This window comes from Equus przewalskii, chromosome 23 (genome assembly GCF_037783145.1).
Source record: "Equus przewalskii isolate Varuska chromosome 23, EquPr2, whole genome shotgun sequence".
Lineage (NCBI taxonomy): Eukaryota > Metazoa > Chordata > Mammalia > Perissodactyla > Equidae > Equus > Equus przewalskii.
In genome coordinates this window covers 19,173,441-19,317,619 of record NC_091853.1, presented here as the reverse complement: position 1 = coordinate 19,317,619, position 144,179 = coordinate 19,173,441, and the positions used below count along the sequence as shown (strand labels likewise).

The 144,179-nt window shown below is 35.2% G+C and overlaps 4 protein-coding genes and 1 long non-coding RNA gene across 16 annotated transcripts in view; 2 read left to right on the top strand and 3 right to left on the bottom strand.

The window, feature by feature from the left end:
- Window positions 1-10,487, top strand: part of PDC (phosducin) — a 16,095-nt gene extending 5,608 nt beyond the window's left edge. Inside the window, exons 1-4 of one of the 2 annotated variants that reach the window (XM_070591166.1) lie at window positions 3,987-4,052; window positions 4,143-4,227; window positions 6,725-6,876; window positions 9,564-10,487. In XM_070591166.1, coding sequence (XP_070447267.1) covers window positions 4,167-4,227; window positions 6,725-6,876; window positions 9,564-10,088 — 738 coding nt within the window. In that variant the 5' untranslated portion in view covers window positions 3,987-4,052; window positions 4,143-4,166 and the 3' untranslated portion in view covers window positions 10,089-10,487. Of the gene's footprint in view, window positions 1-3,986; window positions 4,053-4,142; window positions 4,228-6,724; window positions 6,877-9,563 lie in introns of those variants that run through there. The other variant, XM_008514078.2, reaches the window with a different exon arrangement.
- Window positions 10,472-18,203, bottom strand: LOC139078909 (uncharacterized). Its single transcript, XR_011532097.1, has 2 exons — window positions 18,165-18,203; window positions 10,472-14,734 (listed from the first exon to the last, which is right to left on the bottom strand). It is a non-coding gene; the product is annotated as an uncharacterized lncRNA (long non-coding RNA).
- Window positions 18,204-30,714: 12,511 nt separating this feature from the next.
- ODR4 (odr-4 GPCR localization factor homolog) lies at window positions 30,715-67,984 on the bottom strand. 5 transcript variants are annotated; one of them, XM_008514080.2, is made up of 14 exons: window positions 67,772-67,984; window positions 64,899-65,019; window positions 61,898-62,032; window positions 58,311-58,406; window positions 56,265-56,371; window positions 55,205-55,241; window positions 54,267-54,407; window positions 52,591-52,686; window positions 51,690-51,758; window positions 49,571-49,699; window positions 48,291-48,387; window positions 43,631-43,816; window positions 34,227-34,337; window positions 30,715-33,011 (listed from the first exon to the last, which is right to left on the bottom strand). In XM_008514080.2, exons 2-14 carry the CDS (start codon window positions 64,995-64,997, stop codon window positions 32,944-32,946), a joined length of 1,371 nt encoding a protein of 456 aa, XP_008512302.2. In that variant the 5' UTR covers window positions 64,998-65,019; window positions 67,772-67,984; the 3' UTR covers window positions 30,715-32,943. The 5 variants fall into 5 exon arrangements, with proteins under 5 accessions (XP_008512302.2, XP_070447265.1, XP_070447264.1 ...); XM_070591164.1 differs by having other exon boundaries at window positions 43,631-43,802; window positions 48,298-48,387; XM_070591163.1 differs by having other exon boundaries at window positions 43,631-43,818; window positions 48,299-48,387.
- TPR (translocated promoter region, nuclear basket protein) lies at window positions 67,960-123,177 on the top strand. Of its 4 annotated transcripts, none has more exons than XM_008514090.2 (52): window positions 67,960-68,182; window positions 68,547-68,855; window positions 70,377-70,481; window positions 72,232-72,305; window positions 74,136-74,232; window positions 75,383-75,486; window positions 76,037-76,201; window positions 76,656-76,748; window positions 77,148-77,228; window positions 77,308-77,395; window positions 78,137-78,277; window positions 79,087-79,178; window positions 79,443-79,640; window positions 82,044-82,151; window positions 83,099-83,325; window positions 84,210-84,373; window positions 84,835-84,968; window positions 85,057-85,205; window positions 86,245-86,407; window positions 87,314-87,448; window positions 87,951-88,091; window positions 89,056-89,221; window positions 90,453-90,619; window positions 92,136-92,288; window positions 92,707-92,823; window positions 93,939-94,142; window positions 94,261-94,445; window positions 95,033-95,180; window positions 97,036-97,173; window positions 97,276-97,407; window positions 98,348-98,478; window positions 99,680-99,890; window positions 100,763-100,906; window positions 101,277-101,475; window positions 102,457-102,662; window positions 102,872-102,933; window positions 103,625-103,833; window positions 104,914-105,186; window positions 105,861-106,009; window positions 106,670-106,753; window positions 109,239-109,439; window positions 110,205-110,336; window positions 110,505-110,595; window positions 112,508-112,692; window positions 114,113-114,181; window positions 114,296-114,390; window positions 116,350-116,456; window positions 117,718-117,813; window positions 117,947-118,103; window positions 119,822-119,940; window positions 122,291-122,386; window positions 122,981-123,177. In XM_008514090.2, the coding sequence occupies exons 1-52, from the start codon at window positions 68,113-68,115 to the stop codon at window positions 123,034-123,036; spliced, it is 7,320 nt and encodes a 2,439-aa protein (XP_008512312.2). In that variant the 5' UTR covers window positions 67,960-68,112; the 3' UTR covers window positions 123,037-123,177. The 4 variants fall into 4 exon arrangements, with proteins under 4 accessions (XP_008512312.2, XP_070447260.1, XP_070447259.1 ...); XM_070591159.1 differs by having other exon boundaries at window positions 67,972-68,182; window positions 114,299-114,390; XM_070591158.1 differs by having other exon boundaries at window positions 67,972-68,182; window positions 114,299-114,390; window positions 117,706-117,813.
- PRG4 (proteoglycan 4) lies at window positions 123,113-140,727 on the bottom strand. 4 transcript variants are annotated; one of them, XM_070591160.1, is made up of 13 exons: window positions 140,606-140,653; window positions 139,916-140,017; window positions 137,053-137,175; window positions 135,625-135,744; window positions 132,970-133,116; window positions 132,331-132,453; window positions 127,809-130,862; window positions 127,069-127,146; window positions 125,822-125,958; window positions 125,389-125,545; window positions 124,704-124,901; window positions 124,099-124,236; window positions 123,113-123,321 (listed from the first exon to the last, which is right to left on the bottom strand). In XM_070591160.1, the coding sequence occupies exons 2-13, from the start codon at window positions 139,989-139,991 to the stop codon at window positions 123,224-123,226; spliced, it is 4,449 nt and encodes a 1,482-aa protein (XP_070447261.1). In that variant the 5' UTR covers window positions 139,992-140,017; window positions 140,606-140,653; the 3' UTR covers window positions 123,113-123,223. The 4 variants fall into 4 exon arrangements, with proteins under 4 accessions (XP_070447261.1, XP_070447262.1, XP_008512308.2 ...); XM_070591161.1 differs by lacking the exons at window positions 132,331-132,453; window positions 132,970-133,116; window positions 140,606-140,653 and adding an exon at window positions 140,333-140,351; XM_008514086.2 differs by lacking the exons at window positions 137,053-137,175; window positions 140,606-140,653.
- Window positions 140,728-144,179: the final 3,452 nt, after the last annotated feature.

The window sequence follows — 144,179 nt, the reverse complement described above, 5'->3', positions numbered from 1 at the left end:
ATAGAGAAATATGTCACTCAAATAAGTACTATCTCAAGGAATTTAGGGACGTGGTGACTTATTGATTTGTTATTTTCCATATCCTTATCTTGGTTTTAATATTTATACAAAAATTAGGTTGGTTTGTTTTGATAATTGATGCATTCATTAAGTATTTTACTGAAGAGGTGATGGCACAGTGGAAAAAAAACAAGAATTTTGGAGATTTCAGAGTAAGAGAAACCTGAATTTGAAACTTGCCTCTACGAAATCCATACTACCTCTCTGAGCTTCTGCAACTCACTTAATCTCTCCGAGCCTGAAAATCCACATCTGAAAAATAGGGATAATAGTCTTGTGAGAATTAAAAATAGTGTATATAAAGTACCTGGAACACAGTAGGTACTTTATAAATTGCTCCTATCATTTGTGTAGTTTTTATAACATGTGAAACAATTATAAGAAGTAAGACAATGACAAATAAAAACTCTGTCCTCAAAGAACTTACAGTAGTGGAGAAAAAGACCTGTAAACATAAGTCTTAGAAATTGTTGCGGATGCTAGGAGAGAAGTCAGTCTAGGGTACAGAGATGAGATGATCCCGTTATTTGAAAATTTACCAGTCAACTACAACAGTTCTAGTTCAGGAACACTGAGAATCTACAAGTCAATCCTAAACTAGATATTCTGATTAGATTAGATCAACATATTTGAAATGATTAACAAATGTCATCACAGTATCATGTGAACAAGGATAATGTTGATAATGAAATATTTTAGGGGTGGATTTGGGTTTTTTTAAAGAGTCCTTTAAAACTAATGTTTAAGAACTTTACTCACTCCTTTTCTACTCTAGATCATCACTATTATGTGTGAAACAGGAACTATAAGCAGAATTGATTAAAATTGTCTCATTTTATTTTTTAGTAATTATTAAACTACGGTTGGAAGGTGTTAAAGTTTTGAGGACAAAGTCTGAGAAATGTTATCCCATATAAGTCATTGTTTTAAATTACTATAAAAATCCCAAATTAAGAGGAAAATAAAACCTTAACTTGATAGAACTATATTTTAAACTATATTTCTCAGCCAATATTACCTTTTTACTTTTATTTTGAAGAGTTTGGTAGTACCCTTTTGAATGAATGATATTCTGTCAGAGGTCATCCAAAAATTAACAGTTTTTATTAATTGAAACAATATTATAACTGTCTAAAATCACAAAAGAACAACATCACAGATTTTTACAATACGTAAGATGGAAAATAAAGTAACTCTTGAACCACAGTAAATATTGGTGAAGGTAGCAGTTTTTTTATCTTCTTGCCCTACTTTATCACCAATTTCAAATCACACACAGATGAGTTTACTATCACCCAAAGTCTTGTAATAATCCTATTGTTATTTTGAATCCTTTAACCTAAAGCAGACATGGTATTTTTTTAACCACTAATAATACCATTGCAAACCAAATGTTGATCATATTTTTTAAATGACTTTTATATTGTATATACAAACATAAAAGATATATTTTTACTTTATTTTGCAAACTCACATAACACTTACTATGTGTCAGGATCTAAGCACCTTCCAAGTACTAATTCGATTAATTCTAGGATACTAATGCAAATACTGAAGAAGATAAATTATTTGAACAATAATATTTGAGAGTGAGTTGATGACAGGGGATATTAACAGGATATATCAAATATATCAACAGCTAATTACACTCAACTTGTGTCTTCCTCTAGTGTCTTCAAGCAGTGCAAGCAATATGCTCCATGTGTCAAGATTTTTCTTCCAATTTCTGTCTCTGTTCACAGGTTCTCCTAGTAGTAAACAGTAGTAAATTTCACCAATCTTTGTGCCCTAACTCAAATGAAGGCATTAGGTAAGGATGGACTCTGTCTTTACTAACTAGGCAACTCAGCTGACATGTCTTAGTATTTGTGAGTGCCATACTGGATGAGTGTTGTTTTTGTAATTTAGAGCCCAGGGAAATGCCTAGCACATAGTCTATTCTTGACATATACTAATATCACATACATTAATCAATGAATCAGGTTTTTTCCCAAGTAACTGGATTACCTTTTCAGTAAAAAGAGTATTTGAAATTGGCAAAAGCCTTTTTGAAAAATGAAATTTTTTTCTTCATCAGATTTCCAAATACATTGGCACGAAGCAAGTCAGGAAGCAAGCTATGCTTCTGTCTCTTCAACATCTGAAATGAAATTATTTTTAGATTTTCTTAAACCTTATGTATATTTATTTTGAATAGTAGCTATGCTAAATTAACTATCTACTCTTGCAAAACAAAAAAGACTGGCTGAGTGTCCACTTTCCTAGGGACTAAGCAGCTATTGAAGTTATCAAATAAGTTTCCATTACTTTGTTCTTTAGTCTTCTCTTGAAGCAAATTAATAATATTCATTTTTCTTAGATGCAAAAATTATTTTTAAATAATTTCAGTAAGCAATTAAGTAGCTTCTCTTGTCCAACATTTACTTATTTCCATTTTCCTTTATTCCCTTTTCCTTTATTCTTTCTCATTACTAAGTCCATTTAAATTCAATATTCTTCATTGCACTTCTACTTAACATAAATATTGGAGAATGGATTGTTATTCGCTTGACAGACTTTTCTTAAAACCCTTTTCTTGTTCAAGGAAGTAAAATCAAATTGGCAAAGACATTTGACCTCTAGTGATTCCAGGTAGGGATTGTCGTGAGGGAAACAATAAAATTATGAGACCAGTCCAAATGTTGGGAGCAGAAGTCAAAGTAAAAAGGAATCAAGACAAAGATTTCTGGTTTACCATTCTGTGCCTTGGGAAAGCACCAAACAGACCAAGTCCAAGGCTGAAGTGCAAATCAGTAAAAAACTAAGATGGAATCAAAGCACAAGCTGGACGATATCATTGCTTAAAACTGACTTCGAAAGAGGCAAAGGGGAAAAGGTGGAGGAAGAAGGAAGAGTAAAAAGATATATATCAGTATATCCTCCCTGACTTGGAAATTTCAAGAAAATCACAACTCTGTGGACCCCATAGGCAATATGCTAGTATAAATAATAATAGAGTTTTCCAGATAATGGAAAAATAAATAGCTTAGATTTAGTGTGAACCAAGAACAAATACATTCTACATGAGGGCATCAAGGAGTTTCCTATGAATAAAACTTCATGTGCTTTTGGTAGATTTCGTGATGTATTTTAGCTTCTCAAAATTCTGTAGTTTTTCATTTGATTGGTGGATAACATCACCAAAACTTGCTTTATGGTATGGAAAGAGGTTGTGGTGGTAGATTTATCATAAGACTGTTCCTTAGATCATCATTGTTTAAGGCCAATTTAGAAGCTGGATTTGTCCAACTAGATCGAGAAAAATGACTCTATTATAGTATGGTAACTTCCAAATGGTGTAATAGTTTACGATTTGGCTCTAAAATCAAATCTAGATTCAAATCTTTGTTCTGCTACTTACTATGTGATCTTGGGCAAGAAACTTAAATCCCCTGTCCTTCAGCTTCCTCAGTTGTAAAATGGCATTCACAACTGTCCCTGGCACATATGTCTGTGTGAGAATTAAATTATTTTGACACATAGAATAATTGGAACAATGACTGGCACATAGTAAGTATTCATAGTAAGTATATAACTATTAATAATTAAAACATTCTTATATAAAATATTTGGATGTAATTTTATGAAATTAGGTAAATAAAAGTAATAAAAAAGAAAAATATTACACTGTAAGTAGTATATAATTATTAAAACATTTTTATTATATAAAATATTGGGATATAATTTTATGAAATTTGGTAACTAACAGTAATAAAAAAATTTAAAAGGTGAATAAAAAATGTTCACTAAGTACACAGACCTAAACTGAAGGCTTTTTAAGTAAAAGAAAAACAAACTATGACTTACGTAAAATCCTTAGGTTCAGAAATCTTTAATAATATAAGTATTAAATTAATGCTGTTTTATGATGTAGACAGAAACATTCTAAACATTTCATCACTTAGTGATAACCCTTAACCTACCACGGAACCCGGCAACAGGAGTATATACATGTATGCGTGTGTGTGTATATATATACATGTATATATGTCTTTGTATCCTAGAATTCATCTATCATCATTACTTCTTTGTTCCTCCTATAGATTATATGAAATCCAACCCCTAAAATGGAAGAAGCCAGAAGACAAAGCTTGGAGGAAGACTTCGAAGGACAGGCCACACATACAGGTAAGCAAAGCTAGAAGAAAAAAGTCACTGCTAAATTAAAATTAAATCCAGAGATCTCTAATTTTCTTATGGCTACTATCCAGTTAAAATTTAAGTAATATCTTTGAATGATTTAACAGAATCATCTGAAAAATATTTGAGTGGGTAAATTAATTTGAAATCAGATACTCTTAAAACAGTTTTATTTAGATGTCAAAGAATAAGAAAACCACTGATTATTGAAAATTTCCTCTTGTCCATCTATCACATGACCTCTCTATCTACACTATAATTAAGCCACTTTCCTCTCTCCTCATTCCCAACACTATGGACTTTCCTCACAATCGTAAACAAAATAAACCAAAAGGAAAATAAACAAATTGAGTTTTTAATTTTAATTTTTTGAATCTGAAAAAAATAAGGGGAGCGATACAACATTCTTAAATCAAATGGATTTCGATATTCCTCCAGAAAACCTAAGACTTCAATTCATTTCATCGAGAGCTTGTTTTCTTAATCTGTTAAATTGTGTGTAGCTATCTATATACCACTACTGAGACTTTAAAAGTCAAACGGCATGGCTTACGTTTTTAAAATCAGGTTTCTCTTAACTCTATTGAATCTTGACTAACATTTCCTTCTCTCTTTTAATAATATGAATTGGAACCTTTAAATTTAGCCAGAAGTTTGAACGAACTCATCTGAGTACTAGACAAAATGCATGGGAATTCATTTTATGATGGCAGTGTGAGGAATATCTTTCTAAGTATAACACAAAACCAAGAAACTATAAAGGAAGATTGATAAATTCAGCTATAGAAATGGAAGAAGGAAAGAAGGGAGGAAGGAAACATCTGCTGTCTGTTAAAAATCATCTAGGAAAAAAATCCAAAAAGCATTTAACAAATTGAGGAAAACCTTTGCAACTCAATTGACAGACAAAGGGTTAATTTCCTAATACATACTAAAAGCTCCAACAAATCAATAAGAAAAAAACCCAACAACCAAATGGAACAATGGGCAAAAGACAGAACAAACTATTCACAGAAAAAACAAATGGCACTTACAAAGTTAGAACTATAGTTGCAAAAGTGTGCAAAAGTAAAAAAGTTTAATAATACATTTTGGAAAGAGACATCCTTATACATAACTGGTAGGAGTGTAAATTGGTACAACCTCTGTAAGGGCAGTTTAGCGATATCAAAATTAGAAATGTATATACTCTTTGACCAAACAATTTTATTACCATAACCTATAGATAGACCTGCACAGATAGAAAAAAATGTACGTGCAAGGTTCTTCACTCAGAATTATATGCCATAGGAAAAAAGTGGAAGCAACAATGTACATCAATAAGAAACTAAGTAAATTAATGTCTACACAATGGAATACCACGCGTCCATTTTTAAAGAAAGAAGGAATCTCTTTACGTATGCATGTGAAAAAATCTCTAAGATATATAATGAAGTAAGAGGAAAGACAAGGTGAGGAAAAGTGTGTATAATATACTACCATTTGCAAAAAACAGGAATAAAAAAAGATTCTATTTTCTACACACATAAACACATGCTTTACACATGCATATTTTGTATATGTGGAAATATCTAGAAGACAAAAACTACACAAGTAAACAAAAAAATTGATTAGCTGAATATAATTAATATACATAAATTTATCTTAAAATTATATATTATATAAGTTAAAAATTATTAGGTAATATGTAGGAGAGAGACTACACCCACAAATATAATGCAATATTAAAGTATGGATATGGTTAAGCTTTAGTGAAGAATATTTAAAACTGCATATTTTCAAGAATTTAGACCTTCCTCCAAGCATTATTATTATTTATCAAGGCAATTGAACATCAGAATTATGGCTGGATCATCCTTGATTTAACTAATTTTCTTAAATATGCAAATCCCACTCTTTCTATATTTGTAAAAGACTCTTAGAATCTTAGAAGGAATTGAATGATTATGTTACAATTTTCTTAAAGCCATTTTAGTTTTGTTAATTGAGGTCAGGCCTCCTTCTCACTGGTTGTTTTTCATGTGCTATTGTTACTGTTGTTTTCTGAAACTTGATAGCATTTCAATTTGCTTCCTCAACAATCCTAGTTTCCTTTGTTAATAGTGTGGTGCCAATTTTAGTTTATTGCTGAAGCTTCTTCTTGAATAAAAATGCTATTTTCTAAAATTCTAGTTTTCTCTGTATACTCTAATTTTTAAATATCTTTACTCCCAAATTTTGCCAATAATTCAAAGTGCATAATTTGTATTTTCATTAATGCAGATGTTTCAGAAACATTCTTTGCCAAAACCCATTTAACAAGACTAATGTGGGAGAACATTTTTACGAGCAGGGCAGTTAGAAATTTCTAGCCCAAACAAGATGTTTGTTTCTGATGCAGAAGATGACAAGTCTATTTCCATGGTGATACATACACAAATTTCAGTTGTATAAGTAGCCCTTTAAAAATAAAAAGGGAAACAATTTATTTTTAATTTTATTCCAGGACCCAAAGGAGTAATAAATGATTGGAGAAAGTTTAAATTAGAGAGTGAAGATAGTGATTCAATTCCACCTTGCAAGAAGGAGATTCTCAAACAAATGTCCTCTCCTCAGAGCAGAGATGACAAAGACTCAAAAGAAAGATTCAGCAGAAAGGTAAGATAAGGAAAAACCAATAGTAAATAATTTACAATGTGTTTTTAGTGTAAATAACTCTAAAGAATCACTTTAGAAACATTATAAAATACAGACACATTTCAAAGATATTTATTACAGTATTGTTTGTACTGGCAAAAAAAAAAAGTAGAAATGAAGTCAATGCCTATGAAGGCATTCCATACTAAGAAATATGTGGCAGCTATTAAAGAACGAGTTACAAATGCATGAGTTGACTTAGAGGCAGTTCCACACTATAAGAAAGCAAGATACAGAGAATGTTAAATTACATATATGATCCCATTTTCTACAGCAATGAAAAAAATACCCCACTGAATATGTTATTATGCTTATGTGATTATATGAGCATGTATGTAGAAAGGTATGGAAAGATTCTCACTAAGTTGAGAATATCATTTATTTGGAAGAGTGGGATAGGTTGAGAGTTCTCAACTTCCACTTTGCAAGGAGGAGGGAGAAAGTAAGCAGAATAAGCCACACTTTTTTTAAAAACATATCCATGATTTTTTTTGCTGGTGAGGAAGATTCACCCTGAGCTAATATCTGTGCCAATCTTCCCCTATTTTGTACATGGGATGCCTCCACAGCATGGCTGACGAGTGGAGTGGGTCTCCCACTGGGATCCAAACCTGCAAACCTGGGCTGCCAAAGCAGAGTGTACTGAACTTTAACCAGTTGGCCACAGGGCCAGGCCTCATCCATGATTTTTTTTTTAAAGCAGTATTCAGAAAAAAAATCTCACTTATTTACTTGTCATATAATACGTATGCCTATGTGCATAAAGAGATACGTTAAAGGTGATCTCTAAAATGTTAATAGAGATTATCTCAGAATATTAGAGTGGTGAAACAATTGAATTTTCCCATCTGAGGAATTGTAACAAAATCTCCTCCATTTGTTTTAAAGTGATGTGAAGAGAAGAAGAGAAAATAAATGTGAAAAGTGTTTGGAAACATGTAAAATGCTATACAAATGAGAGGCATTATAATTATTAAAGCTATCGTTCTACGGTTAAGCTTTAGAAATGCATCTGAACACCTAAATGTCTAGCTGCCTGATTATGTGAATGGAAGAAGTTTTCATAAGAATGCTCAAATGCATGTGTAAATTAATATCTGTATAGTTCAGCCTATTAAATTAACAGAAGAATGGCAGCAACTTAAAAATTATACGAAACATTTAACAATTTTTAGCGTTAAAAGAAATTGAATTGGGACCATAATCTTAAAGCAGAAAAAATAATATAAGAAAAAGAAAGAGGACATTAGAAAAATAAATGTGAGGCAGAAACAAAAGGAAGTAGTAAAAGCACCAGATATTTCTACTTAACCTGAATCTTAGTATCTTCTGCAAAATGAGAGTCAAAGTACCTACTTCATAGGTTTGTTGTGAGGATTAAGTAAAATAATCTATGTAAAGTGCCTAAAACATAGGTTTTCCATAAATACTAATTTCTTGCCTTCTTGGTTCTCTACTTTAAAAATTGTCAGCAGTTGCTACTTGATAAATCAGTGGCAGCTGATCCCCCCAGGGAGCCGTCCAACTTCCATGGTTCTGGGCTGCTCCACTTCTCTTAACCATACTATGTCCCATCTTTGCTCCCTTATATCTTTTTGTCTTTAAGGGTGTTCAACATTTTATTGAATAAGTTAACTATGGTATAGCTATGAAGAAAGGTTCCACAGGTAATTTTATATGCCAGCTGTAGTGAAAAGTAGCTGTCTTGGAAGATAGAAGTTAGGTCTTTTCTCTAGCCTAAGCCAGTGGATAAGAACACCTGGAGGGCTTGTTTAGACATGGCACACTCGGCCTCACCCTTACAGGTCTGATTCAGTAGATCTGGGGTGGTGCCCCAAAATTGGCAGTGCCCAGAACTTCTCAGGTGATCCTGATGCTCCTGGTCCAGCATTAATCTCTCGGCTAATTTGATAAACTCCAAATAGTAGTAAAAGCTGTCTTGCTTGTATTCCATCCTACATATTCCAGAAAATCAGTAAGTGATAAGATACAATCTTTTCAATAGCTTTTGTGGAGGATACACTAATGTCCAAAGGCATTTGTTGGGGACACATTTAAATGCGTGTGCATGTGCATGTGTGTGTTTGTATACATTTTTTTTTTTAATGAAAGTCACTCCAGAGTGGCCCTTGCTAGGGTTTTTTCACCCAAAGTGATGGGGAGTCAAGTGGCACATTTCTGACTGAAATCACAACCATCTCATGGCTCAACTATATTCGGAAATAGTAATGCATGCATTTAATCATGAAATAATTACTGAATCCCTTTTATGTGCCAGATATTGAAGAGTGACGACTGAGACAAAATTCCTGAGCCCGTGGAACACATCACTTATAAAAACTATTAAACAATTAAACAAATAAATGTATAATACAATATAAGGTAGTGTTTATTGCTATGAAGAAAAATAAACTAGTAAAAGAAATAGAAAGCATGGGGTGGGGATTCTTTTAGGTAGCATAATCAAAAAAGGTGACATTTGAACAAGGCTTGAAGGAGGTGAAGGAGAAGCCCACATCATGAGTGGGGGCAAGGGCGTGTAGAAGACAGCAAATGTAAACCCCTTGAGTTGAGAACGGCTGTGGTGTGTGTAAGGTACATGAATTTCTGACTGAATGATGTCTACCATTTCTTTTCTCTACTCCCAGATGAGCATTCAAGAATATGAACTAATCCACCAAGACAAAGAAGATGAAAATTGCCTTCGTAAATACCGTAGACAGTGTATGCAGGATATGCACCAGAAGCTGAGTTTTGGGCCTAGATATGGGTTTGTGTATGAGCTAGAAACTGGGGAGCAATTCCTAGAAACCATTGAAAAGGAGCAGAAGATCACGACAATCGTTGTTCACATTTATGAAGATGGCATTAAGGGCTGTGATGCTCTAAACAGTAGCTTAGCATGCCTCGCAGCTGAATACCCTATGGTCAAGTTTTGCAAAATAAAAGCTTCAAATACCGGTGCTGGGGATCGCTTTTCCTCAGACGTACTCCCCACCCTGCTCGTCTACAAAGGTGGGGAACTCATAAGCAATTTTCTTAGTGTTGCTGAACAGTTTGCTGAAGAATTTTTTGCTGGGGATGTGGAGTCTTTCCTAAATGAATATGGGTTACTACCTGAAAGAGAGATACATGCCCTAGAGCAGACCAGCATGGAAGAAGATGTTGAATAAAGATTCAGTTTGTCAATATCTCACCTTTCTCCTTTACACAATGAACATTGATTTTGGTAGTATCCATATTCTTTTAGAGAACACCAAGTACGGCCATGGCTATTCTAACTTGGAAAAGAAATCAGATTGACACTAAAATTATGTGATTAGCATTTCTTAGTATTTAGTTATTCAAATTGATATAATGTTTTACTACAAAACTTATAGTCTTCACCAACATATTAGTAGACAGAGGATATGTATAACATTGTGACAGTTTTTAAAAATCCCCTTCAAGTTATGTGTTGACTTTTTTACTCCCTGTTTTTTCCTCAGTGTTATTATTTGGGCTTTTCAAATTATATTACTAATTATAACTTTGCTTGTGTAATAAAAATAAAGTCTCATGAGGAAATAAATTTTCTATTTGAAGTCTGTTTTTTCTCAAATATTACATAATCCAGGCCCCCAAAACATTATATAACCCAGAATACAAAAAAATTATCATTCACTAAGCATCTTACATTGCAACCAAACTAATGCACAAGAAACAAAAACATTGTGCCACATTACTGGTAGTGACATGATGAAGTCTATTCAGAAATTGATAAATAATAATGCACACCCGAAATTACACAAGGCTATAAACCATTATGATCTCAAGAAAATTACTGGAAAAAAATGAGTATTTGTTTAAAAAGTACAATTTCAAAAGCTAACCTTATCTAGGAAAAAAGGCAGAATATAAGCAAGGTCTTTTTATTCTTTGGACAAAATAATATTTTGTAGTAACAATAATTACAACGATCATTTATTGATGACCTATGATGGGCCAGTATTTTATACATATCATTCTAATTCTTAACTACAATTCTCCAAGTAGATAATATTACTCCCATTTTATAAATAATGAAACAAAAAAAGAGGAGCGAAGCATACGTTCTACTTTTATTTCCCTTGAAAACACTTCTCCTACACAAACACATGGAAATGCAAAATACAATATAATTTGAAAAGTGTTTTTAAATGCATGAATGAGCTGAAGAGTGCGATAAAAGAAATGTCTAGGCGTCTGAATCAGAGTGGAAAATAATGGTGAGTTAGAGCTGCAGCAATCTGGCCTTGATTGCTTGAATTTTGGCCTTGAAGACATGGTCCTTGATAAGTAACTAAAAATGGGCTTCCTGTGAGAAGGGTGCTTAAAACAGGTCTGCACATTTTCCCCCGGTGGACCAATGCTAAAACCAAACGCTTGTCACAAGTTCTAGTCTCCACTCTCCTAAAAGACTATTTGATAGCTTCTTTTCTTTTCTTAAACCTTTTATACCCTATTTCCCTGATCCAAACACTTCACTTTGCTCATACCTCATTGAGAAAATAGAAGTTATCAGATGAGCCCTACCTCATCCTTCTGTCACCAACCTAAAATGTGCATCTGCATGTAAACACTGTTTCCACTGATGTGACAACGGAAGAAATGACCATGCAGCTGTCTAAGGCCAATTGATCAAGCTCTGTTGTGGATCCTATCCTTCTCATCCTCACAGTAATTTTTCTCCTGCAATTATTTTCCCTCTCTCTGTATCATCTATTTCTCCTTTTCTCTCTGTCATATTATTCATACTGCTTGTAAATAGTTTTTAAATTGCCCACTACTTAAAATATGCCCACCTATAATTTTAAATTTCCAGCTATCCCTCACTCCTCTGCTTTCCTTTACAATCATATCTCTCAAAAGAAGTATCTAAAGTCATCATCTTTACTCCTCATTTCGAATTCTTTTCATCCCACTCCAATCAGGCCTTTGTTCCAAGCACTCTAATTACAGCTGTAGTCATCCTGTCAAACTTAGTGGCCAATTCTCATTCCCTATTTTATTCTATCTCCTATAAGCATAGATCAGAGCTGACTACCTCTTCTCTTTTTGTGTCACTTCTTTTGGCTTCTTTGAAAACACACTCTGCTTGCTTGACTTCTATCCTACTGACAATTCCTTATAAGTCTCCTTTGCTGACTTCGTCTTTAAACACTCACCCTAATCCCCTCATGTCCACAGTCTTATATACCATTTATATTCAGATCACTTTCAAATTCACATTTCTAGCTTTACCTCTCTCCTAGACTCAAAAATCCTGTGTCTCAACTGGAGAAAAGGAGGAAAGAAGGAAAAGAATGGGAAAGAAAAAGAAGGTTTGCAATTGTGCTAGATATTGGTGATACAAAGATGGGTGAGACAGAATTCCTAACTATGGCCAGCTTACATTGACCAGTCCTTAACATCTAGTTGCTGCAACAGGTGCTGTTTCTGCTCATGAATCTAAAATTCCACTTTCTATTTCTCTTTATGAACTGGGAAAGGCATTTTAAATGCCCTATGGCCTATTTCTAGGTTGATGAATACTAGACACATCACAAGGAGAAAAAGTGCTGGGAGGGAGACATGCAGGGTAATTATACATAAAATAAGGAGCTTTTAAAAAAATACTTTAACATGTTTTCTCCTATCCAGTAATTGCTAACAAATTTATTAATCCCACACAGAGTTCTCTGCTAGGGAATTACTGAATTTAAAAAACCATAGCAAAAGACAGGATCCTTATACAAGATAGTTATAATTTAAAACTCCTTAGTGGAACAACTCTAGATTGACACTAATTCCATGGACTGGAAGTAAATACTTAAAAAAATGATGGCAAGGCTGTGAGGAATGATAGTCAAACATGTATCTCAAAGAGAACAATATTTTAAGAATAAAATATAATTACTTTTCCATCACTCGTCATTATTAGCTGCAATGTAGTGCAGTTTTGTAGGGCAGGGGTAGAAAAGCATAGCGAAACAGTGAAAAAAAGACTCATCTATGGAAAAGAAGAATAAAAATGATTGCTTTGAAAGATTCCTGTTCAATGAAAGTTTAACTCTTATAAGAAATAACCCATAATGCCTTAATTTAAAATAGAGAGCTAGCAAGCTTAAGCAGGACTAAACCCAGGAATGTATTTAACCCATAATTGCCAAAACAAAAGTAACTAGGTGGCACCTGTGTAGGGAATAAGTGATGATAGCAACCATTCTCAAAATAAGCACTTGGTGACTAATGGATGCCAGAATGAAGCTTTGATGGCAACACTCATCAGGAAGAGTCAGACAAAAGGCAGGATTTGACTAGAATATCTGAAACCTGCTGCTGCAGAAATCCAGGATTATAAACTCCCCTCATGTAAACACTTAATCTGTTCTTATATTTGACAGGAGGAGAGGAAGAGACGATTTTTGTCTCAGCAAAAAAATGAAGTTTTAAGTGGAAAGGTTTTAAAATGTCTTAACATGTTTCATAACAATAATAACTAGAATAGACTTGAAAGAAAAGACAAGAATGTTAGCTGTAAAATATGAAAATAATAGGAAAATTTCTAGGGAATAGAAAAATTATCTTGGAAAGTGAGAAACTCATTCAGTCGTTTGTTAATGAAATATTTATTGATCAGCTGCAATGTGCCGTGCAGTGTCCTTGACCTTAGGGACTTCAAAGTAAAGAAAATAGACTTTTAAACAGCAATAGATGATAAATGCATCTATATGTCTATCTATATGTCTATCTATATCTATGTCTATATTAACAGTAGTGGTTAATATCCTGAGCACTGGTGCCAGCTTTCCTAAGTTTGAATCCACTCACTAATTTTGTAATCTTGGGCAAGTTAGTTAACCTCTCTGTACCTGTTTCCTCAACTGTAAAATAAGGATAATAATAGCATATCCTCATTGGGTTGTTATGAGGAAACAGTAAGTAAATTGTGTAAACTACATAGAACAGTGCCTGTCACATAATTAGTATTACTCGAATGTCAGTTTTTATTGTTATCATTACTAATAGAAATATATAAAGTAAAATAGTGCATATAGTACTTAGATATAAGATCTTAGAGATATGCTTATGTAAATAGAAGCTAATTTATGAAAAAGTTAGGATGAAATTCATCCATCCCAAACACACCACTCATATTCCTCTATATAAGGACCATATTAAGAATTCTACATATTTGAATTGAAAGAGAGATCCTTAAAAACTGCCATTCCAAACTGACTGTAGAAACCACAATAAACATAAGTTAAATTAATTCTGAAAACCAAAATGCAGAATAAACAACATACAAATAAGAAGGAGATCTACAGAATTTTTAGGAGTTTTATAACTGAATTTATTGCAGAATATACTTATGATCATATACTTAGCTGTTCAAAGATGCCACCATTAACATTTTGGGTGAGATAATTCTTTCTTGTAGGGAGTTGTTGTATACATTGTAAGACGTTTAGCAGTATCCTTCGTCTCTACCCTCTAGATGTCAGTAGCACCTATACCCCAGTTAGACAACTAAAACTATTGCCAGACATTGCCAAGTGTCCTCTGGAAAGTAAAATTACCCCTAGCCAAGAACCACCTACCTCTACATACAAAATATATACCTTCTGTCTCCTGAGTTCCATGGTGATGGAAGTTTATTTATCCATCATCATTCACCTGGACCACTGACTCATTTTCTAACTGGGCTCCATGACTCTCAGACTTCACATTGACACAAAAATGATCCATAAAGGATGGTGGGTGGGTGACGGAATCCCAAGGCTCTCAGGCCATGCAATTGAAAGTCTTCTTAGAACATCTGTGAGACAAATAAAAAGAAGTATAATTGTAAAGATTCTTTACATATAACATTTGGGGATATAGACACTCTTCTTTTTTCTTTTAAAGATTTTGTTTTTTTCCTTTTTCTCCCCAAAGCCCCCTGGTACATAGTTGTATATTCTTCGTTGTGGGTCCTTCTAGTAGTGGTATGTGGGATGGTGCATCAGCGTGGTTTGATGAGCAGTGCCATGTCCGTGCCCAGGATTCGAACTAATGAAACACTGGGCCACCTGCAGCGGAGCACACAAACTTAACCACTCGGCCACGGGGTCAGTACTATAGACACTCTTCTTAATGACGTATGACTTTTAGGGTTGAAGTGGTTGTGTGTGCAGAAAGACAGTACCTCCAATTACTAGAAAAACATATTCTTTCAAAAGAACATAAACTTAACAGCAATCTCTCTCTAGTCAATTTTCAAGAGTTTGATCTTTAATTGCAAGTTTGAAACCTAAAAAGATTATAAAGACTACTATGGTACTGACATAAATTTAGATAAAGATATGCTGGTTTTATAATAAAAGTTATTACTTTTTACAGCAATTAGACTTGGAAAAATTATATATATGTATATGCTGTTTCAATAACACTTGTGCCTTTAATAAGAAAATTCTGAACAGCTATTTAAAAAAATACATTTGTCACAGGCATTGGTTGTATATCCTGTTATGAAAATAAAACACTTCACAAAGAAGTTATATATTAAGTTTCTGGAACATGTATAAAGGCAAAACACAATGTAAGTCATGATAATTAAAGAATTCCTGTGGAGGCAATGTCACCCATGCTGTGGAAGAGTAGCTTTGGAGATCCCAAATAACATAGCTAACATTTTTATGTGTGTTATGAAATATAACAATTTCACATACATTACCTCATTTGATTCTCACAAGTGCCTATGAGGTAGGCAGAGCAATGGTTTTAATACGTGCCGTTCAAGGATGGAGAACATTTTTTTTCAGCTTTATTGAGGTATAATTGACAAATAAAATTGTAAGACACCTAAAGTGCACAATGTGATGATTAGATATACATATACATTGTGAAAGGATCGCCCCTGCCCCACAATTGAATTAATTAACACAGAGGATGGAGAAATTGAAGTGTTTCTGGTTAGGTGACTTGCCCAGGTTTATACAGCTAGTAAGATGTAGAGCTTGAACTTAACCTTGGGCCTCCCAATTCCAATGCCTACACTTCTCATTACATCATACTCCTTACCTAGCAGTCACCAACACAAAGAATATATTAACAACCAAATTTGTGATTCTTTAAGATTAGAAGATCTGTCTTTAATATATTTCATGTCCATATGTCAATTCAGTAGAAAAAAGAACAACAACAAAGTTACCTGGAATACAGATGAAGCTTCAGTAAGTCTTAAAATTTCAACAACTAATGCAGTGGCCACAGCTCTGGCAGAGACAACAGAGCTAAGTATACAGTAATCTCAATTGTCAATTATGGATTTTCCTTATTTGGGCAATAGCATTTAAGGAAAACATGGTTTTTATCTTTAATTGAGGCTCTCAGCTATAACAAGTATCAAAGTCGTTTTATCTTTCCGGGCTCTTTTTTGCCATAATATACTTCTAAAAATTAGTTTTCATAAAACCAGGTGTTTCACTCTAGGCTATTTTATTTCTCAGAGAGTCCCTCCCCACTCCCAATCCCTGAGCACATACTAGCTTGATTTAATCATGTTATCTCAAAAACAATAATTCATTTTTAAAGTCTGTCATTTATTCATTGTTGACACACATAATTATCTCCCCTACAGGGTTCCTGTTCTAACAAATTAATGCACTTTCAACAGGCAATGATAATCACACTTGAAACTGAACTTGCCAGGTAACTTGAGTTACAGAGATTTAGAGGCTTACATAAAACATTGTGTTAAGTCCCATAGAAGTTTAGAAGCACAAGACCATGGCTATCCATTACATTTACCTTTTCTTAAAAATAAATACAGATGCCATTTTTGCTCATCATTTTTCCTACTTTGAGCATTTCAGGAGAAAAGGAATTTTTCATTTTATTTTATTGTTGCTTTTATTTTGGTGGGGAAATGAGGAGAAATTTTAAATCTCCATTTGACTTTTCCTGAGGTGGAGCAGCAGAGAATTGCTATCCATTTGAAACTAGAGTTATTTTACTACTCTTCTCAGTTCCACAGTGAAAATTTGAAGTAGAAATAGTTCCAAATGTGACAACAGTAACAAGAAACATAACTGACCTAAACTCACTAGTTTAAAGGAATATATTTTTGAAATAGACTTAAAAATCCAAGTACTTGCTGTTTAAAAGAGATACATTTAAAGCATAAGAATACAGAAAAGTTGAAAGTAAAGTGATGAAAAAGCTGTAACAAGCAAATAATTTTTTAAAGCAAGTATCATTAAATTAATATCAGACAAATGAGCTTAAGGAGAAAAAAATTACACCTAATATTCACTATTACATCTAATAATATAGAAATGGTCATTACATAATGATAAAATGGTACATTTCACTAGGAAGATCTATCAATTTTAAATTTATATATACCTAAAAAATGTCATAAAATATACACAGTACAAATTGATAGAATACAGGAAGAAAGTGACTAATCCATCATCAGAGAATTCAGTACAGTTCTTTCAACCCTTAATAGATCAAGTAACAAAAAATTAGTATTTATGTAGATATTAACCATACAATTAACAAGCTTGAGCTAAGGGACATGCATAAAACGCTACAACCAATCATTAGTGAACTTACCGTTTTTCCCACTCTAGCACACAAAGAAGATTTTCAAAAGTTAATAAAACTAGGACATTATAAGACAGACTACATTTTAGGACCACAACGCAATTAAGTGGAAATTAATAACAAATATATATTTGTTACTAATGACAAATGTATACATATACTACTAAATAACTCCTGTGTCAAGGAATAAAATTATACTGGAAATTCAAAATTATTAAAACTGAAAAATAATAAATACGTCAAAACTTCTGGGATAGAGCAAAAGGCTATATCAGGGAAAATTATATTCTTAAAAATATAAATTACAAAAAAAGAAAGAAAAAATAAATGTATCCAACTTAATAAGTTAAAAAATAAGGTAAATCAATGTAATAGAAAAATGAAGAAATAGATACGAGCAGAAATAAATAAAATATAAATTCGATCTATAGATAGAATCCACAAAGTCAAAAGTTGGTTCATTAAAAAGACTAAGAGAAGAGAGAAATGTCTGCCAGATTGATGGCAAGGGGAGAAGCATAAATAAATAACATTTCAAATTTTTAAAAAACATATATACAGACGGCTGGGGTTAAAAAGAAACACAATGAACAACTTAATGTTAACAAATTTGAAAACAGACAAAATAGAAAAGTTTCTGGAAAAATATAACTTACCAGAATTGACTTAAGAAAAATAGAAAGTTTGAAGAATCCTGTAACAAGCAAAGAAACCAGAAAAGTAGTTATAAAATATTACCTTCAACAAACCAAGGTCCTTACATCTGAAAGCTATATAATGTTACTACCCAATTTTAATGCAATAAAAAATAAAAATTAAAAAAAAAAAAAGTCCAGATGTACTTACAAGTTAATTCTATCAAACTAACAAGAAACAGATCATTTTATATAGGCTTTTCCGGACAACAGAAACAGAGAGAATAATCATGAATTCATTTTATTAAACTAGGGTAATCTTGATACCAAAACTAGACAAGGAAAGTAAATGAGAAAGGAAGACTACAGGCTAATGTCACTTATTCGTATGGGTGCAAAAATTTTAAATAAAATACTAGTAAATTGACTCCAACAGTATATGTAAAAGATAAGATACAACCAAGTTGGATTTATCCCTGGAATGTAAGGCTGAGTGTATAAAGTTCATTACTCAGTATAGGTTATGCTCTCACCCTAGCCTTGATGTCATTAGTTGCTGGCGTCACTACCCGTGCCCCTTCCTAACTCCAAGCCATATAGGTGCAGCTATCAAAACTTATAGCAAGTGCAATAGCTACTCACTCAGGCTGAGTGAGCCATGTCCCCTGATCATTGAACCCAGAATCCAAACTCCTCAAAAACACTGAGATTAAATCTGCAATAATTCTTAACTTTGCATTCATCACAGTCAACATCCAAAGTGACAGCTCCCTGTAACTCTTCCCACTCAGTACTACTTGCCCACTCCCAACTTGCCATTTGCCGTAATACTCCACCGCACCATCATTCCCATCCTCTTCCCCTTCCCCTCTAAACGCAGCATACTTGCCTCTATTTCCAAACTCTTCTCCAAGCATTCCTTCCACATCTTTGCTATTACTGAAACCTGGTTCTTCAAAAAAGGTTTATCACTTTCAAGTGGTGACTGTTTATTCTTTCAAAATCCAAATATCATTGTTGACACTCTCCTTTACTCAAAATCATTATTCCAACTGGCTTCTGTAAAAAGTCTTATGTACTTTTTAAAAGGCTCATGCCATTTGCCTGTATCACTTTTCCTTCATCCTTGTAACTGTCAACTACTGACATTCTAATCACTCTCCCTCATTTATTAAAAATTAGACATTTGAATACACAGCCTTCCTTTATGCTTCAAGTTCTATCATCATGTTGGAACTTTATCATCATGTTAGAATTATTATCATTATTCTAGCAGACTACCTTTCCATAATCTGGACTCTCTGTTCCTTGACCTCCCCATTTCTTGAGCTCCAATAACCTACTTTACCTCAGCTACTCACTTAATTTGTTATCATCTATGTGTTCTTTCTTCCCAAATCACCATTCCAAACATCCTTACTTATGATTACAATCATGTCAAGTGATGTCAGCATCATAGTGGAGTGAGCTGTTCCCTTAGTCTCTCCCCTCTAAGATACAACCAATAGGACATTCATGAACCAACAGAGGATATCCATATAGCACAATAGGAAGTCTGAGAGGTCCACACAGCCTTACATCTGAAAGTGGTGGTACTGGATCCCTGGGAAGCAGTGGAAGGAGGTCAGCAGTTCTCCTTCCTCTCCCCTGTGGCAGCGACCTAGAGTGCAGGACTTCATGCAGTGATTGATGCATGACTCTAAGAGGATGCAGGGGAACAGGCAGGCCTCGGCGTGAATGCTTTTGCTTTTGGAGTTGCATCCCAGCCCATGAGAATACTCCACACCGAGGCACCTCAGCCACCACATGGGTAATCCCACCAAGCCCAGCAGCTCAGGCAGTCTACTAGTGAGTACAGAGTGGGCACACACATGAAAGAAATCTCCTTTTCCTCCCACCTAGTACACCAGCTCAGCCAGTTGGCCGGCGCAGTGGATCTGTGTGTGATCCACCAGGCATTGGTGGCCAGTGGGCAGATGCAGATAAGCCCTATTGGCACAACTTCCAGTTGAAGGGCACAAGTGCCAGTGAACACAGTATGTTCAGAAAACAGCTCCTGACTCCCACAATGGTGGCAGGTGGAATCTGTGACCAGATACTACCACCATGCATGAGCAAAAGTCCACTTCATTAGACACCAAGAAGAAATACATTAACACTTCAGATCAAAAGGAAAATTACAGGTCTCCAGAAATCAATCCTGTTGTCACATAAATTTGCAATCTAAATGACTGAGAATTCAAAATAGCTATCATAAAGAAACTCAATGAGTTAAAAGAGAACCCAGAAAGACAGTTCAACAAAATCAGGAATAAAATTAATGAGCAGAAGGAATTCTTCATAAAAAGGATTGAAACTCTTAAAATAAAAAAACTAAAACCCAAACAAATGCTGGAGGTGAAGAACACAATGAATGAGATAAAAAAAACAATCTAGAAACCTTAAAAAACAGAGCTGATATTATGGAGGATAGAATTAGTAATTTAGAGGACAGAAATATAGAAACGCTTTAGGTGGAGGAGGAGAGAGAACTAAGACTTAAAAAAACAAAAAAAGAAGAAATTCTCTGAGAAATATCTGACTCAATTAGGAAATGCAACATAAGGATTATAGATATTCCAGAGGGAGAAGAAAGGGAGAAAGGAGCAGAGAGTTTGTTCAAAGAAATAATAGCTGAGAACTTCCCAACATCTGTGGAAGGAACTGGAATTACAAGTAAATGAAGCCAATATAATTACTAATAAAATCAATGTAAAAAGATCTTCTCCAAGGTATATTTTAGCAAAACTGGCAAAGTCAATGACAAAGAAAAATTATTAAGGACAGCAAGGCAGAAGAGAATAATCTACAAAGGAACCCCTATCAGGCTTTCAGCAGACTTTTCAGCAGAAACTTGACAGGCTAGGAGAGAATAGAATGATATTCAAAATGCTGAAAGTCAAAAACAGCCAAGAATACTCTATCCAGTGAAACTATCCTTCAGATATGATGGAGAAACAAAAAGTTTACCAGATATCACAAAAGCTGAGGGAGTTCATTGCCACAAAACCCCCCACTCCTACAAGAAATTATCAAGAATGCCCTCACACCTGAAACAAACAAGAAAAGATTTATAAAGCCTTGATCAAGGAGATAAATAGACAGACAAAATCAGAAAAGTGCAGCTCTCTATCAGAAGAGGATAGCAAACACTTAACCATAACATTAAAGATAAAGGGAAAGAAAGCATCAACAATAACTATAAACACTTTATTTTTATCACAAATTCACAACACAAAATGGAATAATTTGTGACAAAATAACTCAGAAGGGGAAAAGGTAAGGGATGGAACGTGCTTAGGCTAATGGAGACGAGAGGCTATCAGAAAATGGACCATCCTGTCTACAAGATTTTTTATACAAACTTCATGGTAACCACTAAATAAAAAACTAGAACAGAGAGACAAATGATAAATAAAGACAAAAGTGAGAAAACCATCATAGAAAATCACCAAACTGAAATGGCAGTCAGAAGTATACGAGAAGAGAAACAAGGGTAATATAGAACAATTGGAAAACAAGAGATAAAATGGCAGTATTAAGCCCTCAGATATCAATAATCACTCTAAATGTACACAGATTGAATTCTCAAACCAAAAGACACAGAGTGCCTGGACGAATTAAAAAACAAGATCCAACAATACGTTGCCTCCAGGAAATACATCTCAGTTCTAAACAAACAGAGGCTCAGAGTGAAGCAATGGAAGATGATGCTTTAAGCAAATTGCAAGTAAAAGAAAGCAGGTGTTGCCATACTTACATCAGACAAAGCAGACTTCAAGATAAAAAAGGCAATGAGAGACAAATAGAGGCAGTATATAATGATAAAAGGGACATTCCACCAAGTGGACATAACACTTATGAATATATATGTACCTAACACGGAAGTACCAAAATATATAAAGCAACTGTTAACAGATCTAAAGGGAGAAATTAACGGCAAACAATAACAGTAGGGGACCTCAACACCCCACTTACATCAATGGATAGATCATCCAGACAGAAAGTCAACAAGAAAATAGTGGAATTAAATGAAAAACTAGACCAGATGGACTTAATAGATATATATATAGAGAGAGAACATTCCATCCAAAACCAGCAGACTACCATTCTTCTCAAATGCACATGGAACAGTCTCAAAGATAGACCATATGTTGGGAAACAAGGTAAGCATTGATAAATATAAGAAGACTGAAATCACATCAAGCATCTTTTCTAACCACAATGCTATGAAACTAAAAATCAACTACAAGAGAAAAGCTAGGAAAGTCACAAATGTGTGGAGATAAACAACATGCTACTGAACAACCACTGGAGCAATGAAGAAATCAAAGGAGAAATAAAAAAAAATCTAGATAAATGAAAATGAAAATACATCATATCAACTCCTACGGGATACAGCAAAAGTGGTTCTAAGAGGGAGATTCACAGCAATACAGGCCCACCTGAACAAACGAGAAAAATCTCAAAGAAGTAATCTTAAACTACACCTAACAGAACTAGAAAAAGGAGAACAAAGCAAGCCCAAAGTCAGCAGACCAAGGGAAATAATAAAAATTAGAGCAGAAATAAATGAAATTGAAACAAACAAACAAAAAAAACAGTAGAAAGGATCAGTGAAACTAAGAGCTGGTTCTTTGAGAAGATAAACAAAATTGACAAACCCTTAGCCAGACTCATTAAGAAAAAAAGAGAGAAGGTGCAAATAAAATTAGAAATGAAAGAGGAGAAATTACAATGTATACTGCAGAAATACAAAGTATTATAATACTATGAAAAACTATATGCCAACAAATTGGATAACCTAGAAGAAATGGATAAGTTCTTAGACTCATACAATTTCTCAAAACTGAATCAAGAATAGAGAATATGAATAGACCAATTATAAGCAAAGAGATTGAAACAGTAATCAAAAACCTCCCACAAAAGTCCAGGACCGGATGGCTTCTCTGGAAAATTCTACCAAACATTCAAAGATTTAATACCTATTCCTTCTCTAACTATTCCCAAAATTGAAGAAGATGGAACACTTCCTAACTCACTCTATAAGGCCAACATCACCCTGATCGCCAAACCAGACATGGGCGACACAAAGAAGGAAAATTACAGACCAATATCACTGATGAACATAGAGGCAAAAACTCTCAACAAAATATTTGCAAACTGAATACAGCAATATATTAAAAGGATCATACATCATGATCAAGTGGGATTTATACCAGGGACGCAGGGATTGTTCAACATCCACAAATCAATCAATGTGATACAACACATTGACAAAATGAGGATGACAATCATGTCTCCTTATCTACTTTTCAACTACTACCAAAATTTTGGGTCTCTGATTTCTTCTAGATCTCCACTCCATTGATGTCTTTATATTTACAATTCATCAAGACATATTCTTTCTCTCTCTTTCTCTCTCTCTCTCTGTTCTCCACTTCTCTCTCTTCACTTCCTTTTTTATTCAACTTAGATTTCATGGTTCATCATTTAAATAGTATTTTTAAATAATATTCTTGCTAATATCCTAAATTTCCTAGCCCCTCTTTGCTTTCAACTTATCTGTTGGACAAGATGCCCGAATATCGCTAAGTTTTTCTATTCTTAAATCTGAGAAGACAAAAACTACTGGGGGAAAAATCACGCAATTTCATTCATTATCACTAATCTCAAATGGGGCAATCCCATTAAGTTTCTTTGGTCAACACTATCTCCCATTCTTTGCAATAATTCTTTGAAATCTTCTTTATTCTCCTCCTTCTTCACTCTCAGCAGATGACTTTGTCAACTTCATAGAAAACTGAAGGCATCAGATGAGATCATCTTCAACCTTCCACTACCAAACCTACAAACCCATATACACTTGCACCAGTTTTCTTCTCTCTCTGAGCTATTAGAATATATTTTCCTTCTATCAAGGCCAATAGCTGCCTATGCTTTAGAGACTAGCCCCTCCCGTCTTCTCAGGAATCTTACATTCATGTTTCCTTACTTCTCCAGTCATCCCTCTTGCTTCTATATACCTAATCACTTCCTTTCGTCAGTATCTTTACCCTTAATACATATATGCCCCACTAACTACTATGTTTAGCAAGTCACTTTCCTGAACCTCAGTTTCTGAATTGTTAAAAAGGTCATGATAAAAATGAAAATACTTTGTAAGTTGTAAAGCACTAGAATGAGAGTTTGTTTAGTTGTTATAATTTGTTTCAACCAAAGGCCAAAGGAATTAAGTGGCTTCCCAAGGTTTTATTGTTTCTAAATTGGAAGATCTAGAGGTACGACTCTCCACAATCATTAGCTATTATTTCATTTGTAATTAATATCTAGAAAATATTTTCAATAGTGCTAACCTGAAGCATAGAAATATTTTTAAAAATCTTCTTATTTTTGTTTAGATATAGATACTGCAGTCTAGCATCTTAGCTTGTTCACATTCAGAACTTTAATCATGGGGAAAGGCATCTGGTGTATCTACAACTAAACTGGATTTGACTAAAATAGAATCTAAGAGCTGATTAAACTACCTTCATCCCTATCATTAAGTTCCCTTCACAATTCTGTAAACAGAAGATCTTCTTAGCAACTGAACAACTTGAGTGAAAGACCCTTTCCTAAAACATCAAGTCTTTTTTAACAAAGAATTTTTGTACAGGGTTCTTTGGTGAGCAGAAGTTCAGAAGTTTCACAGCAATAGTGTAAAATCAAGCTTCATTTGATGGTAAGTACATAAAATATTTACAAAAGATAAAAAAAGAAGGAATAATCTATTTCTGATTATTGAGACAGATAATAGTTACTTACTCAATGTCTACTCTTCCTATATATGTACCCTTGGGTATAATGCATAATAATTAATATGTGTTTCAATTGTACTCATCAAATTTGAATCCATTCAACAAATCTTTGCCCTGCTTACAACAAAAGAGTGCTGTAAAAGTACAATGAGATAATGTATGTGAAAACACTTTAGAAATAGCAAAAGCAGAGAAAAACAACTGTCATTTCTAACTCCACTTTTGTCTGTTGTCCTTAACCAATAAATCAAAACCTATTAAAATATTAATTTACCTTTCAACAGGTTATGAATTGTATGACAACTCATTGACTACCTTTAGTGAATATTCCTTAACGTACTTGATATTCCCAATATAATTATTTATTAGGTTACACTCAGAACTCAAGAACAATTTACTAGATAGCTTTATTGTACTTTGGCTAATTTATATTTAGACAAATCCTTTAGAGCAGAGTCAGCAAACATAATAAGCATTGTAATAGAGCTTGGTTATTCTCAACTATTTTGGTAATATAGTTATGAACCTATTCACCTTTGAGCATGTAGGAGTAGGTAAAAGGAAAAGACGTTAGATATATACACAGAAATGTCACAACAGAAAGGAGGGAGACAGAGGTGCTATAGTAAAATGCAGACTGTGGTAATGGTAATATGTGGATTATGTTTTGAGAGTAATAATATTGATTTTCTCCCCAGGGAATTTGTTTAATTGTCTCTCCTTTCTCCTGTATTTTTGAACATTTAAAGAATTTGACAGATACTAAAAAATATATGTGTAGTAAGTCTCCAGTCATAAATGGAATCGATTCTTTCCCTCCCTATACACATGTGCTACTCCCCCATTGAGAGATGGGTTTCTTTTTCCCCTCTCATGGAAACTAGGCTGGTCCTGTTTGCTTTCACCAATAGAATACAGAGGAATGACATCCTGGGACTTCTGAGTCCAGGCCTTAAGAGATTAACAATTTCCACTCCCTTCCTCTTTGAACACTGATACCTGAGGCTCCTCCTCTTGGAATTCAACCATTATGTTGAGAAGCCTAAGCCTTATGGAGAGTTCATGTGGAGGAGAACAGATAAACTACCAATCATGTGGATGAGCTATGTCGGATGTCACAGCCCTCAGATAACTGAAGCCCCAAGCAACATCATGTGGGCAGAAGAAACTTTCAGCTGAGCCCAGTCAGCCCACAGAATCATGAGAGTTAATAAAATGGTTGTTTAATGCCAATGAGTTTTGAGGTTGTTTGTTACGAAACAAGAGATAACCAAAATAGATAGTGGTACCTAGAAATATGGTGCCACTGGGCCAAAAACAAAACATGTAGCTTTAACTTTGGAACTGAGCAGGATATGGAGGCTTTAGGGGCTTCAGGAAATGGTGATGGCTGGAAGAATAACAAGGAAATTATTATTGAAAGGCAATCATTGTTATGAAAGGCAACACTTTCACCTGCAGTAATGTGAAAGGTAGAACTAACAAACTTGTGGGAATCACTGAGGGGAAGAATTAACCTAATGAACTTGCAGATCTGGCCAAGATTTCCAGGAAGAATACCGAAAATACCAACTGACTTCCTCTGGCTGGCTATGATCAAATATGGGACAAGAGAGATGAACTAAATAAGAAACTGTTCAGTTTTGGAGCAAAATTTATAGAAAATATAAAAGGGCCCAGAACACCTTCTCCAGCCAGCAAGAGATTCTCAAGGAAGAAATGACTTCTGAGCAAAGATCAAATCCAGGGAATTTCCAGTAAAACATAGCATCAGGGAAAGTTAGGATCAAGGATGCAGCTGTAAGAACATTTAAGACATCAGAAATATTTAAGCCAGTACCTCATAGATCTTAGCTAGATGAAATGACTTCTAAGAATCTATGAGCATGCATTATAGTCCACTCAGCTAGACAATGATTGTCTAAGATTCTTAACGATATTGTCCTTCAGCACCCTAACTCTCAGCTTAAAGTAGAGACAGAGACCTGTCTTGAACAGATTTGTGGGTGTGCCTTTTGTCTAATAGAGTGGATTATAATTTGATTCATAGGAAATAGATGCTATTTTTAAAGGAATTATATCAGTTAGTCTAAAAGGGAAGACAGTTCAAAATAAATAGCCTTCTGAGCTTTCAATCTTCAAAAATCAGGAAACAGGTTGAAAAAGCTACTCAGCTTCAAACATAGGCCATTTCTTATGGAAAAGGATGACTCAGAGTAAAGTCAAAATCTCGTAGGAAAGAATCAAGAGCTGAGAACCACTCTTAGGAAGAATAATTAGACCCTAATTGACATACATTCTCTGCTTGTAGAATCATGATGAATTACAGACATGTGCCCAACTGGAGTTCAGACTTGCTATGAACCATTCATTGCTTTGTCTCTCTCATTCTCCCTCTTTTTGAATAAGCGTGTCTATTGCCTGTCTTGCCACTGTATGTTGGATGAGTATGGGGAAGAAAACTTGTTTGTGTAGTTCATGCATCCTCAGATTGAGGGGAACTGCAGTAAAGGTGGCTCATATATACTTGAAACTGATTTAAATGACAAGATTATAGGCCTTGAGCCTGAAGCTGATGATATAGTGAGATGAGAACAGTAAGGTGCTTTTGGAGGTGATGAATGCATTTTCCACGCCAGGAACATAAATTGCTATGGCCAGAGGATACATTACGGTAACTAATCTTCAAAGATGTCTGCCATCAAGACCTTTCCTTCTTGTATATGCACGCCCACTGAAAGGTAAAGGTTCTTTTCTCTCTTCTCCTTTAATCTAGGCTGGTCCTGTACATTAGTTTGACCAATACAATATAGTGGAAATGATGTTCTGAGACTTCCAAGCCAGGGCGTCAAGAGGAGTCACAGCTTCTACTTTTCTCTTCTTGGAATTCTCACACTTGGGATGCTACTGTTTGGATCCCAGTCATCATGATAAGAAAAAGCCCAGCCACTATGATGGAAGAACTCCAAACCACATAGAAGAGAACTGAGGTGTGATAGCTGAATTCCCAGCTGACAGCCAGCATCAACTACCAACCATGTGAATGAGCTATCTTGGATGTTTCAAGCCTAATCAAGCACCTAGAAAATGGTAGCTCTAACCAACACCATGTGGAACAGAGCCACCCAATTAATCTTTGTCAACCAAAAACTGTGAAGAAAATGAAATGGTTGTTTCAAGCCAATTAAGTTTGGGGGTAGTTTGTTAGTAACAGATAACCAAAATAATTCACATGTTAATGCCATTAAGTAAATAAAATGAATATCAAGAAACCCATTTCAACTCAAGAAGTAATATATCAATATTGTTTCATCTATTCATTTGTTCCTTCTAGTCTTCCTGTCCTGCCATCATTCCCACTCTGAAATGGTAACCACAATCCTGACATTAAAAAAAAAAAGTTTTAATACAAACATATGTATTCCTATATAATATAGTTTAGATTTGCTTGTTTTTAAGCTTTACAAAAATTGTATCATATTGCATGTAGGCCTCTGAGATTTGCTTTATTTAGTTATCACATTCTCTCTGCCAAATAAAATTACAAAACCCAGAATTTACTTTTTATTCTCTTGTCAATGGGCATTTGGGAGTTACAAACAGGGCTGCCCTGAACATTCTCACATGTGGACTCTTGTTCACATGTGCAAGAATTTCTCTAAGGTACATATGTAGAAAGAGAATGGTAAGGTATTAAAGTATGTGAATGCTTAACCTTATAAGATAATGCCGAATCGCTTTCCAAACAGAGTATCAGTTTACAACCCCACCTGTAGATGTCTTCTTGATGCATATCTTCTTCACTGGTATTGTTATATTTCTTAACTTTTCAATCTTTTGGATGTAAAATGGTATTCATTGTGATCTTAGTCGATCGTTTGTGAGATTAAACATCTTTTCATGTGTTTAGTCACCCCCTCTTAAAATACCTGGTCTCTGTCTTTTGATCACTTTTCTATAGGAAAATGATAAACAGAAGTGGTGATAATAGGCATCCTTGTTGTGTCCTTGATTTTTAATGTATTCAACTTAGTCATGATGCACTACGCTTTCTGATATAACGTTGAGTCCAGTTTATTAATAGTGCTTTTGACTTTCACATCTGTTAAGAAATGCTGCTAGCCTGTAATTTTCTTTTCTCCTAATGAATGTGTCTGATTCTAGTATCAATAAAAGTTATACTGCCGTCATAAAATGAGCTGAAGAGTCTATTCTTTGGAAGAGTTTGTATAAAATGTTGAGATAGTATGGTCCCTGAAAGAGAAATAAAACATCACAAACATGGGCTAGATATTCTCTTTGTCAAAGAATTTTAAACCATAGTTTACTCTGCAATACTACTGAATAAGTGTATCTAGCTTGCTTGTATCTTATTTAGCCAATTTAAGGAAATTGCATTTTTCTAGACTCTGATCTATTTTGTCTAAGTTTTCAAATATATTAAGATGCTCCTGGTAGGCTCTTACCATTTTCATCTCTGCTGAATCTATGGGTTAGGACTCCCTTTTCAATCCTTGTTGTTTACTTGTGCTGTTTTCTTCTTGTTCAATTATGCCAATTTTATTGTTTTGTCATGAAAACAACTCACAAGACATTGCCATTCTACGTCTTTTTCTAATTCGTTGATTTCTTCCCTTACCTATATCTCCTTGCTTCTATTTTGTGCTTATTCTGTTATTCTTTTCCTAAGTTATGCACTTAGACTTTTTCCTTAAGAATTTAAAGCCATTTCCCTCAAAGTGCTGCTTCTGCTGCATCACCCAATTTTTCCAAATGTAGTACTTACAATTAGATTCTAAGTATTTATGTTTTCTTCTTTCATCCATGAAGTTTTTAAAAAATTGTAATCATAATCATAATTTGTAAATGATTAAAAAAATTTTAAACTTTATAACTGACTGATTTATGATTATCCATTTAATACTAATCTTTTGAAATTTATTGTGAGTTGTATGGTCAATGCTTAATTAAGAACATTTTCTAACTGTTGATTATTCTAACTATGTCCATTGAATCAATACCGTTAATTTCATTATTCAAAGCTGTGCTTTCACTCATTCTTTGGCCTGCTTGATCTATCAGTAAGTTGAGAGCTACTGACATCTTCCATCATGTTGTTCAATTTGTTGGTTTAGACCTATAGACATTCTGAAGTCATTTTATAAATATATACAAATTTAAAATTGTCATATATTCCTAGTGGATTGATCCTTTTACCATTATTTAGTGGCCTTCTACATCTTTGCTAATACTATCATAAAATCTAATTTTGATTTAATATCACTAAAGCTACATAAGTTGTCTTTTGCTGCTTGCACAATGTGTTTCTTTCATCTTTTTAAAAATTCAGCCTATAACTGGATTGAAAAAAATCTAATCTGTTGTTCAACTGGGTTTAGTCTACTCATATTTATTTTAATTATTACTTGACTTACTATTATCTTACTAACTTTGTTCCTCCTCTACCCTCACTCTACAATCTCTCCCCTTTTCTGTACTGAGTTATTGTCTTTCTATTCCATATTTTAGTTTTCCCTTGGAATGATTCATTCTCTATTATTTTTGCAGCCATATTCGAAATTTTACTATAACATTTAACATAATTTTAAAGTTAAACAATATTTTAATCCATTTTCTGAATAAAAGCACTTCACAAAACTTTAATCACCCTCCTCCCATCTTATAAGCTATTGTCCAGTTTTTCAATTACATCTTATTTTAAAAGTCCACACTAATGTTGAATAAAGTGTTTATTTAGTTTTACATTTGTTTACAATTTTATTTCTTATAAACACTTCTATCATCATGACTTTTATATAAACAACACTTTTGATTTTTACATATTTTATCATTTTATTTGCTCATTAGTTCTTTAATTTCAGATCATCCTTTTGGAATTATTTTCCTTCTTGAAGACCATCTTTTTGCAATTTCTTTAATGAAGATCTGCTGATAGTAAAATCTGTTTTTCATGTGAACATGTCTTTATTTCAGTTTTTCTTAGTACAAATTCTAAGTTGATAATTAGTTCTCGGAATTTTGAAGGCATTATTCTACCATCTTTTGGGTATGTTGTTACTGTTGAAAAGCCTACTAAGTATTTGACTGCCTTGTCTTCATTGATGATCTTTTTCTCCCTTTGATTGCTTTTAAAATCTTGTGTTTGGTATCTTGCAGTTACACTACATTGACTTTAGGTATGGATTTTATCTGTATATGCCTGGGACATATTGCACTTTCTGAATTCATGTTTTCCCAACAAATGTGGAAATTCTGTTACCTCTTCAAATATTGCCACTCCTCCATCCTCTCTATTCTCTTCTTGTAGTACTTCTAGGCTTTACAATTCTTCCCTCCATATCTCTTAACTTCTCTTTAATATTTCTATTTTCTAATTCCTTGTTTCTCCTTGCTGCACACTGGGTAATTTCTTTAGATCCAGCTTCCAGTTTATTTATCATCTCTTCAGCTGAGTCTAATATGTTATTCATGTCTGAGGTGGTTTTTTTCATTTCAAATAACATATTTCCCATTTCTACCAGTTTCGTTTATTTCTTTTTCAGATCTGCCTGTGGTTCCATCCTTCACGTATGCTGGTGATGAGACCTTAGAGAACTGAACACAAAGTCTGTATTTCTAGATTCCTTTTCATGCTAGCTAGTTTCAACTTGCTCTTGGTGATCTCTATTCATGAAATAATATTGTTATTATCTTTTATTAACTATTATTATCTTTTTTTTTTGAGGAAGATTAGCCCTGAGCTAACTACTGCCAGTCCTCCTCTTTTTTGCTGAGGAAGCCTGGCCCTGAGCTAACATCCATGCCCATCTTCCTCTACTTTATATGTGGGACCCCTACCACAGCGTGGCGTGCCAAGCGGTGCCATGTCCACACCCGGGATCCAAACCAGCAAACCCCGGGCTGCTGAGAAACAGAACGTGCGAACTTAACTGCTGCGCCACTGGGCCAGCCCCCCAATAGTGCTTTATCTTAATCTACAGGAATCTTGGGCCTATGTCTTGCATCTGTCAGGAGCTACAGGGTACCAAAACTGGGGGTCACCTGAACTGTCCTGGCTGGGGTGGCATCTCAGATTCAGATTTATCTCATTTTTGATCCATGACAAACTGCATTCAACAGTGCTACAAGAGTAACTGCCATCCAGAAAACCACTGTTCACCTATAAGCTTAATATATTATTTACAATTCCCAACTCCAAATGTGTTCCTTTTTATGGGGGAGGAAAAATAGGAAGCTCCTGGAGATTTCCTCTGCTTTATTTGAGCCTATTAGTACATTCAAAAATATATTTTTTTCAGGATCTAGTTGTTTTATAGTACCTAGTCTAAAGTACGGCTGCAAGCAAAAGTCTTATTTAATATATTAAAACAGTTATAATATACTAACCTGAGGAAAGCACATGGTTTATGGCAATCCTTACAGATTCAAACCTCTCTGGAAGGATTTGCTACCCCTCAAACAGAACTCAATCAGTATTTTGGAACTGAGTCTACATTATAAAGGTCCTAGAGCATGAACTTACCCAACAGGTTGTCGTCCCACTTCGTAGAAATTTCTCCTGTTGTTCTATTACTAAGACATTCAGTCAACCTGACTATTCAACTTTTCAATGTCCTGATCAATATGTGATCCAGATCAATAGAACTAAAATCTGTGAAAATAAACCACCATTTTGAACATTTTAAAAAATAGATAATAATGATTTGTTACATGCAACTTCCATCTAGACGCATAACTTTATTTTTGGAAGCCTGAGCCATCTATGATATAAACACAAGGCAGCTGGTGATTTCACTTTAGTCAGAAACACACCTAACAGGCATTATGGCAGCAGATCTGGCTGCTGTTGTCTTAAATGCAGATGGATTGTTTGCATCTTTATTATTCATAATTGTTGGTCAGGGTTCTCTGGATGATCAGGACGCTCTCTGTGTCTCACCCTAATCACTGAAGTAATGAAAGGAGATACCCGCAGCAAGGACTGCCACTGCAAATGCTGCAACCACACCTACAAGCGAAACAAACACAAAACAAATGGAAATGGAATGAGCAAAAGAAAGGTTTAACTGATCCTAGGCTGTGAAATGTAGGTAACTGATGGACCTAAACAACCACACACACACACACAAACACATATACCTATACACACATATGTATGTACTAGAAGCCAGCAAAGTCTTAGAGGAAAATGGAGCAATAAGTTGAAAGAGTAGACTGCAAAGGCTGGACTGATAATCATGTACTTCATCACCTTAGCAAAACCTTAAAAAGAAAAAAGACTGTCTCTCTTAAACACGTGTGTGCACTCACACACCTCTAAGAGAAAAACTAACACATACTTTAAAAGGCTTTTCTAAATATTCATAGTGACATTCCAGCTGTCTCATGCTATTTAGTTTAAACCAAAAAGACAGCTCCAATGGGCAGTGGTTCTCAATCAATTACAATGCGAAGTCACTTGTATAGCTATTGAAAACTACGGAAACTCAGATTCCATCATTATAAAATCTAAGAATTAGTAAGTCTGGGTTGGTAACTTTTTATTTATTTTTTCCTGATTATTGTAAATTAAAACAAAACTGACCAGAGTAGTTCGCCCCCCCCCCCCCACACACACACACACATTCACTTAGGTAAAAGAATTTAGGTAATTAACTTAAGTTTATCTAATGAGTAAGTGACAAGAAAAACAACTAACGCTTCAGGCTACTAACTCTCAGTCAAAAGTCTTCATGCTCATTTCTAAAATTGGCATTCCACTAAACAACAAGTCTACATGTTCTTTGATCAATAAATCTGAAAAATGTTAAAGTAACTGCCACAGTTCTTGGAGCTTTTAAAATACTAAAGCAATATAAATTTCCAGATTTGAATTGGACTTTTTTCATACAACACATATCAAAATCTTCCACAATATCAACCCTGGGAATACCAATTTGGAAAACATTGGTCCTACTATACTAATTGATTCCCGAAACTCAACATGTTTTCCTTCGCAAAGCACGCAAAAACTTAACAGGAAGTGTCATCTTTGAGGGCACTCGGGAAAATTATTTATAAATCTTTGTATCTCCAGGACCTAGCACTTTCCATAATATTCCATAAATACTGGCTTAATCTAGCACTTTTAAGGGAGCAAAATGAAAACACAATAATTTTAACGTAATAAGAAAACTCAAATCTAAAATACCATCTTTTCAATGTTATAAAAAAAATAGGATACCTATGTTGTGCTGAATTTTCACTAATATTGTAGTTTTAATTGGTTGTTTTGGTTGTTCATCATCTGTGCCGTCCAGTGAAGCTTCAGTATTCACAGAGGAACTCAAACAAGCTGCAAGAGGATAATAATAATAAATGCTAAACAAAATGAGAATAATTACCATTTTAAAATGAGTTTTAAATAAGAACATTATAAAAAATATATACAATGAGCTCCAGTTTCCTTCAACTTGATTTTTTTATAACATGATTATCATCAAATGTAGGTGAATTAAATTTCATGGAATATGTCAAAATGACATAATTTTAAAAATACTTTATGTAGTTTTATAACTGACCGAAACCAGAGATCCACACAGCCAGTTCTGAATCTTTCCCACAAATTCTAATGTGTTTACTATATGGTAGTAGAGATAAATTGATACCAAATATCAAACCAGAGAGTAACAGAATAACCTTCACTCTTAATTTGGATTAATTTTATATCATTCTTATTGGTGGTTTTAGAGATGAATAATTTCAAATAATTAGATATTAATAATAAAAGCAGAGATCAGCAAACTGCAGCCCATGGGCCAGACCTTATGTGCCCCACAAAGCCTAGAATATTTACTATTTAGCCCTATACAGAAAAAGGTTGCTGACTCTTGATCTAACCTGAAATTTGAAATACACAAGCAAAATAAAACCAGAAATTTGACCTTAAAACAACTCAGCGTTAAGCAAGGCAAGTACATTATCTCATTGCACAAATGAAAAATAAGATCTGAGAAATTAAGTGGATATTTGAGGGTCATGGGCAGCAGAACTGAGAATTCAAATACAAGTTCTTTTTCTACTTCATTATGCTGACTAGAATTTATGTAGGTTAGCCTAGCTGAATTTATACAACACTGATTCAAAGTATTTGCACTGAAAATATCTTTAGAGATCACACACATCAGTGGTTTTCATTTTTTTACCTAGTGCTAAAGAATCTGACAGAAAATCCTAGTATGTAAAACAGATGAAAGCAGCATTAACTCTGGTTGAAGCAAGGATGGAGGGCTCCTGGAGCCAAACGCCCTGCTTCCCCTCAGACGTGGTAGTGGAGTACTGTTCTACAGAACTCTGGGGAACGACGTTTGAAAGCAACTACTTCATGTTGATCCCTTTATTTACAAGGAAGAGAAGAGAGCCACAGAGTGAGAGACAATAAATACTATTGTTTAAATTCAAAGTAAAATAACCTATTGCTTAGATTTAAAACGTCCTTAAATACATCTTTGTATCCCAATATATTAGCAGACTCACAAGGATGACACATCCACTTATGAAATACATATCTGTCAAACCAAAATGAATGAAAGGAAAAGAAAAAACTCGCCTCCTTCTCAGTTTCCCATGAAAAAAAGTTTACTGTCGTTTTCAGAAATAATCCTTAGTAATAACCTCATTAGAATGAAAGGTACCATCAGTCTTTTTTTTGCCTCTTCGAGCACATGACTAAAGTACTTTAAAACCAAACAACATTCTTCTCTTTTTTTCTACTCCCATATCAAATAAGTCACAAAGACCAAAAAATAACACTTTATTTCTAGACTACCTTAGCCCACCAGCTTCAAATTTCCCCTAACTTCATCTATAGGTCTAAACGTTGAATAGAGCACAATTTTATTCATGTTAAAACACACACACACAAACTTTGGCTTTTCTATTAGCAACTATTACTGCTAAAAAGCTTTTCATTTGGGCCATTAAAATCCTTACATAACAAATAAAAATAATGGATGAAGCATGAATTACAATTATTTGCTACAGGAATTTTTTTTACTTGAGTATTTAAAGAGCATAAAAATGGTTTTATTTGTCCTGATATACTACTTACACATTTAATATTGAATTGTTATATGTGAAGATCAGGCTCTAGTTGGTCCTCTGGACAAATAATTTACTTCCATAAAAAAAGTCATTTCATTGCTCTACTTCCATTTTTAAATCTGTCATACAAAATTATGTTGATTTGATATAAATTTGAGGTAATTTTACTGAAGCAGAGCACTTTTCAAGGATGAATAAGGCCTTGTCATAATTTATTTGTGTTTGCTTTGGTGGAAGCTTGTAGGACTTTGTTTTTTTATATATTTTTTAATTAATTAATTTTTTTTTGGTGAGGAAGACTGGCCCTGAGCTAACATCTGTGCGAATCTTCTTCTGTTTTGTATGTGTGACATCGCCACAGCATGGCTTAATGAGCAGTCTGTAGGTCTGTGCCTGGGATCTGAACCGGAGAACCCCAGGCTACTGAAGTGGAGCACATGAACTTAACTGCTATGCCACCGGGCTGGCCCCATTTGTAGGATTTTGATTCAAATCTTAGACACTATGCCATTTCACCAATACTTTAACATGTTGTCTGAAATTTAAATGCAAATAACATGTGATTCAATAGGAAATTAGATCTTAACCATTCCTTAAAACTAGGTAATTTTAACTTTAGACAAATCCCAAGTTAATCACATAGGAAAGCAATCTTCTTGAGCAACTGTCAACAAAAGAGAAAGCAAGAGCCATGATAAATGCATGCTAAGTGGTAGATGTGTTCAGATTTCATTCTAAGCTGCAGACAGGTAGGCAGGACTATTAAGAAACTTGAAATGAAACGTCAGGACTTGAACTCCTTCCTTCTCTTCTTCCCCATTCCTGAATCCGAAATTAAGGAGGTTTCACTACAGTTAGTGATTTAGCCATAAAAGTACATCTTTAGTATTACTTCTTTTCTCTTTATAATTATCATTGTTTAACCAAACAAGAAAAATTAATTTCCACTCTGATATCAAGACAGAATCGGCAAAGAGTAACTTCACCAGATTTTAAAGGTGCGTCTCCAAATTTTTAGCTGATACTTTTTGGCTAAAGCACATCTGAATTATTAAACTAACATCTACTAGGAGATGACTAAAGCATCTAAGAAATTCTAAAGCCATAGTTATCCCTCTCCTTAAGTGAGTCATATTGACAAACAAATTGTTCTTCATCCTTTACGTCATTTAAAAGTATGTTACTTTAAGATACTTGGCAAAATATATATTTTAAACCTAGCAACTACTTGGCAACTATATTATAGAACAGAAATAATTAATAATAATCAAGCAAATAATGAATACTTAGAAAATAAAGCCAGATACTCAGAATAAGTTTAACATTCCTAAATGTATAGTAACTGATTTCAATTTTCGAATTTGAACATTTGAACTCTATTTTTTATGGTTTATTTTATATGGAAGCTTTAACATCAAATATTTAAGAAAATCTATGCAAACTATAAAACATTAATTTCCATACTTTAATATTAACGTTTTTCATTATAATTCAGAAGATTCATTATGTAAAAGTCTTGTAATAATGCTAATTATCACCCTACATTTATGTAACTCTTACTGTTTAGAGTATTTTCCCTAACATTTTTACTAAATTCTCATATCAATCCCAAAAAAATCTGGGGTTCAGAGTGGATCTGTTTAAGGTTACATAGCTGTCACCTGGACTCAGCTAAAGTACTATGTTGGTAAAATTATGCATCTAATATTTTTGAGTAAATTAATAAATGAATGAATGAGTAAATGAGTGAATAAGTGAATATAATTCTCAACCAATAGGATGTTTATGTAAAAGCACTTAATTTTTCTACTAAAATGTTTGTTTTTACTCTATCCCATAATTTGGGTACGTGTTATTTCACAATTAAAAATACACTAATTACTAAATCATTCCTTCTAATTCAACAAATACTTGATGAAGCAAAACTAATATAATTCCAGACAAAGTCAGATTCTTGTTCACAATGCATCTGACACCAGCATTCAATTCGTAAAAAGCCTAGAGTTACCTCTACTGTATTCATCTTTCAAAATGAACTCAAATGTCACCTGCTCTGAGCTTCCTCTGAATCCCTGACAGGGATAGTGCCTGTGCTAAATGTTCTGATAATTCTCTGTTCATTCCTCTATTATAGAACTAATCACCTTATTTTGGAAAAGTTCATTTCTCTGTATTGCCCATCATACTGTGAGCTTCTCGAGAGTCAGGACTATATACTTGATCTCTAGAACCCTAATGCCTAATACATAATAGGCAATCAACATACAGTAATCAATCATTCAGTTGAGATTTACGTAAGTTTCAAAACCAGGGCAGAGTCTTAAAAGAATCATATCGACCATACTGAAGTACTATCTTCAGTACATTACGTAATATTAGAAAAATACATAATACCAGAAACCACGAGTTTGACACAGCGTACATATAAGTATACACACCTAAACTTTCCAAACTGCTGCTTTGTTTCCTTTGTTCTCGTAATATTATACTCTTTCTACTCAGTTAATCCATCTCTATACTAGACTGTCAGCATAAAAAAAGAAATATAGATAAGAAATAACTTTAAAATACAGTGTGAAACATACAACTAGGTATCAATATTAAAAGCTTATGAAAATCGAAACAAAAAGCAAATGGATTAATATTTATATATCTAAGATTAAAAAATTATTTTAAAGTACTTCATAGCTACTAGTTCATTCTAATATTTAACAGAGTACAAACAATGCTAATGATAGAGCTTACTGAAGGAAAGCTGAAAAACAGAATTAAAATATATTTAGTATAGATACAAATGATAAAACCACTCATTACGGAACAGCGTTTAAATCTGATAATAATAGTTAAGAAGTATATTATCTTGAGGCTAAAAATAAATTTTTTAATTACTTGCAAAAATATTTCAAAGAATCATTCAAAACTATGGGGCTTTTAATATATTTGGGATTATCTACTGTATATTATAGAGCATCAACTTGCATAAGTGTGTGTTTTCAGTTTAAAGAGAAATATAAAAGTAGTAATAATAAAGAATAAAAAACTGAATTTAGAATTTACTAAAATTTGAAAATACTAATGCCAAACCTTTGTAATTATAGATTATAAGTTATTGCTAATCTACAGTCAAAAAATCTTTTTCTAGTTGAATTATTAACCAAATACTGGAGAACCTAAAATTCTGATCATTAATCTTAAGTTCTCACTCTTAGGATGTTACTACATGCTCTACATAATAATGCCTACACATTCTATCTTTCAAATCACATTATAGGCTTTTTGAGGAAAGGAATCTGGTCCTTGATTTGTTTTTATCACACTGCCTTAAACAAAGCACATGTTTAATAAATATCTAATAGACACACTAAATGCTGAAAACTAGAATTAATATTTCTGGGGCAACAATTACTGCTACATATTGTCCTATGTTCTAAACGTTCTCTACCCCTTAAAATGTTCTCCACTATTGACTCATAGAGCTCCAACTATTATATCCTTCGTCATGTTCAGTGTAGTGCACTACACAAACTTTAAAAACCTTACCTCTGGCTAGGCATAAGCTTATAATTTTTCAAGCATGAAATAAGTATAAAAGAAGATATAGTTTCCTAAAAATGACCTATTCAGTATATGTCAGTCAGTTAGTAACAAATATTTATGAATACCTACCATGTTTTAGGCATGGAGCTCAGATACAGAAGTAAGCATTCTCGGTACTTACTCTCAAAAATCTTACAGTCTAATGTGGACGATTAACATTAAATATACAACATTAAATTAACATTAAATATGATGAGTTAAATAATTACAAGCATGCAAAGTAATGTAAAAGAGTAGCACAAAACTATGATTAAATATAATGGAAGCATTCACCCAGTCTGAGTACATAAAAGTTAGTATCTACACAGGTGAAAAAAATTCTATTTAGCACTCTGAGACAGGATCAGTATCTTATTGATCTTTGGACTCCAAGCGCTAGGAATGACAAAATCAGTAATTTGTTCAGCCAACGAACATTTACTGAGTACCTATAATGTGTTGGAAAGTTCTGGAAATGCAGCAGAGAGCAAGAAAGGCAAATCCTTTTCCTTGTGAATCTTATAGAAAAATCAAGAAATGTACGCTAACATGCACATATAATGGTTTAAGAAGAGTTCACATTTATTGGGTTTTAGTTTCATTTTGGGGAGGTTGTCATGCAAGGCTGCCATAGCTGCCTCTTTAAGAGTACACTACAGTGATGGAAGCTACTTGGATTTGTGCGCGCGTATGAGGAAGATTCACCCTGAGCCAGCATCTGTTGCCAATCCTCCTCTCTTGTTGCCTAAGACTAGCCCTGAGCTCACATCTGTGCCAATCCTCCCTCCATCCTGCATGTGGGAGGCCTCCACAGCATAGCTGACAAGCGAGGCAGGTCCACATCCAGGATCCGAACCAGGGAACTCCAGGCAACTGAAGTGGAGCACATGGAACCTTAACCACTCAGCCACCAGGCCGGCCCCCGTGGATTTTTTTTAACCTGCCTTACAGGTATAAAAAATGGCTATTAACCTCTGTTATTACCTGAGGTTAATAACTATAATTAACTGATTTTTAAAGTATAACTACGTATTGAATAAAATAAAAACTAGTGTACAAACTCATGTTTAAAATACAACATGGAATTAGATAAAAGAAAATCATTTCTTAAGATGACAGTAGTCTTAAAGAAATCTAAATGAAATATCTCTCTTCCTACTCTTTTATATCTGATTTTTAAAGTAAGTTGTGAATGGGGGCAAATTTTGCATACAGTGCTACCATTAGTCATTCTTAATTCAGCAAAGTGATATGTACTAAGAGTATGACAAATAATTCAAAAGAATATGAAAGCCATACATGATAACAGATACAAAATTCTAGCCAACAAATGAGAAATTATACTGACATAAGATGAAATTAAACAAGGATAATGTAACGTCATTCATTTAAGTTTAAAAATTTTTTAAATTGGGGCTGGCTCCGTGGCCGAGTGGTTAAGTTCGCGCGCTCGGCTGCAGGCGGCCCAGTGTTTCGTTGGTTCGAATCCTGGGCGCGGACATGGCACTGCTCATCAAACCACGCTGAGGCAGCGTCCCACATACCACAACTAGAAGAACCCACAACGAAGAATATACAACTATGTACCGGGGGCTTTGGGGAGAAAAAGGAAAAAAAATAAAATCTTTAAAAAAAAAAAGGACAGAAATTCTTTCATTAAAAAAAAAAAAAAAATTTTAAATAATAGAATGAAGAGAGCCAGGCTAAAATAAGTATCTAGATTAAGGAAAGTAATAGTCCTATAGTCTGTATTGGTTAGGTCCCATGGAAAGGCAGTAAAACAAAATTGTTAGGAAAAAAGCACAGACTCTAGAACCAAACTGCCTTGTTCAAATTCCAGCTCCATCATTTACTAGCTACATAACCCTAGGAAAGTTACTAGACCCTTCTGAGCCTCAGTTCTCTCATTTGGAAAATGGGGCTAATCATAGTACCTATATCATAGTGTTGTTATAAGGATTAAATGATTTAGTATTTGGAAGGCTCTTAAAACAGTGCCCAGCATGTATTAGGTTCTATATAAATAAGAGCTAATATTATTATTAGAGTAATTGATTCAATTCAGGATAACATATTTCAAGAAAGGCAAATCAGAATATATTTAAAGAAGTTTTTAATCTTTCTTAGTTCACCAATGCTTTGAAAGCTTACACCTTTTCCTCAGAAAAAAATTACACAATTACATTCAAGTGGTTTTTGGATCTCCCGAAAGTCAGCTATGACCCCAAGGGTTCTGGACACCACAGGTTAAAAATTCTTAATCTAAAGGAAGGCAAACAAAGTGGTAAGAAAAAATGAGGTCTGGAAACTATAATAAAGAGAACAGTTAAAGGTATGTGGGAATACTCGGCTCTGAAATCTTTAGAACATGACAGTTGACCTCAAATATAAAACATGGTCTCAATAAAGAATTCACGTGCTCCAGATTACTGAACAAAGTATAAGTTACAGGAAGGCAGACGGGTAGCCAGAGTAAAGGAAGAACAGAGTCTAAATACCAATCTGCTAGAGATACAGATTTCAGTATTCTAAGAAAGAGGATGAACTAGGTCAACTCTAATGAGCCCACAAAAAATTCACCCAGGTTATCAACAATAGATGGGTCAACAACTATCGTTAGACACTAGTGACAGAAGTGAACAAAACAAACAAAACTTCCTGCCCTCGGAGTCTAAGTTTGGTTGGCAAAGATAGTGTAGTTAGTAATCCAGGAAAACATATTTCAGAAAGTAGCAAACATTTTTATCAGTCTACTTTCAAAATCTCTATCAGATAGGGAATATGCTATAGCTTTACCTTTTAAAATGCTAGCTTTCACGAGACTGAAACACAGCCGTTGCTTTAACATCAGATACTGAGCAATTCAGAGTGGCTTATTGCCCTTTGAAACAAACTTCCTGTTCCACACCATGATTAATACTAACTTGGAGCTGTTGATAAAAACACTCCTGGTGGTCTCCAACTGATGTAAGGCTTCACTGACAGATTTGAAATTCACCAACCAAATACTTCTTTGACTCATCATGGTAACAAGAGCACTCTAAATCAAACACTCTACTCTTGTGGGGGGGTAGGAATTAGTTAAGCAACAGAGGGATAACTAGGAAATTAGAATTAGAAAAAGGACTTAAAAATTGCTATACCCATTTCACAAACATCCATATTCAAAAGTAATCTAAAGACTTTCTACTATGACACCAGAAATTTCAAGAGTAATAAATTGCTTTGTACTCAGTATTTACTGATACTTGCAAATAATTAGTTCTATCACATATTTTTAAATATTTCAGGAAGACCATCATACACCTACATGTTTGCATATCCTGCTCTTAATAGAAATAAAAACAAAAACAAACCAAAGCAAAACAAAACAAAACAAAACAAAAAAACCAGCCTTCCAAAATGTAAGGTCAACTGTGAAAGTGATGGCTAGGGGAAAAAATGTGTTACACAATTAGATAGTATGGCAAATTGATGCTCTAGAAAAATAATCTTCATCTAATTTTTGGAACAGCCCATTTTAGTTTAATATCCCAATAATACGATGGGGAGAGGAAAATAAAGGGAAATAGAATGGAGAAGGCGTTTGATAGTGTTTAAAAGACTTTGTGACATGATGCTTAACCAAATAATTAAGATAATGTATTTTAAGAAAACTTTTCTTGTAATAAAAAGAAATCCCTTAAAGCTATATATTTTCACCTATTTAAGGCTGAATTTGTTTTAAGAAGATCTACTTGTGAGGCTTGGAAAATCCTAAAGTATCTTAAATTTTGGTACAGTTTTCCAGGAAAACACTGACCACATATTTATATATTTAGAAATCAAAAAGACACAATTTTAAATGCCTCGAAGTGTTGAACAGAACCAGCTTTAAGGAAATCTAAAGACATGATATTTAAACTAGATGTCTCATAGGTAATCTTAGCAGTAGTCTAATCAGGTTCTTAAATAACATCATATAATTACCTGTGTTTATTTCCTCTGCAATTTCCAAATCTTCTATTTGAATCATATGATCTAACATTTCTATAAAATGGGCTCTGATTTCTTCAGCTGATTCATCGCCAAATTTATAATCACATAACATTACAGTGGATCCCGGAACGGGGACAAAAACTCGGTGAGGGAGGATGTGGAACTCTTTTTCAGAATCTAAAAGGAGAAGGAACATTATCAATAGTTAGATAGGTCTGTCACTGGTATCAGTGATATACAGTCTATAAGTCTAGGAAAGCATATACTAATAGAAATAAAACCTAGGTCTTTTCATTTTCTAATTGACCTGCACAAAATTGTACCCCTGGCCTCTGCAAGGGACCTAAATGCTACTCCTACGAACAGAAACTTACCAGCGCCTTCAGTGTGAGGATGTTGTTGATTACACATTCCTGCATTATCCACTGTCCTATGAAGGAATACTCAGGAGAGAATTTTGTCCCTGGTCTCAGAAATTGTTGTTTTTCTTGTTTGTTTTGACTTTACAAGTATGGAATTTTATAAACAATTTTTCCCTTCTCCATGCAAGTTTGGAGCCAAATTAGTGGCCAACCTACGTGAAGTGTAAAGGACATGATAGCACACATATCTGTACTAATCTCACCACTGACTTCATCTTACTAGATGTCGCCCCTATATGAGCACATACAGGACATCAAGATGTACGTTTTGTGTATTAATCTCTCCTCTAACTCCATCTTGGTTTCTTTTTCATTTTCCCTTTGCCTTGTTCTTACTACCAAGATTTGTTTTATCCTGTTAACTTGTAATGCCTTTTGTAAATACTTAAATCATTTTTAGAAAAAATAACCTGGATCCAAATAAATAATGAATAACTATGTTTCACTCTTCTTTGAATACTGATAAAGTAAAATATAATATTTTCCTCAATTTCTAACAGTCACTGGTCCACATAAACATATAATTATTGTTTGGTTCAACACCATTATTCTAATGATCTGTCAACAGCGACAGAGATTTTGTCTAAAGAATGACCTCTTTCAGCAATGGATATGATTTTAAAAGGTACCAATATATGGATCAAGTAGAAAACTAGGGCTCATTTTAGTAATAACCTACATTTCCTCGTCAAGAAACTAATAGTAGCTTTAAATAAGTATGAACAGAAGATGATGAAGAATGCCTTAGGTGTCACGGGACTTAAATTACACAACTTAAATTACATGTTCCTGCCAGATTCTGCATATTATCTTGTTTTCATATGAGAACTGTGAGAATAATTTTACTCTTTGACCAGACTGCCTCCTAGCTGTAAAATTATATTACTGCAATTTGTTCTGTAGCACATCAACTGTCTACAAATTGAAATTAGGAATATATTATTTTATTTTGGGCTACAGTTTCCTGGAACAGATTAAGTTCAAAACTTTCAAAGATGGCTATGTGTATGTGTAACTGGCATGTAAAATTTTAAACCACTTCAAACCGTATTAATCCTAGGTTTGCCTAGAAAAGAGACAAAATATGCTTGCTATAAAATCCAATGTTAAAGAATTGGTTGCAATGAATTTAAATTACTCAGCAAAAATAAAAAGTATCGTAATTTTAAAATTACAAAGTTAAACTAGCCATTTAGAATCTAAATAAGACCAAGCTTTCTAGTTGGTCTGAGGTTAAAAATGGGAAGAGGCATCATTTTTAAAAAACCGCATCTCAAAAAGTACTTTAAAAAAGAATCCTTTAGGAATATTCCCACAGCAGAGTATCTGCTGCAACATTATTTGAATAAGCTCAAAACAGAGAAAAAAATTTAAATTTAAGCCAATATAATAAGAATTGGGTTTCTGCTGGTTATGAGTGGAATCTCAACTCACACCAGAGTATTACAGACAATTTTATAGATTAGGTGATGTTTGAGTTTACTCTTAAGGGATAAGCAGACATTTGCATGAAGGGATGAGAAGTGGCATCCGGAGAGTGAACCATGACCACAGGCAAAGAGGATTACACGTGTTCTGAGAGGCCAAGTGGCAATGGATGGATGTGGATGTAGGGATGGAAGACGGTAAGAGGCTTCACAACTGATGACCTCAATTCTCACAATAAGTAGGTGATCTACTAAGAGTAAGTCGGGCAGGATTGAAAGTAGACTGATACAGAATAGTGAAGGTCTTCTTCTTATGGGGAATCAGAAAAGAAGAAGACTATGATAAGTAAAAGGAATGACTGGAATTCTTCTTTTATTTGTTACTGTCATTGAAGTTCTTTCATCTGGATAGCCAGAATTCAAAGACTATGTCTACTTTAAAGATTAGTAATGTAAAGTTAATATGCCCTTTGCAGACTCCCTTATGGATGGAAAAATAGTCTAGTTCAGGTTAATTTCATGGCATATATTCTACATTTTACCATATTATAAATCTATAAGATCTAAAAGTATATAAGAAACATAAGCTAAGTAAAATGAGGACTAAATCTTAGATCTAACAATTTGGTGTGTATATAGTCAACTTCAAAACTTACATTTGTTTATATTATTATATTTGCAATTTATTCTTTTATCTTGATATCTTAAGATCAACTAACATGTTGCTGGAATAACTATCCTGTTACTGAAGTTTAAAAAACATATATTTACATTTGGTTTCTTCTGAAATATAATGTTATACTTCCCAAAAATTAAAGTTGAGAAGTTTGAAAAACAACTACCATAAGGTAATTCTCTTCTTTCATCACCCCCAACATAATAGTTACTACCACTTATTGAGGGCTTGTATTAGAGGCTTTAAAAAACACCATCTTATTTAATCTCATAGCCTCAAAAAGTAACTGCTGTAATCCGTTTTCCATGTAAAGCAATGGATGCCTAGATAGGCTAAATCATGTGCCAGAAGTCCCTCCACTGGTGGCAGAATAGACACAGAACCCAACAACTTCACTCTTTGCTCTTTCCACCAAACTACACTGCCTATTCTCTTCACACAGGCCTCAAAGGCCACTCATTTACTAGTGAAAACTTTTTTTTTCATTTTTTCAAAATTTAGGTTTAGATAAAAACATTAACTCCCAACATATCAAATTTAATGTATAAATATCACAATTCCTATTAGAAGTAATTAATTTTACTGATTGGACATCAGCAAAAAGTTCAAAATACTAACATTTAATATAAAATAATACCAGGACAGTCAGATAATATCATTTTTTAGGAAGCATTTTTAAATGTAATAGAGTATTTAACTAACGTGTGTAATAAGATAGATGTTTGACATTAAATGGTGGAAACATCCCATGTCCCTGAAAATCCTAAAATTCACAGCTCAGCTGTAATACATACTGTTGCTCAGAAAGTGAAGTAATATTTAACACCATGAGAGTTATCACACACACAAAGTCAAGCAGCAAAAGCAAAGCCACACTGAGATGGGGCTGCTAAGCTAAGTGACCAGGTTCCACGTGCTTCCAGAAACAGAAATCTCAATCCAATTGCTGCATTTCATGTCTCAGCAAAACTGTACATTATTAGTGGATGGAACTCCAAGGTTCTTTGAGAAGTACAGGAAGGACAAATGTTAAATCTGGCAATTCCAGAAATCTATCACACTAGGAATATAAGAAAGTATCATAATTAGTCTACCAAACTTAAAACACTGGCTATCAGTAATAGGAAAAGAAATTAGTTATATGGAGGAGCTATGTTTGTTTCTCATAAACTTAAAATGTACCTTTAACAAGCTAATATATGTTTCAATTATGTACATATTCAACTGTGACTGCAAATCCACTCACATGTGAATGGCACAAAAGGTGGAGATGAACGAGTTGCTTCAAAAAACATACTAAATATTATAATTTCTTTATGAGTAAGAAAAGTTGTTTTTAATACAAATTACTGAAATGGCATAAACTGTTTATGTTTCTGAAAAGATGGAATAATTATAAAAGGTTAAGACATCATGACCCAGCCTTATTCAAATCTGTCTGTTAGAATAATAGATGAGAAGTGTATAAACTACTATACAAAAGAAATTTCATAAGAATAAGTGAGATCAATTGCATATATACCACAAATTAATACCTACTAAAGAATCTATTATATAATAGCACTAATAAATATTTTGATTATGAATAAATTCTTGGAAAAAATCTCATAGGTACTAGTAAAAAATATTAGCTTTAAATGTTAACACAATTTATCCATTCTAACAAAAATTCACACAGAATTTTTAAAATCCTCCCTAAAATTGTTAAATGTTGACAGATTTTCTATTACAGTTATACACCACATAGTGATGTTTCAGTCAAAGACAGACCACATATAGGATGGTGGTCCCATAAGATTAGGACCATGTAGCCTAGGTGTGTACCAGGCTATATCATCAGGGTTTGTGTCAGTATACTCTATGACGTTTGCACAGCAGAATCATTGAACGACGCATTTCTCAGAATATATCCCCGGTCCTTAGGTGACACATGACTGTATAAGGTATTCAAAAGCTTTTTATGGGGTGGCAACTGAAAAATTTTCATTCATTAAGAAAAGTAAAGGTGACATATTATTATAAAAGATAGATACAGTTAGTTATAAAAGATGATATATCTATTATATCTTGACATCCTATTATTGTATCAGTTGAACACATGCAAAAAAGAGTACTTCATTTTATACTCATAACTTCTTTTTCTGGAATTTCATTCAGAAGCAGATCCTCGAACAGCATCTCACAACGGTCCGCAACTGTATTCAATATGTCTCTCTTCACCGCCTACGGAGAACAGAACAAAACAAATCACAATAACTGTATTCAATATGTCTCTCTTCACCGCCTGTGGAGAACAGAACAAAACAAATCACAATAACTGTATTCAATATATCTCTCTTCACCGCCTGTGGAGAACAGAACAAAACAAATCACAATAACTGTATTCAATATGTCTCTCTTCACCGCCTATGGAGAACAAAACAAAACAAATCACAATAACTGTATTCAATATGTCTCTCTTCACCGCCTACGGAGAACAGAACAAAACAAATCACAATAAGAAATAAAGTGTTACTTTATATTTGCATTATTTCACTGACAAAAAACCCCCATATAACTGGTTTCCCGTTACAACCGTCCCCACAAAAATAACGTACATTATTCCATTTTTAATGTCCATTTATTTAACATGCTTGTTAATACATTAACAGTTTAATAGCAAATTTGCCTAGACTTCCTCTAAATAGTAAATTAAAACCAAACAAATGAATAAAATTTTGCAGCTAAACAAATAATGCTAGTGTTCCAAATTAGGAAGTACATAACTATGACAAAAGTGCCAGTTGTCCTTTTTTAAATTTCTGAATTTACATAGATTATAGAACACTATCTAATTATTCTTCCTATAAATGCTTTTCCTGTTATTTAAAAATTTCAATTTCCCTCAGAAGAAATGTATCAAATATACTAATATGTCATAGCTGTGGAGCACTTCAAACAAACTTGTATAATCATCACTTTAAAAAAGACATAAGAGGGCCGGCCCCATGACCAAGTGGTTAAGTTCACACGCGCTGCTTCGGCAGCCCAGGGTTTCGCCAGTTTGGATCCTGGGCGTGGACATGGCACCACTCATCAAGCCATGCTGACGCGGCATCCCACATGCCACAACTAGAAGGACCCACAACTAAAGATACACAACTATGTACTGGGGGGCTTTGGGGAGAAAAAGGAAAAGTGAAATCTTAAAAAAAAAAAAAAAGACATAAGATACATATTCTACATATGAAAATTTCAGGACCAATTACATGATATATTTGGACCATCCAATAGATTGGGTTTTTATCCGTTAAAATCAAATTAATAATTATGAAATCTGAGATTGAAAAAAGATAAAATTTTAGGATTTTTGAATAGTTCTGTTAACATGCTTCTGTTTCTCATATACCAGTTACTCCTTTTGTACCTGCACAGCATCTTTAACCTTGGGTTTGTTGCTATGAAGATAAGCTCTGCATTTCACAGCACCCTTAAGGTTTACAGAACCGCTGCAGATCTGGACTGTGGCTGTGGATCTGTGGTCTGAATTCAGAAGCTGAAAGACAAAATCTGTTTAGGCTCTAACAGCCAACAATTATTAACAATGTGAAACATTTAAACATTATATAAGCCATTTCACGAAGCAAGACATTTTTGACTGAACCAAGTTTTAAAAAACATTCTCTATAAATTTTTAAAGGCCTTCATATTTCCCCTTATAAGTTATGTATTATTTTCTGAGTCTTTTGAATGTACTCTGAAATTAAACACAATTACATCTAGATTTTTTCTTACTAAAATAACCATCTAAAGTACCAATATCCATTCACTAAAATATTCATTCACCAACATATTCACTAAAAATATATTATTTGCAGATTACTCAGATAAGTACTGTTGAGATGAAAGGATAAATAAAGAAGACATGATCTAGTGGGAGATATAAGATATACAACATAAGATTTGTACAAAAATAACTGGAATACAAAGCAGAATGTGATAAACATGGTAAAATTGCAAGCAATGTATAGCCACTCATTTACTTTCAACTCAGAACTGTCATAGACCGAAAGTCCTGCTATATTAACTCCACAGCAGAAAAAAGGCAAGTCAACTAGGCCTGTCACCAGAAAATGATGCTAGTGGTTGTAAAAAATCATTTACATCTCAGTCTCACTCTTCTTTAGTCTAAGTGATGTTAGTTCATGCTTGGTTTTGAGATGTTTCACAGATATTTTTAACGTTATTTAAAATAATGTCGTAAGGTTAATGGGAGTGGGACTATATAGAAAATAAAAGATGAGCTTAACACTGCAAAGAAAGAAACAAGACTAGATGGAGGTTGAGTGGGAGGAAAGTGGCACCAAGTACTTATTGACTACCTACTATATATTGGTCATTTTAAAGTTTCCAGCTGGCTGACCAGTGGAATGAGTGACAAAAATAAATTACATTATATGATATTAAATATTATAACAGTAAATTATTTCTTATGATACTATCTTCCACTCTTGTCTCTATATTCCCACACTCTATACATCTCCCGACTATATTTTATCACTAAGATAATTCTAATTGACTTGTTTAATAAACCAAGATATCACATAAGCGCAACTAGTGAAAAGCATATAGGTAGAGGAACAGCCTTAAAACAAAGAACACTTCTAAAATCAAAAGGAAGGAGGAAAACAAAAGACTAAAAATACTTCTAAGGTATTGAGAAGAGAAATTGAGAACAAATGTTGAGTGGCATAAGTCCAATGACAATTTAGTAATGATCTATTGCTGAACACAGAGAAAGTAGAAAAGAAATTAAAATATCCTCATATGCCAACATCCATTTTATTCAGTTAAAAAAATACACAAATCCTGGTAGTATTTCTGTTTCAACATTTCCAGTATAATATTGAAATGAAAAGTTTTCTACAAACATGGATGAATTTTATACCCTGTCTATTCTCTAGGATAATTTCAAGCAGGATTAAAATTAAAGGCATGCATACTTTTAGGAATAATTAGTGGCTTTAACTTTTTATTTTTCCAGATAGCCAACTTTCAATTTCTGAAAAGAAGAGATGTGTAACTTAAAACCACCATCTAAAAATATAAAACTTGCTAATAGTTTGTGATTTTTGTCAAATCAGAGGAGGTATAAATCTACGTCAAATTAAGTATATGACAACTCTTGGTACGTATGTGCACACATCTTTTACTTTTAGTTGTTAAGAATTGCAACTCTGCTTACAAACCTTACATCCAAAATATTATACACAAATATGCACACACACGTAGTATGTATGTATACATATATTTTTAAATTGCTATCTACTTGATGTTAAAATTTTAATCACCTTGCTGCAAAAGATCCAAAAAAGTTTTATTAAAATAATGTTTCTTGGGAATAACTTCCCTAAAACTGCATGCATTTCACAGTCCCTTATGGCTCTAAAACTTTTTGATTCTCTAATTATAAAGATAGAAACAATTTCATTATGCTTAGTCTAAGAAATAACATATTTAGACAAGTAGTATTTTAAAATATTTACCAACTGTGTTAGCACTCTGACATCAAAAGAATGATTAGTTGCTTGAGCATTTCCTCTAGAAGATTTTTTCTGAAAAAACACAAAAGTTAAAAAACTAAATTGTTGAGATTGGAGTGGAACATAAAAGACAATTTCGGAACTATCCTACATATACTAAGAAATTTAGAGAAAAAAAGTCGTATTGTTTTTATTTTAGCTTTTTCTATAGATATGTTACTTTGTGTAACCTCTATCAATCAACGTGTACTCTTAAAAACCATTAATTCCTTGCTTTTATTTCTCTAAAGCAAGGATTGGCAAACTACGGCCTATGGGTCAAATCCAGACTACTATCAGTCTTGAAAATAAAGTTGTACTGGAACACAACCAAGATCATTGATTTACATACTGTCTGTGGCTGCTTTCCTGCTACAATAGCAGAGCTGAATAGCTGCAACAGAGACCACATGGCCCACGATGTCTAAAATATTTACTATTTGGTTTTTTACATAAAGTTTGCTGACCTTGCTCTAAAAAGAGAGATCACTAAAGATCCTCTTCAGACCAAAGTTATTTTAGAAGCCCATATAGATGCCTCCTATAAAATGCCAAACTTAGTTTTTAAACAGCTATCAGGGCGGAACATGGGTCTACAGTTTTAAGTAGCTGATAATTTGGAAATCACAAGAGTTTTGGATGACACTCTCTTCTTCAGGTTTCCAGATTCCGATTATTTCAGAAATAATCTCCCACCATTTTCTCAGAAAAACATTTGTCTTTTACTTTAAAAGACCTTAGAAATAAGAAGTAGATGAAAACTGTCTTCATGAAGACAAGGACTAAAGAACTAAGGATAAGTCATCTTTTATTTTTCCCTAAGCACAAATAATTTCATAATTAAGATGATTTTCTTTTAACTCACCTGTCCTTCTAATAGGTCACAATCCTCATCTTTAACTTGTCCGTTAATCAAATAAACACCGTTTTCTATTTGCTTGGCCCAGCGTGCAAGTCCATTCTTAAAAGAAACACAACATGGATATCTTTCAGAAATAATGCTTTCTCGATTAAACCCCCTAGAGTCTATTTTTTCCTACCTAATACACTGAAATATTAAAAGTCCCCAAGTATCAGTAACGTAGCACTTAAATTCAGTCTCATAAACAACAACAAAAGTATACCCCCAATTTTTGGCACCTTATCCATATTTAATAAGTTTTTCTAATCTTTATCCCAAACATACATATCACAGACTTAGGAGGCTTTATAACTACATGACCACAGTCAAATAAAATTCAATAGTTCCCATTATCTTAAAAGAAAGTCAGATGGGGCCTGCCTGAGGGGTGTAGTGGTTAAGTTCGCACACTCCACTTCAGCAGCCTGGGTTTGCAGGTTTGGAGGCCAGGCACAGACCAATACCACTTGTCAGCCATGCTGTGGTGGCAATCCACATACAAAATAAAGGAAGACTGGCAAAGATGTTAGCTCAGGGCTAATCTTCCTCAAATAAAAAAAAAAGAAGAAGATTGGCAATGGATGTTAGCTCAGGGTGAGTCTTCCTCAGTAAAAAAAAAAAAAAAAGTCAGAAAGGATAAAGAGCTTCAAACAAATATATACAGTAGTATTAAAAAGGAAAAAATAAGCAAGCTCCATTTGCCTCCTTAAACAGGAAAAAACAAATGAGATATGAATAAAAGAATGGTATAGAAACACAAAAAACAGATTGAAAAAGGGAAAACAAAACTAAAGACCAAGAGAAAGCAAAAAGACCAAATGGTATATCTTCTTACACAATTATATTTTATGTAACCATATTTTACAATGTACAGAACTATATGTTAATTAACAAATATTTATAGAGCACCCATTATGCTAAATATATTATTATTATGACATTGTCCCACCTCTAAATTTCTAATCTGGCTGGAGTAATAAATTAGTTACCCATAATTTTTTTTGAAGAAGATGATTAGACCTGAGCTAACTACTGCCAATCCTCCTCTTTTTTTGCTGAGGAAGCCTGACCCTGAGCTAACGTCTGTGCCCATCTTCCTCTACTTTATACGTGGGATGCCTACCACAGCATGGCGTGCCAAGCACTGCCATGTCCACACCCGGGATCCGAACCAGCGAACCCTGGGCTGCCGAGAAACGGAACGTGCGAACTTAACTGCTGCACCACCGGGCCAGCATCTTAGTTACCCATAACGATATCACTATAATTAGAATGCAATTTTTGAGGATTAAAAAAAGAATGGCACAGGGGACTGGCACCGTGGCCGAGTAATTAAGTTCATGAGCTCCGCTTGGGTGGCCCAGGGTTTCACCCGTTCGGATCCTGGGTGCAGACATGGCACTGCTCATCAGGCCATGCTGAGGTGGCATCCCACACAGCACAACCAGAAGCACTTATAACTAGAATGTACAACTATGTACTGGGGCGCTTTGGGGAGATGAATTAAAAAAAAAAGATTGGCAACAGTTGTTAACTCTGGTGCCAATCCTTAAAAAAAAAAAAGAATGGCACAAACAACCAGAATAAAAGCAGATAATCTATTCAGCAATCACTAAATAAAATTCATTTTACCCTGATACCTTTGTATTTTTCTCCAGAGTATAGCTGACAGAAGTAGCAGACAGTGGAATGTGAATATTAATATGAACAGTACACTCTAAAGAAAGCCATGAAGCTGACAGTCCATTTTGATACTTCCAATCTGCTGGTTTTGCTGAACTCTTTAGCAGTGGGGGAGGGAGGAAAACATAAAATACGTAATTTACGCAAAATACATGGATCAATAAAACATCATAAAATGTACAACCTAATAATTCATAGAAGTTGATATCTAACATGTTTGGCCAAATTCTTTCATCAAATGGCAAGAGGTTAGAACTAAATAGAAACAAAGCATGCATTAACTTCAGTATTCTTCAGTACATGCCAGGCAACCTTGGCAACTCCCTCCCGCAGTGGTAGGCTGAAAGAGGGTCAGATAGTTCCATGTTTAGAATTCTGACAAGTCTTCTGGTCCTCTAGTTCTCATCCATAGCTTCAACAGCACTAATTTTGAAGCTTCTGATGTGGAACAAATAATCACTGAGCTACTACTAGGCACCAGACATTCTCCCTTCTGTCCCATCCTTGCTAGCAGAATACTGCAAAGTTTCTCATTCATATTGCTTTTAGACACCTCAGCAAAATCTTAGTCTAGATTCTGCTGAGCACAGGTAGTTTGCATACTAAGCACTGTAGCTACCAAAAGCTCAGACACTTTTACCATCAGCCTCTCAAATATAATACTAAACACATAAACAAGATAGGGGAGGCTTAATAAAAATATCTTAAAAATAAAAACAAACATAAATTTTCCTTGCCTGTAATGAAATTAATATTTCAAAATAAAAAACTACAGGCAGTTGTGGACATCAATAAGGAGGTGACAGCACTGAAAATTATTAAAACTAAACAAAGAATTGAATCATTTTAAAAATAGTTTGCAACAGAAAAATCTTTAAAGAGCAATTTTTCTTACCTTTGGATCATGGATATCGTATGTTCGACAAAATATTCTTTACTAATTAAGGATAAAAATGACCAAAAAAGAGAAGTAATTCTTGATAATCAAAAGAAAACAAACCATCAAAAAATAAAGTGCATGCGTCCAAGAGTTTTTACAAAATCATACCACTTTATACACATAAGATATATCCACATATATGTATGTTTGTACAAATATATACATACAAATTGCTCTGACTATAGTACTTGTGGTGCTTTAAACTATTTCCTACTGCTTATAAATACTGCTAATCACAATGAATAGAATGGAGGCACTTGCAAAATTTTCCTCAAATACACACCCCCTATAACAAACAGAAGTGCTGTTTTGGATGGAGTCAAACCTGAGAATGTTTACTGGGTCAAAGGACCTGTACATGAAACTTTCTAGTTACGTAGCAAAAGAGCTACAAGCCCAGCTTCTACACGAATGATCACTTTTTGAATTCTGTCTTTTGCCAGTCCTAACATACTGGGCTCTTGCATTGCTTTGCTCCCCTGGGGAGGCTGCCTCTTAATTGGGAGGTACCTTGCCCTGGCAAGATGCAGATGAAAAGAAGCTACGGAGGCCCCATAACTGACTTAGTGTCACTTGATCTTGGACTGAAATGCAAAATGTTTTGGATGTCCTAATACTGTACTGCTCAGCGCACCTGTGCTTTGAACTTAACGTTTTATCTATAGGAATTACAGGTGGAAATTTAACATAATGAAAGCGTTACTTTGCCTAAGCTGTCATCTACCTCTCTGCAGGGGACCTATTGTGCTTCAATGTACTTCAACATGGGGGTAGACAGCTGGTAAAGAGCTCAGAATCCCCTTCCTTGCCACCTCTCTCAAACTCTTTACAACCTTGAGACATGATTAACAACCATTACTACTATTACTATTATTGGCATTCCTAATTATGTATTTGCAGAAAAACTTACAAACTATGCCTTTTTAAACGATGACTTAAACAAATGTTTGGGAAAAAACCTTGCAGGAACATTATTTTGGTACCCTAGACTTTTAAACACCTAAATAAAAGATACTTTTTTGTCGAAGAGCAAATGTGAAGTGTCACTCGTTCTGAGACCTCCTCCTCTGTGAAATTCCACAGTCTCTTTTTATTCATAGATTTTTCCACAGCAAATACTAGCTGAAAGAGAGAAAAACACACATCAATTGAATACAAAATGAAAGAAGGAGAGTTGAGTGCAGAAAAAGACAATTATAATGTCCCTAAGCTCCCACCTAGCTTTAAAATCTCATGATTCTGTCATTAAATTTTCTTTTCTTTAAAAGTGCAACTGATCATTAACCATTTGGATTCTATTTTTAGGGATACATAAAAATTTGGTTTTAAATAGAAAAACATAATTCATTGTCATTAATGACCAAGTGGACATGAAAAACTAATTTTGGACAACTAACATTTAGGTGAAGTACTGAATAAAGACTTCATTTTAATTAGAATGAGAAACGACATAAATTTTAACCTATAAAAATGGAGTACCTCATCTATTCAGCATTTCTTACTTAAATGTCACAAAAGATTTAAGGCAACATATAAGGACACAAAAAATATAGTAATAACATAAACTAAAAGTGAAAAAAATCAGAAATAGTGGCAAAAATTTATTCCAGAAATAAGAATTATAAAAATGCATATTTGAGATAGGGAGCAGGGTCATAAATTTTGCTCTAAGCTTTCTAACAATAATGTGCACAGGGAAACCTAATTAGTTACCTAATTCACATGGTCCATAAGTTGAAAACAAAAAACTGATCAGAGGCACAACTTTCTTGATTATAATATCAAAAGAAATTTCTTCAAAGATGGTATTATGTAACATAATGAACAAAGTTCTTAACAATGACCTTACAGAAGACATTGACAAGTTTTATAAGGTTATTTCTTACAGTGTCCTTCAATGCAGGCCAATAGAAACAAAGTTAGATAATTGAACCTCAATAATTTCTGAAATACAGCCTTTCTGAAGTCTTATATGCTTCTTAGGAACAAAAGAGACACAAAAGCAAAAGAAAGGAAGACGTGACTGTGTCTAGCACTGAGCCTACATTCACCTCATTCAATCCAGCGCCAGCCACAAACGGATGCACAATGTCATTGCAACACATAGATTTCGATCAGATTGCAAAATGCCAAAGAGGATGAACAACTGTAAAAAATACATTTATTTAAAATGAAAAAAATGGCAGAAGGTTGAATAACTTGCCAAGGGAGAGGAATATCTTCATTTTCTTCTCTTACTCCCTTAGGTACAAATACCAAAGGTTTTAGGGTGGGACATCTGATAGGAAAGAAGGTTACAACACTGGAAGTATCTGTAGCATCTGGGATTCTTCTCTACACACTTTTTTACCAGAAAGTTTTCTGGAATTCTGTGGGGTTTTGTACTTTCCAAGATTATGGGATATGCCCCTCCTGGGGCGGTAAATAATTTTCTGAAGCTTCTCTTGGACCCTGAATACTAAAAGCGATGACAGCTGGGTGCACAGTTTGCTTTGGGTTTGGGCTTAAGGGGAAAGAGCTTGCGGCCCTTCCTACTACTTCTAGGCTACGTTACCCAATTTGCTGATGTAGGAATAAAACAAAAAGCTGGGGATTCATGACAGACACTCTGTCCAAGAATAAAGAGTAAGTATCTGATTGTTATTACTGTATGTTTTATTCTCAGGATCCTGAGAGAATTGAACAGGTGAAGAATCCCAAAACCTATTAATTTCACATTATAACAATCACTTGGAACTAAATGGAAGGTCTGGCAGAATACTGTGATAGCACAAGAACAACTGTTAAACCATCACAACTTGTGTCACAATAGTAAAAAATTATCTTTAAAACAAAGATTATTTTAAAATATGTACCTTTGATTGAAAATATAGATATTGACATTTTTTACACTTAAGATACCAAGCAACACGGTAGAAAAAGCTGTCTCAATATAATCCCAGCATAAAGAATTATGGAACGTTAAATCTAAATATACCTAGGATCATTGTATACACATATAATCAATTAAAATAAGACGTAATTTTGATCATATTAAGAATTTTTGATATTTCAGACTTACCCTACGCAGGGCATTTTGAAAATCATTTGCCATTTCTAAAGTTGTGATGATAAACACTCCAAGAACTAAAAGACCCCCTGGTAGCATTCTGGATACCTAAAATAGAAGTACAGTATTAGCTAACATAAGCATTTGGCATTACATGCAATCCTGTGTGTCTGAGAGGCTAAATATTAAACGAGCAAATACCTACTGAGCACTGACTATCTGCACAGAATTGAGGTAGGGGCTTTGAAACACTGGTTAAAACACTGGGAAATGGATGATAAACAAGATGAATGGGGTGTCACTATGTACACAATCTTCCCAGCGTGTCCTTAACATTTTACCTTAAAACTACTTTATAAATAAAGCCATTTAATAATGATACACTTTAGCTATACCAATAAACAAATCCCTTTCTCATGAGATCAAAGACTAAAATATCTTCTAAAAATTTTTTAATAGTTTCCACTATCAGCTAAATAAAATGCAAATTTTATCGTAGACTGTTATTTCAGACTCCAAAATCTGGCTAATCTGGTATTCAGATACTTATTTGATATTTCTTTCCCTGAAATATTCAAGTATCAATCAAAAACTTCTCACTGTTCTTCATCCGTATGTCTAGGCTTTCTAACTCAATACCTTTACTCGAGCTGCTCCCTCAGCCTAAATTGACTTTGTCTTATACTTCTACATGTCAGAACTCTTGAATACTTCAAAGTCAGCTTGAGGAAGCTGCCTTCCCCAATCCTCTGATCTCTGAACTCCCACAGGACTTCGGTGTAGTTTTCCCACGAAGCTTATCACATGAGCCTGTATTACAGTTATCTGCGTAGCCTACTAGCAGGTCTGGGAGATTCTTCAGGGAAGAAGTGATTCTCACCTACCCTTGTATTTCTGTAACATTCAGCACAATACGAGAGCCTGGGATTTGAACAGAAGGAGTCCAACCTGAAAATCCACTGTTTCCTATTGTTTACGCTTACCTCAATTTTTTAAACCTCTTTATTGATAGTGGGCATTTATGTTATTTCCAATTTTTCCTTACTTTAAAATAATATTGGTTAAAAATCCTAGCAAGTCTTTCTATGTTCACAGGATTATTTGCTTAGGATAAATCTCTTGAAGCGGATTACTAGATTAAGAAGTCATGCCTATTTTTAAGGTTTTTTGATACATACTACCAGTTTGTCCTCCACAATAGCTGTTATTTCTCTTCACATGCTTGTGGCTAGTTCTTAATACCACAAGGATTTCTTTCTGCCACCTATACTCTGAGGTCTGAGTGCTTTGGTTATCTTTTGTGTACTTGATGCATATGTAAAGTGATCACAAAGTTAAGTCTTCAGAAAATTGGATACCACAGTCTAAGCCCTAATATATTTACATTGTATCTGCTGATGGTTCCCTCTGACTTCATACATTTTATTTACTATAGTGACACAAGCTGGACATATAAATAAAGAATAAAGTTTTCATATTTAGCACGGGGAACCTATGTATCTCTTCAAAATCACCAACACGTAAAATTAACCAACTGTTTCCTTCCAGAAGCAAAAAGGTTAATCTATTTTGCTATATAAATAAATTCACGTTTGTGTATACATATATATTCATATATACACAAAATACACATCACTCTTTCTATATACATATATGTGTGTGTGTATATATATAGTCAAGTGCCGCATATACAACAGCAATCCCATAATATTAGCACCATACAACCTAGGTATGTAGAAGGCTATACCATCAAGGTTTGTGTAAATACGCTCTATGACGCTTGCACAATGACGAAATCGCCAAGGATGCATTTCTCAGAACACATCTCCATCATTAAGTGATGCATGACTGTATATAATTTTATAAGAGACCAAAAGCAAAATTTGAGTAGAAAGTTATTTACAAACCATTGGGAAATTAAGTTTAAAATATTTAATATTTTCATTAGAAGATGGTATTAAATATTTCCTGGATTTTTTTTTTTTATAACTACATACCACCCTCCCATCACAAACACATACACAGACAACAGTAAACGTGTGTGTGTTTAAAAGGTTTAAAGTTGACTGGAGATGGAAATAATTCTACTTTTACCTTACTTTAACATTCTTTATTAGATTATATATTCCATTTAATAACTATTTTTTAAGTGAATTTACTCATCGTTCCCTCTCAGCCAGCCCCAAATCTGTTTCCTCCTTGTGTAATGGCAACACCATCTTCCTAGATACCCAGGCTAAAAAAATCTCAATAATCTTTAGCTAGTCCCTCATAATCTATTCACTCCCAATCTACTTGGTCACTAAATCATTATACTAGCTCCTTCTCTAAAATGTTCTGGCAATGAATTTTTAGCCCACTGCATTAGTTTGTTTATTCATGCATTCATTTATCCAGGATTTTGGAGTTCGCCTATATACCATGGAAACACTATGCTTGGAACTGAGGATACAGCCACAAAGCAAACAGACATGACCCCTGTCCTCACGAAGTTTAGAGTCTAGTTCAGGCTCATATGACCTTTTTTTGAACTACTACTGTAACTGTGTTCTCTGTTCCATCTCCAGTCTCTCTACTCTCCATTTACACTGTGCCAAGACTTTGAAATCATTTTCTAAGTTATTGGCAGGTCAATTATATTAACTCCTTCTCAAAAATAGGAAGCTCTGAAGGTCTACCATCGAGCCACTGTCTACCAAGCAAATTCTTCACTTCTTAAGACTGCACTCCAAAATCATCCATAAACTGGCCCCCGACAGTCTTATGTCCGAATCATTCTTTTACATACCCTGTGTCTCAATTATACCCAGCTGCTTGCTATCCTCCTAACATACCTTTAACTTTCATGTCGTTTATCCATACTGTCCTTTGTGCACTCAGTGTGTTCCCTGACTTCTACTGACAAAGTCCTATTCATCTTTCAAGTTCAGGGCCTTCTGTGAAGCTGTGTGAATTCAGCCATTGGCAGATATTTAACCAATCTCCACTCTATATTCCTATAGCACTTTTCTACTTTTATTTCACTTCTCTTATAATTGGTTTTGGTAATAATGTCTTCCACTTTGGTTAAAATATAAATTCTGAGGACATTTAAAAAAATTTAATCATCATTTTATTCCCTTGGTACCTAGATTAAATCATCAACAATCTGATACGCAACTGTATTATCAATAACTAGTATTATTTTAAGGTAAAAAAAATTGGAAATAAGCTGAATGACCAATAACAGGAGATAGGTTAAAAAATACAATGGCCAAAGGTTAACAATGGAAAAGTATAGCACAAAATATCAGAAGCTTTCAAGTCAGACTGCCGGGGTTCAAATCTCAGTTCCACCACTTAATATGTAATCTTGGGCAGTTTACATAACTTCAAACAAGAAAATGCACTTTAAAAATTAGACACAAGTAATCAACAAATAAAAAATATAATCATGGATGCAACAAAGCAGAAAATACTTCTATTTCTGATATACTATGCAAGTTTTGAAAACTTAAGAATGGGTACTCTGAAATCCTAGTCTAGTAACCTGAGGATCAAGTGCTTTTATTTTGTTAATGAACACAAACTTAACCATATGAAGAGACAAATATGATGACCTGGTTGGCATGTACTGTGGCCCATTCTTCATCCAAGTTATCCAACTTAGCTTTAGGATGTTTGAGGTTCTCATTTTGTTCCTCGTTGGGTGGTGTTCTAGCGGCAAGAATCACATAATCCTTTTGTGAAGAACACTTAAAAACAAATTAGAAAAGTTTATTAGGGGCCGGCTCCATGGCCGAGTGGTTAAATTCGTGCACTCTGCTGCGGCAGCCCAGGGTTCGGATCCTGGGTGCGGACATGGCACCGCTCGTCAGGCCACGTTGAGGTGGCATCCCACATCCCACAGCTAGAAGGACCCACAACTAAGATATACAACTATGTACTGGGGGGGGTTGGGAAATAAAACAAAAAAAAAAAAAGAAAAGTTTCTTAGAGTGATATCTGATTGAGGAATGTAAAGTTCTTATAACACGCAAAAACTGAATGTTTCTGGCAGCTTAAATTGTTAATACGTACACAGTCAAGCATCATTTAACAATGAGGACATATTCTGAGAAATGTGTTATGAGGTGATTGCATTGTTGTACAAACATCATAGAGTGTACTTACACAAACCTAGATGGTATAGGCTACTGGATGTCCAGGTTATATGGTACTAACTTTATGGGACCACCCTTGTGTATGCTGTCCATCATTGACCGAAACGTCATTACACAGCACATGACTGTATTATAATGAAATCTATGGGGAAACCAATTTTTCACGGATAGCCTTACAATGTTTCCCTCACATGTTATTTACCTTTTAATATATTTAATATCAGGTCCTTATTTAATTGGGCATCCTGAATGTGAATCACATAGTGGTCCTTAAAAATGGCTTACTGGATGAGTAAATAAACTGCATTCAAACTACAAGATAATACGCTTGGCCAATTTTCTAATTATTGTATTTGTGTCCTACATAACTTGAACAGATTGAATGGTTCAGCAAATGTAAAAACTCAGTAAAATAAAGCAACAAATGACCTTGTGCATCTTACATGGATGCACTTAATTCATGGATACAATAATAGTGAGGAACTTGCACATATGTGTGCACAGAAAAACAAAGGGGATGTGGGACACATAATTGAAGTGATAACAGATTTATGTTTCTCCGTTTTAACAGCAGTTAAATGGTAACCAAAAGTGGGAAACCTAAAGATAAATTTAGGGCACATTTAATAGCTCAGTCTCATTACAATGAAAGTTTCCTATAAAGAAAGAGTGAAAATGAGGCTGATAATACATGCTAGCATGGTGTCATACTCATACATAACCTGAAATTCCCATCATTAGTGTCATCCTGGAATAGAAAATAAAGGAAGAGAAATTATTTCTACAAAAGTTATTTTCAGAAAGTTACATTTCAAAGGCAAACAGGAAAAGGTAGGTGCTCATTAAGAAAGCTCTTCCTTTTTATAAAATTTACGACTTTGAAAAGAAAAAGAAACTGACTCTGGGAGTAGGAAACATGCAAGCTTGAGGAGAAGGAGAGAAAAGTGATGAACCCTGGAATAAAGAGGAAGAAGGAACATGAAGAATACTGAAAGGACTGAAAAGGCAACATGAAGAAAGACTGGAAGGAAGGTCCTAAATTGTGGGAGACTTATTTGTAAGAGGGTGGTTTCACTGAGCTCTAGAAACAGCCTATGTGCAGTACGGGAAGTTTGGAAGAGAGTATTTCTTCCTGACCTTTTATCTTTACTGATCATATCTTTTTTCTAAGACCCTTTTTCCCTTAAATTTTTAAAATAAAGGGAAGTAAAAAACTTTAAATAAAAATTTCCTAGCCAAAAAAAAAAAAAAAGCCCCATATTAGATGTTAAGTAACCTGAATCAAAAAGAAGTTAAAATTGTTGCCAAGGTCTGGCTATCTAATGAGAGGCCTCATGGGGTAGTACAACGTGGGTGAACAGTGCAGGGTCTGCCCTTCGTCTCACAAGTTAACAAATCGGATTTGTGAAAACTCTGAGAATGAACCTGTCTTTCAGGGCTAGATTGATATTACAAAGCTCATTTGGAATGATGCTGACAACTAGAATATCATGATGGAGCATGAACACACGAGCCCTCTGAACAGCGTGTTACTTATAAGTAGGTAACATAGGGCATCAAATTATAAGAGAAAAGTAGACTGGGAACATGGGTAAAATTAGAAAAAGGAAGGTTAATTATAGAATTTGAAGATTCTAGGCATCATGATAAAATATCCAGAAAGAAATTGTCAAATAGAGCTTTATTTCCTACTAGGCCTCTAAATCAAGTCCTTGGGCCACAGTGCATTCTCCACTAAATAGGTTTAGACAGACATAGCTGGTTTGTCTGTGCAACTCTCCTTTTTTTTTGTTGCTTTGTACTGGTGATCAGTCCTCCCTGCTGATTAACACATTCTTCCTTCAAAGGAAGTGGGTGCTTACGCTTTCTAAAGTAACTGCCCAAATCTCCGTTCCATTTTGTGTTAATTTTTCAGGCTTAACTCTAAGAGGAAAACAGAATTTGTTTAATTTCCAAATTTCTCCCTTCCCCTTCCTCTCCATTGAATCATTGTTAAAAAAAAAATTCGATAAGATGGGCACCAAAATATGTAACAAAATATATGACCACTGTTCCTACATGTCTGAGATAAGACAAACTAGAATGGGAATAAAATTGTCAAGAGGTACTTTTGTAAAGAATTGGACAACCAGGAATTAATAAAGACTAGAAAGGAGTACAAAACACTTTGGAAAGACAACAAAATATAAATAATCTGGTTAGAAAAATTCTAATTTTGGAGTTTCCACATTATAAACTACTTTTACATGGTCAAAAGGGAATGTGTTCTGACTTGGGCAAACCTGAGCTGGGTTTGCCTGACTTCTCCACATTTTCCCTCAAAAATCCATTTTAAATTTACTACTTCTACATTCCATCCCTCCATCCCCTCATCTTGAGTTTATTGTTAAATAGCATATTTTAACTTTAATGAACAGGTAATTTGTTTTTATCAATAAAGACAGTAAAAGATACATACCTGCCCTATTAAAAGACCAGAGACAAAATCCTTTCCTTGGAGATTGACGTTTGAAAGATACTGGCCAACACTCTCTTCTACAATATAGGTTCTTCCCATTATTGAGAACTAATTCACTTTCCTAAATTATGAGAAAAAATACATAGCATTTTTAGGTAAAAATACAATTTGTAATATGTTCCTCATGAGAGCAGTATAGCAAGATAAGACCCTGATAAGACCCCATGCCTTGCAGTGTGACTCCTTATTAAATAGGGGATTCTTTCTTGCAAAGTTAAACGTAGCTTCAGAATTCTCAACACAGTGCTGCAGGCAATGACTACCAACCAACCAGAGTTGACAGGAGAGAGAAAACCTATTTCCATACCTGGGATAAGGGAGAGGCCAGTAAACTAGTAGTCAGCATACCTGATTTCTTATTTGGATCTACTACTCTTTAGCTGCATCATGTTTGACAAGCTATTCCCGAGCCTCAGGGTGCTCATTTCTAAAATAGGAAAGATAATTTCTGAGTTGCTCATGGGGAGGTAGAGAGAATCAAATGCATTTAGTCAATAAGCATACTATGAAGAACTACTATGTGCTAGAAATTGTGCTAGGTGAGATGGTACAAAGATGAGTAATACTTGACCTCTGTCCTTGAGTAACTTATAGTACCCTAAGAGTTACAGAAGTAGATAAATAGCAATGCAATAATAATGAACATTTGTATAGCTCCCACTTTGTCTAAGGCCTTTTTTTAAGTACTTTACATGTGGTAAAATTTAATATTCACAAAAACTCCATGAGGTAGGTACTATTATTATAATCCTCATTTTATAGATGAAGAAACTGAAATGAAGAAAGGTAATGTAACTTGCCCAAGTGACAAAGCTGGTAAGTGGCAAAGGTGGGACTTAGGCAGTCTGGCTCTAGAATTTATGCCCTTAAATACCACGCTCATACTGAAGAAAGATACCCAGTCTCTCAATTAAACTTTTACTGAGGGTAACTCCTGTTCTGCTCTCTCTCTCCAGTTTGTGGATAAGAACCAGTATATTCCTCTTACTGGCTTATGCTCCTTTGAGTTTCTGTCACTTAAAACCAAAGATGCCGAATAAAAGAGCTAGACAATGATGAATGATGACCTCAAGTTCACATTCAGTACGGGAGACAAAAAATGTAAAAAGATGATATTCAGAAAAGCTATAAATAGATATACAGAGACTGTAGGAACACAGTTGCAGCATTTTGAAAAGAGATAATAGTCATTTGAGTTCTGTAAAAAATTTCAATCTTATTTAGTACAACAAAGTCAAGGCAACTAACTATAGATGTGCTGAGGTGGTATATCTAACACCAGTAAACTGCAAGTCACAATGATTTTGCATTACTCTACAACTAAAGCTCAGAGAATTGGTTCCAGTTTGAAATGGCCTATTGGATGCTGTTTTTTCAAAGAGACTGTTCAGACTTGTCTCAAAACACATTAAACTTCTTCCAAGCTCTTTTCTGACAACCGTGCAAATCAGGTTTGCCCACCTTTTTTTTAGACTAACTCTAGAACTGCCTGTTTAAATCATTAATGCTTCTATAAAGCTGAGGGCTTTCCACTTTTAGTAGTGCCTTAAGGTACGCATTTCTGTGTATTAAACTTTCCTCTACTTCATCACGCTATTGTACTCCTTTTACTTGTGCCCTAATAGTTCTTAATTCTTGCAAGAAATAGCAGTGACTTCAAAGTTATGATATGAAACTTCCTAATCTTATTTTTTCCAAAATGTCACCTACTAGCCACGTTAACGTTTAAGAAACTGAATCTAACAGGAAAATGACAATCTACTGGACTATGAAATCTGGTTGAATGTTAGATAATTTTTTTTTTTGTAGTGCTCCTTCAAAATTTTTAAACGTAGCCAACCATACTTTATAAAGGACATTACTAAAAAATGTAGATCTTGCCTTATACAGTTCAATTTTTCCTGAAATGTGTATTAGAAGAAGCTTTGCAAGTTGTCCAAGCACTATGATTTGGGACAACTCATCTTTCCTGGACTCTGGTTTCCTAGGCTACAAAATAAAGAATATAGATCATAACAGGTCTGAAAACCTATCTAATTTTAGGATTCGATGAGTCCAAGTACAGAACATCAGTATTTTCCAAATGATAGATCAATAACACGATAATATTGTGGGCCTAGGACATAGTACAGTACTGCATATACCAGCAATTTCAATTAAAGTGCTTATACAAAATATTCTGGGGGGAAATCAACCTTAAGCTCCTTACTGATATTCACAAAAAACTGCTACTGTGGGAATTAAAGGGAGGACGACATTAGGAGTGCTTTATTTTCAATAAATAATTTAGTAAATTCTTTTAGAAGAGTAATCAAACCTGAAAAAAATCTACAGATTCAGCTTGGAAGTCACAGAATTACGATCTGGAAACAAGTAGTTCTGTTATGGTGGCCGGGTGAGAAGTGGTTTTTACGAATGTGTTTAAAAACTTCTGTTACAACAGTTTTTCAATTTAAAAAATATAAACATAAGGTAACATTTTCTGCAATGTTACCTTCAAACATAAAAACAAGGGCTACACTCAGACTCCTCTCGGTTTCTTTAAATCCTCTTCCTGAAAAATGAACGGGGCTCCTTAAATTCCTCTTGCATTACTGTTACCCACCCTGCCACCAAGGAAAAAAAAGGCATTTAAGTACATTATTTTAAATAATGCAAGTCTGTCATAGCTGGACTTGAGTGAGTTGTGCCGGAGTGCCTGTCCATATGTTTTCTACACTCTGTCTCTTTCTTCCTTGCAAACGAAGGTCTCTGTGCTTGAGTGCACACATCCAACCCTCACAAGCGCGTAGGACACCCTTAGGCTGACTCACCTGTACTCAGAATGTGCACGCGTGGCAGACAAATCCGTCCAACAGTCAGTCCACCTAAGAAGCGAGTTTAGGGCGCAAGCAGCAGCCTCCAGGAGCCAGATGCCCCTCCGTAGCCAATTCCACAGCGAATGAGTTCATCAGAAAGCGACGGACTGCCCACACTTCCCACTCCAAACCCAGGGTCTCTAGAGTCAGGTGGTGCAGAATGATGACGCAGCTGCCCCCTCCCTTTACCGCAGCGCCTCAGCCAAAGCGACTGCGGTGGCCCCCCCGCCCCCTTGCGGGCGCCATTGAGAGCGTGGCAGCAACCTGGCCCCTGCCGTCCAGCCCTGTCGGGACCGATGCCCTCTAGTGGCTCAGTGTCTAGAAGCCGCCAAAGAGGACGCCCCATGGCATCCCGGAGCTTTGACGGTAAGGTCGCCCTACTCTTCAGGGAGGGACGTGGCTTGACAAGTACTATATGGCGCCACCTCGCGGACAGTGATCACGCGGCTGGGCGAGGAGAGCCGGGGGGCGGGGAGAAAGGAGTCAGCGGAATGGGTGGTGAGGAATTGGGCTCACAGAAGAGATTGAGAAAAATACTACGTTTCCCAGAAGCCTGCGAGGCTTGCAGGGCGGAAAGGGGTGCCGGAAGTCGGCGTGCCTGACGGGGTCAGAGGCCGCCTCTGAACTCGGATTCCCAGGGTGCACGGCGGCTAGCAGCTGCGCGCGCATTTCGGTCGCGGGCGGTGGGGCGGCTGTGGCGCCGGCACTAAGGCGGGACTCGATTTCCCAGGGTCCCGTCGCGGGAGTCTCCGGCGGGCAGGCGCGCGCGAGCCCGTGAGCGAGGCCACAGAGGCGGCCGCCCAGGCCTCTGGGTCCTCCTGGTCTTCGCCTTTCTTCTCGGTTTCTGCTCCGTCGGCCGCTGCCGCCGCGGCCCCCGGCCCCAGCGACATGGCGGCGGTGTTGCAGCAAGTGCTGGAGCGCGCGGAACTGAACAAGCTGCCGAAGTCCGTCCAGAACAAACTCGAGAAGTTCCTTGCTGACCAGCAGTCCGAGATCGATGGCCTCAAGGGGCGGCACGAGAAGTTTAAGGTAGAGAGCGGTAAGTGCGCCGATCTTCCCGCCGGGGGTCTGGGCCCGGCTTGGTAGCTAGGGCTGGGCTTCTCCGCTGGCAGCCTGGCTGTCGGCCTGCGACCCCCCTGGAGCATCGCTTTCCTGCTCCCCGGGCCCCCGAGGCCTTCTCTTACCTGCTCCTCTCACACTTTGATCCCGAGGAGCCTTTTGTTTGTTTCAAGCTGAATCCACGTTTAGTTCCGTTTTCTTTGTAATCAGCAGGGTCTCATATCGGGACAGAAGGTTGTCCGGGAAACAGAAATTGTGAAGGTTTGGGTCTGTTTACACCGGACTCGCGACCCCTGTCTTTCTAAGGCTAGAGTACCCTCTCTGTGTGTTGCACGTACGATGATAGTAATTTCCGCTCAGTCTTCAAGGCACCTGCCTTCAAAGGCCTTTGTCTCGACTGTTTCGTGCGCTTACGTTGAGCGTGTGTGTGTGTCGCTGTGCTCCGGTAACGAGCTGATGGTCACCAAAATGAGTGAGTGCGTGAGACAGCGCTGGAAATAGAGTGAACGTGCGGTGAATACGTTTAACATATCGGAATTCTCTCTAAAAATTGGAATTTGATAGAAAATATATTTAGACCTGTTTATAAATAACCTACAGTAGACGCTCAAATAAGAAAGTTACTAACAAAAGTGACTTGAACATCCTTGAAGAAAAGTTAAGAGCTTAGTAATTACCATTACTTTTGCCTTATACAGTTCAGTTTTTCCTGAAGTGTGTGTTAGAAGAAGCTTTGCAAGTTATCCAAGCACAAGCACAAAGTTTTTGTTGTGTGTCTTGGTTTACCAGTTGTTTGGCGCGATGGGTACTGGTTTTTGCTAAGTTGATTGAAAATTCGGAGTAAATTTTCTCTTCAAAAAAATGTAATTAGCAAGCAGAATAAATATCGAGAATGAATTCTCTGAATCCCAACACTGAATACAGTACACAGCGTTCTGTTAATTTGCACAATGAATATTGAGTGCCTGAAACTACGCTGAACACTACACACTCAGTCCCTTCCCAGGGGGAGTTAACACATCTATTTTTACATAAACTTAGTAATTTTATATTTTCAGGTATGGTTGTGACTGTTTTAACACAGCCTCTTAAAGCAAAGCAGTTTTTAAATAATTTTCTTCTCCAATTAATAAATTTTTTTTTACTCTGTTTTATGCTAAGAAGTTTGCTGTTGTGTGGGGAAAATACTAAGATAAATATGTCACTTGCCCTGAAGTAGTTCATAATCTTGTGAGAGAGATAGACAAGTAAATTGTAAAACCCCTTTAGGCCTTATTTTCATTTGTCATGTATGTATAAGTCAGTTGGAAGTGTTAGATTAAAGTCCTTTCCTGTGCTTGACTTACCTTTGCTCAAGGTAATTCTTGTTCAATTCTTATTTGGAGTGCAATTTTAATACTGTGTCTTAAATTTTAAAGTCAAGTTATTAAAAATAATTAGCAGTATCAACCATGTGTGTCCCTGTGTGTTTGATTTCATTTTTCTCTCTGCTTTTCTGTAGAACAACAGTACTTTGAGATAGAGAAGAGGCTGTCCCACAGTCAGGAGAGACTTGTGAATGAGACCCGGGAGTGCCAAAACTTGCGGCTTGAGCTGGAGAAGCTCAGTAAGTATTAATTATATCTCTATAATATTCTTGGACTATTCAGATCTTCAAACATCTCTTTGTATGCTTTGGAAACGTTTACTCACTATATGTGAAAATTCTAGTTAAGTGTCATTTTCATTTATGGTGATATTTTGATTTTTCACTCAGTGATACTAAGAACATAGGGCTTAATGATCAAGAGGCCTGGGTTCTAATTCCAACTGCAAGTAAAGGCTCTTTTGCCATATGTGAATCATAACAGTATGTGATTGGTGTTTATAAAATGGCTAGAACCGCATGTCCATCTACTTACACAGCTGTACAGATCAAATGAGATATATTTGAAAGCCTTTTGAAAAGGCTAAAGCATTATGCAAGTAAAAAAGTAATTAAAGAGAGTGACGGTTATTTTTATGTTGTTGGAAAATTAAAGCCTATTAGTTCTATTATTATGTCTTACCTCTTTGTTATAATTTTTATAAATATTTGTGAATCTCGGGCTATTCCCTTTTTAAGGCCTAATTCTTGTGAAAGATAGGTAGCTGATTTCCTTCTTAATTTGTTTTCTTACATCATTAAAGTCCTAGAGGGTACACAAGATCTTAGTTAAAGGTCCTGACATTTCTTGGAAGGATGATGTTTATTACATGCAGTGCTTATAATAGAAGAAGGTAAATTTCAGGAAAGATCTTTATGGAGTAGGGGCATAATATTTGTTATTAGATATAGTTGGATTTTAATTTGATTGGAAACACAGGAAGCTAGTAATCAAGAGAGTGGTTGAAATTTCAACCTTCTTTCTTAACTGATCTGTGCCCATCAGCTATTTGTTTGGGTTATAACTTTTTTCAGCTGATTTTGGCACATCTCATTTTTAAAACATATGACGTATTTGTAGGATGGTATGTGTACATGTATAGTGTATCTTCTTTGGAAAAATATCTGTTTGTATCCTCTGCCCATTTTTTGATCAGGTTTCATTTTTTTGTCTTTAAGTTGTATGAGTTCTTTATGTATTTTGGAAATTAACTCCTTGTTGGGTATATGATCTGCACATATTTTCTTCCAGTTGGTGGGTTGTCTTTTCATTTTGTTGATGGCTTCCTTTGCTTTGCAGAGCTTTTTAGTCTGATGTAGTCCCATTTGTTTATATTTTCTTTTGTTTCCCTTGCCAGAGTAGACATGGTATTCCAAAAGGTACTGCTAAGATCATAAGTACTTACTGAGTAACTTGATCAGGTTCATCATCTGTACATAATAGTTTTTCCTTGGCATAATAACAAGGTCTGTAAGGCAGTGGTGCTGAACAATTTCAGGAAAATGACTGTGATTGCAGGTTCTTTATGAGATTTGGAAAAGGGAGAGGGAGGGGAAGATGGGGGTAAATGTTATTTACTATCTTGATCTTGTCTTTTTTTACTCAGTTTTCTTCTTTTTAAATATAATTCACTGATTTTTGTGATTGACTTGGAAGATGTCATTGAAAGATAAGGAAATTGATAATTGCCTGTGCTTTTTCTTGTAAATGTTAGCCAGAATGATCACAACTAAGATTTTGGGGAAAGGATAGCATATTTAAAAGTTTGGTCTAGAAGTACAGTAAATTTGAGATGTATTCATGAATTTAGAATGCGATGTGAGACAGCTCAGCCTTTTTGAGACTTAGTTTCTTATTTTTAAAATGTGTGTGGGTGGTAGTTGGATAAAAACTGGCATTGTACATTTTAAGCATATGTGTGTGTATGTTTATAAAATTTCTTTTGTTTAGACAATCAACTGAAGGCACTAACTGAGAAAAACAAAGAACTTGAAGTTGCTCAGGATCGCAATATTGCCATTCAGGTAGAAATTATTCCTATGAATAAAGCTAATTGTGAACATGTTACTTGAGGAAGTTTTCTCTTCTGATTGTGTTTATTAGTTATTTAGTCAATGGGAAGATGAAACATTTTCCACTAAGAGAAACTACTAACAAAAGCATGAACACATGAATTCCTTAATTGGATCTCTATATGTTGTATTGATAGAGTGGGCGTTCCTTTTACTCATTAGAGTATATTAGTGCTTGATATAAAAAACATGCACTTGCTTTTAGTTCTGTAACTCTTAAGTTTTGATTTTTTTAAAAATTCAAATTGATTTTTTAAAAAATGCAAATTGTAAGTAAGTGCCATAGAATTTTAGGTAGGATAGATGTTCACAGATCCATCTATCTATCCATCCACCCACTCACCCACTTATCTACTTACCTTCCTTTCTTTTAGAAGTTACCTATTTAATGCTTACAGGCATTATTTTAAGTATTGCAGTACAATTGGGGATATGGGTAAAGTCACATCCAAAATCATTTCCTTAGAGTAGTGATATAAGAATAATAAATTGAATATGATCACAAGGATTGCTGACCAATTTATTTAATAAAATGGTCGTACTCAGTGATTCTTTAACCAGGTAGAACTTTAGACTCTTGCCATTGCTTTTTTAAAACTTGCATTTGATTTGAGGTTAAAAGATACTTAATATATAAAAGATACTTCTAATGGGAAAGAGGGATAGGCTTGATCCAATAGAAATTTAAAATTCTCTACATAAAAAGAACTAAGATGCAAGTAAACCATTAGAAATATTTTTTCAATAAAAATGTGACTATTTATATCCTTAATACATGACTACTTTCAAATTATAAGAAAAATCATTCAAGGGGGAAATGGACAAAGGAATTAAAAGGGAAAAAAGAGAGAGGAGGCTCCACAAATGGCCAATAGCAATATGAAATGTTGCTCTACTTCACTTGTAATCAGAAAAATGCAGATAAAACAATAATATGGTAATTATTTTTCACCTCCTTATGTTAACATTGATTTCTTACTTTTTTTTTTTTTTTTTTAAGAATAAGCTTCAGTTCTGGCATGGGTGGCTTAGACTGGCACTTATAACTGAAAGAAAAGCATATAAATTGCCATTGTCTTGCTTAAAGGAATTTGACAAAATTTATTAAAGATCTTAAGTAATTCCATTTCTAGAGATCTTTCTTGAGAAATAATTTGAACCAAGGTGTGTATGCAATGAGAGTCATCAAAATTTTGTTTTATAACAGCAAAAAATTAGAAGTAAGTTAGATGTCCTACAAAGGCATATATAAGTAATTAAGACACTTCCAAGTCATAAAATGTGACACGGGCAATTTTTTCCATGTGCCTAGGAAAAATAATTTTTAAAAATCTAAAATATGGAGCCAGCCTTGATAGTCTGGTCATTAAGGTTTAGCACTCTCGCTGCTTTAGCGGCCTGGGTTTGCTTCCTGGTCGCAGAACCACACCATCCATCTATCAGTTGCTGCGCTGTGGCGGCAGCTGAAATAGAAGAACTAGAAGGACTTACAACTAGAATATACAACCATGCACTGGGGCTCTGGGGAGAAGGGAAAAAAGAGGAAGATTGGCAACAGATCTTAGCTCAGGATGAATCCTTCCCTGCCAAAAAGAAAAAAAAAAATCCAAAATATGAACAAAAGCGTTGAGATTATGGGTAATTTTTGAACTTTTTGATGTATACGTTATAAGAAAAAGAAAACCAACCATTTTTAAACTGCACCTAATGTTAACTAAAGTGACAGTTCATGTTCAAGTTCCTATATTGATGATTAACTTGATTTTCTTATTTATATGACAGAGCCAGTTTACAAGGACAAAGGAAGAATTGGAAGCTGAGAAAAGAGACTTAATTAGAACCAATGAGAGACTCTCTCAAGAACTTGAATATTTAACAGGTATGAAGAAGTGCTTTAGCCTCTAACTACACTCTTTTCTATCTCTTCTAGCAGTGCTAAGAATTAATCCTCAGTCTGTTTTTGTTGCTGGTGTTTCTTTGTCATATCTCAGAATAGTGTTCAGGGTAATATCCTATTGTTTCTCCTACTCATTTATCTTTAGATCATTTATCAGGGATTTAAAAAAGTATCTAGACAAGTACATAAATGAAGAACATGTCAGAGAAGTGGTAATTTGAACCAAGGTTTACATGCAGAGATACTACAGTGTTATTTGTAGTATCCACTTGGAAGTAGTTTAAATGTTTGGTTGTAGAAGCTGCAGTCCTTCATTTTATGCTGACACCCTTGCTGGGATAAGCTATCCATAAGCATTCAACGTAAAAACCTAAAAGGAGAGCCCATATTTAAAAACATAGGCTGAAGGAGTGAGGAGACAGGAATATAAGATATATAAATATAGAATATAATATATAATACAGTTGATGCATTCAGGTGAACTGACTCTTAGGCAGTTTAATGGTTATCAAGTTCCCTTTGGTTCCTTTTTATAAGATTTTTGAGAATTTTAATTTTTATTGAAGAATTTTCAAATATGTTGCTATATAATAATATTCAATTAGGCAACTATACTTTTCCAGTATCAGAAAAAAGTTACTTCAGAGTATTTGTTGATGATGTTGCACAGGTAGTGAGTAGGTAAAATTAAAAGAATTTTTTTCGTAAAAATCTTAATGTAGGGACGATAGGAAAATTAAGCATGTGCATTCTGGCTGTTTTGAGTAGAGGTTTTTATATGTATCATTGCTTTTTAACTTAAACAAATAGCTATTTGTGAAATCTTAATAGATTGTTGGGTGTATATCAGGAAAATTAATGTTAATTTTGTATATTTAGCCTAAGATAGTGTATTTAAAATAAAATAATCCATATAATTTACATGTTTGGTTGGGCGCACGAATTTAGCTTCTTTATCTTCTGTTCAGTGAAATTAGATTTGTTAATTAAGTATGGCAGAAACAAATTAAAATAGAATACTTGAGAATTACTTACTTTGTATTAAATGTTTATGTTTCTAGAGATACATTTTTGATGGTTTCTCTGAGCATTAGTTAGTTCTTATTTTCAAATTCTCTTCTGACCTTTCTAGAGGATGTTAAACGTCTAAATGAAAAACTTAAAGAAAGCAATGCAACAAAGGGCGATCTTCAGTTAAAACTGGATGAGCTTCAAGCTTCTGATGTTTCTGTTAAGGCAAGTAACAAATAATTCCTAAAGGACAAAGTATAATTTTTGTTTAAACTCACCTAAATTAACATTTAAATAGAGGCAAGTTATCCATAAAGTAATTAAAAGCTGTGTTTTGGGTTTTGTTAGTGTCAGGAAATTAAGCAATAAGACAATTTTATTTTATTTTTTTTTTGCTGAGAAACATTAGCCCTGAGCTAACATCTGTGCCAGTCTTTCCTCCACTTTCTGTATGGGTTGCTGCCACAGCACAGCTGATGAATGGCCACACCTGAGATCCAAACCCACAAGCCCAGGCCACCAAAGTGGAGCACACCGAACTTAACTACTACTATGCCACAGGGCTGGCCCAAGACAGTTTTAATTGAGTTGTTTTACTTATGTGATGTTTGCTTCTTATAGTTCTTATCTGATTGTTTTCTGTTAAGAATCCATACAAATATTTATTTCTGTTGTAAAATAAAATTCTGCTTGTATCCCTTAGCTACCAACAAAATCATTTGAATAACCATATGTTACCTTTAACTGTAAATGCTGTTTTCTTCCATTTCCCTAGTATCGAGAAAAACGCTTAGAGCAAGAAAAGGAGTTGTTACATAATCAGAATACATGGCTGAATACAGAGTTGAAAACTAAAACTGATGAACTTCTGGCTCTTGGCAGAGAAAAAGGAAATGAGATTCTAGAGCTTAAATGTAATCTTGAAAACAAAAAAGAGGAGGTAAGTTAGTCAAATTGTAACTTTGTATTAGGTTACAACTTACGTTTGTGCACAGTTTATTAAAAATTTATTTAGTGGTGTAGCAAATTAAATGTTCTTGTAAGATTAGGGGTCAAATGTGGAGGACATAACTCAAACATTTGGCGTAGGAAATTAACCAATTGCATTTAAGTAAAGAATTTAAGATATTCTCTGATGAATTTTAATATTATCTACTGTCTTACGATATATCTTTCCTAAGACACGTGTTTAAGAAGTGGTGGTAAGTTTTTGTGTGCTAAATCCAAACATGTTCTGTGAGCTGTTATTTTCACTTGATTAAATATTTTATGTAAAATACTTTTTTTGAACGTGAGGAATTATTTTGCTTTTACTTGGCAGCTTAACTTCATATCAAATTAATTTCAGTTAATACAATATCCTCCCCTCACCCAACTCCACTTTTTATTTGTAGGTTTCTAGAATGGAAGAACAGATGAATGGCTTGAAAACGTCAAATGAGAATCTTCAAAAGCATGTAGAGGATCTGTTGACCAAACTGAAAGAGGTATAGATGACTACTTAAAATTTCTCTTTTACAAAATATTGTAGCACTGTTATTTTACAAAATGATTTCATATTTTGAACTGTTCCTGGCACCATGAAATGGCCAGCTCACTTCCATATGATATAGAGTCAGAAATGGCAATTATATGCTATATCCAAAGTACTATCTAAAAATGAGTATGGTTAATTTTAATTTTCACTTAAGCATTCCACTTTAGATAAAAGTATCATCAATATTTTATCCTTAAAGTATTTCTTCTTTATCGTGAAAACTGATTTTAATTTTAGTGTTTTAATCTTTATCTTGTCACTTTACAAAACTGGATGTTTTATCTTGGTATTTGGTAAACCAGTATTCTAAATTCAGTTCAAAGAGACTGCTATAATGTTTTTTTTTCAGGCCAAGGAACAGCAGGCCAGTATGGAGGAGAAATTCCACAATGAATTAAATGCTCACATAAAACTCTCTAACCTGTACAAGGTAAATAGCGTACCATACATTTTAGTGTTCTAATGTTGTATTATTGGATGTTGGGTAACTTTTTAAGATTGACTTTTAGAGTGCTGCTGATGACTCAGAGGCAAAGAGCAATGAACTGACCAGAGCAGTCGATGAACTACACAAGCTTTTGAAAGAAGCTGGAGAAGGTAAGAGTTTTCAATTATGGGAAGATTATTTTGTTTTTAGATAAAAAGTACTTTTTTCTTTACCTTTGTATAGATTGTTGGATTTGGAAGTCAGATTAACTTTCTTAGGGACAAAATTTGGTACAGAAGAAAGATCCTTGAATTAAAAAACTTAAAGTTATGTTTTTGGCTATTAATATATTTGAAAAGATAGATTAGCTCTTGTTTTTCTCTTTCTTTCATCTGGTAACTGTACATATTCTGGTTTCTAATAGGAAATTTTTCTTCCATTTTTGAAACATTTACTTTGATAAGTACATATGGGTTTACAGTTTGGGTATTCTTTTAATCCATAAATAAGCCTCACTTTTTAAATTATAAATAGTGCATTTTAAGGTTTTTGATTTTCTTTTTTTTAGATGTAAGTTATATATGATGTTTTCCAGTCATTTCGTATATTCTAGACTAAAGATCAGATTAAAACCAAAGAGATATTTAGAGCCACTTTTTTGCAATTTGAGTTCCCTTATTTTCCCCATGGATAAGAGACATCAAAAGGAGTAGTTTCACCAGGCCGGGACATTTTGGGAATTATAAGGAGAGAACAAGAGTTTTCAGTGGGTAATAACTATCAACCACAGCCCTCTCTGGAATTTAGTGTTATCTCTTGAAGGGAAAAATAGTGACTATTCTGTTAACATTTTATAAACTCACAGATTTTAATGATGTATTTGGATATTCTGTCTTTAAAAATATTTTTAGCCAATAAAGCAATACAAGATCATCTTCTAGAGGTGGAGAAATCTAAAGAGCAAATGGAAAAAGAAATGCTAGAGAAAATAGGGAAATTGGAGAAGGAATTAGAGAATGCAAATGACCTACTTTCTGCCACAAAACGTAAAGGTATGGATTAATACATGCTTGTTGATTGCTTGAAATACTAGAACTTCTTTGCGTAGTTTTCAATTTCACTAATAGTGTTTCTCTGTCATGGTGTAGGAAACTCCATCAAATTATAGCATTAGCGTTTATTTTTAGTTTAAAATTAATACTCTGTACTATATTGTCAGATATATGTACTGTTTGATCACACGATTGTGTGTCAATTTCCAGAATAGTTTTTAACTTTAATTTTGTTAGTGCCATTGAGTCAATTCCAACTCCTGGCGACCCTGTGTACAACAGAGTGGAACCCTGCCTGGTCTTTTTCACCATTCTCTCACTTTCTGGTACTGTACCAGACAATGCTCCACTGCTGTTTATAGGATTTTCGCGGCTGAGTGGCCAAGTCCTTCTTTCTAGCCTGTCTTAGTCTGGAAGCTCTACTGAAACCTGTCCATCATGGGTATCCCAGCTGGTATTTGAAATACCGATGGCATAACTTTCAGTATCACGGCAAGACACCACTGCCACAGTATGACAACCAACATACGGGTGATGTGATTCCCTGACTGGGAAACAAACCCAGGCTGCGGTGGTAAGAGCACCGAATCTTAACCACCTGACCGCCAAGGCTATCTTGTAACTATAATTACTGCATGATATTTAGAATTGAGTTATGTTACATGACTATCTGATGTCATGTTTTAAAATCGTCATATGAATTTATATGTAATGTACGCTAGGTGTCACTTTTTCCTTGTCTTGAAAAAAAATATTACGTTCGTTTGAAATTTTATAAAAATATACAAGATTTCTGTATGTTGGCACAGGAGCCATATTATCTGAAGAAGAGCTTGCAGCCATGTCTCCTACTGCAGCAGCCGTAGCTAAGATAGTGAAACCTGGCATGAAATTAACTGAGGTAAGAATGGTATTAAATCTTATTTTCCTTAGGCAAAAATGTTCAGATCTCTCTGACACTTAATCCCCAGAAAAATTTTTCTTAAAATCGTCTGGTGATTAATAGAACATCTAGGACAGGCTTTCTGGGTTCCTGGTTCTGTATTACATATAGTAAAGATTTCCATCTTGTCTAAGTGCTAACAGATGTTTATTATGAAGCTAGATAGACTATATAATTCTGTTGTTCTGCTCAGATTTGAAACAACCTCTCTTCTGCTTTCAGCTGTATAATGCTTATGTGGAAACTCAGGATCAGTTGCTGTTGGAGAAACTAGAAAACAAAAGAATTAATAAGTATCTGGATGAAATAGTGAAAGAAGTTGAAGCCAAAGCACCAATTTTGAAACGCCAGCGTGAGGAGTATGAGCGTGCACAAAAAGCTGTGGCAAGTTTATCTGTTAAGCTTGAACAAGCTATGAAGGTTGGTTCCATTCCTAAATTTTAGCTGCAGGAAAAATAAATATGAGAAATTATTTACTAGGTAGTTCTTCCTTAGAATTAAAGTATTCGAGTCAGAAACGGCTGAATCTGCTTCTTCAGTGATAGAGTAATTATACATTTTAAAGCTTATCATTACATTATTAAACACCTGTAATTGCAAAATATTGTACCTTTATTCAGCTAAAATTGTGAGAACCTTTTATGTTTTTTAAGACATTTGGGAAGTTTTCTGTAGGGTTCTCTAGTGGATGATAAATAGCCGAATCTCCTTGCACCACTATTCAAATTAAAACAGCAATCTCTCTTTGTACTAGCACTCTCCTAAATTTCGCATAGCCGTTTTTTGTCAGACACTTCTGATGTTCTGTCTTTATATCATTTCACAATTTGGCAAATCTTTATATACATTACTTTGTTACTTTTCCTTTACATATTAGAAGTGCCAAGGAAATTTATAAATATCCTTTGTGTCTTAAGATTCTTTTTTAATAGATAATGATTAAAAAAGTATTTATACTCTTATAATTTTGCTTTTAGGATACATCTATTAGTATTACTGAGAAATCTTCAAGATTTATTAAACAAGTTTTATTGAGAAAATTCAGTTAAATCAGTTTGTATCTGCTGTTCTAAACTGATAAATTTCTTTTTCTTTCTTCCATTTTTTTTGGAGAACCGTATGAATAAATTGTAACCTTAATTCAAACTTAAACTTTTCTTGCTGTTGCTGTTAGAATTTACACAGTTTGTCAGATAATATTATATCAAATGGTCTCTTTCTCCTATATCAAATAACCTTTAACAGTCTTGCCTTGACAGAATATTGGCTTTTTGACCCCTCTCCCGGCAACCGTGTGGATTGAAAAGAGGTTCCTTGGGTCTAATTAGATCTTCTTGAGTTTCTCACTGTTGAGAGTGAGCATTTTTGCCTGGAGATTATTGTCTGAAGGGGATAGAGAGGTGGAGGGGCTTAAAAATCAGATAATAGCAGCTGTTCATTGTGGGAAAAGCCTATTTGTTCCTTCTTCACTAATGATCAGGTACAGTAGTAAAAATCCCTTATAATAACTGCCAAAGAGTTTAAAGATAATTTCTGTATCATTTTAATACCTGAATCTTCTTTCTGTAACATACATCCTGTATCCTCCAGTCTAGATTCTGTGAGGCTCATTTGGTAGATTTAGGATTTTATAACCAAATTCCTTCCTTGGCATCTTAGTTAATCCCATTTTGAACTCAGTAGATTTCTATCATTGCTGTCTTTCATGAATATTTGACTACTTCGTTTTGTCATGTACTTGTTCCTACTGAAATTCATTTGTGCATACTTTTAGGGCAGTGTGCTCAGAGGTACTTGAAACACTAGGATAAAGATGAGCCATCTTTCACTTGAACAGTATTTAAGACATTATTATGTGGAAACAACACAAGAAGAAGCAAAATTTGTATGAATTTGTGATAAAGCATACGATTTCAAAGATATTTTGTGCTCATATCAGGTTCCTTAGCACTCTCCCTAAATCTGTAATGATATTGTGATGCAAAACTCTGCAAAAGCACTGTATATTTATCAATTCTTTTTTTTTTTAACAGCCGTGTGACATTGGCTGCTGCTGCTTTAGAATTAATTCCTGATGCTTTTTTTTCATAAAATCAAGTTTTTTATACATCTTACCCACCGTTTTTTACTTTGACCTTTATTTCCAGATAACCCATGTAATAATAATTATCACTGTAAAGTAATCCTTTGTTTTTGTCTTAGTAACAAAGCTTTTGAGAGTATGTATTTCTGTGACATCATTTAATAATACACTATGAATTTGATGTGGCTGTAAGATTGTAATTGACAGTTAATTTGAGGGAAGTGGCAAATTCCTCATCATTTTCATACAGTGATGAGCATTGTATTGATGAGCAATATTTCAGATACTAAGAAATACATGTGCTCCTATTTATAATTTCTCTTTAGAGGCCACTGTATTATATAGAATCTTTTTAATTTATAAGTTAATTGGTATGGTATTTGAGCACCCTCTGTTTTTTGTGCGGTTTGTTTGAGGACAATTAGCCCTGAGTTAACATCTGTGGCTAATCCTCTTTTTGCTGAGGAAGACTGGCCCTGAGCTAGCATCCATGCCCATTTTCCTCTACTCTGTGTGTGGGACGCCTACCACGGCATAGCTTGCCAAGCCGTGCACAGGTCTACACCCAGAATGCAAAGCGGCGAACCCCAGGCTGCCAAAGCGGACCTTGCGTATTTAACCGCTCTGCCACCAGGCTGGCCCCGAGCACCCTCTTTTTGTTATTTGTATAACTGCTTCGTTTGTTTGGATCTTAGAAGGAAATATAGAATTTTCATTTGAATTGAATTTACATTTTAAAGGAGATTCAGCGATTGCAGGAGGACACTGATAAAGCCAACAAACATTCATCTGTGCTCGAAAGAGACAATCAAAGAATGGAAATACAAATAAAAGATCTTTCACAACAGGTTAGAATTTTTTCTTTCTTTTCCTATTTTGTTCTTAACCGACTGCCCAGTAATGTTTGAATCTGTTTGCGCTTAATCCAAGATAGAGCTACAACATATGAAATTCTGATTGAATTAGAAATACTACTCTTACAGAATTTTACCCAAGTCATTGTTTTTTCATAGCTCTTCTCTTTTTTTCTCTTTTCTTTAAGTGTTTGATAAATTTTCAGATTGTGGGTACTGGTTGTAATAAATGAAGTAATTCAAAGATATGTGAAAGTTTTCTCCTCCCTTCCCAAGTCCCAGAGTGTAACCAGTGCTGACAGACTGTGGTGTGTTCTTTCACGTCTTTGTTCTCTGTACAAACATACATGAGCATATATAAACATATGTAGGCGTTCTTTGTTTTTACTGAAATAAGACCATGCTGTATGCATTACTCTGCCACTTTTTTTTTTTTAACTGAACAAGTCAGGAAATTGTCTTTTGTTCATATATTTTACCCTAATCTGTGTGTGGGGGTATATACATACAACACATACATAAAAATTTGACGTAAATGAAATTAAAATTTATTTCCCATGCTCTCCTTCTGCTCCATACATAATGCATACATAAGTATGAAAGTGCCAGCAGACACATGCACACACAATAGCTATGTATTTCTGTATGTTTTATTTGATCATTGTTTTACAAACATGGAGCCATGTTTCTGGAATTATAATTTGGCTGCTTTTAAAAAACAACAGCCTTCATTACACACTTTTATAGAAATGAAAAATTTTTTTCCATTAAATTTTTCTATTTAGGTTTAATATCTAAAATGATACGCTTGATGTTTTTTAAGTTAATATAAGTTAATGTTCAGAAAGGAGTATTTTCGTTTGAAAATTTTCATTTTCTTGAGGACATTTCCAGAATCAAAGCCATTATTATTTGATAACATATTAAAACCTTGTTTTTAGATTAGGGTGCTTCTGATGGAACTTGAAGAAGCAAGGGGTAACCATGTAATTCGTGATGAGGAAGTAAGCTCTGCTGATATAAGTAGCTCATCTGAAGTGATATCACAGCATCTAGTATCTTACAGAAATATTGAAGAGCTTCAACAACAAAATCAACGTCTCTTAGTGGCTCTCAGGGAACTAGGGGAAACCAGAGAAAGAGAAGAACAAGAAACAACTTCATCCAAGTAAGCAGTTGACTACCTTGGTTTATTCAGCAAACGTTTGTTGAAAACTTTTTATGTGCCTCTAACAGTGGTGGATACAGGGAATATAGTGATTTAGGAGAAAAAAAAAAAATTGAGCAACAATACCCCTAAAAAAGTTCTGGGGGCTGGCCCATGGCCGAGTGGTTAAGTTTGCATGCTCCGCTGCAGGCGGCCCAGTGTTTCATTGGTTCAAACCCTGGGCGCAGACATGGCACTGCTCATCAAGCCACGCTGAGGTGGCGTCCCATGTGCCACAACCAGAAGGACCCACAACAAAGAATATACAGCTATGTACCGGGGGGCGTTGGGGAGAAAAAAGGAAAAAAAAAAAATAAAAATCTTTAAAAAAAAAAATTCTCCCAGAGACCTCAGTTTATGTATAAGAATAATCATAATTAAATAAGTAAGTAATTTTAATTCAGTGTGATTAGTTCTATAATAGATAAAAGCCTACTGTGTGTGGGAGCATGGACGTGGAGGACTTAGCCTAGATTTTAGGAAACAGACCAGGCTTCGTGGAAAAGATATGTAGGAATTACTCAAGCAGAGTAAAGACTTTTTTTAAAAAATGTGTTTGATGCTAGAGGAGGAGGAATGGCTGTGAAAGCAAGAAGACTGGAGTTTGAACTGCGTGGAGTTGGTTTAATTTTTGCAGATGAATTTTCAGATGGCGTTGGTTAATACCTGACTTCTGTGTGGTGGGGGTTTTAGGAGTGGTTCTTAAAATAGCAGAAGAAAGAAAGGACAAGAGAAACAAAAATATTATGCTTAATGATAGACAGTAAAATAGTCAATGTACAGTAGAAGTTATAACTGCCTTTCCTTCTCAGTCCTGTGAAGTAGACTGGTTTCTTTTCCTGCAGAATCACTGAGCTTCAGCTCAAACTTGAGAATGCCCTCACTGAATTGGAGCAACTCCGTGAGTCACGACAACATCAGATGCAGCTTGTTGATTCCATAGTTCGTCAGCGTGATATGTACCGTATTTTATTGTCACAAATAACAGGAGTTAACATTCCTTTACAAGGTATATTTTTATATCTTATCTTAGAAGTTTGCAAGTATTTTTGGGAAATGCTTCTGAGATGTTTATTAGGGAATGGATTTTGCAACATAAGCAGTATCCACTCTAATGATGGTAACTTAAAATTTGAATACCATGTATGATTGATCATACGTATTATCAATTCTAAAACACACCATTATTTTAGGGGTTATTAAAAAAAGAAGAAATGCTGATCATTGTTGAAAAGTGTGCATCTTAAAATCAATGAATTATGATATTTATTTTGGTTATGTTCTGTTTTAACGTTTACTCTGCAAATGTCTCTAATCAGAAACCAAAAATAATCTTAATAGGTTAATAGATTCTTGTTTAATAGTTTCTACACTCTTATGATTTCATTTAAGTCCGTCCATCAGCTTCTTGATTTTGGTTATGATGTATTTGCGAAGAAATGTTATATCGTTGTTTTTATGTTTCTGAAGCTTCCAGTTTAGATGATATTTCTCTTGTGTCAACTCCAAAACGTTCAAGTACATCACAGACTGTTTCTACTCCTGCCCCGGTACCTGTAATCGAGTCAGCAGAGGCTATAGAAGCCAAGGCTGCCCTTAAACAGGTAAAGATCACACCTTTACATCTTTGTCTTGGGTTAGGTTATTCAAGAACACAAGAGAGTCATTTTCTAATATTTCTCCAATATTTAGTTGCAGGAAATTTTTGAGAACTACAAAAAAGAAAAGGCGGATAATGAAAAAATACAAAATGAGCAGCTTGAGAAATTTCAGGAGCAAGTTACAGATTTGCGATCACAAAACACCAAAATTTCTACCCAGCTAGATTTTGCTTCTAAACGGTAAATTTCCTTTTGTTCCAAAATTAATGTTTGTCTAAATGATATACTTTAGTATTCAAATGAATCAAATTCAAGGGTTAATTTGCTTTAGTGTTACTTTTTTGTGGACCATAGTCCAGGATGCTAAGTTATGATGGTTCATTTTTTAATACTGGTTACTGATCCCCTTGGGCATTGCTAAAGGGTCCTGGTAGTTACGTAATAAGTTGAAATTCATGTGAGGAATGTTGCTTTCCTTCCTGAGGTTGAAGGACCTACTCTTTCTGTAGGATTTAACTATTTTATAAATGTGCCAGAGGATGAGAAGAATGTGAGCAAATTTCATTCAATTTTTTCTATTCCAGCGTGAAAAGAAGTGGGCACTAGATAGTTCATTTTGAGAAACTTCACTTTCTTGTCACTTACAAAGGAGTAATAGTAAATTTTATTCCATAGTTGTTATTAAATCTGTTGAATACTTGTTAGTTTATCAAGTTATGACAATTTATTTCCGTGAACACAACATGATAAAACTATGTTTTTGTAAGGATACGGCAGAAGTTACCTCTTTATGTTCCAACAATTTGGTACTGTAGATAGAAGTACCCCTTTTTTCCCTATGTTGATAACCCTAGCCAGCCATTTTCTAAACTTTCAAGCACGTAAGAGAAAATAAGGTGAAGAATTATAGAGGAAAAAAAGATTGACAAAAATCCGTCACTAACCATACATAAATATCTTAAATTGCATACTACTGGATTGTGGTGTGCGTCTGGTATATCAACGTGTATTGGCATTATTTTGAATATGACTAAAATTCTTGGAAATGAATAAGATTAAGAAGTTAATTCAACGTGAAATACTAAGTTTATTTAGAATTTTAATTTACCTGCTAAATTTGGAGTTTAGAGCAAAGAATGGAGGTTTTACGTTATTTCATAAGCCACCTTTTTGATGTTGTTAATCATGTAACTAATAATTAAGCTGTTATGAAATTCTTTAAGGAACTAAGCTATATAGTATTTCAGTTGCTTATCAAATTGTTTTTCTTTCATGTAAGTTATGAAATGTTACAAGATAATGTTGAAGGATATCGTCGAGAAATAACATCCCTACATGAGAGAAACCAGAAACTCACTGCAACAACTCAAAAGCAGGAGCAGATCATAAATACGATGACACAAGATTTGAGAGGAGCAAGTGAAAAGCTAGCTGTTGCAGAAGTGAGATCAATTTCCCTCATCTGACTTGCATTATCAGTTGCATTTGACATTTGTTTTTTAGTTATTACTTTGATTTCACTGATTGGTATGACAGATATTTGAGCAGTTATAGTGTTTTGCTTTTTTATAAAGTTTTATCTCAGGTTTGTGATCATTACTTGTGAACTAGGTGCAGTTGTCCCCCATTTTAACTATTGAGAAAAAGACTCAAAAGCTGAGTAATTTGCCTGAGTAATTTTGGGGCAGTCACAAGAGATGGGTTGGTTGGGACTTAAACCTAGGTTTTCTAATTATCTTGGCTGTATTTCCTTTTTATTTTGCTCCCACTTCTTTGTGGGGAATGGAGAGCAGCACTTTTTTAAACTGGTAGAGTAAGTTTTATTGATAGTTTATGACTCATTTTGTAAATATGAATACTTTGAGGATACTGATTTTCAAACACCCTCCCAGATCTCCTGAGACTCAGAGTGTACTCTTCAAGAAGAAAAAAGTTTAAATAGATGAGTCAGCACTCTCAAATAGATACCTAGAAACCATGCTTGGATTTTAATTTACATAACTTAATAGTATACAGGTATGAGTATAGTATAATTTTGCAATTTTGTTTCTTTTACTCTGACATTTTAGATCTTTTTGTTGCTTGTTTTTAAAGTCTGATTTGTTAGGGCAGAGAAAGTAAGTATTTGTAATAATTGCAGGATTGTTTCCTTTGATCTGTTGGTGTTCTCAGTAGATTTTCCTTCATATTTCAACACATGAAACTCTTCCTTATATAATGAAGAGATAGTCTCTAACTAGCATTAAGAAATACGTAGTAATGAAGGTCAGTTTAATTTTATAATTGTATTATGACATTTGACACATTGTTTTTCAGCATTTTTTCTTTTACTTGTTATTTGCCTCAAGGTAAGAGCGGATAATTTGAAAAAGGAAAAGGAAATGCTTAAATTGTCAGAAGTCCGTCTTTCTCAACAGAGAGAATCTTTGTTAGCTGAACAAAGAGGGCAAAATTTGCTGCTAACTAATCTGCAAACAATTCAGGTACCAAATGAAAAAGCACATGTAGAAAAAAATTTTTAAAGTTAAATAGTTTTAATTGTATCTGCTCAGTTTTCTTAATTAGAAAATTTATCTGTCCCTTTTGTTATGGATTATGATGATCATTGAATTTTGAGGTTTATTAAGATATGTCAGTATTCTAAATAAAACACTGAAAAAGAACTGATTGAAACCATGCAATTGGCAGTTTTGATCCTCAGATCTATATTTACAGGGTCCTGTGCAGTTTACTTGTTTACAAGATTAAATTTTGGGTTTTTATTTTTTTTTTAAAACTGCAGGAAATCTGAATGACTATTGTAATATGGTTCCCCCCCATTAAATAGATGTCTTAATATGAAAAATGTCAAAATGCTTTCTTGGTACTCAATCTTAACTTCTTCATGTAGAAATGAGTTGTAATCCCCTGTAGCTTTTAATTTTCTTTGTATTGCTTTTTTGACTTTTTTTCTTAAAATGACGCAAAATCTTTTCTTTACCTTAGGGGATATTAGAGCGATCTGAAACAGAAACCAAACAAAGGCTAAGTAACCAGATTGAAAAACTGGAAAATGAAATATCTCATCTAAAGAAGAAGTTGGAAAATGAGGTGGAACAGAGGCACACACTTACTAGAAATCTAGATGTGAGTTTATCAGTGTTCTGGATTTCTGTAGATTATTTATGTTCAAAACTTAAGCTGGCCTGTGGACACACTGCCGTCTCCTGGTCAACAATGGGTTTGAAAAGACTTCTTACAAATTTAGGTTTTTCTCCCCTCTTTATATATACCTAGTAATTTTTGATTGGGTGCCATACATTGAGTTGTATCCTGTTGGGTACTGGATATTTTTGTATTCCTGTAAGTCTTGAGCTTTATTCTGGGATGCAGTAAATTTAACTGAAAATGGTTTGATTCACTTGAGTATTGCTTTTTATGACTTATTAGGCAGGCCCAAAGCAGTGCTCATCTAGAAGTAATTATTCCCCACTACTGAGGCAAGACCTTTCCTGATTACTAGTCCCAGTGTCCAATGAATTAGGAGTTTTTTCAGTCTGGCTGCTGGAAACAGGCTTATTCTTGCCTTTTGGTGAGCACCAGACACTTCACTCCAGTGTCTTCAGATGATTCTTTGCTCTGTCTAGAGTAATTTCACATGCATGCACTGGTCGTTGTTTTTCTGAATACTCAAAAGGGATCTTCTGCAAATCTCCAGAATCCTCTGTCTGTGGAGCTCTCTTCTCTCTGATAGTCTGCCTAATGAATTCAAGCTAATTTAGTCTTGTACTCTCAGTTCTGTGTTCTCAATTCAGGGAGTCTGCTGGCCTCTGTCTCATTTCCCTTTCCCTATCCCATAGCCTGGACAGTCTTAGGTCAGTAAACTAGGGAAATTGTAGGGCTCGCCTTCTTGGTTTTCTATCTCAGGTGTCACAGTTGTTTCATATGTTTTGTCTGGGTTTTGTCTCTTGTTTCAGACGGGAAGGTAAATCTGCTTTCTGTTACTCTGTCTTGGCCAGAGCTTTAAAGTTCTCTAGAAAAATAACTTGAACCTCTAGCTTAAGAACCTAAAAGATAGTGTTTGTAGGGTTAATGTATTTTTTTTAAATAGGTTCAACTGTTAGATACAAAGAGACAACTGGACACTGAGACAAATCTTCATCTTAACACAAAAGAACTGTTAAAAAATGCTCAAAAGGAAATTGCTACATTGAAACAGCACCTCAGTAATATGGAAGTACAGCTTGCTTCTCAGTCCTCACAGAGATCTGGTAAAGGTAAGTCAATAAGTAGACTGATAATAAAGTACTTCTGTAGGTTTATAACATATCCTGTAAATAAATAGCCTGTTCTTTGTGGATACTAGCAAACCAAAAAAACACTTTTACTCTTCGTATAGAAAAGACCAGTTTTAGGCTTAAATTAATAAACTTGCAGAGTTAGAAGATTCAAAATAGTTCTGCATGGCACCTGACCAAGGTATGTTCTTAGTTTTCCAATTGTTGAAACCATTTATTGGTACTTTAAAAATGTTTCGTTTGAGGAGGGTTTATATTTGAAGTATTAACTCTCCCTTTTAAGGTGAAGTTACTTGTTAAATCTGTAACGATAAGGCTCACTTATAGAAATAATTAATTTGTTTGGTCTCTTTTAGAGCAGTATTCCTAAGTTTTGCTCTTTGATAGTGTTGACGCAAAATAACCAATAACCATTCTATACATAAGAAAGATAGATGAATTTTACTTGAGCCAAGGTGAGGATTTTAATCCTAGAAGGCCTATTCCGGAAAGAAAGAAAGCATTCTGGAGAAGCATGGTTTTCAGCAGTCTTACACTGTTTTAGAACAAAGAACATACATTAAACATGCCCAGGGTACGTATTCCTCAAAGTTTGAAAGAAGTATCCAGTTGAAGATTAGCAGGTCAACATGATTGTGATGTCAGGAAAGAGATTAATGCAGGCATTACCAGTAGAGTGTTACTAATAGGGCGTAGGAGGGGAAGTATGCATTCTTATCTTAAGAGAGTGCATTCTTTACTTAAATGGTTAAAGCAGATGGACAATGTATGCTTGACAGGCCATAAGTCAGGCTTCTTTAGCTTAAGTTGAATCAGTTTTGAACCTGAATAGTTACCCCATACACCTCAATTTGTGAAAATCTGATGTCAGTAGTTTCAGGTAAAAGATGTGTTTTTAATAAATGAAGAATCCAATCATTTCTTCAAGTAGCTACCTCAGTTTAGTGGAAATATTTTATATTCTCTTTTAAATATCTTTTTTTAATATTTGCAATAGATTTCAAATATTTGATTTTTTTATTTTAAGGAATAACATCCTGACAAAGTGCATGTTTTTATTTTGGTGTTCTGCATGGATTGTAATGTACTTTGTAGATAGTTAAGTACTTCTACATTTGAACCTTAACCCTGATTTCACAAACTCTGTGGTAACAATCATCTGTAATATTATTTTAAATGTTAATTTTAAGAAAGCTGTTAAATCTTTTAGGTCAGCCTAACAGCAAAGAAGATGTGGATGATCTTCTGAGTCAGCTAAGGCAGACAGAAGAGCAGGTGAATGATTTAAAGGAGAGACTCAAAACAAGTACTAGTAATGTGGAACAGTATCGAGCAATGGTTACTAGTTTAGAAGAATCCCTCAACAAGGAAAAACAGGTATATACAATTTTGAATTCAATTTGAATGTGCTTATTAACTTTTTTAATTAGCAGCCTGCTACATTTAAGTCACTACTATATGGTAAGTAGGAGTTGGACTGACATCATGCTTACTCTTAAAAGTGCTTGAGACTAAGCCACATAAAGCAAAGCAAAGAAAACACACAAAATTCACAAAACAAGAGAGAGTGTAATTGCTGTAGGAAAGGTACAGATCCAATATTAATATAAGTGGAAGGTAGGTGAGGTTATTTGTCTCCTGAGTATGCATGACTTCACAAGAGATCACGTTTGTGCACAGTCTTGAAAGAAAGTATCATGGGGGGCCGGCCCTGTGGCCGAGCAGTTAAGTTCATGCACTCCGCGTCAGCGGCCCAAGGTTTCGCCGGTCCGGATCCTGGGTGCGGATATGGCACTGCTCATCAGGCCACGCTGAGTTGGTGTCCCACATAGCACAACCAGAGGCACTCACAGCTAGAATATACAACTATGTACCAGGGGGCTTTGGGGAGAAGAAGAAGAAAAAAGAAGATTGGCAACAGATGTTAGCTCAGGTACCAATCTTAAAAAAAAAAAAAGTATCATTTGGATAGTCAAAGATAGAAGGATGATTATTCCATGTAGTAGGAGTTCACAGCCAAGATAGAAAGACTTCAGATGATAACACTGGCTAGTGTGCTGAATTTGTGAAGTGAAATAGTGAGGAATATGATTACAAATGTAGTAGAGAACCAAATGTGAAAGGTTTTGAGTGTCAAATTATATTTTGTAAGATTATTAAAAACTGTTGATTTTTTTAGTTTCCCGATATGTCATAGCCAATATTTGTTTTAATTAAAAAGATTAATGCAGTATATTGGGGGATGTAAATTTGTTTTGGAGGGTATAGCAGTAGTCCACAGCCACAGTTTTAAAAGATCCTTTTGTGGTTGGCATCATGGAAATCCAAATATGTGTGTTGGGGGGAACCACTCAGTGGTAGAATGGACAGATTTGGTAAGTGGATATGAGGATTGAGGAAGAAATGAGAATTGGAAATTTCACTTCAAAAGAGAAAAATGGCCAGTAGCCAAATTGAGAGGTAAATTATGCTTGTAGTTTCAAAGGGTGTTGGGGTTTTTTTTGGTTTTTTTTTAAAGATTTTAATTTTCCTTTTTCTCCCAAAGCCCCCTGGTACATAGTTGTATATTTTTAGTTGTGGGTCCTTCTAGTTGTGGCATGTGTGGTGCCGCCTCAGCATAGCTTGACGAGTGGTGTCATGTCCGCACCCAGGATCTGAACCGGTGAAACCCTGGGCCGCCGAAGTGGAGCTCAAGAACTTAACCACTTGGCCACTGGGCAAGCCCCTCAAAGGGTGTTTTTGAACTCTTTACTCAGCATTTGATGTTTTTTTTTTTTAAATACAAGGCAAACGTTAATTTTAGTACTTTTCAAACTTAGTTTAGATTTAGAGAAAGTAGTTGTGTAATTTTAAATGTGTATAATTTTTTTATCCTGTTTGGGTGATGGTGAAGGTGACAGAAGAAGTACGTAAGAATATTGAAGTTCGTTTAAAAGAGTCAGCTGAGTTTCAGACACAGTTGGAAAAGAAGTTGATGGAAGTAGAGAAGGAAAAACAGGAACTTCAGGATGATAAGAGAAAAGCCATAGAGAGCATGGAACAACAGGTAAAGTAGGTTACTATATATCAGTCTTTTTTTCTTTGTGTGAGGATTTAAATTGTTTAACTAGCTCACTAGTTACAGTTCTGTTCATCTAAACAGATACTGATTGAACATATACTCAACAATTTTAGTTTTGCTTTACTTTGCTGTGTACATCTGTACATGTTTCATTTTTATATTTTATACTGCTTTATGGTAATAGGTATCAGTGCTACTTTTTAGAAGCTTCTGCCTGAGAATTGACTTTCGCAAATATTAGTAGCGAGTAAATATAGACCTGCAAAATTTACACAGTAGATTTAATCAGGTTATAATTATGTTAAATTTACTCTTTGACCTAATTGGAGTTTTAAAATTTATCTTCAGTATTTTTAAAGTAAGTTTGCAGTTCACTCGTTTTTATCTTGTTCTTCTGATTTAGTTATCTGAGTTAAAGAAAACACTTACTAATGTTCAGAATGAAGTACAGGAAGCTCTTCAGAGAGCAAGCACAGCTTTGAGTAACGAGCAGCAAGCCAGACGCGACTGTCAGGAACAGGTAAGTGTTGCTCTTAGAACCAGTTACTGAGAAATGAGCTTTGGTCCTAGAGAACAGTTCCCAGGGTGTGTTAATGTGTTTTGGGGGATTGGTGAACCTTACAGAAATGCAAGGGTATTTCCACTCTTGCGGAACTTGGATTCAGATCAGTTGAAAGTATTGATGAAGGCTGAAAGTAGATAGTGCGGTATCCATTAACAAAGCAATCTTGACAAGTGGGAAGAAAGATGAAAATAGGAGTAGGGATTAAAAACGTGTACTTCTTTCACTATTGCAGTCCTTCACTAGTTCCGGTTGTAAGAATGTCTTATAGACAAGACAGAGATGCCTTCCTCAGCAAAACGAGGACCTCTCAAAAACATTAATGCGCTACTAAGCTTACATAGATTTCTATATGTCACCTTTTATAAAGTTTTAAAAATACAAAACCACATTATTTAAGTATATGTACACAGATGCACATATGCATATATGATAAAGCTTTTCAAAATTTTTTATGAACAATGGTAAAACACAATTCAGGAGAATAGGGCTTATTGAAGTAGAGTGGGAAAGGAGTACATGTAAGAATATTGGTAATGTTCTCAATTTTTAAATTGGGTAGTATATTAATAACCATTCATTTGGTTACTATTCTTTGTTATACGTAACATATGTACCAAGATTGCTTTTAAAATGGAATACAGAGAAAAATGTTTCAAAGGTAAATTAGACAAAAATGAATTTTTTTGGTTTATTGCCATACAGCATAACATTGGAAATTAAAATCAAAGAATGTATCCATAATTTAATATTCAAATAAATTATTTTCATTTCCCTTTGTTCACTTTAAGTGTGTATATGCATGTATTTTGCATAATTGAGTTATATTTAGCGTTTATTTTATCAAGTCTTCTAAATTGCTACAAAGTCTTCATAAGTTTCATTTTGAACAGTTCTTTAGTATTTCATTAAATAGCTATAAAGTAACTTTTAATTATTCTCCTATTTTGGTGTGTTTAGATTGTCTTCACTTTTGTTATTTTAAGTATTGCAACCTGCATCTTTTCAAAAAGTGCTGGCTACCTTTATGGATTTTTAATCTTTTGGGTCACTGGGGAAATAATTTCTTACAGGCTAAAATAGCTGTGGAAGCTCAGAATAAGTATGAGAGAGAATTGATGCTACATGCTGCTGATGTTGAAGCTCTACAAGCCGCCAAGGAACAGGTTTCCAAAATGGCATCAGTCCGTCAGCATTTAGAAGAAACAACCCAGAAAGCAGAATCACAGTTGTTGGAGTGTAAAGCATCTTGGGAGGAAAGAGAGAGAATGTTAAAGGTATTATTGTATGTCATGATAGAATGTTCTGGAGAGCTGAAAGGTTTGGTTTGGGTTTTCCTTTTTTTTTTAATGTACATTAGAAAAACTGCTATTACGATAGACTCTTGGCTTACAGGATGAAGTTTCCAAGTGTGTGTCTCGCTGTGAAGATCTAGAAAAACAAAACAGATTACTTCATGATCAGATTGAAAAATTAAGTGACAAAGTCGTTGCCTCTATGAAGGAGGGTGTGCAGGGTCCCTTGAATATCTCTCTCAGTGAAGAAGGAAAATCCCAAGAACAAATTTTAGAAATTCTCAGGTAATTCCAACATGTTGTTAATGCTTTATTTCTTTGACATAACACCAACTGTGAAATGAAACTGTAAATAAATTAGAGAAGTAGGAATTATATGCTATTTAAATATAAAGCTCATTTCATCTCTGAGTGGCCAAAAAACCCACTACCACCGAATTAGTGGTCGCTTTTGACATTTGGACATATGCCAATTTAAATAAAGGACTTTAAGCTGAATCTGATAGTAAGAACTTCAGTGGCTTCTTTGAAAAACTAAATGCCTTTCAGATCGTTTTAAGGATACACAGTTCTAAAGCCACTGTCTATAGTAAAAGTATATCGCCCATTATTTACTAATGAAAACATTATGTAAAAATAGTTAAGAGACCCACAACTAAGATATACAGCTATGTACTTGGGGGATTTGGGGTGAAAAAGCAGAAAAAAAAGATTGGCAACAGTTGTTAGCTCACATGCCAATCTTTAAAAAAAAAAATTTTAAAGTAAAATAGTTACTAAGTTAATGGTTTTGTCATCTTAAAAATTATCCAAGTTTTGAAATGTTATGTTGTTGGCGTTTTTTTATTCAAATAAAATCTTATATATTCTAGATTTATACGACGAGAAAAAGAAATTGCTGAAACTAGGTTTGAGGTGGCTCAGGTTGAGAGTCTGCGTTATCGACAAAGGGTTGAACTTTTAGAAAGAGAGCTGCAGGAACTGCAGGATAGTCTAAATGTGGAAAGGGAGAAAGTCCAGGTATGTACCCTAAGCTTTAAGAAAGGTGTTAAATCCTGAGAAGAGCTCATTTCAGTTTTAATAACCTAAAATTTAACTTGAAATAAGAATTCTTCCTAAATTCATAAATTCGTTAAACATTAGTAAACACTGATACAGTATAGTGGTGAGAGACTAGTGGTAACCAGGCTGCCTGGTTTCAAATTTTAGCTTCATACCATTAGAGTATGCCTTGGGTGTGGTGTTTAACTTCCCTGCTCTTAAATTTCCTCATCTGTAATATTGGGAGGATGATAATGATAATAAAGAGTTAGATTAAGTGAGTTAGTGCACATGAAGCATTTAAAATCATGTTTGGTGAATAGTGAGTGTTTCATACATTTCACTTATCTTATTATTAGTTACCATATATCCATTTGGATAGCCATTCCAGGATAAAATGGTAGATTGAAACTGCTACAAAATACTTCTTCCTCAGCAAGGGAGCAAAAAATAGTCAAAACTGTCATTCAAAGTAAGGAAAAGAAGATGCGAGAATAGGTGGTCGAAGCACAAGCGTGGCTCCTTAACCCACACTACCACCCAAAAGCTTAATATTTCAGGAACTCATTCTGAGGAGATATAGTAAAATAACCCCACATCTGGAAGGAAGGAAATTAAGACCTTGAATTATTTATCTTCTTTTAACTAATAGGTAGTTAGAATAACTGCTAGAGAAAAACCATTGAAATAGCAGAAAGTGAATAATTAGATTTCTGGGTTATATTTTCAGACAGAAAAGTTCCAGAATTACATCTTGTTGAGAAAACAATCCAAATTCAAATATATCTCATCAAGGAAATAAACAGACCCTCCAGTTTAGTAGAGTTAACACGTGAAGGAAAAAGGGCAGAATCAGGGTTTCTAACAGAGATTGTGTATTCTATCAGTCTCTTCGGCTTCCTTTGCTGTTCCTTTGGACAATAGAAAGGCAAACAATACTAGAAAATGCCCAGCCCAAAGACAAGTTCAGAGGAGAAAAACCAAGTCTTGCATACAAAGACAGTCAAGAAGTAACACACATTATATCAAAAATGGTAGAATGTCTACCCAAGCATGAACAGTGTAGCGTGGCAGCAATGAGCAATTGCTTTAAAAATGATGAGGGAATAACATAACGTGCAAAAGATAGATAATTACACCCAGTGAGAAAAGAAAAAATGTTTTTCATAATAGAACAAATATTCAGTAAAATTGCTCAAAACCGAAGTGATGAAACAACTGAAATAAATGAAAAAGAATTTCTGAAGAAGGGAGTAAAAGGACCAAAATAACATCGTTTTAGAACTGTTAATAAATTCAGTTCAGCAAGGAAAAAGATACAGAAAAATAGAAATGTGGATTGATGTTTTTACCTCAAGTTAATAATGAACATCTGTTGGTGGGATTTGTAGTATCTTTTTACTTTCATCTTTCTAATTTCTTTGATTTGTTTAAACTCTTTGTAATTAGCATGCATCACGGAAAAATAAACACGTAAAACTTTCAAAAATTTCAGTTTTAAAAGTTGACATTTAGGGGCCAGCCTGGTGGTATAGTGGTTAAGTTTGTGTGCTCTGCCTAGGCAGCCCCGTGGTTCACCAGTTTGGATCCCTGGCATGAATGTACATACCACTCATCAAGCCATGCTGTGGCGGTGTCCCACATGCAAAATAGAGAAAGATTGGCACAGATGTTGGCTCAGGGCCAATCTTCCTCATTACCACCCCCACACCCCCTAAAAAAAGCTGACATTTAAATCCTTTGACTTTTTATAGGGAAGATTAGGACTGGTAGGAAAAAATAAGTCTTCACCTATTGTTAGATGCTTGTGTATACACGTCTTTAAAATCTTTAGGTAACTGCAAAAACAATGGCCCAGCATGAAGAACTGATGAAGAAAACTGAAACAATGAACGTAGTTATGGAGACCAATAAGATGCTAAGAGAAGAAAAGGAGAGGCTAGAACAGGATCTACAGCAGATGCAAGCAAAGGTTTGTAACTTAGTCATCAAGAGTAGAGGCATGTTATTTTTAATAATATTATAAATGAATTTTTACATCAGGTGTTAAAAAAAATACTGGCACTATTTTTAGGTGAGGAAACTGGAGTTAGATATTTTACCCTTACAAGAAGCCAATGCTGAGCTGAGTGAAAAAAGCGGTATGTTACAAGCAGAGAAGAAGTTACTAGAAGAAGATGTCAAACGCTGGAAAGCACGTAACCAGGTAAGTGCAATTAAACCCATTCCAAAACAGAGAAACATGTTGATTTTAAGTAGAATAAAATTTAAAGGGATAAAAATATTTGAAGAACTAGCGAAAATTATTGTGTTTATCAGTGAAAGTCTGATATGTTACATGTACATATGTAACAGACATTAAACTTACAGCTCAATTTTTGAAATTTTGGTTACATTTTTAGTATTTTTTAACAACAGCTAATTTATTTCCTTTAAATCCAAATTTAGTCTTTCACTTTATCTTTAAAATACTTTTGTACATAAAAAAATGGATTTATATACTTTATTGAATCGCTTTAAGACAACTTGTTCACTCTAACCTTTTTGGTGGGACAAAACAATATAGCGTACTATGGTTAGAAATTCCAGCTCTGTATTCACACAAAAGGTTGGAAATCTGCCTTGCCATGAACTAGTTGATTTGTGAGTTTCTTAATCTTTCTGAGCCAGTTTTCCTCATTTGTAAAATGAAGACATAATACTGCTCTTTATGTTAGAAAAATTAAATAATAAATGTAAAACAGTTCACCCAGCACCTGGCACCTAGAAAATGCTCTAGTACGGTAACCATTATTATCTGAACATTCTTTTCCTTGTAAATGTCACTTCAATGAAATTAGGTATTTAATTATTAAAAGCTTCTATATTCTTTGGATCCCTTTATTTGGCTTCATTGTAACTGTTCTGAATTGTTTGTTTGCAACTATAAAAATATAATGAATAGTTAATGACTTTTACTTTATTTACTACTTCCATTTTGGCTAGACTTTTTAGCTAAACAAAGAAATAAAAGATTTGATCTTATCATGTAGTTTGATGCTTGATAATTATCAAGACACCTCATGTAAACATAATTAGATATTTTGCTATTTTATTATAGCATATTAAGTTTCATAAAACCATATTATATGTTTTTGCTTTTCTAGCATCTAGTAAGTCAACAGAAAGATCCAGATACAGAAGAATATCGGAAGCTCCTTTCTGAAAAGGAAGTTCATACTAAACGTATTCAACAGTTGACTGAAGAAATTGGGAGACTTAAAGCTGAAATTGCAAGGTATATGGAAGAAGCCTTAAATTGTATACAATACATGAAATCTTAAAGAAGTTTATTTCCGCTCCTTTTATAACTCACTAAGTGCTTCCTGATTTTAGAAAGAATGGAAAATCCTGGAGCCCATACATGTGGCTTTCCCTTTATTACTTTATGGAGCCAAGCAAGCAGTAATTTAGTTTTACACCTTAAATATGAATTATTTCTCTATATTTTAGTACTTTTTTAAAAACTACATAGTTGGTATGAGTCTAAAGGTCAATATATTTATTTTCTAAGCAATCAAAATAACTTTTGCAGGTAGGTTTTTCCGTTATTTTTCTTTTGGTTAGCATATAATCATGAATCTATTTTGGAAGTTTGAAGTTAAAATTTTTTTTAAATGAGCTTATAGTGAAGTGTTGCACTTTTAAAGATAAATTTAGTATTAAAATTAATGTTTCTGGTTTACCTTTTTTGAGCTTTAGTGTCATTTGTCCATGTCACAGCCCCTATTTATGTAAGGTTTGACAGCTTACAAATTTTTGTCAGTTATATTCTCTTACTTTTTCGTAACGGTGTTCTGGCATTTAAGTAGGAGAGGTAACATTACTTAATTTTAAAGATAGGGAAGGTAAGATTCAGAAAAATACCTAGAGTTACAAAGTTAGTAGTTGTCAAACCCATACTCTTAATTCAGGTCCCCCTATTTCAGGTTCAGGACGTGGTAAAGTACAGAGATTGGCAAACTGTAACCCACAGGCCTGTTTTTGTACAGCCTGTAAACTAAGAATGATTGTTACATTTGTAAAGCATTATAAAAAGGAAGAAGAACATGTGAAAGACTGTATGTGGCCTACAAAGCCTAACATTTTCACTCAACACCCAATAGAGTGGGAAGAGTCTAGAGTTTGCTGTCAGGCAGGTGTGGATTAAAATCTGTGCCTCAAGACTCAATTAGTGAAATTGGTCATGATACTTGACCACTTGTAGTTCAATTTTTCTCATCTCTAAAATGGGCATGTATGCCTCTGTGATAATCAAATAAGATCTTTCTAAAGGATCACAGATTCTTAAGGAATTATCTTTTGAAGAGTGTGTGTGGTTTTTGTAGGATTTTTAAATGTACTGAAGCAACACAATAAAAATGTAAATTAAAGGATTTTAAAATTCAAAAAAAGTCTCATATATTGTTTTTCTCCTTTGCCCCATTATTTTTGTTTAGATCAAATGCATCTTTGACTAACAACCAGAACTTAATCCAGAGTCTAAAGGAAGATTTAAATAAAGTAAGAACTGAAAAAGAAAGCATCCAGAAGGACTTAGATGCCAAAATAATTGACATCCAAGAAAAAGTCAAAACTATTACTCAAGTCAAGAAAATTGGACGTAGGTACAAGACTCAATATGAAGAACTTAAAGCACAGCAGGATAAGGTATTTTGAAGCCATTTTCTTTTCACGTGTATGTAACTTTTTGAACTACGCAATTTTGGTCTACACATTTACACACAGTTTTGTGTATATACATTAGGATGACTTATAAACATCTTATTTCTGTATAATTTTGATTCTTGGTTTTTAGATTCTAAACTTGAGTCTCAGCTTATATATGATATCTTTGTTTGGTTTAAGATTAGCTTTTTAATGTGTCCCAAAATGTACTGTGAATTCATAAAGAAATTTTGGTAAATCATAGATATTTTAGTTCAGTTTTTCAGTTTTGAATATTGTCCCTTTTCAAAACTGTGGTCCTGTAACTCACTGCTGATTAAAGTGTATATCAAAAAAATGATAGTTCTTTATAATCAATCAGGTTGTGTTATAGTTTTAAATAAGTAGTCTATGTTAACCACTTATCAAAAAGAATTTTAAAATCCTTGTTATATTTTGAATCTGAATTTTGTTTTTGATTCCCAAAGGTAAAGAACTTGAATATTGACTGACTTAACCTATTTAGCACATTAGATTAGAAAATATGTAAAGAAAAAAATCCGAAATTCTTCTCAGTGTTAACCACTCTAGTATGCTCTTCTTTACTTATGAGTAATTTGTTTTTCTAAACAATTCTGTGTCAAACAACACATCGTCATTTCAATTAGCTGGTTAATATCCAGTTCTATGGAAAACCCTAACCTATTTAATAACTTGCTTTTGGACATTAAAGTTGTTCCATGGAAAATTCATTTATGAATACTCTTAAAGACAAATTTCTTTGCGTAGTTGTGATTGTTTCCTCAGATAAACTTGCAGAAGTGGAATTAGTGAATATACATATGGAAGTATATTATTCCTATTTGTCATCTTAGGCAATGGAGACCTCAGCTCAGTCTTCTGGCGACCATCAGGAACAGCATGTCTCGGTCCAAGAAATGCAGGAGCTCAAAGAAACCCTTAACCAAGCTGAAACAAAGTCAAAATCACTCGAGAATCAAGTAGAGAATTTACAAAAGGTATGGGTGTGAGAAGAGGGAAAGGTGTATGTCCCTAATTCTTTCCTTGTTGAATACCTAAAGAAATATAGTGGAATATTATTCAGTCATAAAAAAGAATTTAAAAAAATATGTGTGTTAAACACTGACATTTTCTCTTATATGGAAATGTGTATATTTTATATCCTTTTTACTTTGAATGACTGACGTATGTAAATAGTATCTAACCATCTTCAAGTGTCCACTTACTTGGTTTGACCACCATTTTATGTTTATATTTCCATTTCATGTAAATAAGCAAGTTAATATTTTACCTTTTAAATCTGTAGGGCATACGGTTTTTATTGATTTGATTGAATTACATGGGGAATACTTTGTTTTCCTTTAAAAGACGTTATCTGAAAAAGAGACGGAAGCAAGAAATCTCCAGGAACAGACTGTGCAGCTTCAATCCGAACTTTCACGACTTCGTCAGGATCTTCAAGATAGAACCACGCAGGAGGAGCAGCTCCGACAGCAGATAACTGAAAAGGAAGAAAAAACAAGAAAGGCTATTGTAGCAGCAAAATCAAAAATTGCACATTTAGCTGGTAACTTTCTGTATACTTTAAGGTTTGAACTTGGTGGTGAAAGTTGTTTATTTGATGGAGGCTTAAAATTAAGTGGGAAAGAAAGAAAGTAAATACTATAAAGTGATTCTGTGTGTGTGTGGTTTAAATAGTAGGTTTATTTGTGTCTAACACAAAATGAGAGCAATCTGAATTTTCAAGTGGTGAGTGTGTCCTTGATTTATTTAAGAAGTCTTTCTTAATTGTTAACTGGATAGGGAATACTGCTATCCTTCTGCTTTAGTGTGTGACTGTTATTACCTTCTGATGGAGATCCTTTGGGTCCACAGTGTTCGGTCTAGAGGCCGTCTATAAACTTAGATGGCATTGGATCTTACCTGCTCAGTGATTTTTCTGTGCCTTGCTTCACTGAGGGCCCCTCTAGCACTTCAGGGAGAATATCATGTCAGATTTATGAGAAGCCCAGCGCTGCAATGCTCGGGCCTTACTTCTTGCTTGCCAGTCTGCTTAGTAGGTAAATAAAATGCCAAATTAGTTGGGTTTTGTTAGGAACAATATTTTTAATGATCTTAAGATAGTGTCCCAGCAACTTATTTCATAAAAAAAAGTTACTTGATTATTTTTGAATATATGCTATAGATTATGTGAAATGAAAATTTGGCAATTCATAATATATCCTTATATTTAGCAGTGTATGCAAATGTTTAAGTTAATATAGAAGAGCTGTTGACTACGGTTTATGGTGGATTCTTTATCTTTTTGAGATCTTAATGTTACATATTTTTATGTTGAGTAAGTGTGTTTTATATTGGAGTAGTAAATTAAATATGGACATATTTAGAACTTTACTTATTGAGATGTATCGTGTGTCAATTACTGTAGATGTTACAGTTCAGGAGTAGAATCTGATAGTGACCTTTCAGTACCTATGAAGTACGTAAATGTTTTTTAGTTCCAATGTTTGTTTATAATATTAATAGAATCACATGGTTACTTCTTTAGGTGTAAAAGATCAGCTAACTAAAGAAAATGAGGAGCTTAAACAAAGGAATGGAGCCTTAGATCAACAGAAAGATGAATTAGATGTTCGTATGACTGCTCTTAAGTCCCAATATGAAGGTCGAATTAGTCGCTTGGAAAGAGAACTAAGGGAGCATCAAGAGAGACACCTTGAGCAGAGAGATGAGCCTCAAGAACCTACTAACAAGGTGATTAGTTAATTCTGTTTAAGTGATAAATCATTTTTTCTTTGTACATTTTACTTGAAAGGTGTCTGATGATTTAGGCGCTTTTGTCAGAGTGAATTTTGGCTAAACGATGTATACAGAGAGAAGTAACAAAAGTAAAATATTTTGATGACATTGTTTATTGGACTCTTCCGGGGTTGGCACAATAATCCATAGTTTTCTTTTTGTAGGTCCCAGAACAGCAGAGACAGATCACATTGAAAACAACTCCAGCTTCTGGTGAAAGAGGAATGTGAGTTTTTGTTCCTTTACAGTCTACCATCTCTTTTTCATTTAAAGTTCAGGAAAGATCTAGTAATCTTTGGGGAGAAAACAAATCTATATTTGATTATAAAAAAATATGTACTAAAGAGCTATTTATTTGTGCAAAACTGCATCGTGTAGTTGCCAAGATTTTTTTCTAGAACTCTTGTTTTCAGCATACTTTCAGTCCTATCAGGTAGAGCTTTGTGACAAAGAAAATGTCTTTCATCTTTTAGTTTGTGATTGACTTCTGAGATAGGCTACTGATTTTCCTTGGGTGGTATATGATACAAATATAAGAGGCTGAGTTGAGGCTTGCTTAGGTTTAATGATCAACAGTTGAATATATTCTACATTGTCAGAATACAACACTTCAGAGCATTTCCTGCATAGTTTTTAATGCTTAAATTCAAAACTTCTTCACTGAGAGTTTTGAAATAATTAGCAAAAAATATAAAACTGTACTCACTGTCTTTATTTTTTATCTGCCAAAAGTCTACCCAAAGCAGTGTTTGGAAAAACAGAATTAATAAGGTCAAAGTGCATATTAAAGTCTTACTTGCTGAACACTCACTTCAGAAACATAGGTGCTTTGCTTTTGATAGAGAGTATATACTTTATAAGGAATATTTGTAGTAGTTTTTTGTTAATCGTTATTCTCGCATCTTCCCTTCTATAAGTGCCAGCACATCAGACCCACCAACAGCCAATATCAAGCCAACTCCTGTTGTGTCTACTCCAAGTAAAGTGACCGCTGCAGCTATGGCTGGGAATAAGTCAACACCCAGGGCTAGTATCCGCCCAATGGTTACACCTGCAACAGTTACAAATCCTACTACTACCCCAACAGCTACGGTGATGCCCACTACACAAGTGGAATCACAAGAAGGTAAGTCAAACAATACACATCTGATTGAACTGGCTGCTTATTTAGATTTATTATGAGAAGATGACAGTAACTTTAAGAATAAATGAAGCTTCCATCAAAGCTAAAATCAGACATCATAGTAAAAGTGAGCAGTTAATATTTTCAAGTTAATGCAAGATACTTGTTAATGCAGCAAATTTCCTCCGTTTCTCCTTTGTTTTCAAGCTAAAGAAGGGGGAGATACACCCCAATAAGTATATGACTTGTATTTTCAGGACCAAAATTTTCACTTCTAATGACTGAGAAAGATGATATGGCATCCATTTTGGAAAAACATACTAAATAACTGGTTCAACCCGAGCATCACTTTTGCAATGAAACTGACCTTTTCATTGCTTTCTCCACTTTGTTCCCATGGCACTTTCTTACTCATTGTAACAATTACAAATGCATTTTATTCAGCTAAATACATGCCTTTTTATTTCACTAGATTGAGTTCCTTGAGAGCAAGTATCTTATTTTTCATTGTTTAATCTCTTTACCCAACCCCAAGACAGATGTTCAGTAGAACTTTACTAAATGCAATTTCCTTAGATTCTTCTCTTAACAAATGTTAGAATTCAGTAAATTATTCGTGTTTCGAAGTATATAATATGTGTATATGCTCTGAAAGTACGGAATGTTTTATTTCAGCTATATTCAATAAAATGATTATCAGATACATTACCAATTAAACTTAATGGTCACTTTATATCAATTAAAAACAAAGTGATGCTTAATAAAAACTTATAATTTGACTTTGAGTTTCTTAATTCACTTATTTTATTTGGTCATAATTTAAATAGAATAATATATGCACAAGTAGTTTCAGATATTTATTTAATTCAGCCAACAGTTTACTGCATGCTATCATAACACATAGGTGATACAAAAATGCATAATATATTACCTTTACCCTCAGTGTTTTTGTCTAGTGAGTGGCAAGAGATATGTACACAAATAACTGCAGAATGTCACCTATAACAAAGAATAGGGAAGGATAATTCCAGCTTTGCTAAGAACTGAAGACTTAATATATTAAATATTATAATTATTTTTCAGCTATGCAATCAGAAGGGCCTGTGGAACATGTTCCAGTGTTTGGAAGCACAAGTGGATCTGTTCGTTCTACCAGTCCTAACGTCCAACCTTCTATCCCTCAACCCATTTTAACTGTTCAGCAACAAACACAGGCTACGGCTTTTGTGCAACCCACTCAACAGAGTCATCCTCAGATTGAGCCTGCAAATCAAGAGCTATCCCCAAACATAGTAGAAGTGGTTCAGAGTTCGCCAGTTGAGCGGCCTTCCACTTCCACAGCAGTATTTGGCACTGGTAAGATTAACTTTGAAATGAAGTTAGAGTAGACCTGTGCATTTGTAGTTTCAAGTATTCTTTGTCCATACTTGTTTTTTACGAAATATTAGAATGGATTAATATATTCCTAACATTTTATTTCATGTTTGCTACTGACTTCTGTTTTGGGTCACTCTTTTTTGTCATTAAGATCTTTCTTCCCCTCCAGTTATTTTTTGACTGATTTTAAAGGTAGTAAAACCCTTAACATATTATATATAACTTAACACAGGTCCTAAGAACTAAAAGACATCTAAGAGAAGACCATACAAGAATTTTCAAATCTAAACATACAAGTAAATTCTTTTATTCAAGAAGTCCTGGGTTTTATAAACTCTAGAAGGCCCTGTGTAACCTTTGTGAATGGCAATTATATATCAGTATAGTCACAGTGAATCCGATGTATTACTGTAAAAGTTGATTGGCTTTATTAACCAAAGATTAGGCTGATAGTATAAGCCCATTGATTCAGAGCATAGGTTGCTTTTTGTTTACACATAGATTAGCAGAAACAAATTATGTTGATTTATCTAAATAGATGTTTACTATATCTTTCTTTAGTTAAATGACTGAAATGTTTTAAACATTAACTTTGTCTAAATTGAGTTTATCATCATGCTCTAATTCAGAATTTAAATTCTGTAATTTCCAAGTTTCAGCTACCCCAAGTTCTTCTCTGCCAAAACGTACGCGTGAAGAGGAAGAGGATAGCACTATAGAAGCGTCGGACCAGGTCTCTGATGATACAGTGGAAATGCCTCTTCCAAAGAAATTGAAAAGTGTTACGCCTGTTGGAACTGAGGTGTCTAAAAGTCTTTCTGTTTATTTTTACTTGTACCCGTAGAGCTAAGATAATCTTTTAGTTAAAACGTTGTTAGGCAAATGGATCTATGGAGGCCAAAATCCAGAAAACTATCTTGTTGAACTTACTACAGAGTTTCCACTGACAGCCCAGGTATTGTTGCTGTTGCCAACAATGTTTTATGTCCTTTGTATATCTTTAATTGAGTTAGTTCCCATTTCAGTTAAAAAAAAAACACAGTTATAAAACATAAATTGAATTCCATTTTAGTTAGGTTTTTTTTTTAATTCAGAGAAGAAGGAAGTTTACAGTCTTGTGGCCATTTTAAACTGTCACCTGCCATCTTTTTCTCAGATTAACTAAAATGTATTCCTTTATTTTCTTTTGTGGAGGATGAACGGTAATGAATTGTTTTACTAGCAAACATTGAGACTACTAAATTAATTTCATTAGCACGTAATTAATGTTCATAAACCTTATTTTGTATGTACTAAAGAGGAACTGGATTGGTTATATTTTATATATAAATGTAAATAAACATTTCTGATGTACAGCTTTATAAAATTATAGATCTGAGCATTGTTTTATTGAGAACTAGCTGAACATATGATTCTTAATCTAGTAAACTCAGGGTTAACACACTTGTGTATCATGAATCAGGAAGAAGTTATGGCAGAAGAAAGTACTGATGGAGAGGTAGAGACTCAAGTATACAACCAAGATTCTCAGGATTCCATTGGAGAAGTAAGTAAGACGTAGCAAATTGTTGCTTTTAATGAATGAAGAAAGCTTTGACAAACTGAAACATTTGGACTTTTTTAACTTGCTGCTTTTATATTTAATAAAATATTATTAGAATTACCAATGCAATTTCTGCTTTGTTTTACCCCTCATTAGTATACTGCCTTCTAAACCTTATTAAAGAAATGTTTTTGTTTGTACTTAGCACAGATTTTCTAAGCTAGGAGTTGTCATGAGTAAAGATTATCCGCTCTTAATTATTTGGAAGGATGAGTGCTGCTTGAGTCTTGGATTCATCCATAGTGCCCCATTTGATGGTCCTCTGTTGCTCCCCTCTATCAGTTCCCTTACTGAATTAAAATAATTTATGAAAGGAAATGCATTTGTACACTTCTTCATTTTTTGAATTGTCATTGAGGCCTCTCTAGAGGCGACCTCACTAGTGGAAATGCATAGATTGAAGTTAGAAAGCACCAGGTTCCCTTCCTAATTCCACCACTTAGAAGCTGTATGACTATAAGCAAGTCATTCTCTCTCAGCCTCAGTTTTCTCATCTGTTGGAATGATATAACATAATTTTTAGTGCTTTCAAGGTATCTAAAATAGTACCTGTCACATATTAGACACTCAAAATATTACTTACTTTTCTTCTAGTCCTCTGTCCTGCATATTGAGAATTCATAATATACTAATCTTAGTAGTTTAACTATTAATAGTTAACACAGAACTCCTTACTATATGCCGAGTGGTGGTCTAAGAAATTTGCATTTATTAACTAATTTAATCCCCATAATAACCCTGTTTTCTAGGTGAAGAAACCAATGTCCAGGTAAGTCACTCAGCTAAGTTCTGATAGCACTGCAGCTGGGATTTGAACTCAGGCTGTCTGGTTTCCAGTTGTTCTTAAGCCTGAAGCAATACTTTCTGTATGGATAAATTTTCAGATCATTTTATTCTAAAATTATCTGTTTAAAATTAAGGAATTGTTTTAAGCTAATCATAAGTAACTACAGATTGCAAGTAAATTTTAGTTTCTTAGATGCATTAATTTTGTAAATTAATTTTTCCAGTTTTCCTTGGCTAAAAACAGAAAACTTAACATTCAAAATGAATACATAGTATTCTAAGTGACATCTATTTCATTTATCTTTCAGAGAGTGTCTTACCTGAAGAGCATCATAATAATGTTGAAATAATAAGAATAAGAATTTCTATTTTATTGCCAGACTTGGTTAAATTATACTAAAATCTTTTGTGCAAAGTTTTTTTTTGAGGTTGGCAAAATTGTCTATAACTCAGAAGCGCCATTTGGCTTTCCATACTGCCTTCTAGCACTGTCTACTGAATGTGTGACAGTTTACTTTGCTAATTTTCTGACAATGAAGCAGATGTTCTTTATAAATAAGTATTGCTTTTTTGAAATAAGCCTGTTATTTTAAGGCACATTTTTCGTTATACCATGACTTACTCATTTTTTCCATTACACTGAACATAATCTTTGTGAATGATTTAATTCACAAGGCATTGTTTCTGGCTTGTATTAAAAATAACCAGATTTTTCTGAGTGCTTAACTAGAAAGTAGACATTTTCTTTTTTGAGATATATCAAAAATATAGTTAAAATTACAGTTTATTTCAGTAGCTAACAAAATGGAATTGTGAGGAAACAGAATCAGCAAAGAATTATTTTTATATCTGGTATCTTTAATGTAGTTTGATAGGATAGTCACAGTCTTTTCAGGGGGCAAGTGTGTTTGTAAAAAGACAGTAATGCTTGTTTACTATGTTTTTCAGACTACTTCTGGTTTGGGGTAAATTTTTTTAATTAAATTATATGATGCAGACTCATGGATGTTCTTTTTTCTGATTTTGGTCTGCAGCTGCACTGTCAGCTAACCGCAGTGACTGTTAAGCACTTGAAATATGGCTAGTCCAAATTGAGATATGCTATAAGTGTAAAATATGTGAGATTTTGAAGACTTATTACAAATTTTAAAATGTAGAATATCTCATTAATAATTTTTGCATTTATTACATATTTAAATAATATCTTGCGTATATTTGGTATATTGTTAAAATTGATTTCACCTGTATCTTTTTCTTTTTTAAGTGACTACTAGAAAATTTAAATTACTTATGTGAATCACATTGTGGCTCACATTATGTTTCTGTTGGACAGCACTGATATACGATATCATTCTGGTAGTTTTAACACACATATATTTGTATATATTTTTTTCTCTTTTATTGGAGTATTACCCAATGAGATTTATAATAATTCTTTTATAGGAAGACGATAAAGAAACTCAAAGGTTTATTTTCTTTAGCATATATTTCATATTAATCCTGCTTTAAAAGCCATTTTTTTAAAAATAAAATGCTAGTAATCTGTAAGTACTTTTTAGTCTTTACTTAAATCTACAGTATGTCACTAATAGTGTCAGATATAATTGACTTTTTTTAATTTTTGATTTTTTTATTTTTAAAGGGAGTCACCCAGGGAGATTATACTCCAATGGAAGACAGTGAAGAAACCTCCCAATCTCTACAAATAGACCTTGGACCCCTTCAATCAGATCAGCAAACCACAACTTCATCCCAAGATGGTCAAGGCAAAGGAGATGATGTCATTGTAATCGACAGTGATGATGAAGAAGATGATGATGATGACAATGATGGAGAGCATGAGGTAATTTTGTCTGAAATCATTCAGTATTTTTAAGCTGCTGGGTGAAATGCTGAAATCCTTGGGACTACTAATGCATCAACCAGTAAATTCTGATTCTCTGTCATTTTAAATAGACTATTTTGTGCTTCCTTATTGTGATTACTTCTGAAATTAATGTTTTATAAGAGTAAAACAAGTGATAGAAATCATCCCAGTTTGGTTTTTTTAATGATTGCTAAGCCCTTGAGGATTTGTTAAATTTGTTAGATTAAACTTAGTCTTAAATCTTATTGATTAGTGATGGTGAGTTTAATTATAAGCTGTATGATTTCTGGAGAAAAAAGGAAATTAGGAGTTTTTTTCTTAAAGAGTCCCCTAATTCTTTTCAAAAGAAATTGAGGTGTCTTGGTAACTTGAAGCATGTTTTAAGTGAAACTTTGTATTTTGTTTTGAGAGTTAATCCTGTGTTGACAGCTTCTCATTTTAGGTTCTTTTTATTAATCAAAATTTTTTTAAGGTCATAATATAATATAATTTCATCATTTTCTTAACACCACATTTTAAGTTTAGAATTAAAGTGGATCACTTGACACTTTGTGGACATCTAGGAGCTTTAATGTTTGAACCAATCTCATGTGAACAGTTAGAATTCAGTCAATCGTTACTGTGCTAATTCCAGTAAGCCTTACGGTTTTGATATTTGCTGCCACTGAACTAATCTCATACAACTCTCAGGACAACGCCTATATCCTTGATTTTTATTTATACTTGGGGATTTTTTACTAGGATTATGAAGAAGATGAAGAAGAAGATGATGATGATGAAGATGACACAGGGATGGGAGATGAGGGTGAAGATAGTAATGAAGGCACTGGTAGTGCAGATGGCAATGATGGATATGAAGCTGATGATGCTGAGGTAACTGGCTACAATTTTCACCATCTATTTGAAGAACTTGCTTAAAAAACATACTGTTTTCCAAGGGTATACCTTTGGGTTTGTTTTTATTATAGTTTAGTTTGGTTAATTACTTTTTAAGATAATTGTTTGGTTTATTTGCAGTTAGTACTGATATTTTGTTTTTAGGGCGGTGATGGGACTGATCCAGGTACAGAGACAGAAGAAAGTATGGGTGGAGGTGAAAGTAATCAGAGAGCTGCTGATTCCCAAAACAGTGGTGAGATTTTTTTTTTTGTTCTCTTTCTAATTGAATATTTCTGATAATATTTTCCGAACTAGGATTTCATTTAATTATCAGATAGGTAAAAAAAACTTAGTAAATTGGCAAGCAGGAATTTGGCTCTTGTTCTAGCTTTATCGCTATTATTCTCTCTGAAGACTACTACATTTATATCTGTAAAGTGCAGTCATTATACTGTCTTCTACCTCATCAGACTGCTATAAGATTCAAGCATTTTGAAATCTGTAAAGTATTATAAATGCCATGTGTTGCTGCTGTTCTTATTAAGTGGAAAAATTAAATCAGACTTCTAACAGCAGTAACAGCAGTTCACAACCAGAAGAGGTCAGTCTGTTCAAGCTACGTTTCAAGATTTTTGGGTATTGAAGGTTTGCAACGTTGTCTGGTTTTGCAGTGAATAAAAGATTTTTTGATTGGTATAGTATGCCTTTTGTTAGGTCTTGAAAGGATGAGTTCTGGAAGTCAACTGAAATGTTGTAGCCAGTAAAGGATTATGGTATTTCTAGAAAATAGTTTTATTATAGAATCATTTTAAATTATGTTTTAAACAACTGGTGGTCATCTGGCATACTCTCCTGGTTTTATAGATGATACTGAGGCAAAATCATTAATAATAATGTAGTAAAACCTTATGTATTTAGAGTAATGGAAAAACAGTATATCTGAATTTCCATATAGGCCTGTGTATTTAAAAGTGCAAGGTATATGCTCCTTTGAATTAAGGAAAGCAAGGGCAGGCAGCCTTTTCAACTTTTAAGTTTTTTAAGAGAAAAATAAACTAATAAATATTAAACCATGTAATGAAGAATAGTATTACTTTTTAGAGATGATGAGGTAAGGGGAGAGGTTAGTGACACTTTGGGTAATAATTTACAGTTTATAAAATGTGTAGATTTAAGAAGCATCTTTTGTGTGTCACATAATAGGGATGCAGAGGAAAATTTTTTGCCTCTTTAGATATTATCACTAAAAGTTAAATCTTATGAGGGCAAGTGTTCATAGCCATTTTTCCCAGATACGAAGCGTGTAACAGATGCTCATTGGATACTTGTTGGAGACTTTCTTTTCTTTTTTTACAATCAAGCAAAAAATAGGCCTAGTAATCTGAATAAAATTAAGTTAGTGGATTGGTTTGGTACATTGCTAATTGTTACAAAAAATGCTTTTTCTGAGAAACTATACTTATGTATAATTATTTAATTCTTACTATAGGCTAATCAGATTTGGGTATCAGTGAAGCCTCTGAGAAACAAAAGCAAAGTGACTTAACCAAGGTTTTATAGTGTTAGGGTTAGAGCTAGATCTGATTCTAGACCTCAGACTTTTAAACCACTAAATTCTGTGATATCCTATTCAACTTTTCACAGTGGGGGACAACTTCTCTTGCTTTTACCATGTATGTAGAAGACCCAGACACTGAAATTCAAAATTTGGGAAAACCAGAGTAGTAAAGTGTCATCATAAAGCTTTTTCCCAATCTCCTTCAACCTATTCGAATATAATACTGATACTCTAGTGGTCTGATCTTTAGGTAATTTGCTCATTTTAATAATATGAACCAAAATTTATTAAATGTTTATTTTATCATGTGTTGGGCTAAGTGCTTTATATCCGTTATTTGAAACCTTGAGAAAAACCTTTCTTCTAGGTTGCCATTGTTCCATTAACCAACCAAGGAAATAGACTCAGGGAGGTTAAAGGACTTGCCTAAGGTCATACAATTGGTAATTGCACATTGATTATCTCTGGGTCCACCACACCTCACTACTTTCCTTCTGAAAATATTAGAGGTGAACATTCTTGGTGGCAAGATTTATACTTCCAAGGATTGTCCAGGTTATTTTGTAGTAAATTTAATAGTTCCAAATAAGCTTCTCTTTTCCTATAGGTGAAGGAAATACAGGTACTGCAGAGTCATCTTTTTCCCAGGAGATTGCTAGAGAACAACAGCCATCATCAGCATCTGAAAGACAGACCCCTCGAGCACCTCAGTCACCGAGACGCCCACCACACCCACTTCCCCCAAGACTGACCATTCATGCTCCACCTCAAGAGTTGGGACCACCAGTTCAGGTATGAAAAGTACTGGTCATTCTGAAAAATGAACGTTAAAGAATCTTGGCTTTTTTCTTCCTTTCTTTCCGTTAGATGTTACCTTTTTTTTCCAGAAATTAAATCAACTTTATTTTAATGTTTTGGCATATTTTTATAAAATATTTTGAACTGAAACTAATCTGATTTCTTTTCCTTGAATGTGGCAGTAATTTGCTTCATAAATGGAGTGAACTTTGGAAAGGCAAGTCTTAGTAAAAGCTGTGTATAACTGGAAATGATTATAGTCATAGCAAATAAAAGTCTGGTCACTGTTTCTACAGGTTAAAAAAGAAAGATTTTCTTTAGTTTTCATTAAAGTAAAACATATTTTAGCAGCTGACCACAATCTCTTTTGAAGATTTTTTTCTCTAAGATGCACATTGTTTAAAAAAGTGAAATTTTGGGGGCCGGCCCCGTGGCCAAGTGGTTAAGTTCGCGTGAACTGCTTCAGCGGCCCGGGGTTTCGCCAGTTCAAATCGTGGGCACAGACATGGCACCGCTTATCAAGCCATGCTGAGGTGGCATCCCACGTGCCACAACTAGAAGGACCCACAACTGAAAATATGTAAGTGTGTACTGGGGGGCTTTGGAAGAAAAAGGAAAAATAAAATCTTTAAAAAAAAAAAGTGAAATTTCTATTCTGCCTAATACTTTTTCCTCTCATTTTTTTGCAGTCATGTGTTAATTTCTGTTTTTAAAAGTGTGCATGACCCTTTATATATAGCGCTCTTTGTAGTAGGGTTGGACATCTCTTAATCAGAAGCTCTTGTACAAACAGCAGGAGAAATACAAAGGCTCTATTAATAGTCTAGCTTGAGTCTTACCTTACAGTGTACTGAACTCTGTCAAGTGTAGATTCTAGTAAAATACCACTGATGAAGGTAGCCTCATTATGTTAAAATACAGTCTTAAAGGATTATGTATGGATCCTGCAAAATATACCACATCTGTCAATTTAGAAATTGTCTAAATTGGGAAACAATTTTTGTGTAGTCAGTACTGCTGTTTGAACCCCAAAGGGTAATTAAACCTTAAGATCCAAAGGCATGCCTACTAACATTTAAATTAAGGAGGTAAGAACTAAATTAGTTACATATAAATAAGATGAGATCGAAATTGGTTTTAAATATTGATTAATATTTTGTCTATTGGTTAATAAAATATTTGTCTCTTGGTTAATATTTTAGTCTATATATTTAAAAATTTGTCACTGTTTAAAACTGATTTTTTTAGTATAGGATTAGTAACAGTTTTTCCTGAGAAAGTATCCTGATGATTACTTTATCTGCTAACATTTCAGTTACCTGATTACCAGCGTAATTAGGTATATCTGTTGATATTTGGTGTGTGTTTCGTTGTCTAATTCCTTAAAACAAATGTAATTCCTTTCTTGACACAGAGAATTCAGATGACTCGGAGGCAGTCTGTAGGACGTGGGCTTCAGTTGACTCCAGGAATAGGTGGCATGGTAAGTACCTGCCCATCATGTAAAAGCAATTCATTTGTTCATCAAATATTTGTGTACTCCATATGTATGTTCCTGTCATGCCTGTTTAGTTCCTGTTTTCTGTCTGTGTTTTAGCAGCAGCATTTTTTTGATGATGAAGACAGAACAGTTCCAAGTACCCCAACTCTTGTGGTGCCACATCGTACTGATGGATTTGCTGAGGCAATTCAGTAAGTTAATGAAAGGGAAACATATTTGTGACTGACTAATCAAATGTGTTTTGCTGTTAATTTGTTTACATTTAACTCATTATTTGTTGAATCCATCTCTACTGTGTACTAAGCACTTGTGGAAAGGAGGGTTGAGGATGTAATTGTGTTGGGAAAATTTATACAGAGATGAATGAAATACAGTTGTTTCCATCAGGAATTTGAAATTTAAAAGCAGTATAATAATGGTTAAGAACATGGACTTTAGAGTCAGCATGCCTGGGTTTGAAACCCAGCTGTACTGCTTTCTAGCTGTGTCAGGTTACTTAGGTTCTCTGTTCCTGAGTATCCTCCTTTTACTAATGGGAATAATAATACAGTAGTTCCTACCTTATAAGTTGTGAGAATTAAATGAATTAATTTATGTTAACCTGTTTAGAATATTACGTGGCTTATAGTAAATGCTTTATAGATGTTGGTAAAGGTGTGTTGGTAATTACAGTGATCACGATGGATAGTATTATTGTGAAGCTAAGCATGCGAGAAACTTACTAACGTAAGCAATGTGGGAGAAAAGAGGCTTTGTTAATACAAATGAGGAAGTGATTTATTCCAACAATTGAAAGAAAAGACTTTGAGAGGACTTAATGGGGACAGCATTGAATTGAGTCTTGGAAAAAAATACCTACCATTTATTGAGCATTTCCGTGAATCAGTTTATTTAATCTTCATAACTATGAGAGTAGACACTTGTTGCCCTTCTACAAATAAGGAAGCACAGAGATATTAACAAATTTGCCAGAGATCAGCCAGCCAGGAAGTGGCAGTTTTTGGCTTCAAACCAGTCAGTCTGACTAGTACCTGTGTGACCTGTTGTGCTATACCACTCCTCTTAAAGGATAAAAAGGCTTTCCATGAAAGTATACATTTTAAATTGTGGCTGAAGTATTAGTTGCATAATAGGATGTACTTGAAGATCAGAGTAAAAAAGTTTCCACAAAGTTGGGAAAAGATTGATTGTTCTATAGTATGTGGTAACTTGGCTATCAGAACCATTTTTAAACTTGCTCAAGTAACCACAACTTACCTCAGCTAACACAGTTTTACAAGCCAACCAATCAGTGTCAGTCCCTCCCTTCCAAAAGTCAGCCAGTCAGAAACAGACTCATTCTAATTAAACAGTTTCTAGTGCCAACCAATCAGTAGCATTGTCACATAGCTCAGAAGAACTCAAGGTTCTTCTATAGAAGAATAACATGGAGACAAGATTAAAAATCTACCTGAAAGAGAGTGGCCTTAACTAAAGGAATAGAGTTGAAATGGGAAAGAAGGTAGATTCCAGAGTCATTACAGAGGTATATTCCATAAACATTAGTAGCTGGCTAGCTAAGGAAGGATAGGGTAAGAAATGGGAAAAGAATGAGAGAATACTATTTTCTACCCCAGATTATGGGCAGCAAGGTGGATGATAGTGCTACTAGGACACAGGGAAAACAAGTTTCTAGCAATCTAATACTAGATTTTTTCAAATGTGGGAGCCATTTAGTGAACTCTTTCAGATAAGAAATGGGCCAGAGAGGTGACCTGCTTTATCTGGGACTGAACAGTGAAAAGAGAGACGAAACTTTGTCTCATGACTTTATTCTGACTTTTTTTTGTTACGTCTTATGTTGCATTTGTGTTGCTTTCAGTATATCTACATAGAGATTTCTAGCAGATTGAAGAAATGTGAGACATAGGTCAAAAGAGCTGAAAGTTATTTATATATAAATCACATATAATGTGAATCATGTGATTCTATTATTACAAAATGACAACTATTTTCACAATATTTTTATAACAGTTCCTTTATCAACTTTGTTTCAGTCTGTTTCCTTCCCACTTTGTTTATACTCATTCTTTCTTCCTGTATTTTTCTATCATTGCAGTTTAAATAGGATAACTTTAATTTTCTTCTTAAATTAATTTTTTTCTGTTTAGTTCCCCACAAGTTGCTGGTGTTCCTAGATTCCGGTTTGGGCCACCTGAAGATATGCCACAAACAAGTTCAAGTCACTCTGATCTTGGCCAGCTTGCTTCTCAAGGAGGTAAATAGCTAAATAAAAGCTTAGATCTGCTGGATTTTCATGTATTCAGTAATAAACTATTCTGATGTGATTTTTTTTTTAAGGGAGCAAATATAAAAAAGTTGATATATAAATAATGCTATGCTAATTTATGGAAAACGGTATATTTACTACTTATTAAACATTGCCTTGCATTTAAATCTTAATCTTTCCAACAAAGTTCTGAGGTTTTTGAGCATAAGGACTAGCTTTGACATTTGTATCTCTTCTGACTCCCACTATAGTATCATACATATCTAAGTATTCAGGAATATTTCTTGAACCAATAAATATACATAGGTACTACCGGTTGTTTTAAAGTTGTTGGAAGGAATGCACCATATTTTCTGTTTAGTTTGACATTTAACATTCTTAGTTCAATGTATAAAACCAGTTAGATATTTCCATTAACATTAAAAATAAGAAAAATAAAGTGTTAAAAATAATGTGGACTAAAATGACCCCGAAATTAAGTAATAGTAGTTGGTTATTTGGACATGAATTATGCTAATTCTGGAATTACATTTTAATCCTCAGTTGACATCCATATAACCCACTATGTTGCTGGGCAGCTGTGGCAGCATTTTGTAGGTGAATACGGAATGCATACTACTTTAATAATAAGCCCAAAACAAAAGATGAATCTGCAGCCCTCATATAAGTTATAGAATATATCTTAGTCCCTGTTGTTTTAGGATGTTACTTCTAATGCTACATACCTCTACCAATATAAAATTGTGAGCTGACTTCATATGTATTCAAATTTTACTATGGCTTTGTATTATAGGACAATTCCTAGACTTGGAAGTTAGATCTAGGCTTCAATTAGAATGCCACCACTTACTAGCTTTGTAACTTGGGGAAAGTTAATTAATCTCCTTGAAATTCAGTTTCTTTAGCAAAAAGGGGACCAATAATACCTTGCACTTTTGGTGAGGAGTAGATTCTAACATGGTATCTAGTTCATAGTCGGGGACTCGATAAAGTTAGCTTACATGAAACTGTAAGAGCAGCATTTTAGCTGGGTTTTTTTAGGATACTTAAATTAGTGTTAGGGAGCTTTAAAGGATGTGTTTAAATTGTATTTACAATGTTCGGGGATTGATTTTTTGCTTGATAGGCTAATTGTGGGCTTCCACAAAGTTGTGTGTCTCCACTAATTGGTTTTTTTCTTTCAGATACCTGGCTTATTGACAATTTTATGTCCTTTCAATCATTCATTAATGTTTAGAATTGTCTTTAGGTTTAGGAATGTATGAAACACCCCTCTTCCTAGCTCATGAAGAAGAGTCTGGTGGCCGAAGTGTTCCCACTACTCCTCTGCAAGTAGCAGCCCCAGGTAGGTATCAAAGGCAGATTAGTAGATGATGTGTTTTATTGGCAAAATGGAAACCTGTGAGACATCTAGCTAAAGATTAGCTAAACCACAAAAGTAAAGTTTTCGTTGCTTTTTTTGTCTTTTCTTTTTGAAGTAACCGTATTTACTGAGAGTACCACCTCTGATGCTTCAGAGCATGCCTCTCAGTCTGTTCCAATGGTGACAACGTCCACTGGCACTTTATCCACAACAAATGAAACAGCAACAGGTGATGATGGAGATGAAGTATTTGTGGAGGCAGAATCTGAAGGGTAAATGTTTACTTTGTAATTTTTGCTTGCTTTGGACTCACCAGACTTTTAGATTTGTTTTCCTTTAGCCAGGAAACAATCTGCTGAGCTGTATTTTCAATAGCATCTTATTAAAAAGTAAACCGAGCCATATATTTTAAAAAACTAATTTTTGCATATAGTAATATATCTTAGGACTTAAAGATTGTTATTATAGAAGACAATTTTTAAAAATGGTTATCTCCCTGAAACTTGCGTGTTGTATTCAAGAAAAACGTATTTCTTTAAAATTACTGGTACCCTTCCATTAATGTAGCTACCTGAACTTTTCCCCAAGAAAGAAGTCTTTCTGTGAAAATTAGAAATATTCGGAAATGGCTCACTTTCCATTTAGTAGTGGGCTCTCAAGTATACCTCACTTATTGTTTATTTATGTGCATTTAGAACTTGGTGCTTGAGATACTGACTTCTTAGAAATTAGAAATATCCTGGCAGTTTTCAAGACCTGACTACATTTTTAACGGATTAGTTATACACAAAGTTTAACAAAAGAAGTTTTTCATGATAAGTCATCTGGAGTTTTTTTTAAGCCAAAGGAAGTAGAGTAATTTAGTGTAAAGAACCACTCGACAGTGGTCTTGGAGAAGTTAATTTTTCAAGGTGGAACCTAATTCTTTATAAAATAAAAAAACTTGGACTACTTCATGTCAGAAGCATAGCTTGAAGTAGAACTCAAATTTCCTAGGTAGAGCTTAAAGATTTTGTTTTATTTAGCAATATTTTCTTAGTGTAACTATAAGCCAACTCTAGTATATGAGGAAAAAAGCAGTTTTATTATTATGCTCTGACACAGGGCTACTTAATTTTTTAGAGGTTACAGACCCTGCTGAGAACACTAGCTGCCATTAAATTCCATACCATATATGTAGGTCACTTTATATATGTCATTTCTGACCCACGCAATATCTCTGCAAAGTATTCTCTCCATTTTCCAAATGAGAAAGCTCAGACTCAGAGCATGTTTAAATAACTTGCTTAGACTATACCATTGGTAACTGGTTCAGAGTGGATTTGACTCCTGACTTCAGCCTCATGCACTTTACACTTCACCAGCTCTTCTCAACCTCAGCACGTAGTCTTGAGAGGTATCTTTCAGGTATATCGTTACTAATAATTGTACTAAAGTTTGCCTGTGATAAAAACTGGAGCAGATTCAAGTTATTCTCATACTCTTATCTCCCTCACTTGCTTTTTGATGTGCTTTCTCGAATGGGGGAGAGAGAGAGAGTTTTAGCCATTGAACCAAGAATTCACATACCCACAGCCTATCTCACCTGGGCTAGAGCACATGGTGAGTTATTATTAATAGTTGTGAATTGTTTTAGTTCTCTGTTTCTGAGAAGTTGTTTTGAGATTTATCAAAATCTGGATGATGTATCTCTTGTGAATGTCAAGAATATGAATACCCTTCATCAAAAAGAAAAAAAAATAACAAAAAAAAAAGGAAAACAAAAACTGAAATTGGAACATATCCTCGTGAGAAGAGGAATGAGGAAAAGCAACTTGAGCTCTCTTTCCCGCTGTCCCTTTAAAAATGTATGGTTACCAATATCGAGCTGCAATTTTGAGTTGGAGGGGAGCTCTGGGTTATTGAAGTGACAAAGAGTTTGGGAACAATTTAGAATATACTCTAGGATCAGTTTTATACTTTCTAATCAATTTTTGTTTTCCTTTCTTAGTATTAGTTCAGAAGCAGGCCTAGAAATTGATAGCCAGCAGGAAGAAGAACCTGTTCAGGCATCTGATGAGTCAGACCTTCCTTCCACCAGCCAGGATCCTCCTTCTAGTTCTTCTGTAGGTAAGTTCTGGCTCTTGACTGCAATACAGCTTTGATACATCAAACTTATTTGCAAAAGACACTGCTTTATTAGTAACAACTTGATAATCCTTTTTTCCCCTGAATTTTAAGATGCTTTACCTCAAAGGGAAATTTTATTCTATTAAAGGGAACTTGGCTTATATTAAGGGGAATTGGTTCTATTAGAGGTGCTCCAGGGGCTGAGGAACGGATTACTGGGAGGGAAGCTAAGGAGTAGTATTTCAGGTCTCCTGCCTCTGTTTAACCCAGAGCTGCTCCATTTTTATTTCTTCTACATGAGATTTGATATAGAGAGTTGAGGTGTGGGAGGTCTGTTGCTTCACAAAACTGTTTGAACTTACTGATATAAACAGTTTCAAAGTTTAGTGCTTTTTTTAAGTTGACTTTGAAAAATGCTGTTTAATGTATCTTTCCTGCAATAAAAATTATTTCTGTATTACTTTTTACAACATAATTAACATTTATTGAGCACTTACTGTGTATCAGGCAGTATTCTAAGCCATTTACATATTATATATTCATTTAATTCTCACACCAACCCAATGTGGTAAGCACTCATCCCCATTTTATAGATATGGAAACTAGGGCACAGAAAGATTGAGTAACTTCTCCAAAGTCACATGGCTAGTAAATTATGGGCAAGCCAGGATGCAAACTCAAGAAGTTTGACTCCAGAGACTCTACTCTTAAACAATACACTATACTAACTTATCTACCTCACAATTTTTAGGTAGGGAATTACTCATATTATTGAAGAAATACAGTCCTCAGTCATCCACTCTTGATTATTTTTATTTTTGAATTGTTTATAGCAGTAATTCTCAAACTCTGCCATAGAACCTTCAGGATTTATGGAAGATCTATCTATTTAGTTACTACCTTTTTCAATCATGGAACTTTGCTGTCTCAGAATTTCTTCTTCTGCCTTTCTGCTGCTTTTCTATGACACATCAGCCTGTTAGCCAGCATCCCTAGGTTTATATCCCATATCCACCTTTTAACAGCTGGTAACTAAATCTCTGCACATTTCATTATGAAATACAGACATTCGTAACTCATCTTTCATTCAAGATTAGAAATAATGTATGTAAAGTATATAGCTCAATGGTTTACACGTTAATAAGGCTGAAGAAAATTGTGCCTATCCTGATTATTAATAATACAATTACTGAAGTTCTGTACCCCCAGTTATATTCTGATGTCCCGTGAAAGTTGTCTTTCCTCAACAGGAGAATGAATGCTAGTTACATCTTACCAGGGCTTGCATCAAAGAATATAGTTCTTCTTCCCTTGTACAGTATAATGTGAAATTAAGATGTCTTTAAATTTATTTGATAATATAAAATACTAAACCTCCCATCTGAGCACTTATTCAATTTGAGTGCCAGGCAGTTTCACAGAATGCATTACTAAGAAAGTGATATTTAAGTAAAGACCTGAAAGAGCTAATGGAGAGAAGCTGTGCAGTTATCTGGGGGAAGAGTGTTCCAGGATGAAAGAAATAGCAGATGCAAAGTCCATAAGGCAGCGATGTGTTGTGTTCAAGGTCAGCAAGGAGACCAGTGTGGCCGGAGCACAGTAAGGAAGAGAGAGGCTGGCAGGAGATAGGATGGGGGTGGGAGAGGATGGATCTAGTAGATCATTGGAATTGCTTTGGCTTTCATGGATATAGCAGGCTTTTGGAGGGCTTCAAACCGAGTAGAGACAGATCTGACTTAAAGACAACAGTATCAGTTTGGCTGCTGTGTAGAGAAGAGACTGAAAATGAGTAATGGGCAGAACCAGAGAGAAAGTTTGGAAGATATTGCAATAATTCAAGGTAAAGATTGTGATGTTTTAGGCTGAATGGTAGAGTTAAGGTTGTGAGAAGAGGTCAGATTTGGAATATGTATTTAAATTAGAGCCGGCCACATTTGCTAATGATGGGATTTGGAGTGTCCAGAAAAGAGAAGAATCAGATATGAGTCATGTTATTCTCTAGTAGACTGTTGTTTCCTGAGGGACATGATACTTTGTTTTCCATTGTATTCCCCAACCCGTAGCACAGTGTCTTAGGCACCAAGTAAATATTTATTAAATTAGTTGAGTGAAGGAATGAAAAAAGTCAAGCACCTTTTTTTCAAATAGGGAAGATTTTTTTTTTAATTTTTGCCGTTTCTTTTGTTTGTTAAATATTTCTTGTTTAAAAACAAACAGCTTTTAAATATTGAAAGCAAATGCACACCTCTGCATTTTGTCCAGGCATTCATTTAGTAATTAGTTTTTGCCACTATTGCTGCTTTCTTGTTTTTTAACTTACTTTCTTGTATCTTAATGTTTTTCTTCTTAGATACTAGCAGTAGTCAACCAAAGCCTTTCAGACGAGTAAGACTTCAGACAACATTGAGACAAGGTGTCCGTGGTCGTCAATTTAACAGACAGAGAGGTAAATTTCTAACATTGATTACATTATAGGATGCAGGACAGGAATAAATGGAGCAAACTTTCTAATCCTTAGGCTTCCAGCTTGTATCTTGTTTTTTAAAAATGTTCCAGGATTGATTAAATAATTACACATTAAGCATGTGATGTTTACTAATCTGTAAGCTTCTTGCAGACAAAATTGTATACCATAAGTATATAGTGAATATGTTCTTCTATATTTATCCATTTCTTCCGTGAATTCAAAGTAAGATTTAGAGAAGCTGAAGTATTATAGTGCTATATAGTCATTTGTTACATCTCTGCCTATAATTATACTTTTTATTCAATAGAATAAAGCTTTGTGACTTTGTTTAGCTAGTAAAAAAAACGTTTTCCAATGTAACTATTAGAGATTGCATTCATGTCATAAAAATGTTAATCTAATTGTTGTAATATTTCCATTGAAGATGTGAAATAGCTAGCACAGTTTCATATCTACATGCCTAGATAATTGATAGAGAAAAATTTTTATAAGAACCTAGGGTAAATGAATACTCTAGTTTTGAGCTCGCTTCTTAAAAGATGCGTTCAGTTTAATTCTTTTTTTCTCTTACAGGTGTGAGCCATGCAATGGGAGGGAGAGGAGGAATAAATAGAGGAAACATTAATTAAATGTCTACAAACTGTAATAAATGTGAATAAGATTGTCACATCTGTTTTAGTGTAATGATTGTCGAGTTTAAAAACATTTTTGTATTTAAATTGGTATGCTTATCTCAACATTCTTTATTAATAAAATGTATTTCAGTGTCATTCTTTTCTTCCTTTTAATTAGTCGACTCTTCCTTTGCCCATCGGTCTAAGGACAGTTGTACCAGACTTTGGATAAGGTCTGCCCAGAGCGAGTAGTAATTGCTCTTGCTGTTCTACTAGGCACATCGATGTTATAGTATTGATCTAAATAGAAGAGAAATCATTTTTTTAATTAAAAGAGAACAAAACACTAGAACTTAAAAATGGCTTATGTTGATTATTATACTCAGTGTTTATCATTTTAATATCAGAATTGTTTGCATTAATTAATTGAACTTTCAGACAAAAAGAAAAAAATTACTTTGGCAGATTGACCTTTCACCATCTTTCAATAAAATTAGGTTCAACTCTCCTTTTTCAAAGTAAGAATTTGAGAAAAAACAAGTTAGTTTAAAAAATAATTCACTTGAGTTTTATCCTTTTAAAAAATACATTTCGATGTCATTTATATAGGCAGACTAACTTAAATTTCTGGATTTTTCAAGGAAGAGTGTCCCAGGTAATATAATTTAATTAGTAAAATTAGTTTCTCTAGAACTTCTTTCTGATCTTAAAGACTGTGTAATAATGCAGATCAGTATAGCTTTGTGGCAAACAAGGCCTCCATTAAATGCCACAGATGATAGAAACGAAATACTGTTTTCAGTAGTAATTTTACTCAGTTAATTGGATGTTTTATCATAATAGGTTTTAATCTCATGAAGGATAGGGCAGAATTGAATTCCAATCCATTCAATTTAATTTGAAAGTAAAGGGAAAATCTAAAGTTTCTCTTCACAACAATTTGAGTAAGTGTTACAGTTTAACTTGACACCATTAGCATCAGTGAACACTTGGTGCTTTCGCTTTGATTTTATTCACATTGCGGAGATTAGATCACACCTTTGGGAAGCTGTTAAGATTTTACTTATGATAACTTACCCTTAGAAAAGGCATAGTAATCGTAGCCATCGGGTTTTCTGAGGTTGGGCAGTGATATAGCGGAAGTAACCGTATCGGGAAGTCCTCTCCAGAGCGTACTCACTTTAACTTCATTATGGAGGAAATCTGTGGAGGGCACTTTAAAGATAGCAGATTGAAAGGTGATGTAGTGTGTTGGAAAGAGCGGCTGTTGGAGTCAGACAGACCTGGTTTAGTCCCAGTTTGCTCACTTAGTAGCTCTTTTACCTGGGGTAAGTTATTTAACTTGGGTGCCTTGGTTTTTGCCCTCTCAAACATGGCGTGAAAAATACTTACCTACCTTTCAGGATTGTTTTGAGGGTTACAGATTTATATATAATGTTCTTGGTGAGAGGTACTTGATAAATGGTATTTATTAGAATTAACAAACCTGAATAAAGTGCATTCCTCACCCACAGAGGAAAAGGGTATTGGTCATTCACTGAGGCAAATTGATATTTTGCATCAATAAGCTTAAAGTATTAGAGCTCTTTGGTCAGTAATTATATTTGTAAGCCTTAATCTCTAAGAAACTGTATTACATCTCTTTCTTGTGTAAGAATTTTTATCACAGTAAAAAACATTACCTTTGTCTTGATAAGAGACTCTGACGGGTGAATAGTGAATTCGGATGGTGTGTGTTTGAGAAGGTCCTATAGCCCGTTCGAAGCGGCGTCTCCGAATCTGCGGTGCTTCCCCATACACCGAATAATGGATAGCAGGCCGCCTTCCCGGGCACTTTCTGATGGGTTCCTGTTTATAAATATACTGCTGAATCCTGCCACCTATTGTGTGTTAGAAAAGCACAGATAATATGAAAATTAATTATAATCCCCAAAAAGATGGAAAAGAGCCTTTATAAGGTGGAGGAAACCATCAGTGATTTTCATATTTTTCATAAAATATGTCCAGACGTTAATAATGGCTATTAGTCAAGGGTACACAGTATAAAAATAATTACTAAATCCTGAAATATTTGTTGAATGAATAAAGCCAACCAATTGCATAGTTATACATTTAACTGTTTGAAAGTAAATGATGACATTCTTTATATCAATGACCTGAGAACTCAGAAGGAATGGTGTTTTGCGTGTCGTGAGATCTAAATGCTTCTTACTGCCCCCATTTTTTATTTTTTCATTGAAAATACTTGATTCTAGCCATTAAAGGTATCTTTTGACAGCAAACCCCATAATAAATGGGAATAATGAATAAAATTTCCCTGGCAAATTCTTAAAAGTTTTGTAATTTTGTCAATTATGTAGCACATACCTCTCTTGAAAAAATACACAGATTCAGGTCTGTTCTTGTATGTGGCTATTGAGAGAGCTGCCACTATTTTTCCACTTAGTCCTCCAAATCCTTTTGAAATTAGTTTGGGATACCCTGCATCTTTTATATCATTGGTGAAACGCCAGTATTGAGAATCCTGATAATTTAAAAGAAAAGATGATGTTAACAGCTTTAGGGGAAAAATGGTTAGAAGCTTATTCTTAGATTTAAGTATAGGGAGAAAGTTTTAACTTAGTTAAGTGTTTGAATAAGTTGACCCTTAATGTCAAATTGTGTTAGCTTTTTATTAAATTTTGGTGATAGACTAGTTCATTAAAGTATGGAGACTTTGAAATGGAGGTTAAGCTGATTTATGTTGTCATCATAAACAAAAAATAACTACTGATTCCTCTCACAAAGATACTTCTCTTACCTTGAAGAAGAAAGTTTTTCCTTCGCAGTTGCATCTGGTGAAAACAGTATCAATGGGGGAGGGAATACCCCAAACTTCAGTAATTCTGCGAGGTGGAGATGGTGGGCTGAATGGACGTAGCATCCAGAAATAATGACCTAAAATTGAAAGTGGTGGATCAGGCTACAAGCTGAATGAATACTAAAAAATATCCCAAAAGAAACCAAAAAGAAGAAAATGTAAATAGTTTATCATAAAAACAGATTGAATACGTTAATAAGCATTGTATGATTAGAAGTTTAGTCAGAACTGTGAGTGCTAGTACAGAAGGCAGTATTTGAACATTTCTGAGACTAGCTATTTCTCAAGTCTGAAATTTAGCATACATTTGAAATAGTGTAGTTTTCCAGTTTCTCTAGAAAGCCGCCTGGCTTTGTGACTTAACAGAAAGTCCCCTTATCTCTCAATTTCTTTATCTTTTAGAATTAGGGAGTCATAATTAAATGACTACTGAAATCTCTTTAGCCTCTACTTTGTGTCTGATTTGTTTCCTTTCAAATTTAATCTAAATATAAAAAGACTAGGCCAGCAGACGGTACAGCAGAAAATTAACATGAAATAACTTCTGTTACTCCCCCACAAAGAGTACAACACTGTTGAACACATCACAATCAAGATGTCATTTTAAAATAAAATAGAACAAGGAATACAAATCCTGATGTCACTTCACTTAATACGAAATAAAATTTTTTTTTTGAGGAAGATTAGCCATGAGCTAACATCTGCTGCTGCTCCTCCTCTTTTTGCTGAGGAAGACTGGCCCTGAGCTAACATCCGTGCCCATCTTCTTCTACTTTATACGTGGGACACCTGCCAGAGCATGGCCTTCTGAGCCGTGTCATGTCCGCACCCGGGATCCGAACTGGCGAACCCTGGGCCACCAAAGGGGAACATGAGAACTCAGTTGCGGCGCCACCAGGCCGGCCCCCAAAATTAAAATTTGAACTACCTTTTAATTCCTAACGGTAGGAAAAATCTTAGTAGCAGTTCAAGTTCTTCGTTTTGTTTGTTACTTTAATGTGTCTAATTTTGTTAATACAATATTTTGGTAATTTACTCTCAGGTTCTCATAATATTTTGTGAGGTAAGTTCCTCAATCAGGTTCCCCTCCAAAGCTCAACCCAAACTCCCACTTTGCTGTGGCTCCGGTTCTCATAAACACCAAGAACAGAATGATGGGCAGAAAAAGGAACGTGTGCATAGCTCACCTCGAAATGCAACCAACGTCCCGTTGCGCAAAGTGGTCAGTCCGTCCACTGGTTTACCATTGCATAAATTAGTCTCATCTAAAACAAATTAAGAAAAACTTAAGCCAATATAAAACAAAATGAGAAAAGTTCATTTTTTTCAAATCCATTTCCTCTGTTCACCCTTGCCTAAACTCTTGAAGGGTATAGTTTGAGGCATGTGTATTTCAGAGGTGAAAAAGAAGTGATATATTTCATAATTATTTTACTTAAAGGTAATATTATTTTTAAAGTATAAAAATAAATTATGAATTGGAAGGGGCCAGGTTACCTGATCTTCATGTAAATTAGGCAATTATTAGATGTTTGATCTCAGCATGAAATTCTCCTTTTCAGTTCTGATTGCCCTTGGGAATTGGTTTGGAAAAGAAAATACTATTGCAGATTTTTGCTTTGCATTGTACTGTAAGGATAGACTCCCAACTAAATATTTCTGACGTTCTATATACCATCTCTGCTTGTTACAGAGACAGAGGCACTAAATTCCTAACACAGGTTATTACTCAATTTTCCAAAGACCAACTGAGCTCACTGTGGTTACTCCTGCTTACCTACACTGAAGCTGTAAAATTTCTCAAGCTAAGTTTGAGACGCTGGACAATATATATCAATAGAGTGATACTAAGTCAGGGCATTCTAGTTCAGATAGACTTATGATGATATTACCAATTTTTAAAGTGAAGGTAACTCATTCTTATTACCTGAAAGCATGGGGTTGATGCCAATGCCCAGATTGGGTCCTCTCACTAAGAAATCAGGACCTGGAATAACTATAGGAGTTAACACATGGGGCCTGAGAATCACGAGAGGTTTTTCTCCTTCAGCAGCATCTGCATCTTCATTCTTTGGATTTACTTCAATCATTGCTGAGTTAGGAGTTTGGTTAGGGCTGGTGGTGGTTTGGAGCATGGCTTCCGCTAAAGTGGTAGGGTTCGATTTGGGCGTTGTTGGTGTAGTTATCTTTGGGGGAATTGGTGTAGTCTTTGGTTTTCTCTTACGTGGTGTTTTGGGCTTTTTGGTAGAAGTGGGCTTTCTGGGTGCTTTGGTTGGCTTTTTAGGTTTAGGAGTTGTCACTTTAGAATGAGTAGCTGTGTCTTTTGGTATAGCTGTTGTTTCTTCCAGTTTATTTATAGTTTCTTGGGTTGTAGTTGTTTTTGTGGCAGTCATTACTTTGGGTGCAAGAGTTGTAGCTTTGGGAGTAATTTTGGATGATGTCGTAGTATCTTCAGTTGTAGACGTTACTTGCATGATTGTACTTGTTACTTTGGATTCAGTGGTCTTTTCTTCTGTTGTAGTTGCTGTCTCTGTTGTAATTTTAGGTGCAGCGGTTGTAATTTCAGGTATAGTATGTATGTCTTTTCCTGTTACCTTGTCTTTAGCTGTTGTAGTTACTTCAGGTTTGGTCACTTCGGGAGCCTTGGTCGTAGGTACAGCCGGCTCCTTGGGACTGTTTTCAAGAGCCTTTGGTGTGGGTTCTGCAGGAAACTCAGGAGTTGATTCAGCAAGATTCTTGGGAGTAGTGGGAGGCTTCATGGTGGTAGTTGTAGTAGAGGCCTCTGAGGTGGTTGGAGCAGGTGTCTCAGGAGAAGTTGGAGCGGGCTCCTTGGGGGTGGGGCTGGGCGGAGGCTTTTTGGAAGTGGCCAGAGCAGGTTCCTTCGTGGTGATAGGTGCAGGCTCCTTAGGGGTGGTGAGTATAGGCTCCGTGGTGGTGGTGGGAGCCTGTTTCTTGGGGGTAGTGAGAGCAGGCTCCTCGGGGGGGGTGGGTGCGGGCTCCTCAGGGGTGGTGGATGCAGACTCCTTAGGGATGGTGGGTATGGGCTCCTTAGGGCTAGTGGGTGCAGGCTTCTTGGAGGTAGTGGGAGCTGGCTCCTTAGGGGTGGTGGGTGTGGGCTCCTTGGGGGTGGTGGGAGCAGACTCCTTGGAGGTAGTGGGAGCGGGCTCCTTAGGGGTGGTGGGTGCAGGCTCCTTTGGGCTGGTGGGAACGGGCTCCTTGGGAGTAGGGGGAGCGGGCTCCTTGGGGGTAGTGGGTGCAGGCTCCTTGGGGGTGGTGGGAGCTGGCTCCTTGGGGGTGGTGGGAGCCGTCTCCTTGGGTGTGGTGGAAGAGGGCTCCTTGGTGGTGGTGGGTGCAGGCTCCTTGGGGGTGGTGGGTGCAGGCTCCTTGAGGGTGGTGGGTGCGGGCTCCTTGGTCGTGGTAGGTGCGGGCTCCTCAGGGGTGGTGGGAGCGGGCTCCTCGGCGGTGGTGGGAGCGGGCTCCTCGGCGGTGGTGGGAGCGGGCTCCTTGAGGGTGGTGGGTGCGGGCTCCTTGGGTGTGGTAGGTGCGGGCTCCTCGGGGGTGGTGGGAGCCATCTCCTTGGGTGTGGTGGAAGAGGGCTCCTTGGTGGTGGTGGGTGCGGGCTCCTTGGGGGTGGTGGGAGCGGGCTCCTTGAGGGTGGTGGGTGCGGGCTCCTTGGTGGTGGTGGGTGCGGGCTCCTTGGGGGTGGTGGGAGTGGGCTCCTTGAGGGTGGTGGGTGCGGGCTCCTTGGGTGTGGTAGGTGCGGGCTCCTCGGGGGTGGTGGGAGCCGGCTCCTCGGCGGTGGTGGGAGCGGGCTCCTTGAGGGTGGTGGGAGCGGGCTCCTCGGCGGTGGTGGGTGCGGGCTCCTTGGTCGTGGTAGGTGCGGGCTCTTCGGGGGTGGTGGGAGCGGGCTCCTCGGCGGTGGTGGGAGCGGGCTCCTTGAGGGTGGTGGGTGCCGGCTCCTTGGTCGTGGTAGGTGCGGGCTCCTCGGGGGTGGTGGGAGCGGGCTCCTCGGGGCTGGTGGGAGCCGTCTCCTCGGGTGTGGTGGGAGCAGACTCCTCGGGGGTGGTGGGAGCAGGCTCCTTGAGGGTGGTGGGTGCCAGCTCCTTGGTGGTGGTGGGAGCCGTCTCCTTGGGTGTGGTGGGTGCAGGCTCCTTGAGGGTGGTGGGTGCGGGCTCCTTGGTGGTGGTGGGAGCCGTCTCCTTGGGTGTGGTGGGTGCAGGCTCCTTGGGGGTGGTGGGAGCGGGCTCCTCGGGGGTGGTGGGTGCGGGCTCCTTGGTCGTGGTAGAAGTGGGCTCCTTGGGGGTGGTGGGAGCGGGCTTCTCGGGGGTGGTGGGAGCCGTCTCCTCGGGGGTGGTGGGAGCGGTCTCCTCGAGGGTGGTGGGTGCGGGCTCCTTGGTCGTGGTAGAAGTAGGCTCCTCGGGGGTGGTGGGAGCGGGCTCCTCGGGGGTGGTGGGTGCAGGCCCCTCGGTGGTGGTGGAAGTAGGCTTCTTGGTGGTAGTGGGAGCAGGCCCCTTAGCAGTAGTGGGAGCAGGCCCCTTGGTGGTGGTGAGAGAAGGGGATTTGGTTGTAGTTTCAGCTTTGGGTGTAGATTTAGCAGGAACTTCAGATGCGGGTGCAAAATCTTTATCAGATGTTTTCTCTGTACTCTTTCTAGCTGAAGTAGTCTTCTCATTTGCACTAGTTGAAGTCTCTTTATTTGTTATCTCTGTCTCTTTAGTTTCAACTGTTGTCTCCTTATTGGGTGTTGAAGTTGTCTCTTTGGATGTATCAGAATTAGGTGGAAGACTGGGTTTAGGATTTATTGGTTTTACTGTTGTAATCTTGGGAGATGTAGTAACTTTGTTGCGTTGGGTGGTAGGAATCTTAGGAGTTGGGATGAGCATGAAATCACCATTGTCCAGTCCACTTCCAGCTTCATCTATAACTGGTGGTTCTGGAGTAGGTTTCTTTTTAGGAGTTCTTTTCTTCTTGCTGTCTTTTACTAGAGAAAAAAATACATGTCTTTTATTGTAATCGTTTTTTCCTTCTTTAATAGTGACATAAAGATCCTTATCACTGACTAGCAGTGTGTCTCTAGGCAAATTGCTGCCTCTAATCTGTCTATTAATTTACTGTGAAATGGTAAATACTCAACCTATCTTATTTGGCTATTTTAGGGAATGAATAAGATAAGGGGTGAAAAGCACAAGTGAAACTCTACACAAGTAACACATGGAAACAAGTGGCGACTGAAATTGCCAACACAATCAATAACACTGAATGCATCTCTCTATGTTTAAACACTCTTTGCCCCTCACTTTCTCCACTCCTCTTATTCCTCATTGCTCAGTGCCCTTTCCTTCCTCCTGGAAACCTAGTTCCAACATCTTGTAGATTCACTACACCAATTGCCTCAGAGGCCTCTACAACTGCACCTAAGGGCTCTGCTCCAGTCACCTCCACAGTCCTTGCTGAGCCCTGTTTCCATAGGCATGGCTGTTAGCCGCTCTCTTTCCTCTGCCCACCTAAACTTGACAGTCCCAGTGGATATAGAGAGGTGATTAGGATGCCACGGCAGCAAAAAGACCCTGTCTAACAGGATTTCCCATAGCAACTACCCCATAGGTGAACTACAGAGCCCAAGGGGCACATCACTGAGATGAGTTCCATTTAGCAAACATATTTTGCACTTCTATTGTGTGCAAGACTCTCTGAATGACTCAAAGATTAAATATCTGGCTATTCGGCAAGAGAGAAGACTTCAAGAGAAGTCACAACCACCCAGGAAATAAGTTCTTCAAAACTCCAGTATCCAGAATTCAGTATTTCCTGGAGAAAGAGAATATATTTTAGGAATTCAGGAAATTATGAAAAGCAGAACAAAGGGAATCTCTTTTCAGGAGGTAACAGCCTACTCTGTTGTTCATTCTCTACCACAGAAAAATCAGCCAGATATGACATGCAATTTATTAGGAAAATCATAAAGAGGATCTGTAAAATCTGGATGATAATATTGCCTTTCCAAGAGAGGTGTACGAGAATTTAACGGATTAACATTTTAAAACACTTAAAGTAGTACATGCGTTTGTTAAAAAAAAAAAATCTGAGGAAGGAAAAATGAAAACGCAAGGATGATAGAGGAAGAAGGAGGAGAAAGAAAAATGATTTCAGATAGAAAGGAATTCAAATAGAAAACCATAAATAATCATCTCTGGTGCCATCCTGTGGTTCCACGGTTGCTGCTATAGCATCTTTTTATTCCTTTGTTTTAAGGAGTGGTTTCTTAGCTGCTTGGCACTAATTTCCTATGGAAGTTTTCATTGGTATCTTCTAAAATAATTTTTATAAAGCTATACACCCCCCCCAAATATTGAAATGTCCTCAAATCATTCTACCAACACACATTACTTTGACATAATGATTGTTAGCATGGCATTGATATAGCCTTTGATCTTTATCAATGCTCAAACCTTTGGGTTTCTTCTTTAATTCTCTATTAGCAGCTGAATTTTTGGAAGACTTGACTTTCCGAATAGTTGAAGAGGAAGAGGAAGAGGAGGAGGAAGACTCTTGATTTTCAGAAACAGAATGTTCTATAAATCAAATAAAAAGGTTGATCACACCAACTGTGATTTAAAGCAGAAAAGAATTGCCAGTCCAAATACAAGAAATGCTGTCCACTAGTTTACAAATGTCTGTATTCTGCCTTTATTTTATCCGTAATGTAATCAATTGACATTTTAATTTAACTGTTGGTTAAAAGCAACACACTTGAGCTGATCACAAATACAATATAACTGTATGACTTTCTTATATCTCACAGAATCTAATGATTCTGCAAAGAAAATCATGGGCTTTTTTGCTTGTTTGTTTTTGCTCTTGTTTTACAGTAACACTTGTTTCTTCTGATTATTTTAACCTAGACCCATCCATATTGGGTTTGGTAAATAAGGAAAATAAATACCTGTTTATATAAAACAAGTAAAAGTGTAACGAGCCTTTAATGACTCATAAGACTACCCTGTTCTATGAGAAGTCTTGTAAAAGTAGGCCACCTACGGTTATTTCATCTCAGAAACCTCCTTTTGTTACAGCTGTCATCTTCCTACCTTCTATTATTTCCTCTGATTCTATAACTTTCTTAGTCTTCTTCTTGTTTGATTTGGGTGAACGTTTGGCTGTTGATTTGATGGTTTGAGATGCTCCTGGAGGCGGAGGCGCAGTCTTTGAAGATGGTGGTGATGTGGGATTATGCACTGAGGCCAAGCAAGACAGGTGGGTTAACATCTTGTTCATATTCATCACAACACTAACTGTGAAAGGCGTGGATGTATCTGGCTCCAAAAGTAGATGCTGGTGAAAACCAGCACAGGCAGGCTCTAGCCCAATGCTAATGACTCCAAACCAATTAATTCTGAAGATGCATTGCTATAAAATATTGGTTCTCAAATTGTTATAAGTTATGACAGGGAGGAAATGCTTAGGAATCAGAAGACCTGAATTCCAGTTCTAGGCCTGCAAGACTCTACCATTGTGACCTTGGGCAAATGGGTTAACTCTCTTGAACTTCATTTTCTTGCCTGCAAATTGAAATGTTTATTCTAGATGATTTCTGAAGGTGTTTCCTTGCCTAAGAAATAATTGACTCTATGAACTCCATCCCTTGTGCCAGCCTTCTGTGATGATAAAAACAATTACAGCATGTGGATGACAAGTATTTGTGCTCTCAAGAAGAGAAATATAATTACATTTTTCCTGTTTTCATATTCATTTAAATCAAATGGTGCCAAATTACCTTTCATTTATTTCTTTAAGTACAAAAGTTCTACATGAATATTCACTCTTATAAAAATTTCACACCTTGCATTATGCTTTTCTCAAAATTTGTTGCCCTTCTCCAAGCTAAACAACGGTTAACAGTTTGACATGTGTCTTTTAAGCTTTTTATGGCCCCTCCTCCCACTCCTTTTCATGTCTAGAAGAGAAGAGCTGGGACATGTTTTGATCTTGAGGAGCCAGAATAAAAAGGAGAGGAACTTCTGAAAGACAAGAAAGCAGAGAACAGTAGGGATGCTCTGGGTGGAGGAGAGGTGAGAGAAATCCTGCTGTTTTTACCAAACTTCTCCTCAGAACTCCTGCTGCAGTCTCCGTCAGCTGACCACCATCTTTCTCCTCCCACCCAACAAAAACGCTAATGCCTCAACTTGAGAAAGAGTTCTGCCACGTACTAGCCAAGAGATCTTGAGCAAAACAATGAACCTCTTGGACTGTTTTCTCACCCACATGCAGAGGCACTTGACTGCTATGATTCCTTTGATTCTTGAAAAGTTATGATTTTGAGACATATGGATGCCTACAAGCAGTATATCTATAGCAATCTTGAAACAACTAAGTGATGAGTCGCAAGATAGTCTGGTTGTTATTTTTAAAAAATAAAGTATTGAAGCTTTGAGTGCTTCCTTTATTTTCACTTGGAACCCTGACTATCTCTGTGAACTCTGTAAAGGAAGCTTACCGTCATCAATTTTGTTAATTGAGTTCTACGTAAACCTCAGGTAAACTGAACTACCACTTAGTAGCATGAATCATTGTCTTTATTAATGTGTTCTCTCAATGCCTTGTCACTCTCTAGCCATCCTCTCTCCCCACCGGTCCTCTGCCCAAAATAAATGCTTAGGTTTTTGTCTCACAGCCAAAACAATTATGAGGACAATGAATAAATATGTATCATTCATTGTGGGTCCTTCTGAAAGCTGCAGGAACTCTGCACTCTGAGTTTTTGGTTACCAGAGTGTTACCTCCACTATTTTTGGAACGCTTTCCAATGAAAACACTGAACAGTTAAGAAATGTCCCTCAACTATGCTGATTAACAGTTTTCCATCCTATTTCTCCACTGTTCAAAAGAAGCAGGAGGTACAGCCTTGTTTAAATAAAATAAGATTATGCAAGCCATGCTTATTTTCAATTTTACCTCCACAAATATTCTTGTTTTAACAAAGTAGGATTTAAGAACAAATATTTGGTAAAAGAAAGGAATTCAGTATTTAAGTATATTTTTAAAATCTTGGTTTTTTGGGTAAAATCTAGAGGGTTCTATTATACTTTCAGAATACTCCTCCAGGACCTGTAACTAGAGAAGAGGATTTTCAAATGGGACTATGCCTTTTTATTGACTCCATCACACAAAGGCATTAGGTTAGAGACTATTGGGGAGACTGTAGAGATGAGAAGAGAAGTACAATGAACAGTTAACAACTTCTTGGTAGGTTTGCCTGTAAATTTAATGCCTTAAACTAACACAGAAATGTACTAGTTCAGAGAATATGAAAATGTCGATTCTGTCCTTAAATATACGTTCAAAAACATTGACGCCAAAAGCACAGATAGCTCAAAGGGCAGTTGATTTTGTGAGGTCAGCACCATTAGGGTGAGACAAGAAATCATCAAACGCGTTGGTTACTGTTGATTTAACCTGAAATTGAACCATAGCTGAAGAAAAAAAGCACGTCCATTCAGCCCCTGTTCTCTCTGTTGCTCAAGTGGCGATCTCTGGGGCTCCCGGGGCCTGGCTGAACCCGGGATTGCTGCTACAGACTTCCGTTCTTTAATTTCACCTTGGTGAAACAAAATTAATATGAAAGAGCTTGTATGTTAGTAAAATCAAGACCTTAGATGGAGTGTGTGTAGGCATTGTCAGTGAAGCTCAGACAGGGGCCCAGGTGCGGCTGTACCCAGAAGCATCTTGGGTACGGTGATGCTTACCTTCTTCACAGAAACTCTCATAATCGGAACAGCACTTGCCGTACTTCTTGCAGTCCGCGTCACAGTCACACTCCCTCCCTCTTTCAAAGGACTCGAAGCAGCGACCTTTACAGGAAAGCTCTACCCAGAGCAAAATAAGACATTGTGCATTATTGATGATGCAGCCACACCCGTATATTGATTACCATTTCCCACCTTACGGCTGACTAGAGTTCCGAAAGTACATATCTATGTCCTTTATTTGGAATTTGGAGGACATCACCCAGGAAGAAATGGATGGTTTGCCAAGTAGAGACAGCCCAAGTCAAGAAAGAAATGTGGCTTAGGGAAATTTTCTTGCCCTTCAAGGCTCCCAGAGATACCCCAATTCTGCTTGAGTCATTTACAAGTACAGACAATGGAATACTGGGAAAAGTCTAAATTGTGAAGTATCTTTCATATGAAATCCCTCTGTCCTCTCCTCTGTCCACCACCGCTTTGTAATAGATTTTTGTTAATTGAACATTCAGATTCTACAATAATACGTTCCAAAGAGCTGGCTTACAATGAGCCACTATTTAGGCTCGAAAATTATCTATAACGCAGAGACCTTTATTATGACAAACTAGGCAAGGTGTAGAGATGAAAGATTTCAGCCTAATCCCATGGCATGGACCATGTAAGAGAGGGCTGCTCATTTCCCGAAAAGTCTCAGTTAGAGGCACGCTGACTCACCGAGACCTGTTTGAAATAGTTACCTTATACATCACATAAATTGTACAACAACATATTTATCAGCTTCACATGCAAATTTTAAAGCAAATGTAACTTTGAAACAATTTTAACTATAATTTTCATAAATTGAATATGGCATGTTTCTGTGTTAACAAAATGGAGAAAAATATATTCAAATAAAATACCACTCATAATTTAAAATTCACATTCTTTGGGTTTTAACTGAAATTCTTCATTAAACACTAATGCTTCCTCTTTAAAGCGACTTTTTCAGGTAATTTAGAAATATATTAATATCGAGAAGTCAAATGGTAGACAAAATTATTTTACATCCATGGATTCTTTTGATGAAACTATTGAAGGGCCCCATCATTAAGCAATTATATCTCTGATTGGTAGTAAATAATTACTCATTTCTATTTACTTAATGACTCCCAAGTCACACTATTCTCTATTTAAAACAAGACATTTTCCTTGGCACTAGTCAATAACCTTGCGCAAGTGACAAATTCCCACGCCTTCCTCACCCTCCCCCAGTAGTCACAAGCTTTGATGCTATAGTTAGGTACAGCACACTGCAACATTTATGCGAGGAAGGGAAAGGCACTTAAGCAAAAAGAGTGACATAGTGTGAAAGCAGCACTGCAAGGGGGCACGGGGACTCTCACAGAACAGTGTTGCTTGACGGAGGAGACACCATCTCGCAGGACTTACCCGAGGTGCAGACTTTCTTGAAATCAGGGCAGCACTCCATGTAGTATTGGCAGTTAAAATCACAGTTGCAGGTGGCATCTCTAGAATACCCTTCCCCACATCTCCCTGCACAGCTTGATAAATCTAAAATTACACAATACTAGCGTGAACATGGCCAAACCACTTGACAGAAGGGAAGAGATCTAACGAGGAGGACAAAGCCGCGGGGAGAGGGAGAATTATATTGACTAGAAAAGGTTGGGAATGAGAGTTAGCAACGGGTCCAGTTGATTGTTGCCTGATCTCTTAGGTGACATTGATCATGCCACTTTATTCTTTACTAGACTGAGAAGATAACTACGCTTTTGAAAATCAGGCAAAATAATGGCTTCGCATAAAAGGGGTGATCTTTCTGGGGGAGGGGTGGCAGCTACAGCTCATTGATGCTGCTGAGATAATGATGAGGTGCCATTTACTGAGCATGTCTGTGCTGGGCACTGAATCACATGTTATCTCTAATGCTTATGAAAATGTTGCCAGGAGAGTATTAACAGCCCTTTTTAGAGATAAGGAAGCCGAAACACGAAATTGTAATAACTTGCTCGAGGGCACCAGATAGTTAATAGTTCCAGTGTATATATAGGGCAGGTCAATTAATACCTATTAACTATTTGTATTGACCTCTTTCACTCTCAGAAGTGTCCTGATTTGCATAATAAATTATAGGGTCATCCTAAATTAACCACTCACCTAGAATTTAAAGTCGGATATGTCTGATTCTAAAGCCCAGATTTTTCCTACCCAATTACATTGCCAGCATGAACTTTCCTGGACTTCCTCCTCCCTTTCTTGGTGGTGATAACTGGGGAAGTCAGATGCTTAAGACGACTGCCAAAGTGAGTACAAAATAAATAACTCTTGAAATAGCATCTGGGCATGAACATAAAGGTCATGAACAGAGTTATTCTGGGCAAAACAAGAACAAAGGCATAACTATCCTCAACTATATTTTAAAAATCATTTGGAAAACACCTTGAAAACCTCCCTGAGAGATAACCACAGAGATGTAATTGGATCCATCCCTGGAATGGAAACGGGCAGGTGCAATGTCCTAAATCCACAGAGGGACGTTGAAACACTGAAAAAATCTCAAAATAGTGAGTCTAGGAAAGGTAATGTCTTAATACACAAATAAAACAGTAAATATTAGGACAACTCTCAGAACTTTTTGCATACATTTGTACACAATACACAACAAAAATGCATATATAGTGTATGTATATAAATACATATATTATATATAAAGAAAAAACAGAATGGGAAATGGTCAAGAAGGCAAGAAAAGCAGACAAGACAGCATCAAAATGTTGTTCTTTTACACTTAGCATATTTCTGCAATGGGAAATCAATTTTCTTTACAGGAAATGTTTAGTTTCATAAATGTCTGTCCTACTTTTATTGCTATTAATTTTAACAGCTAATTTTAAACTCATTTATTTAAAGGAAAATAAAACTGTCTTACTGAAAAACCACTTTTTATTACAGAGGAAAGGTAGATTCCGAAGTGCCCCCAGTGTTATGAACCTTGTAATATTATTATGAGAAATCAGAAGGGTCTGGAGATAGCAGAATAGTCATCATTCCTTATGAAATATTTATATTTGCTTTCACGCATTTTTCCATCTTTTCTTATCTAAATGATTCTGAAACTATGTCCATGGCAGGCAGTTATCTCTCATGCTCAGGTTCATGAGAATTTTAACTATTTTACTGGAAATGTCTACTTTATAAATGTAATTTCATCATAACAATCATGGACCTTGATTTTTCTTCTCTCAGATTTTGCTTATCAAAGAAAAAAGGGAAACAAAAATCCCTAGATTGATATTTTTGTCATTACTCAACATTGATTGCATGCTGGAGACTTTTGCTAAGGTGATTACATCGAATGTTTTCTAAAAATGAATAAGAAGAATTGTCATCCAGGACGACTCTGTTTTGAAGGACTGTGAATAGTTCAATGTTATAATATAAAATGACATTCACATCTGTGTAAGTCCATATCTGGGTGAATATTCCTTGTAAGAAAGAGAGCCCATCTTCAAGATTAAAAAATGTCATTTGAAACTTTGTTAATGTTCATTGGAATATGATATCTACATCTACATGGTACTAAAATGACTTTTTTTTTTTTAGAGATTGGCACCTGGGCTAACAACTGTTGCCAATCTTATTTTTTCTGCTTTATCTCCCCAAACCGTCTCCCCCCCCCCTCCTTACACAGTTGTATATCTTAGTTGCAGGTCCCTCTAGTTGTGGGATGTGGGACGCCACCTCAACGTGACCTGACGAGTGGTGCCATGTCCGCGCCCAGGATCCGAACCCTGGGTCGCCGCAGCGGAGCACGCAAACTTAACCACTCGGCTACGGAGCCGGCCCCTAAAATAACTTATTTATCAACAATTTATTCTGTAAAAGACTAGTTAAATTTCTTTGTAACCATGTAGGCAAAAATTACCTGCTACTTAAATATTATTCTTTTCAGTTAATCTAATAATATTGTATCACTCCAGCATAGTTTTATCATTTAAGTGCCTGTATTTTTTTAAACTTTTGGAAGAACCACAAGAATAAAGAACACAAAAGTTATTCAATAGAAGCTCAAAACTTCTTGAAAGCTTCCATAGTACACGAGGAAAAAGTGAGAATTCCAAAATATTTATAAATATGCAACCTACGCTTTACATAATTTTAAGATTGTACTATGCATTAAACTCAAACAAATGTACATGTTTAGAAATCTATTTCTTTTGTTGTCATAAAAGTCAGAACTGAATGATTAGCAATAGCTGTTAAATGAAAGTATTTTTGATGGTTAAGTTACCTTGAGAAGAAACTTCCTGAATGGAGAAAATAGAAAGCAGCAGCAACAAGTAAATGGGAAGTATTTTCCACTCCATGGTTGTTTTCGGGCACCAAGCCCTCACTGAAAAGAAAAGAAAAGTATCAGAAAAGTCCTCTTTAATCTCGCCACTTCTTTATGCCTGTGCTACATAACAGTGTTTCAGTAACTCTTAAAATGCAATTTAATGATAAAACCGTCCTATCTTGAGACAAGACTATGAAAACTAATCAGCCTTAATTCCACAGTAAATATTTGATCATTAGATTTAATCTGATGCAGAAGAAATCATCAAGTCACCATCTCAGTCATGTTATTGATCATTTTAATACTTAGAATTTCCCCAAACAGAAAACAGCCTTATCTTAAAACTTTGTTCAAATTATAGCAGGTACTTACAGTGGAAGGTTTAAACCCGCTCTTGGGAAAAAAGAAAATAATGAGCTTCAGTAAAATTTAATTTAACAAGCAGAAGAGTTATCCTTCCAACTTTCCCTTAACTCTCAATATAAATTTATAAGCTTCAACAGGTGTATTGCATACATATGACCCTATTCAAAACTTTCCAACTACTGTCCTTATAAATCTTTTTCAAACACCTTTAATAAAGTATATTCCTATTGAATTGAAAACACATTTAATTCCATGAGGCAAGTTAACTTTGACACTTACCAGTAAAAGGATAGATGAATTTCTCCAAAGTCCTGGGTGTCTTATATATCAGTGCAAATATATTGCGGTGAATCAATTAGTCCAAAGGTTAGACAAAATCAACAGTGACAACCTATGAAATCAAACTTTCCTCATTTATTGGAAGAGGGCCCAGACGACCAGACTTAGGCAACATCTGGAAAACACTTCCATTAAGAAAAATGACTACTACAAAATAAATTTAGATTTATCGGCCAAAACACACTTTTAATTCCTAAGTGAAGTGAACAAATTGTTCTGAGATGGTAAATCCCTCTGGCAGACTTCAACTAGTATATTGAAGCAGCAACTTTAAAATAGTCAAATGCTGATATCATTGCTTCCTTTTTTTTCCCAGTTAACTCCAGCAAAGAGTGGCTTTGAAACTTATCTAGCATTAGTTTGTGGCATAAATTTTAAGAACTTACACTATTAAATCAACTGTGCATTTCTTTTCTTGAGGATTTTCATTTTCGCTGAGCGCAGAAAATAGGTTCTCAACTACCTAAATGATGATCTACACTGTGGATTTTCTAGCTTCCTTTACCGTGTAAAAACCTGCTTAAAAATTGTACTGATATCTCTCTTAGCCTCTTTATTTAAGCACAGCAGTGTTTGGAGAAAGTCTTTTTTTAGTACTAGCTTAGCTTCCTTGCCGCAGAAAATGTGAAGTATCAACGTTTCAGAGTTGAGAGAGCTCAGTTCAAGGTTTTACCCCAGTTGGACATGGAATGTTCCTATTCAAAACCTATCTACCTACACCAGGCCTAGCCTATGTCCTAGCATCTCCCCGAAACCCTCTTAGGTCAATCCAAACCCCTTCCAGAATCATAGTCAACAAACATACTCCATTTTATTGAAATTATCTGTTCATCTGTCTCCTTTCTACCCCCGCCAACAGACTGCGATTTCCGCAAAGTCAAACGACACCTATATCTTAATTGTCTTGCCAGCATCTTGTCCAGTGCTTCCCCAAGCTTATATGTTTAACACTTGCTTGTTGAACCAAACTGTTGTAACCTGGACTCCACTGTGCCCTATGTATTTGGTAGATGTTGCATTTAATGATCACAAAATGCCTTTAAGTTAAATATAATCATTCACATTTTACAAATAAGATGAAGACCCACAAATGAAGAATCCGTGGCCCATCTAAGGATACATGAGGAGTAGGAGCTGGAGCCAAGATTTGAACCTATGTCTTTTCATTCTAAGTTCCGTCATGCTTCCACTATATCCAGCTCCCTTTTGATCAGAGCCATCACTTCAGTGCTTAAATGTAATACTAAATTTTACTCCTTCACGTGTATTTGAGGGTCTATGAGATTGTGACCTTTGTAAAGGCAGGGATTATGCCATAAACATCTCTTTTGCTCCCGCAATTCTTATTCTGGGCTAAATACACGATGTATAAGGATAAATTAGAGACTATCTACTCACTTATAAATAATCTCTTTTCCCTGGGAACTACCTCCCCACCTTTAGGGACATTTCCCTTTTAGCCACTTTTATATACGTGATTTTGCCCTATCAACAGCTGATAGGATTAGGAATAGAAACCTGAAATAAACTGGCCAATATGTTTTACTATCCTGGAAATGCAGAAATGGGATTCAGAGATTACAAGTCTGTCTATGTGGACGTATAACATGTACAACTTCTGATCACGGTCTAAAGAAGTAGAGAAAGTTCTTCAGAATATACATATGCAAATGAACGAAGTAGCCACGCAGAGAGCAGCAGAGAGAGTTCTGATAGCTTTCTAGGTCTTGGATCCTCCTTGTTCCTGAGACCCAGGTGACTTCTTCCTCAATATCTTTATGGCAGATTCCCTCTTTGGGAGTGAAGATGGCTAAAGATGCTTTCTGTTACTTCAAATCACTAATCAATACACGGCAGATGTACAAAAGATCCTGTTGGGTGGAATTAAAACAAATTCTCTTCACTCTTAGCTTTACTGAGGTCAAGAGGAGGAAGCTAGAAGCTTTGTGACTTTTTCAAGTCTAACCTTTAAAGTGTTCCGTTATTAATTGTTTGAAATGCTGGGAAGACCAAGAATATCAGATACAGAGATACATACACACACATATTCTTAAAACAAATATAAATTTCTTTCTGATTACTGCCTTTTAGAACTATCCATACTATCATTTTCCTCCTTTGGACAAATTCATTGTGATGATGGCAAATGACATTCTTAAATTGATTGAATGATCTGCTCTAGTAACACTTCTCCTTAAGTCCAAGTTTTAGGCTTGGAAAATTCACAAATAAAATACACACACATGCGCACGTGCACACATACACACACGCTCTTTTATGGCCAATAATAACCTGAAACATATCCATTAACACATTCTCATTGTCATCAAACATGTTTTCTCTGCATGACAAAGTATGAAAAAGAGTGAGAAACTTTATTCAATGTCAAGTTCATGAGGTTTAACTTATAAAGAAGTATACGATTTGTGTAATTCTATTGGTTAATGAGGCTGTCTGGGTAAGTAAAGTTTGCCCTTAAAGCATGGAAGCATGTAATTTTATCTATTAAATATATCTTTACAAACTGTCTTAAACACTTCATTCTGTGAATATTGGGCCATTTAACTTTCTTTCTTGATCACACAGAAATCATTCCATTAGGTTTTATGTTCCTCCTTTGAGATTTCTTTACTCATTAAAAGTGTTCTCTTAATGTTTACTTAAATCCTATCTAATTGGGATAAAAATTATCCCGAGATTGGTTTTTGGTATGGAGGAGATGGAGACAGTCGGGTAAGGGGAGATGGAGAGGACGCAAAGAGTGTTGGATCCTATACTCATTTTCTAGGGATGGTTTGCCCACAGTTGACCTTCAGGAACATCAGTTTCTGTACTTGGCAGAAACACAGTGATGCCTTCAGAGAACCTTCAAGTGTGTTTAGGAATATTTTCTTTGCATTAAATTATCCCGGACTGTTCTGCCCTCCTATTTGCTGTGTTCTGTCTCCGTCCCTGCTCTTAGCTGTCACTTCGCCCTGTAGCCAGGGTGTGGCTTCTCTCCACCTTTCCACATCTTTGATGTGTGTCATTTTATTTCAGCAGCAACCTAGAAAAAACTGAGGCATGCCAGGGGAAAACCACAGATGTAAGCCTGCTCTTTATTGCCGTTATTTTGGTCACAGTGCTACGTTAGAGTACTCTAGGAGTGGAATAACTCCTCTCCTCTCATATGGAATAGAGACAGGATTTGGGGACTACCTCTGTCTGTTCGGTTCATGGCATTTTCACATACTGTAAAGGGTTGTGCCTTTTTTCTGGATGGTCATCAAAAGTCTGACCATTAAATGAGAAAGGTATTATTGCATTCGCTTTTGGAGACTGTGGTAATCTGATAATTGCTCCCGATCTTTTCTACCTTTTTCTAGTTGTCCAACTAAAGATTACCTTGCCCAGCCTCCCCTTCAGATATGTGTGGCCAGATGGCTGCATTTTCTCCAGTGTAATGTGAATAGAAGAGATATGTGCAACTTCTACTCTACTTTCCTAACAGGAAGTTGTTTGACTTGGACTTCCT

Excerpts from the sequence above, each read along its gene's own strand:
- ODR4 (XM_008514080.2), bottom strand. The coding sequence starts at position 64,997 with ATGGGAAGAACCTATATTGTAGAAGAGAGTGTTGGCCAGTATCTTTCA. Across the intron at positions 54,408-55,204 it reads ACGATATCCATGATCCAAAG|AGTTCAGCAAAACCAGCAGA; the intron begins GTAAGAAAAATT and ends CCACTGCTAAAG. Across the intron at positions 48,388-49,570 it reads AGGTTAAAGATGCTGTGCAG|GCGGTGAAGAGAGACATATT; the intron begins GTACAAAAGGAG and ends TGTTCTCCGTAG.
- TPR (XM_008514089.2), top strand. The coding sequence starts at position 68,113 with ATGCCCTCTAGTGGCTCAGTGTCTAGAAGCCGCCAAAGAGGACGCCCC. Across the intron at positions 68,183-68,546 it reads GGCATCCCGGAGCTTTGACG|GGTCCCGTCGCGGGAGTCTC; the intron begins GTAAGGTCGCCC and ends TCGATTTCCCAG. Across the intron at positions 75,487-76,036 it reads CTTCTGATGTTTCTGTTAAG|TATCGAGAAAAACGCTTAGA; the intron begins GCAAGTAACAAA and ends CCATTTCCCTAG.
- PRG4 (XM_070591160.1), bottom strand. The coding sequence starts at position 139,991 with ATGGAGTGGAAAATACTTCCCATTTACTTGTTGCTGCTGCTTTCTATT. Across the intron at positions 133,117-135,624 it reads TGAGAGTTTCTGTGAAGAAG|TGCATAATCCCACATCACCA; the intron begins GTAAGCATCACC and ends GCTTGGCCTCAG. Across the intron at positions 123,322-124,098 it reads TTACTATGCCTTTTCTAAGG|ATCAATACTATAACATCGAT; the intron begins GTAAGTTATCAT and ends TCTTCTATTTAG.